The following is a 144,179-nucleotide window of genomic DNA, read 5'->3' as shown; positions in this document are numbered from 1 at the left end:
AGCTATAAAGCTTGATGGTGTGCGCCTTCCAGTCTGCTTCGACTTCCGGTATCTTGGTTCATTCATTCAGAGCGATGGCGAAATAGATCGGGCGGTTAAGCACCGAATTAACGCAGGATGGATGAAATGGCGGCAGGTAACGGGAACGATTTGTGACCCCCACATTCCCCTTAAATTTAAGGGGAAGATCTATAAGACCATTGTCAGACCTGCTGTCTTGTATGGATCAGAGTGCTGGGCGACAAAAGGGATGAATGAAAGACAATTGCATGCAGCAGAGATGAGAATGTTAAGAGGAATGTGTGGTGTTACGAGAGCGGATAGAGTAAGGAATGAGTATATAAGGGGAAGTTTGAAAGTGGCACCGGTTACAGAGAAACTACGTGGTAACCGGCTGTCATGGTATGGGCATGTTATGCGGAGGAATGAAAATCATGTGGTAAGGAAGGCGTTAAGCATGGATGTGGATGGATATAGGGGAAGAAGACGACCAAAGAAACGATGGATGGATTGTGTGAAAGACGATATGGCTGTAAAGTGTGTTTCTTGTGAGATGACGGCCGATAGGAAGGTATGGAAGAAGATGACATGTTGCGCCGACCCCAAATAAAATAATTGGGATAAGGGCAGGGGAATGATGAACCAATATATACCTTGGAAAAAGTCTTTACAGAAAATCATTGTTTTTACATAGAAATGCCTTAATCGATTTGCAAGGAAATATTAAAAGGATTGCTAAAGGAAGGCCTCAAAAGTTCAAAGACAAAAATTTCAAAATGACATTTTGCAACTTACACAACAGTCCCTATCTAAATTCCTTCCCGGTACCCCTAATCTGCTCTTCCTATTACTGCAGGCTGGCCATTCCACACAGTCATAAACTAAACAAGACAATCTTACAAAGGACTTGATCAAATGCTCATGATTCATTCACAAAATGGGAAGAGAACATTAATAATGGGAATCCCGCTTTCGATTTTGAAGTTCCAGCATATTAATAGATCAATCTATATTTGTTTGAACGCGCTAATCTCAGGAACTACTGGTTCAAAGTGAAAAACAATTTTTGTGTTGAATAGACCATTCGCCGCGGAAGGTTTTAGGCTATATACCATCACGCTGCGACTAATAGGAGCGAATGTACAATGAAAAACAGGGAAAATTAATTATCTTCGAGGGCTTCCGTTCAAAAATTCCTAATATCTTCTAACCACGCGGACGAAGTCGCGAGCAACAGCTAGTTCAAGATACAAATTAACATTACTGAACATTGTTACACCGTGACTCATTGTGACAACTACCAATAGGCATTAAAATATAACTTCTGATGTGGGAGAGAGATGGCGCTCTACGTCTTGTATTACTCTGTCTCGTTTCAACACATGCTATGGTAGAAGTTTGGGACAGTAGTGGTAGGCCACAAGGTCATTGAAAGTTAAGGGGTCTGATTGATGGTAATTGTTATGTAATGTTACTAAACGATGCAAGGATAGGAGCTTTATTGATGAAGCTATCGGTTTTGGATGGAAGATGGGGATAAAGCTTGGTGTATTATTTGAAACCTAAAATTGGAATGGAGAAAGATATTTTTTTGCAAAAATGGATACAAAACGGTGTTTACAAGACTTATATTGTTAAACCACATTTTACCAAACAGTATTTTTTTTTAATAAGGTACATACTTAAATGGTTAAATAACCAGCCGAATGTGAGTCAAACTCGCAACAAAAGCGTTCCAGTATCGCAAGTCCAACTCGCGTACAAACAAATTAAGAAAAATTAATTTTCCCTTCCTTGAAATTTTTTACTGTCTGTATCACGGTTCGATACACCCTGGGGGCAGTGATGAGCAGTCGAACAGGTAGCAAGACGGAAAGATGGCCTAGCCTTAGTAATAGGATAAAAATTTTCCTTTTGTCTCCAGAACCCTCACAAAAGGCCGTCGATAGTAGCCATATCTTGAGGAGTTTGACTCCTATGCACCACTTCAGTACCACTCATTACTACATTTCTTGGAACGGAAAAAAGGCGATGAAGATTAATTCTCGTGAGTACTTTGTCAACATTTCTTTGTGAGATGACGAAGCGAGATGTTATCATTAACGTGGCTAATTGCATGTTTTGCTAATCCGTCATATTTGATGATAAATATATTAAATATGTGTTTTTAAGAACACTTGACGTTTTTGAATATATGTTGAACTATCCGAATGATAATGATAAATCAATTTTTTGTTCTTCTCTTTCCCTGCCAGATGTACAACCTTGTTTTAGAGTTTAAACCGAATTTAGGCCTTGACGTGGATAGATATAGCTTTGAAAAAATCTCATGGGAGCTATTTTCCACACGATATTTTCCTTCACAATTTTCAGCAAATGGGAATGACTCCTTCTCCCACTATTTACTGCTTCTGATTAATGATGTGGGTTCGAATACTTCGAATACAGTTAATCGTTTCCCTGGTACTCACTGCGCTTTAGTGTTCGCTGTGTTCGTCAGTGTTTTCGTTGGTTATCATTGTTAATCTTGAATTACAGGACTTGCATAAGATGCTCGTCCCAAAGAAAATTGATTATGAGTTTACGCACACGAATTTGAAAAGACCTTCAACCATTGACTTGGCATTCAAAGCAATCCCACCCACAAATTAATTTCAGCTACTTGCTACAATTTCTCCCACGATGAATAATTTTTTAGACAGTGCAGCAGTGTTTTAGACATACCCATGATATATTTTAAATACTGGTTTAGAGTATGAGTAATGTAAAGTATGATAGAGGAAATGAACAATTTTCAAAGACATGAAACTGTCTAATTTTAATACGAAAAAAGGTCCTCACGGTCGTTTCCTCCACCGCTTGACACGTCATGCGTGGATAGACTTTTACTTTAAGAAACTTCTGGTATTCATAAATTATTTTGTGTGTTTTTCTGCACAGAAGCGATGCTAAAAGACCGTTTGTTTGAATACCTTATACAACAATTAAGATTAGAAGTATCATTATTAACTTATCGTCAAGTGAAAAACTGACGTATTTACAGAAAACATGAAACAATTAACACATGTTCTTTAATTAAGCGTGTTATCTGATTAGTGATCACTAATTAGCAAGCAACACATCAAGGCAGACTAACTTTGGATATGTGACGTCACTTAGGCTGGTTTCACAAAATGGGAGACCGGTTAGGAAAACCCAATGGAATCCAGAAAAGAAGGCACACTGACTCTGTCTGGCTGATAGCTTGTTAAATTAAGCCAATAACGACGGTGGTGCAATCAGGCTTACTGTAGAAATGATGACTAACATAATAGCAAGAAATTAAATTCCATACTGCGAGAGTCATTTTTTAAAGCAGAAGAAATCCAGAGCCCTGCGCAAACTGTGTAACCATCCTTAATTCCAAGGAGGTGTGGTCAATTAGCAGCGTTAAGATTTGTTTTCGTATTGAAGTTGGCAAAATCAATATTTGGACAATATATTTTGTTGGGAATTTTCTATCCTACGTCATATGGTCGGCGTCCTATGGTTTAATTTCGCAGTAAGTTCTTACCTTTCACTCTAGAATATTAAATAGCGATAAGATATTTTTCATTTCTTCAGAAGTCTCACACTAACGCAGTTTCAAAAGTCCGAGCTCGGGTTTAGCCAACGATCTATGCAGCGCAGCACTCTATGCTCAAAAACTCAAATGCTGTCGAGCTTTAGGCTGCATTTCCACCAGGGGTGCGCGATGAGAAGGTGTGGTGCGAGAGCTGTGCTGACCGAGGCGAGGTAAATGAAGGGACATTATTGGTTTTTACACATTCCTCGCTACGAATCCTCGCACATCTGTGGTGGAAACGCAGCCTAAATGTTATTGAGCTGGACAGAGTTGCTAGCTCCCGATCAAGACCGTTCCAATTTCAGTCAATGCACTCAATAATTTCAAATTTATTGTATCGACCATGCGCTTTCCAACACGTACTGAATTTCCGATTATTATAGTGGAAAAATGCTTAAAATATTTTACCAATTTAACCATATTTCCATTCATTCATCTGCCATCGTAAACAGCAGAATTGGGGCCCTGGATCACAAAAAATACATAGTGACATATCTTCTCGTTATCTAATGAATGAATTGCGAGCGGGTTTCCCCGTCTACACATTATAAGTTTGCGTAATTATTAATTTATGATGTATGACGCGATGACCTCGACTCGTTCTCCGAATTCGTCGTTTATTGATACTAAGTGATAAGTGTTGTTACTTTAAATAACTGTTACTGTCCCAATGTGTATGGATGAAATATAAATAGGACACAGTTTGCTGGGGTTTTTGGTACACACCCAACTGTCGGGCACATCCTTTTCCTTGTTTTTCTTATAGTATTAAGTAAAAGTGAGTTTTGAACACCGTCAAACTTGCTTTATTGGTATCCAGGTTAGCTCGCAATTAAATGAAGCAACGAAAGTATCGCTAGGATGAGCTCTTAAAGCCACTAATATACCGTCCATTTATAAACCGTGCTGTCTTCCTTTCAACCTATTATAAAAACGAGAAAATGATTGTTCATCAAGTTTATTCAGCAGTTTTATTTTTCGTTTTTACGTTTTAGTTTTTAAAATAACGTTATCATATATATGAATAAGTATAAATTATTACTTATATTAAAAGGCGGAACTGTAACAAATCGAGGTTAAGGTCAAATCATTCTATTAGTAAATGGCCTCGTTTTGTTTACCATTTCCATTATCAAATGTCTTTTAATCTCTACCGCTATATAACCGTAAAGATATGTCAATAAAAATAGTGATACCAAAAAAAGTACCGGACTTTACCAAGATCTATAAGACCTTCTGGTCGTGAATGACCTCATGTCCGAAAATTTAAAATGTAGAGTCAAATTATTTGACAAGCCAATTTTTTTATATGAATTTTCAAATGTAAATTATTACTTTCAAGTTGTATCTATAATAGCCATCAAGCTGTTTCAAAAACAGACATTCCTCAAAAAATCCCATATTAAACATGCAAATATTTTTAGTTTTTATAATAAACTAAATACCAGAAGCTTAACCAAATACCAAAGACCTGTTTAACTAAAACGTTTCTTTGATTTATTTATCAATCTTTAACTTTCTATAAACCAAAACCTATAGATCTCCTTAAACTGGACATATTCATATAATTATGGACCACCAGCAAAACTTGACCTTTTACCGATCAAACGCAGACAGACCAAATTATAGTGGTGTTTAAGTTACTTGTACGAGATCTCCACTATACCTAGACCTCTCCATTCAAGTAACAGATATCTCAATTAGTATTCTATTCTACTTCACTATTGTTTGTCGGTAACTTTGTATGTTCATAAATAACACAATAACTTTGTTCCATAATACAAAGCTTCCTTGAAATTGTGACAATGTATCACTTAAATGGATTTCATAGAAACAAGGTTATGCATGACTAATTATATACAATAGTGATATAAATTACGTAATAGATACATTAATAGAATAACTGCCGTGAGGCGGATTTGAAAATGAAAATGCGGACAACATCACATACATTGTTCTGAGCCCAAAGTAAGTTGCTGAAGCACTTGTGTTATGGAATTCAGATACAACGAAGGTACCACAACACCCAGACCCGAGACAATGTAGAAACGTGAATTTTTACATTGACCCGACCGGGGATCGAACCCGGGACCTCAGAGCTAGCGACACCTCACCTTACGCCACTCGACTGCGGAGGTCGTCAAAATTTTCCATCGTATCTTCGCCCCTATTAGTCGCAGCGTGATGGTTTATAGCCTAAAACCTTCCTCAATGAATGGTCTATTCAACACAAAAATATTTTTTCAATTTGAACTAGTAGTTCATGAGATTAGCGCGTTCAAACAAACAATCAAACTCTTCAGCTTTATATATTAGTATAGATACCAGTTCAACAAATAGTTATAGATACAGAATAATTTGTTTAAACTCTTTATTTATACATGAAACAAGGCAAGTTATATATTTTGTGCAAGTATAGTCCAACAGATACCTATGTGCCTAGAAACAACCTCTAAGAGTTAGTTGTCGTTGCATAAAGGAATTAATGATTTTAAACTTTCAGCATACTAAAACAGAGTTTTTTATTGCTTAATGTCTAATCAACTCAATATATAACCATTTTACAGATTTCACCGTAAGTCACTAGCCACCTAAGTAACGTGCTTAGAAATGCCCTAAAATAAAAGAAAATTATAACAGATTCTTTATAAAATACCAAGTATTAAAGAAAATAAAACTACCGTTCATCAAAAAAGAACACCATACAAATTTCGATATCATATTTGGAACTCGTTTAAAAAATTAAATTAACATGCACCACAGAAGATTGATTGCCATATAAATATCACTTAACATTAATAAACATACATTTTCCCTCTTAAATCACGCGGCTTGCGCCAGGCGTGTCAAACATTCGGTATAGTCCGTAGAAAGTAATAACTATTGAAAATTAACGTGCCGAGACTAATACGAGAGTGGAGACTTCATTTGTGTAATGAAGACTTAATATAAACGTGAAAGTTTTAAAAGTTTTACACACGTTATTTAAAGCGGAAGTTTTTGGGGTTCTTCAGGATAAATAATAAATCAATTTGAGAATTGTGACGGGTATTACTTTTTCGTTTATCAACAATTATTGTTAAGTGCCGTTAGTCTACGCCTTAAGAAACCACGTGATGTCTGTAGTATGATCTGCAAGCTTGGAAAAGAGCTGCTAAGTAGCCATATTACCGATAGATCCATAGATTAAATAGGTCACAATTCAGCACATCGAGGACTGTTGGACGTCGCCTAAGTTGCGCCACAACATTCAGTCCTCCGCCTTTCGTATCCTGAAACAATTATATATTATACCTACCCTAAACAACAAAAAAAAAGCTGGGATGGAAAACATCAGAATTAATTAACCTTATTTTAATTTGATACTCACTGTAATATGAGCACGTGATAATTTTGTGGCCAACCACCAAATGCCAATCACTTGATTGTATTGGTTAAATTAACTTAGGCACTAGGCCATTTTGATATATAATTTGGGATACAAATACTAAATGCTGTGTCCTCTTAATAAGCGTAATTTAGGAAGGTATATTGTTTCATTCAGCCATTGATACTACTACTACGTCTGCGTTGACATTTTTGACAGATTGTGCATAAAGTAGATAGAAGATAAGCGGTGAAAAAGGGCGCTTAAATACTAATTTGTTATTCTTAAGTTTGAAACAAGATAATGTACTCTTATGGAAGTAAATAGGTAGAAGTAAAAATTACCGAAAATAGCATTTCGCGTATTTGTTACGTAACATGCCATCTGTCAAAAAGGTCAACTTACCGCGCACAGACAATCTTTCTGTGAGAGTCACGAGCATTTCGCTATTTTATCTTGAAATAATGTTAATGAAATCATACTGTCAAATTAAGCACTGATAAAGTACAGTCAATCTCAGAATTATATACCAGTATTCCCCCAAGTTGTGTCACGTTCAAGATGTGGACTTTAAAAGAGACTGCGACCCCTTGAGTTTGTTTCGACACTCGTTATCAGGTAAGTCAGATATGAAATGTCGACTGCTGCGTTCTCAAAAAAGATATGTAAAACTGATGAGCCAAACCAAAATAATTTCATTCCAAAACAAAAATACAAATATTTACGTAAGGAACCCACTACACAAACACACAAATATTCGGTGAGACCACACAGCGTCCATCAGATCGGACAGCCTTTCCTTCACACTTGAAGTTTAAAATAATTCGCCAATCATTACACGGCTATAGACCGTAGGTACAGCTAGCAACAGAAGTCGATATAATAATGATGGACATAAAATTGTATTTGATTGTCAAAATAGTATCTACTTTGCAGCCTTTTTTGTGTATCCTACTTGTATCATAAACGGGAAAGTTTGTAAGGAAGGATGTTTATTACTTTTTCACGCAAAAACTACTAAATTTATTTAGACGAAACTTAGGGTACATAGATAGTTTATAACCAGGATTAAAACATAGGATAGTTTTTATTTTTTTTATGTTCCCGCCGGAACATTTTCGACTTATAGTGGGCCCGCTAGTCTATACTAATATATAAAGCTGAAGAGTTTGTTTGTTTGTTTGAATGCGCTAATCTCAGGAACTACTGGTCCAAATTGAAAAACTTTTTGTGTTGAATAGACCATTCATCGAGGAAGGCTTTAGGCTATAAACCATCACGCTGCGAATAATATGAGCGAAGATAGGTACAATGGAAAATGTGAAAAAACAGGGCAGGTATAAATCATAACATATATCTTCTACCCACGGGAACGAAGTCGCGGGCAACAGCTAGTATATTATAAATGCGAAAGTTTGTAAGTATGAATCCGATGGATGTTTATAGCCCTTTCACGTAAATATCACAAAATGAATTTCGACGATATCTAGCTAGTTTGATACTAAATAAATGACTAGATGGGCAGATTCTGTTGCCGACCATACTCGGCTATTCGCCGCCAAATTGTTGCCACATTATGCTAATAAAGACCACCATCAAAGATTTTGCGAACAATTTCGTTCTTCTTTTGTTTTGTAATTTTTCCTGACCATTTCTTTTTATGTTTATTTCTTTTTGTTGTTATGCAGTGTTGATTGATGTAAATGAAGTCACTTTCTTGTTTCAAAGTGTTTTGATATAGTGTTACGTAATAATATGGTTATATAACATTTTATTGTTTACAACTGGATTTAATTGTTTATTCAGAAAGTATTTTTTTTTTAATGTGATAACATATTGTAATAGTAAGTAATTCAAATCGAGTGGATTTAACACTTTTTAAAGGTAATTGTTGTGTTAAAACCCTCTTAATTCATCTTTCTCTATTTTTTCTTCATCTTAAACTGTATAAGACCTTTTCGACTTAATTAGACATGACTTAATTATAATTAGGTCATGTAACAAAAGTTTGTAACAACAAACACACAAATGCTTATTCTGAGTTAGGTATGTTTGTGCATTATGACTTAAATGCTTTGAAAACCGGCCGCGACATAAGGATTAAAAAATATGGAAAATAAACCTTATAAGGAAAAAAACCATCATAAGTTGCAGATCAAATCATAATATTTTCTCTCCTATATTTAGACACAAACATCCAATATCGTATCGAGTTGTACTGATCATTTCTTTGAAAGAAATAACCTAACCTCTCTACACCCAATCCTTTTACACCTTACCTTGTGTCACAATTTCGGCTATTTAATACGAAATGCCGGTGACAATTGTAGCCAGAATGTAACCCGTTACACTTTTACAGATTCATAGCCCATCTGCTGTAGGGTGTCTGCATTTTGGAGTTTGGCCGGATTTGTCTGTTTGTTAGAATTTGGTTATTGTTAAAGGTTCTTCAAGTAAGCACTTTATTTTCGGTTTAGGAATTATTTTAATATTGTTCTAGTACGTACTGGTGTTGTTAATGTGGGAAGCAATGTATTCTATCAGTTTCTGTCTATTTTTCTATTCATCTAACTACATCTATTTTATTTGGTTGATATTTCATGACTGACCCAAAAAGACTGGTGTTATTAATTTGACCGCTGTGTCTATGTCACAAGCGTAGGTATCTGGCGGATGTGACACCTTGCAAAACTCGAAAAACCATTTTAGTTCTTTAAAAAGTTGTTAAATATTTGCATATATCGTACAATCCTATGTAACAAAAAAACACAATCATGGGGTAACAAAAAAAAAATAACTGGAAAAACCGATGAAGTGCCAATGTTTCCAACGAAATTAAAAAATCCTCGATCCACACTATACACATGGTCAACCTATTCACCATGCGTCCAATTCCTTATACTCGCCAACCCATGTGTTCCTATCTTTGTGCGTAATATCTATATGTGTAAGTATGTACATACGTATGTGTGTGTGTGTGTGTGTATGAAACACGCATTACTCGAAACCTTTCCTAGAACTCGGGTAAACCCGAAACGCTTTTGTTTTTACCATTAAATAGCTTCCTTGTGACCGATAGATTCGCTTTTATTTCTCTGAAGTTCTTTTTTTTACTGTTTGTGTGATAGTGTCTTGTACTTTTCGACGTTTTTTTTTGTATGACCACCAAGGAGACTTGGGGACCAAGTAACATTATTGCTTGTGTCAAAAAGTCATGACTCTACGCTGTCACGGTACCACAACCACAGTTTTTTTTTTCTAAACTCCGCATTAGGGATTTAATCCTTGTGTCGAAGGGGGATTAACAAAATTCAAGACACTTGCTCAAAGATACCTAATCTCTAAACAAGCAGGATCGAACCCGCGACACGTTGCGCAGAGTGAGTTTGATGTGGTGACTTTAGGCACAGAATATAGAACCTATCGGTACCTATTTAATATTATAAAAACAAGTACTTTTATACCTTACATTTCTGCGCGGTATATGTTACCATTAAATATTACTAATTTGTCTTTAAGCTTTATCAAAAAGTCTTACAAAAAAATATTGAATTAAATTTACGTTAAAATTGATTAAAAAACGTAAAATCTTTAACATTTGGCAATCTACTTCTTTCAAGTAACCAAATAAAACCCTCACACAATCATCCAAAAAGACTCCCGCAAAGAATTAATTGAAACAATGACAAATTATTATCATTAATATCAAACGAATACTAGAAAACATGTGTCACAGAAAGAGCTATGAACTTCGAAATATACCAAAGCAAAATATGTTCAAAATTCTAAGAAACCATGTAACAAAAATGATCAGAAGGCTAACTTGAAACTATGTATTGTCATTCGAATAACTGACAATACTTCATTTGTTTTTCTGGCGAAAAGGCTGCAAAATTGGAGCTCACTAATTATAAATCAATGCCATATTCAATAGCTGAGTGGTACAGGACATCACGTCAATTACCTATGTGCGCAAAGTCACGTGGGTTTGGTTGACATAACACGGAGCCATAGTAATTTTGCATGTGACTTGAATGTTTGTGAAACCAATACCGGAGTGCGAGAGTCATTTTTACACAGATAAGTAAATAAAAACCATTTTGGACGTATTTAATCTCAGCAGTCTTGGATTATATTGAAAATTTTATGGCGATGTCTTTCCTTTATCATTTGCAACCGTTTGTCTGAACCTTTTGCATTCACTATTCATGCGCAGTGACGTCACACGCATGCGCACGAGCCACCTGCTTCTGCGCACGTTCGCTCGCAGCTACACGTAACTGTCCAAACTAAACCGTCATTGATACAGATTGTTTAGATTTTTCGTCTTCTTTTTGTATGGTTGGTTGGTTTCATCAGCAATATTTAATTTTGAATAATAAAACGAACAGAAGAATAGTTGAAGTCTTCACGCCAAGGCATCGTGTCCACGGGTTCGATCCCCGCGTAGCAAGCGTTTGTTTGATCATGAATGTTTGTGCAAACACCGCGACACAAGATTAAATTCGCGATCCGTTCTTTAAAAAAAAAAAGACCCTTATGACTGGCCTATTGTTTTAGCTAGTGCTTAGTAGCCCTATACCAAAGGTAGTGGGTTCGATTCAGGGCAAATATTCCCGTGATAAGCTCGAGCATTTGACCTGTGCCTGGGTGAATGCCGGGATAAAATGTAACCTTGACTCCCACCAACCCCATTACCTCTTAAAATCAAAATCAAAAGCTATACCTCCCAAATGTAAACGCCGTCATTCGCTAATGTGATAACATCCGTGAAGGAAAACGAAATGTACTAGTGATCCAGATCACAGGTAGGGGATCAAGAGAAATGGGTCAGACGACGAATCCTGTTGTTGTATACTGTGTCACGTGACCGACGGCGAATCCTGTTGTTTTATTCAGTGTTACGTGACCCTGCGGTGTCAGGCCGGAGGTCGGGGTGTGAGCAAGGTTGGAGTTTACTGTCTTGGATATTCTTGTTCATTGGCATTGGGAGTTATTGAATTATTTTTATGGCGGTCGGTGCTTGGAGTTGAGGGTTTCACTTTTTAAATTCTTCTTTTTTTTCAGATAAATGTTTATGCTGGCCAATGTTTGACTTTCGTTTCAATTGAATTATTGTGTTTAATCGCTATTTTTTAATTCCCGATGCAAAAAGAGGATTGTAATAAGTTTGACGTGTCTATTTGTCTGTGGCATCGTAGCTCTCGAACGGATTGAGCGTCTTCAATTTAGTTTGTTTCGTATTAAAAGTGAATATGAGCGAGTGTTTGTATGGGTTAGAGTTTTATTAACGGGGACTTATTTTTTAGACAGGCTGAGATTCCTTCGCATTGATAACATCAATGGATTCTTTTCTACTTATATTTGTTACTGAGCTCCTCCTAAACGGCTGAACCGTTTTCAATATTTTTTTGGAATGCCTTTCGCCACTCAAATGTTCCACCCAATATTCCATTGATAGTTTGGATAGTTACACGAATCTGCCCTTCCGAACGAATTTCGCTAAAACTGTAAAGCTAGTATAAATAATTATAAGTTATGAAATAATAGTTAACTAGAAACAAAAACATCAGTTACAGTAATACCCCGGTAGAGACACGTGTTTCGTTTCCGCTCCGGTTACGATGCGCGGGCGCATGTGGCGTCATGTTGTCTACTACCATTGTAAGTCAGCGGTTATTTATATGAGATTATATATTAAATGAAGTTCCCAGTGTTTTGTGGAATCAGCGCTATTGGATTGTGGAGTTTGTAGTAAGGAAAACGTTTAAAAAGTCTTTCTTGGAATTAGTTGCATTTAAGGAAAAGTTCGAAGAAATTGATTGAAAATTTCTTGAATTATACCTCCCCTTCTACTGTTGTTTGTTGTAGTAATATATTCTGTAGCTGTGTTATTATTTTTCTTGCTATAAAAAAGCGTAACTGCTCTTAATACCGAAATCCTGTATCTGACGTTTGTTACCTACGTAAAGCTTACCTTTTCCTCTACTCCTTTTTATCCCTCTTGTTACACAACCTCAGCACAGGCTCTACTCCTAAAAGCTAAATCATCACAAAGTCACAGTTTAGCTGTTATATTTTTAATAACTAAATTGTTATAAAGCCATCACATCTGAGCAAACAAATCATAAAATATATCGCCATTCACAAAATCATTCGTCCAAAATCATCAAGACTTGCAACATCTGTACAAAGTGTTAACATAAGTTATTTACTATTTATATATTTATTTAGGAAAAAGTATAAGTTCTGTAGAAAAATGAATATCACTTTAACATGCCTATTTTTTCCGTCGCTTTAATCGACATTTCTTATCTGACAACTCCGAAAAGAAATATCGCAGCAAAACTCAGGGATCGCTAAAAACATACTACACCCTAATTTCTGTACGAAAATACAAAAAATCTTATGCTTATAAAACTCCTTGCATACTTATCACAGGCAACCCTAATTAGAACTTCAACAAAAACCTCCCTATTCTCACATGTTTATCATATGTCGACACCCCTGATAAAGATGTCGCTACCCCGATTGCTAACCTCACGAACTAGTTAACCCTGACCCAGTTTAGAACAGCCGACGTACTGATTAGGGGTTCAAGTTTTTGTGGGACTTCCTCACATCTTACTAATCTATGTTTTTGTGGGGATGTGGGCTAATTGGTTCTCGTAAACAGCTTTGTTGTGTAGATTGTTAGGTTAACAAGGTTAGAAAGAAGTTTTTTAATATCAGTTTGTAGGTAACAAAATGTTGGGTAAGAGCTATTTTCGTTATAGAGAAAGAACTAGCGTTAATGGGCATGCACGTTCATTTCAGATTTCTTTTTTTATTATTTCACCTGCTAATTGCGGATAAATTTATCTTTATCTCATTGTATTTTCCTAATACATTTGTATTTAATACAACTGGACTATATTTTCCTTCTTCAAGTCTTTTTGAAAACTAAGTCAATGTTTGATCAATACGAATGCTCAAAAAACATCGATAAGAATCTTAGAGAGTACACGTACCAAGAAGCGACAAAAGCTCACCAAAAATATAACACACATGTCCCATTTACAGACAATCACCATGATATAACAGTGGAAGCATGACGTCACTGCAATCAAACATCAGACCCTGTCTGAGGCCGTCTGACAGTGATGCAGGGATCCAAACTGGAACGGAAATGATACGGATACATGCCGAATGGAGAATGGAAAGTGCCTGGATACAGCGAGATGGCACTGGTACTTATAATCACGTAAATATTGACTACATGGATAGACGAGTGGTTGAGGCCACCAAGCCAAGCCCTCGGTGTATGATGTGTAGCAGGTTCGATCCTCAGGTAGGGCAGGCGTTTGTGTTATCTACGAATGCTTGTGCTGAGTCTGGGTGTCTTTAAGCAGGGACTTAAATGCTTGTGAAATCCTGCTACATAAGGATTTAATTAGTTGCTGCAGGAGTATTTTTTTTTAATGTAAAGAATTTTCATGTAGATTACTTTATTTACTGGACAAGGGACTCCAAGTCTTCATCAAGCGGTGAACAAATAGAGATCCTGGTAGTAAGAGTTTCAATGACGGTTATGCCCAAGTTGCTAAGTGCATTAGAAAATTCTATTCCCTTCTGTCCCTTGTCACTCTCATCTTGTTTTCATTCAAAAAATGAGTCTCCTTTCTAGGTTTACCTCCTTTGCCATTTTGCAACATTTTCTATTTTTTTTCGGGCGCGAAATCATCAAATGTCTCTCTCCGCCTTGGGATGAGTGAAAGTGAGAATTTAACTGACTAAAACCCAACCATGTTACCCTTTCGAACAAACCGACTGGATCGACTCATCTGACATCACTTTGTCGGACCATATTTTACAATATCAACATTTTTGGTCAGAACAAAATTTACCTTGTTTCAGTTATTACCGTTACGTCATCTCCATCTGTTCGTTCGTTTACGTCTAGCTTCCAAATAATGTTTATAACGGAAATCATCTCACATCCATACTGCGTCAATAATAATGATGTATACACAAACAAACGTGTTTAATTGTTGTAGATGTAATTTCCTCTGCATCTAAATGTGGTTCTGATTTATTATAATTGTTTTTACACTGTTTAGTCTGGGGGAATTTTGTTTGTTTTTAAAGAATTTTATTTGGAATTTTTGTCTGTCAAAATAGCAGGTATGTGTTATAAATCATATTGAATTAGTGTTTAGTCGTCAGACAGCCATTAATTGTAGTGTTTGAGTAATTAAATAAAAACAGACAAAGACGCAATAGCGGGTTCTGGATGCTAAAACAGAAATGTTCCAAAAAACATATTTATTTGCTATAAAATGAGGTAAATGAGACTTTACTTAGAATCTTTTGATATTGTCTCCAAAAGTATACCTATTTATTGAAACGTCAACCAACTTCAACAAGCCTAAGGCCTCATATATACTCAATTTGTTTGTTTCTTTTTGCATGATTGTTATCTCATAACTTCAGAATGGATGAACTAACTTTTTTATTTAACTTAAAATATTTATCATATTTTGGTCCCACCAAAAATTCACTAAGTTTTACTGAGTATTTTATATTTGAAGTCGGTTATAATACATGTTTTTGTTTTAAGAATAATATTTTCATTGTTCAAAAGTACTCTTTTTTTGTCCATTCTACTATCTTCCAAAACCCTTATTTATCACATTCACAGAACACATTAAAAGCCTCTGTCACAACAATGCTAACGTGACATAAGTTAGAGAGTAAACAAACATTTGAAACCATATTTGGAAGCCAGAAGCTTTCAGTCAAGTCACGAAATTAACGCTAATCATGGTCCAAGTTGTAAGTTTAACAGGTTTTGGCCTATCAACCATATTTTTTCATAATATTCGACAACTTTCACAAAGCTCCTTCTAGAGTCAAACTGTCAAAATGCAGTCAAAATGCATTGCATGTATTATGAGAACTAGACTACTGATAAACATACTTATATATTACTTAATACATAAAATAATAGATATAGATAATTTAGCTGACCAACTAAACGTGGTTTTGCCATAGAAAAAATGGGTAATTATCATAGAGTGGTGAAAATTTAGGGATTGTATGTATTTTTGTATGCATAAAAAAATAAAAATTAAAAATGAAGTCCTAAGAAATAAAATAAAAATTGGAGATTTGAGAACCCTCCCCCTTTTTTGGAGTCGGTTGAAAAGGCGTCAGAATTAAACACTAAAACAAATAGAACTAACTTTAACATTGAATTAAACTAACCTAACCTAAGCTATATATTACACTTGTTCGCCTAACTTAATCCTAGAAATAACAAACATTTTTCTGAAGCGTTTAAATCGCTCCCTCTTTCTTCTTTCACCAAACCTCATTTCTGTTTATCTAAGGCCCTTCATATGACAAATTACTCCCCTACTGTGAATCTCACTAAAACTGTTTGTGTTAGAAAGTTTTTTGTGCGGACACACGTTTTCTAACAGAAAAAATAATAACATTACGCTTTTCAAGTCGAATCCGACACGCTTCGCATTTGTTTTGAAAACAAAAGATTTTCGACTCCGAAGCGTAGTTTTAACTTCCGTATTTTGTTACAAAATGTTCGTTTATTTGACAGGTTGACAGGAAACTTTCTTTTTAAGTGTGTTATAAAGCATGAAATTGCAGGCCCATGTTGCCCCTAGACCAGTTGTTTTCAACAAGCGTAGTTATAATTTTTTGTAATAAGTTACATTGGTCTTTGATAAGTCACATGACAGACACATAGATCACATGATGACAATTATAAAATGTACCTGATTCAGGGGCTTAATTGTTCAAAGATTCATTCAACGCTATGAAAAACATCAGTCGGTAATTACAGCAGGCACTGGAGTAAAGGCAAGAGTCGATTTATAAGATCTTTGGGTGTGTGTTTTCTAGCATCAGGTGATATGAGTTACTACTAATAAAATATAATTATTACTAAGATAAACAAATAAACAATCCTTCAGAAAACAGAGCTTTAAAATAATCCTCATTTGTATGACCTAAATTAAAACATTCACAAAATTATTAAAACAAAGACATATTTCGACGTTCCCTCACCGCAGACCTACATCACAAGCCGACACAAACATTCTTACATAACTAAAACAATTCACGTTTTAAAACATTTTTAAATTAAACCTGCAAAAACCTACCTTGATCCACAGTTACACGGTTTGTTTTCGCATAGCAGTAAAGTATGGGATTGCGGGTAGAGCGAAATTCACGGCCTACTTTCGTTGATGCCTGTCTGAATTGAGAACACCGGTTGAAATTCGATTATTACGATTTTCAGAGGTCACAGCTACGAATGGGATAGAACTGGCACAAAAGTGGAACAGGAGAGTTAAAGGAAGTGGCAATCATCTCCGGTATGGATAGTGTCATAGGTCACTACGCCAATGACCACAATGTGCTACGTGGCTACATTGGACGGTGGGTTCACAGCATATGACCAGCATTGTTGTGATCCATTAATTCTTAATCAAAATCAAGGTGTTCTATGCCGTGGTTTGTGACGCGGGGTTCCAAACATTTGAATCACAAATACGTACTCTACGCGGGAATTCGCGCAGGCTGTGTACACTTGAAATTGTAATCGGGTATCCATGCAGTAAAAGTATAATGTATGGATTAATAATTCCATTACAATAGGTATGCAAACTTTAGGAGCAATTTGTTAGCGTAGGTAAGCATCTTTTAAAATGTAACACGTCATTGAGACCAGTGCCATGGAAGTAGTGGCACTTCCTCTAACGTTCCTATGCTCCGTACTCACAAATTAAATGTCCGGTAAAAGTGGGGGACGTCTATAAATTCATTATATACCAACAACCATGCCGTTAGAGAAATGGTACCGGTGCAGCTGTTAACAAAATGTATAAACAATTGAATTGAACATGTTCGAAACAGATTCTGTCGCGGTTTTAATTTACTTATGATCCTTGCATTTTAGTTGTGATATGTGGAGGCTGAGCCTGAATTCGCGGAAAAATCTGAACAATGTAAGAAAAATTGAATGCCTCAAGTGTAAAAAGGTCACATAATCTTTCACGTAGACTTCAAATCATGTCTTAATCAAGCAAATTATTTAGGCACGTAATGATATCTACGGGCACACGTTATTGTGCCAATTCTCAGGGTTTAGGTAGAGGGTGTTCAAAGTTTTAGCAAAACCTATTTCTCTGCTACGCGGCACCGCTGTCCATCCGTCTGTCACCAGACTTTATTTCATGAACCGTTACTGTTACTCTTATTAGATTATTGATTTTAGGATATAGTGCTGTCATAAATTCGATTGGTGTTTTTTTTTGCTACGTCACCTTATTTGTAACTACAAGTGTCGCAAGCCGGACTCGCACTTTAGCATTTTTCAATTGTTACAGTACATATTACGCTGTAACAAATAAGTGTTTTTAAATTCATAAATACATCAAAACTCCTCGAACCAGCATGCTTTCAAGTATTGTACTGTGTTTTCTTTATCTTAACCTAATTAACGTTTGTACATTAATTATAAACGTATGACGCAACCTAATGGTGTCTACGTGGAAACCGTCACACCGTATACACTATATAAATAAAGACAGAAGGATTAATTTGTAAAACATATACTTTGAAATATTAAATCGATACTGGGTTTCGGGTGGAATGAGGCCCAGCTATGAGGCGCCGTATGCTAGAAAACAATTCAAACAATTTTAATTTAAGTGACAATGAGTAAAAAAATAATTTATTAGTATTAAATTTAACTGTAATTATTGTAATAATTCTATTCCTGCTGATAAAATAAAGATATTAATTTTAGGTGTTTTAGTTAATTATGAAACGTGTACTTAGAAGTCAATATAAAAACAAAAACTAAGCAAATTGGTTGATTACTTTTTTGTGTTATTGTCCGTCCCAAATATCATAATAACTATACAAAAAAATATAGTATCCGCAGATGAAACCGCAGGGCTAAGCGAGTACTCAGATAAATTATAATCCCCTTACCAAACAAAAGACATTCACACATTTTCTCTAATTTTGGAACAAATCTTCTAATCCATTCCTTCTTTGATCTTCTGACTTGCTGTACCGATAATCAACAAATAAAGTGAGACAGATAAAAGCAATGGCGCCATCAGATGACGTATCGCTGCGATTAGGTGAAGCTTAGGGGAAAATGGCGGGGGCTAATGAGCTGACGTATACATACATACATACGTTTATAGGTATAATGTATACATCTCTGAGTACAATGCCCGTCGGGGGCAGGAACAGTAGCGCCCCATAAGGAATATAATATCGAGTGTCAGATTTTTTCAGAATTTAAGTTTACTAATATCCAAGAGACAAGATTTTTAGTTTATTATTTAAAGGTACATAAAGGTATGTTACAATTCTTTTAAGAATAATTTGAAATAATGGTGATTAAAAACGGTAATATGTATAATATATATGTGCAATGTAATGTATTTGCAATTATGCTTCTGTTCATAAAAATAAACTTCATTATCAAAGAAAGTAAAGATTATGGTTTGCAAAGACAAATGTAGAAAAAACCAAGACCAGAAAATAATTATATTTTAATCTGAATCAAGTTTCAATTTTCTTAAAAATAATTTGAAAATATGCAACAAAGCAAAAAGCCAACGACACGCGGTATTCCCAGGCGGTCACCCATCCAAGTACTAACCGCGCCCGATGTTGCTTAACTTCGGTGATCGGACGAGAACCGGTGTATTCAACGTGGTATGGACGTTGGCGACTGAGGCTCCGAATTATTGTAACACTATTCACACCTTGTTTATTTTAAGAACACTTAAATGTCTGTTGCTTTTATCTCCTAAATGATAAGTTTTTAACCAACCAGATAAGACAACATTGATAGCGACTACAAGATTTAACAATGTTTTAAAACAAATATATGTTTAATTTTTAAATAAATATTAACATATTCTTATCTATGAGTAAAATATCGGTAATTAAATTACCTAGCATTTTCAATATTCTGGCCGATTTTTTTTACCCAAAACACGATGTTCCCAAAATGTTTACTCATGATCATTCACGCCAAGAGTTAAATCTGTTTTTATTTAAGTATCGTGAAAACACCAACTTAAATATTTACCATCCGTGTTCATTTTTCGTTATACAATATCAAATTAATAAAAAATATTCGCAAACAAATTCGACCTACTAACACATACAATATAAAATGAACTGTAAAACCACAACCTAAAGTTGAAATTCATTTGTCAAATAACTTTAATACCATTCGATCGATCAAACATGCTTCAAAAACTAAAAAGGCCAATCTGTTCCAAATTTAATCCACAGTTAAAAGTAATATTCTTGTATTTGCGGAAGCGAGATAGCTATATAACTTATAGAGCACCGTCCCTTTCCCACACTTGCACAAGACCCCTAAATTTATCCCCATCTCAGTAATAATAATTAAAAAGGCCAACGTTTTTAACAAATAAACTCTTATAAAAAAATAACAATTAGTATCCTTTCATATGATACCGCAAAGGGGCGACACTGTAGCAAATATTAGTTTAAAATCTATTATGAAGACCTACCCCAATGTTTGAATAGGGTGGCCATAGTAAATAATTTATGCACGATTGAGTGTAGTTCTCGTTTTAAAGGTGAGCTGTGTTTATTTTTGTAAGAAAGGGTTGTCTATTTGTCTAAGTCTCTAAGAAAATTTTAACATAATTTTTGTTAAGTATTTTTATTTAGTAACTAGTTGAGACCTTTGGTTTTGCTCGTCTGAACAACACGACAAAAATCAAAGTTTTTTTAATATTAAATTGGAAAGACTGATTTAGCATCTCATTTCCAAGCTTTTTCAATTGTTTGGTGTAATAAAAAAAAAACAAAACCAAATAATCTATTATGTGAGAAACATAATACGTAGATGATATTAAAGTAATATTAAAAACAAGTAGTTTATTTTAATATCGCTTTACTATGTTATACTTTAACAACTGTATTTCTTAGCTGAATTTGAGCATTATAAAATAAAAGAAAAACATCAAAACTTAACAACCAATTTTACTGGAAAGAGTAACTCCACCGGCTATCGGCATTATCGCATAAACCTCTGATAAAATCCACTACAAAATTAATTAACCAAAAAATACGTATTAAAAAAACAATCCTCCCTAATTACGAGCACACTCGTATCAATCAAAGCTCTCAACTTTCAATAATAAAACTGCAGAGACCCCACAAAATAAAAATATGGTCACTGGCCCTATATTCAAGGGTCCAACACAATAGGGATTACCCCGGGTACACCTGGCGCGTGCCCTTACGATAAAAGCTGCAAATTGGGAACCGTTCCACAAAGATTAATATTTGAAACGTTTAGGAATATTACCGACCCTAACATAGTTGGAAAAAGGCTATGCCGATGAGGAACAAATATTAAAGTCCTTTTTTATAACAATTGAGGATTTTACGGCTATTAAAAGATGTGTTTGGTATTTAATCTGATGGGTAATGACGTGTTCAACAGTTCAATTTAAACGCTCAAATTATTGTTTAGGACCACAGTCCACAGCTGGACATAAATCTCCCTAAAATTAGTAGATAGTTATAGTTAGATCTATTTTAGGAATTTATTTCGAGAAAATGCGTCCCGGTTGGTCCATGCTAGCATCCAGCATTAGTTACCGGAGGAATAAAACTTGCCTTTATTAAGTAAACTCAAATTATTTGCATAGTTTGAAAAGGAATTTCGATAGCACTTTTAAAATATCCCTCTAATATTATAAATGAGAAAGAGAGTGATTGTGTTTGCACTATGTCACTGCGTTTTTTGTCACTTCAAGCCCGAAGGGGTGGACCGATTTCGATGAAATTTAGTATGAAGGTAGCTCACACCTTGGATTTACACATACTCTCCTTTTTTGACTTGATTAAGGAGCGCTAATATTTTTGCAGAGCAAACTATAGCCACTAACCGCGGGCAAAATTGAGACCTAATGCTAGTAATGAAATATAATACAAAAACCAATATACAACACCATCGTAAATATTCAAGTAACTTGAACTAAGCTACATCAACAAAAATGCGATCGGATTTAATTGACAGCTGCATTCACAGACCAATTAAAAAACAGTATCGTATATCAAAAGGAATTAGATACCGTGTTACTGGGCGACAAATTACCCTGATTTCAATGTTTTTTGAGGTATGTCGCAATGTGTGATGAGCGAGTTGAGAGCGAGGTGGGAAATGAATTCGGGAGAAGTTTAATGAGGACAGTGATAGCTGGTATTGTAGGTTAGTCTAGTAGGTGAGTCGTATAGGGATACTGTGCTTGATAGTTGCGTGTTTGATCAGGATAAGGTTCTCAGTGATCCGCGAATGCTTGCTATGAGTTTGGTTTCCTGTGTGCATGTGATTTGAATGTTTGGGAATCTTGTCGTGCAAGGGTTAAATTCCCTAGACAGTATGCTGCACAAATAAATATGTTGCAAATCATACCATATTTCTAACCAAGTGAAGCTATTTCCACATAGACAGACGCCTAGACGGACAGCCAGCAGTACAGCAGAAAATGAGCAAGTATTTTGTCCTTATGTACACGAAACAGGTACAAATAATTTCCCTCGAATCCCCCGATCCATGAATATTTGAAGGGCCTATCAATAAACCAGTTATTTGATTAATTGACTCCAATATGACCAAACAAAACCAAGCCAACGCTAAACGCATAATATTTCCGCATGTTATATATGACACATGCTATAAATAAATCTGGGTTACCGGGTACATCCAGTCTCCCCTCGCCAATTTTTCCAATCTACTATTTAAGAAACGATCCATCATAACAGAATTTGGGGGAAAGCGAATGAGTGGATTTGGGGCCTACCACGAATGTTTAAAGTAGGACTGTAAAGGAGGATTTAATAGTGATAATATTCCATAACTTTCACACAGCGCCATCTAGTTTCAAAATAAACAAAACTTGTATTGAGTACTGGACAACTGATTAACATACTTATTATAACATACATACATAATATGGATAATTTACACCCAGATACAGAACAAATTAACGTACTCATCACACAAATATTTGTCCTGGGTGGGAATCAAACCTTCGATATCCGGTATAGCAGTCAGGGTAACTTACCACTAGACCAAAATGCCAGTCGAAAAGTGTAAAAGATATAGCATGCTTAATGAAGTAGAGCCACATCCCGCCTCTACATATGCAGCGATTTTACTCAAAGAGGTTTGCTGGGCTAAGCGAGTAATGTGTTTTTGAAACCTCACCCGAACAGAAACACAATACATTGTTTTTCTTCGTATATAATTAGCCGACAAATGTGTGAACTGTAAGCAGTAAATCTTTTGTTGTTTTTGAAGAAAATACAAAACTTTCGTGTGAACAAATCGTTTTATTTGTCGAAGAAATGTTTGAGTGACAGCTGTTGTTTTTATTTCTCACTTTCCTTTTTTAACTGATTTCCTAAAAGGGGATAATTACTGGGTTATGTTACTGCTAAATTAGCCCAGCGCTATCTGCTGACAAAAAGCTCATTATCTTAAGTAAATGATGCAACAGTTTCGGATCCAACCGCAGTCCTTAATCCTGAGCTCATAAGGCTGTCGAACTGGGAATATGTTACATGTTAATTCAGAGTATCAGCTATCTTTCGCTATAAGCTGCGAAAGCTTTACCGTATGGCCACTGTGTATGGGGAACTGAAAAGTATTCTGGTAGCCGTAGTGAGTACTATTCTTTATTCTGTGGCCATAGTCTGTAAGAGTCCGGTACACCACTTCTCCTTTCTCAGGACGGATAGTGTGAATGAGGATGTTCACCCAGTTGACCCAGTCACAAAAATAATTTTAGCGTTCTCCAAAACAAAAACTGATGTAACTCTGTTAATACCGATATTACTTCTATACCCCTTCTCCGTCTCCATTTTCCCACGTTTTTATACACTCACTTTCTTGTTGTTTGGATTTTTGCAACTTAATTTTGAAGCACTTCCCGATAAGCTAGCAGGTCGATTTTTTCAGGGTAGCTTCAAATCCGATGACAATGCATTTTCCAGCTAGAAAAACGGCTGACCCGACATTTAAACATGGGTATTTCCATTGCATTATTCTTCGGTCTATCGCTTATCGCATATGCAATTTTGTTCAAACTTGGGTGCCTTTATGCACAGACACAGACACAAGAATTAAATTCACAATCGGTAAAAAAAATTATAATAAAATGTATCCCGCACATAACTATGTAATTCACTCTTACATAATCAAATTACAATTGACTTGCAATCTTGCAACTGAATTTTGCAACTGCGATATTTTAATTGGCCTTTCAAGTTTGCTTACTGCCAAGCCTGTCGCTTCTGTAATGAAATGCGTGAAGATATTCTAAACGACAGGTAGAAATGTTAGCATAAAGTGTATCAAACAAATTCTGTACTGGAAGAGATTGCATAAAGTGAATGTTGCTGGCCAATGTAATCAGACTATTTAAGATCATAAAGGGAGAAAAGTATATCGTTAATAGTTCTTTACTGCCTTTACAATGTATTGTATTGCATTTGTTTTGTTTGTTTGTAACTATCTGCCTGCGAATGAAGCGTTTAGCCAAGACTCGAAACTTCGATACCTGTCTGAAGTGGGAATTTTTTTCATTGTATTATTTGTATTTAATTGAAAAAGGAGAATTTTAATCTACACTTCTATACTCTATACTAATATATAAAGCTGAAGAGTTTGTTTGTTTGTTTGTTTGAACGCGCTAATCTCAGGAACTACTGATTCAAATTGAAAAAATCTTTTTGTGTTCAATAGACCATTAATCGATGAAGGTTTTAGGCTATATAACATCACGCTGCAACCAATAGGAGCGAAGATACAATGGAAAATGTGGTAAAAACGGGGAATAATATTAATCTTCGAGAGCTTCCGTTCAAAAATTCCTAACTTATATCTTCTAACCACGCGGACGAAGTCGCGGGCAACAGCTAGTTATATAAGTCGGCGTAGCTCTCTTTTGGGTGTCAGGATAGCCGACATCGGGATAGGGTATTTAATAAAGCACACATTCACGCCTCATTATCTCATTATCGTTTAATCCTAACCCTATCTGGACATATTCCCAACAACGCCCGCCCGTCACCGCTTGCTAAGCGCCCTGGAGAGAACAAACGGCGCAACAAACTCCCCAGCCTTGCGCTGTCCAATCACTACACATTATTAAGTCACTTTACACAATCTATATTCACAATATTAACAACACGATCATCAATTACGCCTCAACAATTACTAACTTTAATATTACGCGATAATCACTTAGTAACACGACCATCTTCAAAACTTATAATCCACTATTCTAAATTCAAATATACCCGCGCTTCTATTTTACAACCAGCCAGTATGGGCGCGAACAGTAACTATATAGGTTTTATGAATGAGGTTGCGAACTATTTTTCACCAATGAGGTTTTAATTATGATTTAGTTATTTATTCTCATGCTCATCTCCGACATATATATTACCGGCCAAACCGATTTCAGGATAAACTAGGTTTGCCTAGGTAAAACTAGTTCTTCCTATACGCGATAGGATTAACTAGTATAGCCTAGTTCAAACTAATTTGTCCTAAGCCCGATAGGATAGAATAGTTTAGGCTAGGCCAAACTAGTTCCTGATATAAATTGCTTTACCTTAGTATAACAATGTCATTAAAACGCTAATTAATTACAACAAAAAAATAGGTCAAAAAATCTCCCTTTCTCCTTTAAAAACCCGTAGCAGACCACTTGATTCCGAGCCAATGGATTTAAACAAAAGCCTATCGTGAATACAAAAGAGAACTACCTCTTCTGCGCAGTCGGTTAGCGGCTCGCCGACAGCTGTCGTTAGTCATGTTTCGGTGCGGTGCATAAAAGGCATTGCAATCTACACGCTGGGTACGGGTAGCATGCTTCGATGAAGGGTATGGTCAGCAAAAAAGGTTTGTCATTTTTATTATAATTATTTTTTTACTAGTTGTTGCCCGCGACTTCGTCCGCGTGGTTAGAAGATTTAAGTTATGATTGATTCCTGCCCTGTTTTTTCCACAATTTCCATTGTATCTTCGCTCCTATTAGTCGCATCGTGATGGTATATAGCCTAAAACCTTCCTCGATGAATGGTCTATTCAATACAAAAAGAATTTTTCAATTTGAACTAGTAGTTCCTGAGATTAGCGCGTTCAAACAAACTCTTCAGCTTTATATATTAGTATAGAGTATAGAATATGTACAATGACTATTTTCTATTTGACTTCGACTTTTGACTTCACTAAGCCAAAATACTGCGAGGCGTGTCCACGGGCCCACAAGAACAAAAATAAATTATTGTATTTTTTTTATAAGCCTAATAAATAAAGTCGACTACTGAGGTCAGGAATTTTGGATTTAAGAGCAAACTTCCCTGGAGTCATCTCCTGGTGTTGTTGAAAAGCAAGGAAATTTAGAAATTTCCTTCGCAAAAATATATTAACCTTTAAAGCTTACTTATATTTTTTCTGCTAACAGTACTTTACAAACATTTATTACCTCTGTTTGTACCTTTGCATTCCGCTTATCAAACATTGGTTATTGCATCTTCATTTAGCTGTACAACCGAAAATGAAACTTATGTATTTACGATAGAGTCAAATTTCGATTGATATCATATCTTTCTGCATTTGCCTGTTAGCAAAACGATTTAGTGGCCACGCCCATTCAGTTTTAATCACAGATATCATAAATATTAACCAATACTGTGCCATAGTTAGTACGAATACAGTAAAACAATTTTTTTTTTATTTCAGCCTATGTCGCGAACGTTTAAGAAGGATTGCAGTATTTGTGCAACTGCTACAAGTTGCGATACTTTTTAGGATTCCGTACCGGAAGGGTAAAGTCGGAGCCCTGTAACTGAGGTCCCGCTGCTTGTGCGTGTATCACGAGGCTGTATCTCATAAACCGCAACAAGCAGTTTTTTGCTCTATTTTTTATAACAGCTCTCAGAGATGATTGATTTCTGTTACAGTTACTGGCATGCATGGCATAACAACAGATAATAAATTAAAAGCAAGTTTAAGTAGTAAATTGTGTGAGGTTAAGAATGAAAATCCGTATTGATACAGACGAGCTACATAAATAGGATACTGGTATAAACAAATCAAGACCCATGCCCAACAGTGGGCTAGTCAAGGCTGGCGATGTTGGTGATTATAACCTCAATAAACATTACTCTCCATTTTTATGCCGTCGTGTACCAAAGAAATTCAACCCCTACTAATATTATAAATGCGAAAGTAACTCTGTCCGTCTGTCTGTTACGCTTGCACGTCTCAACCACTGAACTGATCTTAATGAAATTTAGTACAGAGATAGAGTTGACCTTGAGAAAGAACATAGGATAGTTTTTATCCCGGACCTTTGAAGAGTTCTCTTGGAAACATGATATAACCGACCTCGACGCGGGCGAAAAGCTAGTAAGGAATAAAAACGGTTGATTACTAAAAATGATTGAAAAACACAAAACAGACTTGATATACTGTTTATAATTCTCTACAATCACATCGTGCATTGATCATAACGTCTTTATTATACGAATACTTACTACACAAGGTATTGCTTTGCTTTATTTTCTAGATAACTAACATCAGTTCATTGTGCCCCATACTCCATGAGAACAGAAATAGTACTTTAAGTACCACCTACCATCGAACTTTAAACTGTGGATGTGGAAGAGTGACAGCGCTATATACGGCGTAGAATGCTATCTCTTTCCCACACACGCAGTAATATCAATTTGAGTTATTGGTAGTCATCCTGTACTAGTTTCTGTGTTTGGAAACCATAACAAACAAAATGTATGAATACTTAAAATCTATATGTGTATGTTCGTCTGTGTCTTACCATTTTATGATTCGAACATCCAAAGGGCTTTTGCGAAATTTTGCATTGAGTTGCTTCGTTTTAGGAATAAGAAATTACTATTAATAACTACCAGAAAAAACAAGTTAAAGTTTGATGTTATTACGTTTGTGTATTTCTTTGCAATGCCATACTTTCTCAGCAACAGTAGGTAATTCATTTTTACCCAAAATGTGTTTTTGTAAATGTTCAGTTCCTGAGGAAGACACTAGAGCAAAGCTTGATAAGATATTTCTGTCATTAAGACGGCGTTTCCAATATTCGTCCCTATTCTTCTTCAGAAGTACTTTCCGTTTCGGTAGTAGAAGATTCAGTAGATCCTGAAGACTCTGTGGAGTTGTATCCCCAAGCCTCTACTTGAAACCTGTATAGATTCTGGAATCTCAACAGTGGTATTCGCACCTGAAAGAGCAAGGATTCTTAGTCGTAATGATGGCACAGTTGAAAGTCTTTAATCGATACATTTACAATCCGATAAATACGCGTGAGCAAACCGTAACATCTTTGAAACTGTACTTAGTTCCACACTAGATGGCGTTGTTTGCAAGTTGTGAAATATATTTCATTAATGTTAAGCAAGTATATTATTTTACCTAATCTAATAAATAAATATTATGTCACGGTGTATGTAATTGAACTCTTCACGTCTTTTTTTGCATTCGTATATAATGTTTCTTCTTGACCATGGCAAAACAACGTTTGCTGGGTCAGCTAGTATTCTATTATTAGATGAGTACTTGTCACGTATTTAACAAACAGCTTAGTTACCTTGACAATAGGACTATCAAGTTCCCACACTCGGGGCTGTCCGAGCTGATATGGCATGCCGACCTTCACGCATATGATCATGGTGTTGTGGGCAGCATCAATCTGAGGAGCAGAAATTTGAGGATTGAGGACCAGATCAGACAACTGTAATAAATTCATACTCCATATGACTTAAACAATAGCATCGGACGATGGTTTTTGAGCTGTAGGAAATAATTCAAGGTATTGCAATAAACAAAAACAACGATGAATAATTTCAAAAATATAAATATTATAAAAAGTGTATAAGTCTAAAGCGACTGCTACACTTAAAGTTTTCCTACGTTTTTTAACACAAAATTTCTTGTTTGTTCGTTTGTCGTTCCGGTTGGAATTTTGTAACTCAACTTTGAGGCACTTCCCGATAAACTAGGAGGCTGAAATTTTCAGGGCAGATTCAAACCCGATGACAATTCAATTTACAATTATAAAAACGGCTGGACCAATTTTGATAAAACTTGAACGTGGGTATTCAGATTTTCCGAGTGCTAATGAGGTTACCGTGCCAAGAGCTAGGGGTACCTCAAGATAATAAGTCAAATAAGTCTCCGTGATTGGCTTGAGCTGGAAGATCTCGTGGTAGAACTTGAAGATGTCGTCAGCAGCCTCCCCTCTGTCGTAGCAGCGGAGACCACCCATCCACCAGTGTCCCACCCAGCCGTGAGCAATCAAATCGTAGACAGAGGCTCGGGGCATGATGAAACCTAACACGGAAAGGTTTTGTTAGATATAAATCCTCTTTGGTCTGAAATTTTGAAGTACATACATATTGAAAAAGTCACATTTTCTTTTTCAATATGTATGTACTTTCTTAATATTTTAAAGAGGTAGCTGACTGACGGCAAAGGAAATAATCGTGAGGAAAGTCCAAGTATTGGAATCTTAAGTCGCAATGAACTTTAAGTTTTGGGAAGATTTTAGCAAAAATCTTTCCTAAATGGAACTAAAGAGAGCTAGCTTTCTTAATCAATTCAAGGGATTTCTTTTTATTTTGGATGATTTGAGGATCTTCCTCAAATGGATTTCCAGCAATGAGACATCTATCGGCTAGTATTATTCAAAGTTAACAACTAGTATACGATTAAGAATTTATTATGTTACCGAATGGATCATCTTTAGCGAAAGCTCCCACGGCTTTGCCAGTGATGGCTGCCGTGATCCAGGGCACGTAGGGGTGGATCATGATGTGGTGCGGAGGCGGCGGCGGGCGGCGCGTGCGCAGCGGGTCGGGGCATGATGGGCCTCCTGGATGACAAATAGCGTATGTTATGCAATAAACTTATGCTAAGTCGGCTTCTAGCTTGATTTGGTTTTACTTTTCTCTTGATCCTGGAATGATACTTTCGAACCAAATCAAGATCGTGATGTAGTGGTGTCTATCTATCGAGCGCAGTTAAAAATAGTGAAAGTGCCCGAATTAGCGGTAGCATCCTAGACTACATATTCGATCTCAATTCGATTGAATTGAGATCGAGTATCGTTTTAACAACGATAACACAAAACCGACTGCAATGAAAAGCAACTTAACCAAACTTAATTTAATTTTATGGGAATAAATGACAGCTATTTCATGTTAAATGGAAAAAAGACCAACAAAGTCAGATAACCCAATCCGAAGTTCTGAAGTAACAAAAAAAAATCAAAATACTGTCGAAATGTTCTCATTTTGATGACAGTTTCATCGAAAACTTAATTTACTTCAGAGTAAGCCTACAGAACAGTCAGTATTCGACACATAGGAAATAATTTCGCTCACCTTGCGACAGCGCTACCACCGACCAATGTCCAGTGTGTTCATGTACTATGGTCGGTGCGCCGGAGTGGAAGCCACACCCAGTAGTACACGCCATGCGGTTCCTCGTCATCTTGGTTGCGTTCTGAGGAATTAAATAGACTTTTAATTTCTTTATTATATTATTCTTTAGCTGATCCGGCGAAATTCATTCTGCCGGATTGATTTTTAAATGTAGTTTGGATTCATCCGGGGCGCTACAGCCGTTAAGGAGGAGTTAAGTGACACACACACTGGCAGTAAAGGTGTAAAAAGAAAATGAGAGGAATATTATGTAAAAATGTAAAGTAATACTGTGCATTGTTATATTTGCCACTGATAATTACCGCCATATTTTTTGCGACCTTATCAACCTTAACAAGCAATCACACTTCGGTTTTACTTATTGTAATTTCAAAACATTTGCAATATTTTGTAAAAAAAAAACGTTTATGTTTCAGCAATTCAGTTTTCTGTTGTGTTTAAAAACAATTGATGCACGGACCATACGAAGTCTGACAATTATTTGTATAACATGATTTTCAACTGACAGTGAGTAGGCAACAAAAAACGCCAATACGGAATCATTGTGTTAAACTTCAAACTAAAGGTTATTCAGAAAATATAACATTAACATTAATTTGACGTTAAAAATTTCAGAGAAGGAAGGCTGAAATCATAAGGATAAATACTACTAATAAAGTCGAACAAACCTCCGCGGAATCATACAGAAAACACAGTTCTCTTGGCAGTATGGATATTCTTAATACTTCTTTTTCTTCTTCAATAAAATCTCTGGGCACATCTACCGCAAAAATTTTAGAACATAATATGGTAATAGTAACATAATAGTCATAGTTTACAAAGCTGACAACAAGAACGAAATCAAAAGTAAAAACATACTGGATCTTAAGACAATTGAATTTTCTGAGCACCTACGATCATCAATTTCTCATTAATACATCTTTGAAAGTCGTCACGGATAGTCAGATACAAGCTAGAAAGTCAGACAACCAATCTACTAAGGATATTGTGTTACCCAGTTATCTTGGTTGAGGAGGTCAGATAGGCAGTCGCTCCTTGTAAAACACTTGTACTTAGCTAAATGCGGCTAGACTGGAAGTCGACCCAAAAGAAGTTGGGAAATTATACCATTAAATACGATCAGAACTTACCGCTGACAAAATCCACATGATACAATTTGAGCTTAGTCAGTTTTCCATTCTTGTCTACAATATAGTTCTTGAAAGGCAAGCAAGCTGGCAGCATATATTCTGGAAAAGAAGAGTGCAGTCATTAAAAAATACTTTGACATCCAGTTCATTATCGTAGCCGATGAATAGGAAATTTTAATACGGGCGATACCAGAACGGGCTCTAACGTCCTTAAAACTCCCAATAAAATTGCACAGCTACCAAAAGCTACCTTACAAACAATCACAATTTGCTGAACTCATACCAGAAGGAAACTTTCGCAAGCAGTATCTATGTCCTTAGCTTATCTTAGATGTTGCCCGCTGAAACTTCGTTAAAAAATATGGGGATAGACCTATGTGTTAATCCTGGGTATGAACTATCTGTAGCTAAATATGTTCAGTGGTTTTTGCGTGAAAGAAGAACAAACATACATACAAACTTTCACGGTTATAATATTCGTAGGATCTATACGTGGAACCTTGCCTTAACTTTAAGAACTCTCCTCAGTTGAATATCTACTCACTAGATTTGACCGGCGTGATAAGTTTCAACAGCGCGACACTGTACTTCGCTCCGAAGTGCTTGTATTCCGGATGAAGTAGTACATCTGCTATGGGCATCAGCAGTACCGCTGGCTCGCAGTCCATGCCGTTAGCTATATCTTCGATGGTTATACGACATTCTTTCTCATCTCTTTCGTAGTCGCCGAAGATTACGTTACCTCTGGAAAAATGAAGTTTTTTTATTGGTTTCAAGTGTGAGTGTTGATCAAATGATCTGGTTGAAAAGGGGAGTATACTTAGTATGTCATTGATAGTATGAAGTATTTTTTTAAGACATGGAATATTTTGTGTTTTAAAGATGAACTAACTAGGACGGGCTTTAGATTTCTGCTTCTATGTAATTTTACTCCCTCTAGTCCAAATTTACCCACAAGATTTCGTTTTCTGGATTAAGACCTATCAGAAATATATGGCCGTGTTTTACTAATAAAAACATAGATTCTTTCCATTCGTAATGGAAATAATTTAGATGAAAGAAAATAACTAGATTCGATAATTTAGATTTAAGTCAATAAAGAAAAGACTAAAAAAGAGCAGATATATCGCAGATATCCTCTTTGAGCACATGTCGGCAGTGATACCGATGAGTTCTTCGATTGCCTTATTCGATTGAGTTTATTTATTTGAGTGCACATATAATTATGTACTCAAGTTTCACAAACTTGAGTACATAATTATGTGTATATATAATAGCTCATAGTCATAGTTCTGTTAATAAAATATGATATAGATTTATGTTAGGATCTAAATATTTAAAAACACTTACAAAGCGTATCCTTCAGGTATTTGCGCAGCGTCGGTAGCCGTGGACAATGCAAACTGTCGGCTGATGAGGATCACACGGGGTACTCTGAAGTAGTGAGGAGTGCCATTCTTTACTAGAAAGAGAATAGAGAAGTTAATATGATAATGTTTGTAACACCATGGCGCCATTACGCTCGTGTACGCTTCGTTTAGCAAAATAAATTCAATAAGTTCAGCAGTTTTCTCCAAAACAGAAGAAGCAAGACCGTTAAAATTAATGGGGTGCTTTCTTCTCTCCTAGATTTAATAAAACATTTTAAAGGGTCCCCCCCATCGCCCAACAAAGTGTAAAAGTGTTACAAAGTAATAGATGAAAAAAAATCTAATTAATCCGTCAGGTAGATATTATCTACAAATATTGGATCCGTTGATTTTAATAAATCAAGAAAATACGAAGATAAAACGAATCCAAGATGATGGAACGCACTTGAATGGGACTAATAACGTTCTTTTTCGGCAAATATTGTAGTGTCCGTTACTGATCTAATTTTACGACGTAACTAATGTTTTTTTTTGTCCAATTGCCGATTGCCATTCTCAAGAGTTCAAGTACAAGGAGTTCTTTCAAATCTTAAGTCTAAGTGCAGTTTAAGTTAAATCTTAAGTCAAATGCGCTTACCATGTATATACTGTAGGGTTCCAAGCCATGTGAACTGCAGATCAGCCAGAGGACCCTCATCGGGGCTGTACCCAGGGTCGTCGTGACAGTCAAAGAACTGGCATTTGATGATCACCACACCTGAAAAATAGCTTGTATTTTGCTTAAATTAAAAGATTGTTTTAGTGTTTTAAGAATATCCAGAATGAAATGACAATGCATGTATTTTCTGCGGCCGCTAAAGCAACAATAGAAAAATAAAAATCCAGTTTAATAACTATTGATAAATTTCAAGGGAGTCATCCTTCAAATTGTGATTCTGGCGATTAACTTCATATACATTAAGATACAGCTACCTAATACAAAAGTTTTTAATAGGTCCAAAATACAGCTATTAACCGTCTAACAAAAAATAATCATCAAAATTGATTCACAAAAACCAATTTCTTAGTAAACATATTAAAAAAAAACTCCATCGAATTGTGAACCTCCTCCTTATTATTTATTAAGCGTAACTTTTTGTAATCGACTGATAAAGCGCCAAAAAACTTACTGCATGACGCTAAGACCAGCACAATGTTTCTCCACATCTCTCTCCTTACAAAATGACAATTGAAGTACATCAACACATTCATAAGGAATGCTTGTTTACTATCGAATTTGATACAAAACGACAAATATGCCATTGTCCGTCAATGTATACCAATATTGAAAGTATTTCTAGGGTTACGTAGGGTGCGTTTTACAGATTACTTATGAATTACAAAATTATATTTTCACAGATAGTCGAGTGCTAGCAAGCTTCGTGTGATCCACTAATGCTTGTCTTAAGTCTGGGTATAAATGAAACCCCCTGAGAAACAAGGACTAAATCACTTAATGTAGTAGTTTTTTTTTTGTTCAAGTGTACATGCTACTTAATTCAACCTGGTTTCCAGAATCACTAATCCACACTGCGATGGCGAAGTGATCAATGCTCAAAACTTCCCTATATGTAAGTTGTCCTGTACCCGGGCTGATAGTATTTATTGTTAAATTTTATTACATTTAAACCAAGTTGGAGTTTTATTACATTCGGTATTATTTACTGTATTTCCCATAAACAAAAATTAAAATATACTACTTACTCAGATAAAAGTTTTAACTAATTTTGTGTAAGATTATGCGAGTACATAAAAAACAAAGCGACAGATTTCGTCGTCCTTGGTTTTGTAAACAGAATAAAACATGAAATCAATTTTTATCCAAACCAAAACTTCACCTAGACAAAGATGAATTATATTAATGCTTTCAAAATACCTTAGTTTAATATTAAGTGTCTACATAAGCCCAGTCTTATTTTCACAAAGAATTAGCACTGCCATTCAACGTGGCAATAACTGACAGAGTACTAAGCACGTTTCCCGTCTTTGACAGGGATGAAGATGTCTTTTTGCCGCTTAATAAATCGTATATTATTTGTTATTCTCTCTTCTAGTATTAAACAACATGTACACTATTCTAAAATAAATAAAAGTGTTAACAGAACCATTTCAATGTTTAAACTCTCGTACTGTCGTGATATTCGATCTTAATTGGCAAACAGTGAATATTATAATAAATTGGACAATCCATTCAGGTGAGTAATTAAGATAAAATTCCCTAACATCATCCGTACCCTTTCTCCGAAAAAAATAACCTAGAATAATTATAATACCTAAGAGGAGCTCGTGGCTAAGCCATAACCGCATAAGTGATACGATCACAGGTTAAGCTATGCTTGACGCGGTTGGTCTGTAGATGGGTGACCATCTTCGTCATAACGAGTTCCTCCGTGTTTCGGAAGGCACGTTAAATTGTGGGTCCCGGCTGTTATTCCTACATCTTTGACAGTCGTTACAGGTAGTCAGAAGCTTGAAAAAGTCTGACAGCCAGTCTAACCAAGGGGTATCGTGTTGCCCAGGTAACTGGGTTAAGGAGGTCAGATAGGCAGTCGCACCTTGTAAAACACTGGTACTTAGCTGAAACCGGTTGGACTGGTAGCCGACCCCAACATAGTTGGGAAAAGGCTTGGCCGATGATGAATGAATTATAATACCTAAGTATAATTATGAAAAAGTCGCAACAACTCTTTGCCTGTATTAGGAATGAATCAACACCTCGTGCTTACAAGGAACCACAACGCCACTAATATGTTATATCATGGTATACACCATACCAAACCACTTATACCAAACATAAGCCATGTTGACAACAGCCGAGAGATCACTACGCCAAACCCATTGCGTGACGTATCGCCTAGATCCTCGCTTACTTAGAGCATGTTTCATTCACGAATTCTTGTTCTGAATTGGGGTGTCTTAACCCCCGGCGACACTAGGATTTTTTTTTTATTGTGGGATTTGATTTAAAAACATACTTACAATTTGAATTCTGATCATTACCAAAATCTAAAGAGCATCTACATCCCTAATCTGGAGGTTTTATAGTCTTTGCTAATCTGTATTATGCAGCAATGCCAAAAAGAACGGTACACTTCCGCCAAATATTTAATACAACTCAACGACGCGTTGGGCCATAACATTGAAGCTATGATTATCGTAATGGTATAACCTATGGTTTTTATGTTGTCATGTTGGCACGCATAATACTATGACGGCACATTGACATTCAGTGGGGATGTAATTGGCGCCGGCACTTGAATCTAGAATGGAAATTGTTTTGGATACGGCTTTGGAGACAAATGAAGATAGTTTTAAGAAGTTTAGTTATAAGATTCTTTCTAAACGTCTTTAAGTAAGAATATTGCAGTTGAGGAACCATCTCGTTTACAAATGTGATTTACTTTTAAAGCTAGTAGTTTGCCTGGCCATATTCTTCTTTTCTTAAACACGACTCGCGCAGTAAGATATGGAATCCTTGTGCCGCGGGGAGTTTCAAGTCACATACACAAAGACACACAGACTCAGAACAAGCATTCGTGGATCACACGCTTGTCCTAAGCGGGGATCGAAACCGCGACACCTCGCCACAGTTATTTTGGCGTGGTGACCTCGACCACTAAGCTAACCGTGCCATTAATTTCAGTCTGCTTGAATAGAAGAGTAGAAAGAACTTAAAAGTCCAAATATGATCTTCTGTCTTGACTGTTCAATAATGTTATATCACGTTTGTAAAGATTACATTGTATTTGAGATCCGTGATACTCGTAAATTATGTTTGTCTGTAAGATCTTTGTCTCCACATTCCGGCGCCTGCGCAGTTCTCATGCATTTACTCTCACGTTCCAAGTACTAATTGTAATAAGTTTAGAATTAGCTAGTCTTAATGTAAATCTCACATTCCTTTGAGATTCTGTTACTAAGGAGTGGAATCACACTATCACACTTATTTTATGAACGTGAGAGTTGGTACGTGTTCGTTTGTTGCTCACTCGCCATTAAACACTGGACTAATTTTGATAAAACTTAGATCAGCGTGAGTGATACCCTATATTAACGTAGCCTACTTTTTATCTGACTGCTTCGTATAAGGATATGGATCTTGCAGCTATAACTGACATACTGTCAAGAAAAAAAGACCATTATAGATACCATTGGCAAGAGCCACTCACTGTATAAATGATAGGAAATGTCTTCAAAGATGTAGTCTGCCAGACACCATTAGTATTCAGACATTTCAATCTTTTATGAGAAAAAACAATAACTTCTTATGCCCTTTTTCGCTTTGCATATGAAAGATTAATCTAATAACATTGTTATATTCTTCCATATTATTTTGAGTTTATCCTTTCAATATCTATATTCTTAAATCCGGAACCCTAATTATTATTCAGTGCACGGAATTATTAGTTCAGTAAGTGCAGAGACAATGTGTCTCAAATTGTGAACATCCTGTATAGGACAAGAAAGAATTTTAAGTGTTATCTTATACAGTGTGTGCGGAACTAGGTCGGGGAGGGATAGGTTAGGAATTTTATTTGGATACTAGGTGGAAACCGCGGATTTGCTCGTCTTATGCTAGTAAGGATGTTAAGATTGACGTAAGATGATTTTTTACTTTTTTTTTATTTTGGCTAGTGAATCCTCTTGGGTATTCTCTACCTCGGAGAAGGAAACAGGTACTATCAGACTCACATTAGATTAAAACATAGGCAACTGCGTAGCTAGATAGGTAGGTTTAAAACTAGGCAAATATCAGTAGCAATTACAATGGTACAATTATGTCATTTCATAGTTATTTGAAGATAATACTCAGTGATTAGTTTCCGATAATTTATGAAGGATAATTGAGGCATGTGCGAGGATAAAGATGACGCAAGTTGGGAGAATGGGGCAACATGTTGTATTTTGTTACCATCACAACTTTATAATAAAATTATTTTCTTGTGAAACCGTAATTTAATATGAAGCTTCTTGACGGTTCTTCTCCATACGAATGATACGGTTTTGGGACTGTGCAACTAGAGTCAATACTTTAACGTTCCAAAAGTGAGTAGAAACGGCCTATTTGAACTAAAACAGATTTGATTTTGATTTCACAAAGTAAGAATATAACTTAGAGCATTATACTTTCTTGTGGCGATAACAATGATAAAAAGAAAAAAATGTTATACGTATACAAATATTTATTTATTTATTAGGTATACCAACAGCATAGAAATAGCATAGAAACATATAAATCTAGTAACATAGCGTGTCGTATGCATGCCTATTATAGGTACACACAGCATTTATATTTATATTTTAAATAAAAAATGACGGGTTACAGGGGACAGGATTTACGTAATCAATTAAAAAATAAACCCAATAAAAACACATGTTTATTTTCCAATCATATTAAGATTGAAGTAAAACTCAAATAAATTTACTTTGACATATCCACCACATTAACAGTCTTTATCCAGACCATGGATCCCACTTTTCAAACCAATACATTCACAAAATTCTCCTCAAAAATCCTCCAACATAATTAATCAAGGGACCAACATTCCAACTTAACCTAAAGTCAAAATTTCAAGATATTATCATCTATTAACGTAATTGCAATAGGGGTATCATCATAAGAATTTAGTGCACAAACGTATTGCGTCAGAAAGGCATCATTTCAAACTATAAAAAGGTTTTTCTCATTATTTTTCACAGTATTCTTTTTTGTCTGTGATCCAAAATGGCGGCTTACTGTGTTATTTTTTTATTTGTTGGCATTGGATTTTCTGTTGGTGAGGGTTTTTTTTTTCTTTTTTTTTAAGAGCAAAGAGGTATTTCATACAAAGTTATAAATACATGTCTTTTAACTTAAAACTTTTTACGTGTGAATTCTGACCATAGACATTTTATCGCATTGTATCATTTAGGAAGTAATTAAAAATGTCCAGGTTTTTTAGCCAAATAAGAAAATTATGAACTAGACTTTTAGTTAAAATTCATACCCAACCATTTTTTTTAACGTCGATCAAAAACACCAATTGTATGAATCACCAGAATCAATCAATTCAAGCTTTTATTGTACAAATAAACCCTATAAATAGACACTAAACTACCTTCAATTAACTTGATCTCAATATCCGTAAATGTCATTCACATACATACACTTTATGTCAATCGAAATAAGGTTTAAATTTGCTTGAAGCTATCGCTGTAGTGCAAGTACTACGTATCGTGAATTATCGAGTTTACCTGTGACGTCAGAATCTATTTATAAACAATCTGATGTAGTCTGCGATATTGATTGATAATTTCGAGCATAGTAGATATGTCAGGATGGCCGAGCGGTCTAAGGCGCTGCGTTCAGGTCGCAGTCCACTTCTGTGGGCGTGGGTTCGAATCCCACTTCTGACAAATACCTTTTTGCATTTTATGTCGATCAAGGTATCATAATGATCAAAAGTTTTATTCATGACAAAAGCACCTAAATACACTACGTTTGGTCACAGATTCGATATTCAGCAGAAAACAGTCCACGTTTTTCGTCATCTTAATGTAATTAAGTAAATGGAAATTAGTATGAATTTTCGCGATTTAATTTTATTAAACAATGATTTATATATTAAGATAAAATCATTGTGGTATGGGATTATATCTCCCAACTATATACTACTTATTAAAAATATACCAGAAAATTATTTATTAACGCCTGCCAGAAAAGTTATAACAATACTCAATTAAGCAACATTCAAACTTAATACAGATGTTATTCTGAAATTATTCAATAATTTATTACAACTACTTTTTATCTGAGTAAGTAGTTATGACAAGTAAACCATGGTCTGTGGACAATTAACATTTTATACGACCACGAAGACGAATCGTATGACGAAATGATTCGACGCAAACGCATCGACTGAATTTTAGAATCTTTTCACACTTACGGCAGCAGAGTAGTTGAAAATCGCCTAGCTCAATTAAACAATTTGAATGTTAGACGATTTAACTTAGATGTATTTTCCCACGTTTTAATACACTCAACTTCTTGTTTGTTTGTCGTTACTTTTGGGCTTTTGTAATTCAATTTAGGGGCACTTCCCGATAAGCTAGCAGGCTGCAATTTCCGATTAGCTTCAACCCAGATGACAGTGCAATTTACAACTATTAAAACGGCTGCACCGATTTTGGATAAAATTTTAATGGAGTGTCAACTAAAAACGTGGGTTTTTAGATTTTTTTATTTGTTTTTTTTTCCACAGTGTCATCAGAATTCTATGCCTCGTCAAAACCTGAAGCTCGCGAGGATTGGGAGCGCATTGTCGGTGGTATCAAGGCCGCTAACGGGTCCATTCCCTACCAGGTGTCGCTCCGCATCTGGGGTGTCTGGCACTTCTGCGGCGCGTCCCTCGTCACTCCAAGGGTCATATTAACTGCTGCACATTGCGTTGACAGGTCTGTTTTTGTGTTGTTTTCCGTAGTCCCCGTAGAGAAGGGATTTATACTTAGGTATTTATGTTGCACATATTTAATGTAAGTCATATAAACTTCTGCAAAGAGAGAAATTTAAAACGTTGTAAATTAGAGTTTACTATTGTTACTATTTTATATGTAGTATACTTATCTAGAAATCTTAGAGTTTCTGTCATATTTTTGGTGTGAGAAACTTCTAAGGCGATTATATTTCTTTAAATTACCCTTCACATAGGTAAATAACGTAACGAGGTTATATTCTTCACTTTTGTGCATTGAAACAAATAGTCCTTCTCTAAAAATTTTATTTGAATCCAAAGAAGAAAAGCTCATACGAATTTCCAAAGCGCCTGCAAAACACAACATGGCAAACAATAACCATTGTTGCTTCATGTAACTTCTTTACATAAATAAAAGACTTCACACACCTATCAAATGGATCTTCCAACCCAATCCTTTCAGAATGAAACCAGAATATTTCAAAGCGGTAGTCGGAACTAACCAACTGCGGGCTGGAGGCAAAGGATACGACATTCGGAAGATCGTGGTTCACGAGGAATATGATGACTACATCATAAAGAACGACATAGCTATACTGTTTACCGAAGAAGAAATTGACTTTGGAAGTATAGTTGATGCTGTGGAACTGAATGATGAACCGGTTGAAAAGGGGGAGGAACTGGTGTTGACGGGATGGGGGACTACTTCGGTGAGATTTGTAAAATCTTAGCTAGGGGTGTTGGTGAACTATGTGGAAGGAGTTTTTGGGACATTAAATATCGACTTTTTAATGATAATGCTTGTAATAAACAGTTGTAGTCCAATGATAAAATGGTGTTAATGATATACATATATGTAACTAAAAAAAAAGAAAACTAAAGCCACTAGGAAGGTCACAATCTTGGAAAAAAATTTACGATTTTAATTTTTGACTTGCCTGAGCACTGGACAGACAGAGATAGAAGCATTGCACAGCAGCCTAAGAATAGAGTTAAACAAATATAGAAAACAGGAGTGGGTGGTTCCTAATTCAAAGACTTTTTACATATTAATATTTATTATTTTTTTATTAACATTTATTAATATTACATTTTATCAAATCTAAAAATTCACGTGTTATTTTCCCAGTACCCCGGCCGTCTTCCAAACGACCTGATGCAGCTGGAACTGCGCTCCATCACTTACGAGGAATGCAAGGAGGCGCATAAGAGCGTCAACGCTGTCTTCGAGACTCAGATATGTGCGCTCACCAAGGCCGGAGAGGGAGCTTGTCATGTAAGTGTAGTTATGTAGTGTAGTGTAGTAGCGTGTAGTCACTTAACTGCCCAGCATAAAAACTTTGTAAGTTTATTGTAGCTTTAAGGCTTGACAGAATAAGTGCAGTGGATGCAGTCACCACGCCAAAACCCAGTGTGCGCTACGTGTCGCGTGCTCGATCCCCGCTTTGGACAGACCTTGTGTGATCCACGAAGGCTTATCCTGAGTCTGGGTTTCTTTATGCAATTGACTTGAATGTTTAAGAATCCCCTTTATAGAAAAATATCCTTAAAACCTCTTCTCGCAACGACCGCCGGCTAGTAGTAGTAGTCATGGCGGTGTATCACTTTTGCTTAGTATGGTAGAGCTAACGTGCAAATAGCTAAGCCTCCTCGCCTCATTCTTCGACCAAACTCATAGCACCGAGTGGTTCTTGGGTCCTATGGTCGGGGTGGGACGAAAAACACCAACGTACCCGACGCCCAGGATCCTAAAAAAACTGACGCCTGACAGAAAAGTAATAGCAGTTCTCAATTTAACAACTGATATTCGCTAAGGCGGATGAAAGAGCAAATTGATCATTAGGCACTTTGCTTTTCAACCACTAATATTATACGGAAAACTTCATACATAGAGAGTACATTAGCTCTTGAACAATTCCAGGGTGACTCCGGTGGGCCGCTGGTTCGCGAAGGAAGACAAATCGGCATAGTATCCTGGGGAATACCATGCGCTAGAGGAAAACCTGATGTCTATACCAAGGTATATTTTGTTATAGACGTTTAAGTCTTAAAAACACCTTAATACCTTATTTGTTTTATTAGGCGCTTTAATACAAATAATTTCCTTAAACACGGGTTCAATTATACATAGTATCCTGTAATACATTTTTTACACTAAAATCTCTTTCTTAATTCGATGTAAAAGACGAGAAAACTATTATCAAACTTTAAGCACTCACACCGTTATAAAGAACCTTCAAATAATGTTACATTTATGTTCATAAAGCCACATTGTGACGTACAAACTCAGAGAGGCTGTAGGCGTTTATAGAAACCTTAGCTGAGTATTTTTATGCTATCATTTTTCTACTTTTATGTTTCAGGTGGAAGCCTACATGCGGTGGATAGAGAAGACTCTATACGACGACGATATGGACCACGTTCGGTACATACACGAGCACAAACACGGACACAAGCACAGGAAGACAAACAGACACTGATATGTTGCTACTGAGGGTGTAGGTACGGGATAATATGTGAATAAATAATTATATAATTTAACGGGAAGAGTTGTTTTAATCTTGTTAACTTTCTAATACTTTTTATTATGATATAGTATTTGAGTTTACATATGAGCTCGATAGATGGCGTTGGGGTCGAATTAGATCGCGATATGGTTTGGTTACACGACGGAATATTACTGTTTTTCTGAGATACCAGTATTAATTAGTGAGAGACGCTATTCTTAAAGGGAGAATGTAGCAAAAATCATTCACAAGCCATACTGTCATTGTTAGACCGGCCTAGTGGTCTAAGGGTTAGTGATCATGACTGCTGTGCTGAAGAATAGGTTCGATTCCCACCCAGGATGTATGTTGGAGTTAAGAGTACGGGCAATTATTTTGTTTTTTGATGTTTTCATTGTTTTTTATCGAGTAAAGTATTTGTTTAGATTTTCATAAACTTTATGGTTATAAGTTGTCTAGAACTCGTAACTCAAACCTGGGTTAGTTTGAGACTAGATGGAGCTGTGTGATACTTCTATTCTTACCCTTGCCTTGCTTTCACCTAGAACTTTACGATGTTCTAGTAAACTCAAATGATAGAGCAAGAATTTCGAAATTGAAGTCAATGTAGATAATGGGAGATTTATAAAAATGAAACAACGTATTATCATAGAAAATCTCTATATTATTATCGTGCATAATCTAATATCACAGCGGGTGTCGCTACTGACCCTTTGAATACACCACAAGTTACACCTTAAAATTAAGTTTTAGTTTTTATTTCACCATAATAAATAAGAAAATAGGCAGATAAAGATGTTTTAGCAAAAAAATAGTACATTGTTTTTTTCAATTATAGTGGCAGTTATTCGTTACAACTTGATCTGGGGGTACGGCAGTGTACCTAGCCAAGTCTAACAAAAACATAACCGCAACCATTTTGTGTCGCCTTACTAAATTACATACATACATATAATGGTGAAGTAGAAATATTCTTAAAACTACGGCTAACGAAATTGATTAGGCACTTTACAATTATTAACAAAAAAATATTTTGTTAAATTAAAATGTTCTAGTTTTTTGAAAGTTAGATGATGGCTTATTTTCAGCAACGCAATTTACCAATTCATTTTCTGATATAGGAACAAAAATCTTTTAATATGTTTTATAGGTATATTATGACTAACAGTTAACACAATGTTTGTCTGTATACAGTATACTTTCCAAAAGAAAGGATAAGCAATATGCCTAAAAACTTTTATAAGAAAAATACTTCATAAAATTAACTTAAATGACTAAATGATATTAAAAATGAAACCAACTTCTTACCACCTAGTTATTTTCCCATTTAAATTGAATGATCTGGATTATTGGATATAAAAATGAATCTTCTTTAAGAAAAACTATTCAGCATAAGAAATTTACGTTTAAGGTGAAGAAAAAATGCATTTATATCTGATTTCTTTACAACTATACATACATAATATTGAGAAAATCGCCAGTTGAGTTTCAAAGTAAAACCTCTTTTATAAAAATATATCAATATTGATTCACACGCCCCAATTTTACTGAAGACTCTTCCTTACCAGTAATTAAATCTTTAACGATTTAGTTTGCCCCACAAATCTAGGAAACATCCTATGAAATAATAACACATTTATCTCTTATCCTAATCACGACATTCATACAGTCTTCAATCTTCAAAATAACATTAAAATTCAGCCTTATCCAACAAATAAACAATAAAAACTTACATCATTTCCAAAATATAAATAGAAACAACTACAATTAAAACTCTCAAACGTATCCAAATATAATCTACTACTTCTTGAAATTCTTCGTTAAAAATAAAGTCGTAGACGCCTTCGGTTTTCGTAGTATTGTTTACACCAAAAACATAATTTGATTCAAAATCTTTGGAGAAATCTCTGCCGAAAATTCCAAAGTTGTCTATGCTTTGACCATCGACAATGTTCAGTGTTACCTGATTTGAGGTTCCATCGAATTTCACATCGAATGTTATCTCTTCGGTTGGTAGCGCTGTTTGTATGATTGGGTACTGTAAGGTTTGTTTCGTGAAGTTGGCAGCGATGGAGATTCTTTCGAATGTGACTGTGCTCTTTTGTAATCTGTAAAATAAATAGGTTTAGAATTATATTTGAACCAAACTATTGGTGTTTAACAGATTGTAGACAAGCTTATTTGCTTGCAGTGTTATGAGAAAAGTTGTACTACAGCACAGTATGGCTAAGTTAAAACACTTCCTAAAATCCGTCTCAAAGTTTATTAAGGAAATTCAGCTTTAACTCAATAACGTAAAGCTCTTATCTGTATAACCAATATGGTTGAAAAATTCATAATATTTAAACAAAGTCACGATGCAGCTTAACACTTATCATTCTTAAAAAAAGGACTCTCAAATAAGTAATATTGTTTCACAACCCAACTTACCCAGACACACAATTCTTCTGATTCCCAGTGCAGGCAAACACACCACAGTTCTGTGTACCAATGTTGTGTGAGGCACTGTATTGGCGGACACCGTTAAACGCTGCCAAACTGTAGGTAATTTCAGGGTTCGCATCTGGAATAAAGAGGAGGAAAATTCAGTGCCGGCGTTAGGGGGGGGCGTGATGGGGCGATGGCCCAGGGCGACAAATTCTGGGGGGCGCCAACGTCTGAAGTTGGAGTTTCTTGCCTCTCCTGGCGCGAACCCTCAGAACTGTGCTCTACGCTAGAGGTGGAATACTTCCATCGCCAAACGTAACGCTAAAGGAAAGATGCAATTGAAATTGATGAAAGAATCACCCAAATTGGTTCTAAAGTGTATTATAAGTAACAGCGATACTCAGTTGTTTTGATGTACTTTTTCCCCCATGTCTAATAATGAAAGATACTTAAGGCCAACATTAAACGAAATATCTGTTTGTGGTCGATATTTAATATCTCTTTTAATACCTACGTATGTATTTAAACCCCACCCAAAGTACTGAACTTGGTTTAACTTAAGTTAACTTACACTTAAGTATTTCTTTCAGCTAAAGTTGCTTTTCTTGTTCAAAATAATCTGAGAATTATTTTTTTAAGACAAATATAAACACATCAATCTCCATTAAAATTTAAATTAATACTTATTTTTACTTAATATTTTAAATACGACGATAAAATTAGTGAGATTTAACAAACACCATCAGCTTATAAAAATCTTAAAGAAAAAAAAATATAATAACGTGATGTCATTTCATACGCAAACGCACACAAGTACATACCTCGAACTGCAGTTTTCACATAGAAGTTGCAGCAGAAACCTGTGTGGCAGACTGTATCGTGCACGCCTTTGTTGCTGGCTTGCAAGTCCAATGGCTTTATAACGTACTGGCTCAGATCTTCACTGGGATGGGTTTTTAAGATCGCTGGTGTTAAAGTGTTATCTGTAAAGAAAGAAATTTGTGATTTGAAATAATACATATAAATATACCGACTGAAATGTAGCTGAGAGTAGAAACTTACACACTTAACTACAAACATAAATTTAATTCGTATGGTTTTTTAAAAGCCCATTTTTTTTTGAATTTTTAATACGTAACACTTTCCAATTTTGATGTAGCATGTTAATTTTTACTCAGATTGAATACCTACATTGTTTTGACATAGTTATTTAGAATTTGAGTATGTAGCCAAACAATTTAATTTTCGATAATGATATTAGAATACATACCAAAACAATCAAACTATGCTTTAACAATAAGATCAACATACTAAATAGAAAACAGAAATAAAACAAGGAAAACAAAACTCAAAAAAAAAACACATTTTCAAAAATATTATTGTTATTATCATAAACATTAACATAGTATGACGCGTAATCTAACATCATACGACATACGTCATTTTATCTCAACGATAAAATAGAAAAACATGTTTATATTTATATTAAATAATTTACTTATAAATAATCGATTACTCACATATAGATCAGTTTTCAGGGCCTACATTATGAGTAATTCTTAAGAATGATTATATTGTCAAGATTATAATCTATTTTTAATATTTATCCCTAAATCAAGGTAATAATCAATCATTTATTGAAAAAAACACAAATTTTTCCTTTAATTAGGATTAGGTAGCAAAAATCGTCGGTTAAACTTACCCATCACGATAAAAATATTCGATTTTTTTTCCTTTTGCGTATTTTTAATATTATATTGATGTTGAAAATAGTCATAGTTATCAGTAAAAATATCTAGATGCTACAGTTATCAAATCCTACAGCTTATCATTAAATGTGTTGGAGTTATTAGGTCAGACGTCAGACCCCACTTAGGCAAGATATGCAAGATAATACCAAAGTGATTCGTTATTTTTTATCCTTTAAGAAAGGTAAGAAAGAATATACAAAAAAAAAACAAGATGATCTCATTTTCTTGTGATGTAAACACTTGTGCTGAAATTCGTTTTCAAAGTAATGTACTTTCTTAATTATTTTTAGACACCGCTGACAAATCAGCTGACGAAAACATCCGTGAGGAAACCTGGATTTCAGATATCGGAATCTGAAATCGCCAACCCGCAGTAAGCTAGCGTGGTGATCAATGCTCAAACCTTTCCTATACAGAAAGAGGCCTGTGCCCAGCATTAGGATGTATATGGTCTTGAACTATACTAATTTGGCATAAACGGACATACAATTTCATTATAACAAGTTACCCCATCTTTATAAATACAGGACTATAATTATAAATACGAGTATCTCTTACCATCTCCTCCATTTTTCTGTAGTTCAAAAACTGACAATTCTTCTGAATCAAGCTGGCTTGTCTTTCCGGGGTAAACACCAAAGTTAGTCAGCAAGTTGACGTTGTTGACATAAGACCAAGCTGGTGAAAACTGCGGAGCTGAAACAAAAGAGAATTGATATAATTAGGAGAAATATTAAAGGGGGTTTCAAGGATATCCGGGAAACCCGGTGAACAAAGTGCAGTGGTCTATACTCAGTCCATCTTCATTCTTGGGAAAAGGCTTTGCTGAAAAATGGGATACTAATTGCTTTTAATAGTTTTTACCCTGATGTCGTACTTAAGCCTTGTGAAATTAACCACGTAAGATAAACAACAAAACAGGAAAGTTTTTAAAACATTAAAAAGGAGTCTAAGTTAATGTAAACAGATCCGAAAAAGTTTGAAACTACGCGGGGTACAAATACCACTCGGCAATCCTTGCTTTCAATGGTACAGATGTTCGCGGAGACTTACCACTCAACATAGGTATCTCAGACTGCCAGACACCAGCCATCACGAAGTTCTTCAAACCCCTCAAATGCTGAGGTTCGCGTAGAACCAGGTCTTCCTCCATTAGAAGTCCGAAGGTCACTCCGAAGTCCGTCGTAAAGGTCACGAGGTCAGAGGACGATGTCGTGCAGTTAGTAAACGGGTTCACTGGTTTCCTGTAACTAAGAGTTTCAGAGGTTATTGTATTTTCTAGACAGTTTGACAACAACAAAAGCGTCAGCTCATGATCAAGGACTCCGGTTGGGTCTGAAACTAGTCGGACGATCCAGATAAAAACTCTCGAGTAAACTGTTGTATCATTTGATAATGAAATATCCTCATGACGTACCCAATTTGTCAACCCATGTCCATTTTCCTAAGGGCATGCTTCATTCTGTCATACGAGAACTTAAATTTTGGAATATGTAATAGTCCATTATGATTATTCAAATGAATAAAAAAAGTTCAAGAACATTCCTCTTGACCTTTTGAGCGAACTCCAATGTCATTTAAGTAATTTGTAATTATCAGTCAGTTGCATATAATGTTATTTGACTGATAAAACTAACAATATGCATGAAGCAATTTGAACCAAATTACTCGGTGATTACAGCCAGTGTGATAACATATCTTTTGCCGAGTTTGTACTTTTTTAGTCATGTTTTTCAAGGTAAGGAACTAAATCCTTGTGTCGCGAAGGGTTTTCCAAACATTCAAGTTATATGCACAAGACACCAAGACTCGGAACAAGCATTCATGGGATACACAAGTGATTGTCGATCGTGGGGATTGAAACCGCAACACGTCGCGCACAGCAGGGCCCCATTTCTGCTATTTACAATGGCTGATGAATGAATGGAAATTGGCTGAAAATGACACTTTTCGTATTCTCTTAAGCATTTAAAAATTTTAAATGGCAAGAATCTTACATTTTACATATCTTTTTCTTTGTACCAAGTTTCTTGAGTAGCTTTAGCGTGAAAGAGTAACAAATATCCTCCCAAGCAAACAAACTTTCACCTTTATAACATAGCATTATAAGGTTGATAATGACACTGAATAGAGGTTAGTACAAAAAGCAGGTACTCACACAGCAACAATAGCTCCTTCTCTGTCGAACACCAGGTTACTCCTGATGGTCTCCTTTCCATGTTGGCAGTGAGTGTTCTCGAACACATTCAGGACTACGTACAATCCTGCCTGTTTTGCTGCCTCGGATATTGTTTTTATCGCCTGGAATAATGTCACCATTTAATAAAGAGAAAAGCAAGAATCTAGCAAGTGACAAAAAACCCGTCAGGTACAAGTCAGATCTGGGACATTGAGGCTTCCGTAAACATAGGACAAAGAGAAATATTCCAAAAAAATTTTGCGTTTGTTTTCCATACAATTGTATCAGTACGATTAATATAATATGTTACGATGAATAAAAATAAACTCAAAATTAAAAATTTCAGGTTTACCTTATCACAAGATAGCATTAGCCGAATATCAGAATTGGTCAAACCGTTTAAGTGTTAAGATGTAACAAACATTATTCATCTCATAATTAAGATTTTTGGCTTACCTCATCGTAGGATGACATTTCTGATGGTTCCTGTACTGGCAGAACTAGGATATCCACATCCTGCGAAACAAGTCAAAAATGTGAGCAATAACTCAACGAAGAAAGACTTCGAAAGATGATTGTACTCTTTCCCTAGCGCTGACACAGCGCAGGTTAACTATGAAGACCTTTAGTCATACACCAATTTTGTCAGAAAAAAGTTAACATAACAAAAACTACTCGTTGCCAGTCAAAGTTCATAAAAATTCAATCCTTCACCGACTCATTGCATTGTCAATTTGTCAGTAAGATAACTATTAAATCACATATTTTATTAACATTGCAGGCTGAATATAAAACTTTAAGGAAACAATAATTCTGCATCGACATAGAAAATGTCTTATTTTGATCACGCATCGTGGCGGCCGTTGCCCTATCAGCTGATCGCCGCGTGGTGTTTATTTACGAAAATGTTGTTAATTTGGTACAGTGTATTTTAGTGTGAAAAAGAAATGCATAATTTTACTAATGTAAAAGATATATCTATGCGTGTATAACTAAACTCTTGCATTGATATAGGGTTGAAAGTTGTGTTTAGAAGTATACGATCTCATTTTACCGTAGTTTTATTATTGACATGCGCAGAATTTAAGAATGAAGTCTTAAAGTTGGACTTAAGGATAAAGAGAAGAAATATTTGATTAAATTTGACACTATTATTATTCTTATAAACATTATTTTATTGATAATTTAGAATTTTGTTGCATTGACAGTGAGTGTTCCGCCATTTTATGTTCCAATTATTGTGTCGGCGAAACGCTTGGGAAAATACAAATAGTCCTAAATTTAATCCAGTTTCCATGCATTACTTGGCAATTGTAAATAGCAAAATTGAGGCCTAGATCACGAATCTTCAATATAAAATGTGATAGGACGCCTACTAATTTTTCTTTTGTCATCATTCGAAAAACTGAGTAAGAGTAAGATTTACTAGAAAGCCAAGATGTCAGAAAAAAGATTGAATAAATATGAATGTCAGTTCACTTGATAATATAATGTTGGGTTATCTCATGTTTTGCTTGACTATATAATGTATAAAGCATAATGCCAACTGTTTGAAAAACATCGTTTATCGAATACATAACATTATTTGCTTATGCCAGTTTTACTGTTGCAATGACAAATACTTATAATCATACTTTACTACTGAAAATTCATCATTGTGAATAATGTTTGGATTTTTATGAATGAGGTGCAGGTTCGATCCGAGTGCAGGCAAGTACCAATGTGACATTTTGAGTGTACTTTATCATTACTCTATGATACCGCTGGCAAACGGTGAAGGAAAACATTGTGAGTAAATCAAGATTAGAAGTATGTCAGATTTCGATCATAGGATTCCAGTGAACGCAAGGGCTCCCCTTACTATTTTATTACCATCACACAGTCTAGAACAATTAGCTTTCCATAATTCACATCTAAATTCACATCCACAAGACAACCAGACTCAAAACTAACATTTTGGAATCACACATATACTCGAACTACGCGGGGATCGAACCCGCGACACGTCGCGCACAGTAGGTTTGACGTTGTGACGTATACCACTCGGCTATCCGTGCATTTAACATTCCCCAAAGACGTGTATTATTTTTTTACAGTCCTAAAGTTGTCATTGGTAACCATAGCAACGCTTACTCACCATTTTTGAAGCATCGTCTATTAAATGTTTGAATGAGTGAATTTCTTTTTGTCCATGTATCACACCTGCTTTGTAAATCTGAAACAAAGAATATTGTTCTATATAATTATATTTGTTTTGTTTTGTGTAGTACCTACGCTTTGTTTTTAACGAATATTTGTAAAGTGGGTTTTCTAGAAAATGTGAGTCAAACGTGTATTTAGGAGTCTATTGTTAATTTTAGTCGTGAATAAAGAAGATTGATTTGATAACGCTTTATTGGCGTTTTAACTTGAATTAGCTGTGTGTATATAAAACGGATAAGCCAATTCTGCATGTGATACAGAGACAAACAAGCAAACACTAAATTTTATTGTTATTGCTGCGGTATCGTAATTAGACCACACAGTTATTGTAGAAAAATAATAATAATAATAATAATAATAATAAGCCCCCTAAAATCCAGCCACACGTCCTGATTGACCATCTAATCACGTGGGGGGCGGACACGCGAATGAGAAATTACTGTCGTGGCTAACGTGGCTCTGGTAACCCATTCAACATGGAGACTCGTTCAAAGAGGAAACGTATAGGACCGCTGCCCGGGGGCGATCGCCGGGGCACACCTGGAGCTGACGCTGGGTGTCTCAGCATGCGAACCGTCAGCGGTGAGGAGTTGAGCAGGCGGGCTCCCACCGATAAGGATACTACAGCCGATCCCTTCGACGAAATTGACCGACTGACAGACACGACAAATAGTCCAATAGAACCATTTAGCCCTAGTACAGTATCTTACACACCCTCTTTGTCATCTTCACCTATTAGTAATACAGCTATCCCTACGCCTACCTTGAATGTTGCGCGGGAGGTGAATACCTTTTTGCCCGCGTCCACCAAGGCTGGCAAACCTAGAGTACGCATGAGATGGAGTAAAGAAGTGAACCTTTTTATCATGCGTACATACTATTACATAACTAAATTAGAAACAGACATGACAATTTACCGTAAGCTACTTCACGAACTTTTCTCACAAAAATACCCGGAAATTAACGTATCTGAACAAAGAATATCAGACCAAAGAAGAACAATAGTTAGAAATAAATTGATACCCCAAGTAGAGTTAGATAGGATAAAAGAAGAGGTCCGAGCTCAATTAGAAGAAAATGCTAATGCTAATACATTATCAGATGTAAATGTTTTTGACCCGTTTAGTCAACACCTCATAAACACTCAAACCCAAAATAATTTAGCAACAGATATTGGTACACAGACAGAATCCTTAACAATAACTATAGAAAACGATATACATACCTTGGCTGAACCTGATCCATTACCAGACTCATGGACTGCGGATATACTAGAGAAGTTTAAAACAACCCTAGTACTTTACTCTGGAATGGATCCAGAGTCCCGGCCAAGGTTACCTAAACTTAAATATAGTCCCAAACTTGTGCAATTAGTGTCAGTATTTAACAATAATATATTAGGTAACATTATCTCTGAGGATACTCAGTTGATAGATTTAAATACAATTATATACTGTACAGCTCTTGTCATCTCTGAAGAATTAGGGTATAAAATCACCGATTACTTAGGAAATACTAGATCAAAGAACCATAATAAACCGGCGTGGCAAGTTAGATTAGAGAGGGACATAGAGAAGCTGAGAGCAGACTGTGGTAGGCTAACACAGTTTATTAATAATAATAGATCAAAGAAAGTTATCAAAAGAGTAGAAGCAATATTTAAAAGTAGGATAACACATACTAGGCATGAAGATAATAATAGGAAACCGGAAGAATTTTTAGACACTTTGAAACAGAAACTTGCGCTTAAAGTCCATAGATTAAAGAGATACAAAAAAGCACAGCAGCGTAAGAACGATAATATAGTATTTAGTAGTAATGAAAAAATGTTTTATAGGAATTTATTAAAACCACGAGTAGAAACCACTTCTCAGAATAATCTCGAGTTGCCAACGAAAGAGTCGCTGGAAACATTTTGGTCTAGAATATGGGAAGAGCCAGCACAGTATAACGAAAACGCAGAGTGGATTAATGAAGAGGAGGCTAAGTGGGCTGCGATAGAAGAAATGAGTTTTGCTGAGGTTACCGAAACAGATATTTTAAATGTTACAAGTAGGCTTCATAATTGGAAATCCCCAGGGGTTGACAAAATTCATAATTATTGGTATAAGAAATTATTTTCAATACACGGCAATTTAGCAAAAAACTTAACAGATATAATATTAGGAAGACAGATTATACCAGATTTTCTAGCAACAGGAGTAACTTATATGCTACCAAAAGGTACGCACTCAGCAGAATCCTCGCAATATAGACCGATCACTTGCCTTCCCACAGTTTACAAAATATTAACTTCGGCACTTACTTTAAAAATTAACAGTCATATCGAACAACACAACATTTTAGCAGAGGAACAAAAGGGGTGTAGGAGGAACCATATGGGATGTAAGGAACAGTTGATCATCGACTCTATAATCCATAAACATGCATCTACAAAGAGCAGGAATCTTCATTGTACATATATAGATTACCAGAAAGCTTTTGATAGTATTCCTCACTCTTGGCTAATTAGAATATTACAGATTTACAGAATTAACTTTAAAATTATTTCATTCTTAAGCAGTATAATGACTCGATGGAAAACTACATTACAACTTAATTATAACCGTGACTCCATTATTAGTAGGCAAATATCTATTCGAAAAGGTATCTACCAAGGTGACTCCTTGAGTCCCCTATGGTTCTGTCTTGCGCTGAACCCTTTGTCCTCTATGTTGCATCGAAGCCGGGTTGGGTATTGCCTCAGACACGACACACATGAAGTTGCTATCTCGCACCTTATTTATATGGATGACATTAAATTGTACTCTAAATCTGAAACAGATATGAAAAAATTAATAGATACCACAACATTATTTAGCAAAGATATTAACATGCAGTTTGGTTTAGATAAGTGTAAAACACTACATATAGTAAGAGGCAAAATCAAACCCGGCGACTACCCAGTTTACAGTACCGATAGTATAACCGCCATGGAGCCTACGGATCTATATAAGTATTTAGGATATAAACAGCTAAAAGGTCTCGATCATGCAGCCATTAAAAGCACATTGGATACTGAGTACAGAAGGAGAGTAAGTGCATTATGCAGAAGTCACCTAGCAGGAAAAAATCTTATTAAAGCAATAAACACATATGCAATACCAATTTTAACATACTCATTCGGAATAATTAAATGGTCTAAAACAGATATAGAGCAAATAGAAAGAACTACTCGAACCACGCTTACAAAGCACAATAATTTACATCCAAAATCTGCCATAGAAAGATTAACCATCAAGAGACAAGATGGCGGAAGAGGCCTAATTGACATCCATCATCTATGGCAGAAGCAAATTAGTAGATTAAAATCATTTTTCCTTAAAAAATCTGAAACTAGTGATATCCATAAAGCAATAGCCCAAAATGATGACAGTTACTCTCCTCTAAACCTAAACGATCAAACCGACGACGTCCTAAACATCTGTCCCGATCCTCAGATCCAAAAAATGGACACCTGGAAGAGAAAGGTATTACACGGCAGGCACCCTCATGATCTTGAACAACCTCATATAGATACAGTAGCTTCCAATAAATGGTTAAAAGTAGGTAGTCTATTCCCCGAAACTGAAGGATTTATTTTAGCGATTCAAGATCAGATTATTAATACGAAAAATTATAGAAAGTTCATTATTAAAGACCCAACAGTAGTTAATGATAAATGCCGCAAATGCCAATCTCAACCAGAGACCATCCAGCACATAACGGGTGCATGTACATCCCTCACCCAGACTGACTACACCCATAGACATAACCAAGTAGCCAATATCATACACCAGCAGCTTGCTCTGAAATATAAATTAATAGAAAATAGTAACTTACCTTATTATAAATACACACCCCAAACTGTCCTGGAAAATAATACACACAAGCTCTATTATGATAGAGCAATACTTACCGATAGAACTATTCACTACAATAGACCGGATATAACTTTAATGGATAAAGAAAATAAAACCACTTACCTTATAGATATAGCCGTCCCCAACACGCATAACCTACAGAAGACAATAGCTGAAAAGATTAGTAAGTACGCAGAGCTTAAAGAAGAGGTCGCCCGAATATGGAGACAAGAAAAAGTCTTTGTCGTCCCTATAGTGCTCTCCAGTACTGGTATCATTCCTAACCATCTCCATAATAGCCTAAAAATTATAGATCTGAGAAAGTCTTTATATATTACCCTACAAAAAGCTGCTATTTTAAATACCTGCCGCATAGTGAGAAAGTTCCTGGCATTAGACGATAGTTAATATCTTATCATTTAACACCACACGCCGCATTTACTTGGTCTTGACCCGTAAATGTGGTTTAAACCAGCCAAGGGCTGAGAAAAGAAAACACTCCCGACAATAATAATAATATCATGGGACAACTCACACACGGTTATCTGATCCCAAGCTAAGCAGAGCTTGTGTTATGGTAACCAGACAACTGATAAACATACTTATATATTTCTAAATACATACATATTATAGATAAACTACACCCAGACACCAGAACAAATGATCATGCTCATCACACAACATTTGTCCTGGGCGGGAATCGAACCCACAACCTCCGGTATAGCAGTCAGGGTCACTAACCACTAGACCAACAGGCCCGTCAAGAATATTCAATGAACATTAATTCACTACGTCTACGATTTTATCATTATGCATTTCCATGAAAATTAGACACCACCCACAATACTCATTCTATTCGAAATAATATTTCGTCCCGCCATGCAAAAGTTGCTATTGACCATTTTGTGTTGTGGGACTAAATTTATGTTGTCGGTATAGACGATTACCTACTTGCAAAGAGAACATTTTCATGCACAGGTTTGGTACTTAGAGATTATCGGAATCTATTTAAAATATTTTTTAGGGACTACTGACACTAATACAGTTCCATTCTGCTTATGTCCATAGACAAAAAAAAACATTTTGTATGGATACGCGTACGCCATCATTCAGCTTTCGTACGTGAGTGACGCCTTAAATAATCATTGTTTTCTATTGACATACGTTGAAGAATTGAGAATAGTATCTTGTAATCATGAATGAAATTGATGTGAAATCAAAACTATATAGTGATTGTGTGATCCTACAGGATGTTGTCCGTAGGAAACAAGTTATATCAATATTTACAATACAATGCGAAATTTACACTATTATCAAACAGTGTTTATAATATAACTGAAGATTATTATTTAGGATGTTATAAAAGTATAGAAACTTTCGGATATCTGAAATGGGAAATTATCCGTCACCGAAATGAAAGTTTTGGATATTAAAAAAAAATACGTTTTGACAGTTTTTCGTCGGCTGAATAAAAATATTGAAGTATTTCAATGAAAACTTTTGTACTGAATGACAGTATTAATATGTACCGTATTGTCAGTACGATGAACCTCATATTAAATAATGTAGATAAGTTAAAATGAATGTCTAAAAATAAAAATAGATATTTCAGAATTGAGACATTAAGAAAATCTACTTATTTTATATGCAGGTATCTAATAAGTAGGTTTTTGTACCTACCTACATTATACCAGTGATCGATTAGCAACACAAGAGACATTGCAGAAAATAAAAACTATTACGATACAGAAAAAAAATACCACGTGCGAGGAACAAAAGCTAATAACCCTGTATGCATTCTTTGACATTATAATTGAAATATTCTTTTAAGAAACTGTTTGACAATAGTACAAAGAACTTTTATAATGTCATCTTATGACAAATCATTGAATAGAAACTTAGAAAGGGCCTACGTGACTTTGGTCCACGATCAGTGATTCCCATTTCGAAATTTGGAACGGGAGATTCCTTCCCTAGAGCGAGACGGAACAACAACAATGAATGCCTAAGCACGCGTTAGAAAGAGATAGAGTAATAACATGAGGCGCATGCGTGATCGGAAAGCTTTGTTTAGCGTGGTATTTTGAGATTTTTTTTTTGTTCCATAATTTTGAATTAAGAACGATAGCTGCTATTCTATACTAGGTGTATTTTTTAATGTTTAGATAGGGTTGCTCGTTATTTTAATTCGTCTTTCATTTTTTCATTTAAGGGTAAATTTCATTGTCTTTTTATTTACAAAGTAATTATTATTTTATCGGTATACTATTTATTTTTATTGCAAATATTCCATTTTTAGTCAGACATAAATCACAAAATAACATTACAGGCAGTTTATTGGCACTTTCATGGCTTTTGCCACCTCAAATAAAATATAAAATATGTGAAAGTACAATTGCTTGTTTCTATAAAACTTATTTATAAGCGCATGTCATATTCAAATGTCTTGATGTGAATCTTGATTTATTGGTCTTGGAATTAACGTTAGTATTTATACCTAGGTACTTATACATAAAAAAAACTTGAACTGTTTTTATTGCCATTTGACATGTGTTATTATTTTAATAAAAACTACATCATTTCTTTTAACTTACTTGCTAAAAAAATGTATAGAACCAATTACGTTTAATGAAAAATATTTTGATGGAAAAAAAACATTTCAAAATACATGTCGTAAAATAAAGAATGCAATATTTAAAAAAAAGTGAATAAAAAAAACATACCTCACTGGCAATCGCAAAATTCACACACAGGAAACCAAACACTATGCCAAAAAGCTTCATTGTCATTTTATTCACTGGCACAAAATTAAAATTAAATACAATTCTATATTCGAATGTGCGTCCTACTGCAATGGCGGCCGGCGCGGTTATGCTTTATTATTTTACGTATCATGAACGCAGGACGAAAACATTGCATCTGATTGTGGCTTGTACTATGAAAATACGCTTGGTACGGGGGAGGAAATGCAAGTGAAGAAATGTTGCAGATATGATAAAGACTTCTTTGTTTCCATGTTGGATACATATTTAATTATGTTGGTAAGTGTGCACTTGTAAATAGTTTTCAAGTTACTAAAGCCGTTGAAACCTTGAATGTCTTTTAATCAAAATGGTTTGTAATTTTTTAAATGGGTATAATCTATACTTGTTTTTTTTTTCTCTATTTAAATGCGTACTGGCTGAGAGCTGGTTCGGGTTGGCGCGAGATAGGACAATCTTTGGAACAGCAAGGATTTAGGGCTGGCCTTTGCCCAGTTGTAGGCTCCGTGCTTGTTCAATCAATCGCAATACTGATGATGGAACTGAAGAGTATGTTTATTATCACGGATCACGTGCCAATTCCAGAAACCGCGAAAGTGCGAAGAAAAATGATGTAATAGAAACGCTGTGAGCTGAAGGGGCTGAAATAGAGGGGTTACCGTATTAAAAATATGAGCCTAGTTTTTATTTAAGGGTGTGTTAAATCAAACTAAAGGCTTTGCTTCAACTCTGATACCAAATTTCACATCAGTATTCCGGAAAGGAGATAATGCAAAAAAATCCTAGTAGCGTAGCGTTTAATTCTAATTATAGACAAGAATAGAATAAATACCATACACAACATAGATAATAATATATAATCTGTGCCTAGACCTCTTATCAGGTATCTCTGAGGTCAAATGTCAACCCATATTTATAAATAGAGAAGTTGCAATTGTCACGAACATTTCATGTTCGGTTCACGTGATCTAAGAAATAAGGAGTGTTGCATTAAAAGATTACATTAAGCAACACAAATCCCTGATATCTGACGAATTAATTGAATGTTTTAAAGAGCTGTGGTGCTTTTTCCGCCATTTGATCTCCACTGCTGGAGCATGCTCTTAAAATAAGGTGCAACTTAAGTTTGTTGCCACTTCCAACATCGTACTAATATTATAAACGTGAAAGTTTGTATTTATCTATAGTAGGTATGGATTTATAAATGTATGAATGATGTATCCATGGTTGTTTGTTCCTCTTTCACTCAAATACCACTTTTTTGTGTGAAAGAAGAAGCACCAAGTAAAAACAACACAAAAGGAAAAATCACGCAGATTTTGACGAAACTTGGTACCTACACAGGATTAACATGTAGTAGGACGTCGGTCGCGTCGACCAATCCTACTAGACGGGAGTCGAACCCGATATCTAATTCAGATCGAGTATGAGTGTAGCGTTGCGGAACGATGAGAGAATGATAGAATGGAAGAAGGCGAGAGATGAAATGAAGAATATTATTAAATCACAATTACAAAAAACAATAAGCAAAGCAAAAGCGATATAAGATAATAAAAGCGATAGGATAGTCTTTATCACAGATTTTATGTTCCCGTGGGCTCATTTTCGATTCGAAGCGGACGGGCCTGTGCGCTACAGCTAGTTTTGAATATATTTGTTATAATGATAAAAAGTACCTAAAATTACTTATTCAAGGTGTCTCTTCATCGTCAAATAATAGCCTGATCGCGTGACAATGGTATGTATGCAACCAAAATTTGTGAATTATACGATAAAAAACCATGACCTCTTAAACCCAAGGTAAGGTGTCTAAAGTTTCAACACAGGTCTAAGTGGAGATCTTCACTAAAATCATACGCTAAAGGCAAATTATAATGAGGACTTTCATTGTCTCGTGTACAATTGGATTGCAAAGTTTAGGAGAAACACTTAATAGGGAGAAATGTCTCGAGATGAAAGTGAGTGATAAGATATTTAATAAATCTTATCAAAGAAAAGAAGAAACATCAAAGTAAGTTGTGAAATGTGTCGATTTAGTTTGGCCAGAAAGAGGCTTTTTGATCGAAAACGCTAAAGTGAGATAGGTAACATAATCGTTTCTGATACATGTTTGTAAAATTTCTCAATTTCCTGTAATTTGAAATTGTTCCTAAGTTTTGAAATTGTTCCGAACTTCAATGATTTTCTGAAATAGTAACCCTAGGTGGCAAATGGCTTAATACTGAATCACCAAGTTTTCATTCTATACCTTTCACTTTACGGCAAAAAGACACTTGGGCTCTGCAATTTGCAGTTGATGAAATGTCTGTCTAACATTTCATCAACTGCAAATTGCAGTTTGAATGCAGTTGCCTCCACTGCAATAGGACTGCAAACCAAAGGTGCACTCCGATTGCGTTCAATTGCATTAGACTCTTACAAACTAAACCTGAACCGCTGTACAACATTTCCTACCAAATAAATCCTATTTGGACAAGCCAGACGTACTGACGTTATTGATACCGTAATCGTGTGTAATTCACGTGATTCCTGCATTTGACCGAGTGATAATTACCTGATCGAAGATTTAGAGTATAACGTCCATATCAGTCAATGTTCAATCTTAATCTTTAGTTATCATGTAATTTTGCAGACGGTAGGCAGACAGGATCTTATGTAACGCAACTTTTTTGGGACCTTCTCAATAGGGAGAGCCGAGTGGTTGAGGTCACCACGCCAAATCAAAGTGCGCGGCGTGTCGCGGGTTCTTCATGAAAAAAACCTGTGAAGCATGAGTCGGACACACGGTACGGAATTAAACTGAATAAACAAATAGAACTAACGAATATAAATTTACGAGAACACGCACCCTCTAAGATATTGCTTTTTTTAACCTCGATTTTTTGTGATTGTTTTTACAGAAATGTATAGACATTTCTGTAAAAACAATCACAAAAAATAGATGATATATCTATGTATATCATCTGTGAAAACTTTAACTGTCGAACTATCACATTTCATGAACCATCGATGACGCGTCCTGTGCCCAGAAGTGGGACATTAATATTTGGTATGAAACCGCTGGGTCCCGTTGGATGCAGGTGGCAACGAACCGGTCGCGCTGAAGAAATTATGGAGAGGCCTATGTCCAACAGTGGACTGCTATAGGCTGAGATGATGATGATGATGATGATGAAACACTTAATCATTTCCAACAGTACCTATTACGGTTTTTCTTAAAGAAAATCAGAAAAAATATATAACGAAAAAAACAAATGAAGTAAAAACTAGTGTTTATTAAATACACGTTTTAAAAGTTCTCTCATTACATAGCACGTGTTGTGTACGTGCGCGCCTACACGTGGTGATCGAGTTCGATTCATTCATTTTTTTTTTATCAGTATCTGACCTACTAGCTAGGACGTTTATGTATTAAATAGGTTAATGTCATAGAGAAAATAATTTACCTTATTGCGTAAATAAAGCTGACGAATAGAGGATTTGGCTGAGAGCAAAGTCCGAGTCCTAGAATATTACACAGAATCTAATAATGCCGAAAACGACTAAAAAAACTATTTTATGTAGCTGACAGCAAAAAAAAAACAACTTAAACTTAAAAACTATAGTTCCATTAATAATGAACAGCAAAAAGCCAACGACACGCGGTATTCCCAGGCGGTCACCCATCCAAGTACTAACCGCGCCCGATGTTGCTTAACTTCGGTGATCGGACGAGAACCGGTGTATTCAACGTGGTATGGACGTTGGCAATGTTGAAGCTGAAATACAACATAACTTTATCGTTACTAATATCGTATTTTTAATTCTGTTCTTCAGTTCAATTTACTATATTACTTTAAACAGATTTCGGTAATGAAGTCAAATCTTTATATTAATTACTCCTATTAGGTACGTGGAGACAAAATAAATTAGTAAGTATTATTCATATGGAGAAGAACTGACAATTAACTTCATTAGTTACCTTTTTAAAAATAGAATTTATTATAAAATTTCGTGTACATTAATTATTTCTAACCGTTACTGTCCATATACATAAATACACAACTTTCTCACACAAAAACTAAATTGAGCCGTTGAAAAAAAGAATAAAAACAAAAAAACTTGCCAATCAATAAAATTATAAACTTGCCAACTTATTGAGTCTTACCGACTTACATAAATTGTTACACCAAGATGCATCATACATAAATCAAATCAAATCAAAATTCATTTATTCAAATTAGGCTACTAAGTAGCACTTTTTGAAGGTCATTTACATTGGACAGCACCCAGTTTCGCCCACCCTTCACCGCTTCCTAAGTGCTTTTCCTGTGAGAGAAGAAACGGCGCAACAAACTCCCCAGCAGCACGCTGTCATTCCGTTTACAAAAAATATTCTAATTGTACAGAACAATAACAAAAATAAGTGTGCAGGTGCCATGCCAAACAAACAAAAGTTTGACAGCATACATTTTCCTATTCCATTCATTTTAGCTTGCTTGTAGGAGACGGGCTGATAGTCACGTAGCCCAATACAGTAATACCGGTGCAGATACAATAAAAGTGAATTAGTCCATTTAAATGTTATATTGGGGTTGCAATTTTTTCTCGAATTTCTGAACATTTTCGCTCATATCTTTTTTATTAATAGTTCTACGATAAAAGTTGCTGAACCAAAGTTGTAGAGAATATAATTTGCAACAAAAATGTAGAACATTTTTTTTGGATCAGGTTAATAGTTTAAGAGATGTATCGTAAAAAAAAATTCAACTGGCAATATTAAAAAAAAATGGCGGCCGTGGTACAAGGTTGGCAGCCTTACAAACTTGGTATTAGCTTTACACCGACCCCCTCTACACACCAGAAATATAAAATTGCGTCCTCTAAAAACCGCATCATCGTATCAACATTTCAATAAACTTTATGCTAAGACGCATCAAACATACATTTTAATAGTCTTTTCATTTTAGCTTGCTTGTAGGAGACGGGCCTTTAGTCACGTAGCCCATTATGGCAATACCAGTGCAGGTACAAAGTGAATGGACCTTACTTGATGGACACCTTATCTGATTACCTTTAATATTAGTTTATCAATAATTTGTAAGCAGGTTACGTTAGCTGTGATTTGGTTTCGTGGTTGTGTTGTATTCTCCCTTGTGATGTTTATAAAGGCGCTTAGAAACGGTAATTTATAAAACGTTTATAAGACTAGGTAATCTTAACCTTTTTTTTATGGGACTACCCTCTACGCTCCACACATGCCCGTCATTACAAATCCTGTAAGCCAGGATCTATACTGAAAGCAACGAAAACAACTGAAACTTAAGTTCAGTGTGTCCCAGGGGAAACAAAATTAATCAGAAAAATGTTCCACTTCCTAATCCTAGTCCTGCTAATTACTTCTTAGTATGCCGAGGGGAGCTCGTATCTGACTTGCAACGTCTTAAAGACGTCCCTTTTTAGTGGTTGTCACTACATTACCAATACAAAAGCTTGCAGCCATTAATTTGCCAAAATGTCCAGATTTCTCTGCAAAGTCAGAAATTCTTCTGCAAAATATTTTCTAGTTCCCGCTAAATTACTCCGTAGTTCTAAATCTCCTTATTAAGTCCTAAGTTAATAACACAATAACTTACTCTATATAAATATGCATCAGTACAAAGACATCTTTCATGCACGTCATACCTACTATAAATGTTTACAGCAAACAGATTTTATGTCACGCATTGAAGAGACAGAATCTCTTTATGTCCGTAGTAAAGAACCGGAAAGAATCACTTAAGTTAAATTAACCTCTCATGATGCCCCTATGGTGTCTAGATGTTTGACCTTTCGAGATAGATCATAACTTCGTTTGTCCGACTTTGGATTCAAGTAAGCTAAGAATTGTTTAAAAGAGATTGCGACCCCAAAGTTCGTTTTGATTTCTTCTCAGGATAGTCAGATAGGAAATGTCGACTCCTGCATTCTCTAAAAGACATGTAAGTAATGATATATGACCTCCTTGCAGAATAAATGATTAAATTTAATTCTATGGGTGGGTGACTGTAAACCATGGGAGAATGCCCTAACGCGACCACAATGGCATCATGACGAAAATCCGTTCTCAAACAAATATTTGAAGATTATTGCCATATCTACCTATACGGGACTTTGTAAGCAAGGCAATGCAAGCCTCCAAGGATCGAAAAATTCAGACATTAACTACGCCTACTTATATACCAGTCTTTAAAGTTTGTTTTGCGGTAGTTTTAATGTATACTATGGTGTAAGAGTTTCTTATTATCTTCCACAGTACAGTCAAAATATTTCCAACACCAATCAGACTGTGATTTAGACTCAGAATTTCCTTGTTCCCTTGGCCCTTGGATTTTAAAACAAGCATATTACGTAGATGAGATAATAATCAATTAAATAATAATCGTACAACTGTCAAGATAATCACTTTCTCACACCTGTATCTGTGACGTATGACAATATTTATATTTTTATGTAAGTATCTATTATCTACCAGTCGCCGAAGCATGGTCGGCGCGTGATTAAGATAAAATTCCATATTATTTATAAAATTATTGTATTGTTCAATGTTTATAATGTAATTGTCTCTGTCATTCCATTTGTGATTGTTGTGTGAGCGAAAGTGACGGAGTCTGAATGTCTCGGATGATTAGCTATCCTTTATGAAGTGTTTTAATGGATCAGATCCATTTGTATTGTTAGTTAATATGTTTTGTGTTTTTTTTTCCGTAGACCGCTAATTTTTTGTTTTGCTCAATTTAGACCTCTTTTATTTTCTAAAATGACTGAAATTTTGTTCAATTGGTGACAAGAATAAATACGCCACATTATTATCTCCAAGGAAATTTGGCTGGCAAAATAGCAACGTATGGCAAAAAGCCAACGACACGCGGTATTCCCAGGCGGTCACCCATCCAAGTACTAACCGCGCCCGATGTTGCTTAACTTCGGTGATCGGACGAGAACCGGTGTATTCAACGTGGTATGGACGTTGGCAACAGTTACGACAAAATACACCGTAGGAAGCGAAGTTGTTATTAGACAATTTCCAATTTATTATATCAGCAATAGGGATGACGACCATTTTTTTTTGCAGTGTCAGTCTTTTTGTTTTTTATTTAATTATGGATACGTATTTTTAAATTTGTCCCGCAAACATAAATTGACCAAATGACAGTGAATGAAACTTACGCGTGACGTCACGATTGAGTATAAATTTTACTCTATCGTTACGTCACAAGCCCACTCTCCTAAGCTTTAAAGCGGTTAATCTTTGACAATTCTAGTTTTTCTGAAAAAGGAAAAAAATACGTGTCTCATACTTTTCAATTATCTAACTGAGGGACTAATGAGATTTTTTCTTTTTGTACCCAGTCATCATCCCTATTATGAGCTGTTGGATTCCAGGGCCTCAATTCCGATATTCACTATAGCCGATGTATGGATGGAATTGGATTTCATGATTGAAAATTCATTGTATTGATAATGAGTGAGTGTTTCGCCCCGTACTGAATAACAAATCTTGTGTGCTAAGACAATATGAACTGTGTCATTATAATCCAATATCCATTCATTCACCGGCAATTGTAATTGAATGAATTTAATTTGGAATTATCAAGATTAAAAAAGTTTTATAAATGTAACTTTCAATAGAGGTACAGTAAACAGTGAGTAGTCGAAAGAAGACAGGAAAAATCATCTCAAATGTAAATAAAACAATTTGAGGGCACTATTACGCAATAAAGGCAAAATAATACTAAAATATTTTTAAACTAATGAAGGATGTACAAGACATTTTTTAACACATTAGAACAGATTACCTCTGTTCCTGTCTTGATACTGACAATTAAATAAAACTAATGTGGCTAACATTAACAAAGAAAAATTCAAATCAATGAAAATTTCATTGCATTGACAGTGAGTCACCGCTTCTGTAAACAGCGGAATTGGGGCCCAGGTAATTGAGAATCTATTGGAAGCGAAGGTAGCCGTTTGTTTGAAAAAATAAATTGAATTGAACTATAACTGAAAGTACTCCTTGTACTTTAGCTTTTGATTATGTTTTTCGATCAAATCATCGCCAACGTCCATACCACGTTGAATACACCGGTTCTCGTCCGATCACCGAAGTTAAGCAACATCGGGCGCGGTTAGTACTTGGATGGGTGACCGCCTGGGAATACCGCGTGTCGTTGGCTTTTTGCTATATGTTTATTTTGTAATGATTACTTCTTTATTCTTACCATGTGAAGTTCCTCATAAATGTGCATTGACTGTTTTAGTTCATTGATTTGAATTTTTCTTTGTTAAGGTTAGCCACATATTAGTTTTATTTAATTGTCAGTATCGAGACAGGAACAGAGGTAATCTGTTCTAATGTGTTAAAAAAATGTCTTGTACATCCTTAATTTGTTTAAAAAAAAGGTATTATTATTTTGCCTTTATTGCGTAATAGTGCCCTCAAATTGTTTTATTTACATTTGAGATGATTTTTCCTGTCTTCCTTCGACTACTCACTGTTTACTGTACCTCTATTGAAAGTTACATTTATAAAACTTTTTTAAGCTTGATAATTCCAAATAAAATTCATTCAATTACAATTGCCGGTGAATGAATGGATGTTGGCTTTCAATGACACAGTTCATATTGTCTTAAGCACACAAGATTTGTTATTCAGTACGGGGCGAAACACTCACTCATTATCAATACAATGAATTTTCAATCATGAAATCCAATTCCATCCATACATCGGCTATGGTGAATATCGGAATTGAGGCCCTGGAATCCAACAGCTCATAATAGGGATGATGACTGAGTATAAAAAGAAAAAATCTCATTAGTCCCTCAGTTAGATAATTGAAAAGTATGAGACACGTATTTTTCCTTTTTCAGAAAACTAGAATTGACAAAGATTAACTGCTTTAAAGTTTAGGAGAGGGGGCTTGTGACGTAACGATAGAGTAAAATTTATACTCAATCAAGTCATACGTAAGTTTCATTCACTGTAATTTGGTCAATTTATGTTTGCGGGACAAATTTAAAAATACGTATCCATTATTATACAAAACTTCGCTTCCTAAGGTGTATTTTGTCATTACAGTCGCCAACGTCCATACCACGTTGAATACACCGGTTCTCGTCCGATCACCGAAGTTAAGCAACATCGGGCGCGGTTAGTACTTGGATGGGTGACCGCCTGGGAATACCGCGTGTCGTTGGCTTTTTGCCATACGTTGCTATTTTGCCGGCCAAATTTCCTTGGGGAAAAAAACTTTGGAGTAGTTATTTTTGTCTCAAATTGGTTTTCAAAAAACATTCAAGACGCATTCATGATCAAAGACACCCGGCATCAGAACAAGCATTCGTGGATCACACAAATGCTTTTCTATGCAAAATTGAACCCAACACTTCATAAACTTTTGACACTGTAACCACTCAGTTATTACTGCCGACATACATAAAATGTAAATAAGAAATTAATGTATTTCAAGGTCAAATATCACGATTTATATTTAGGTATATTATTGTGGTTAAAATGTCTCGAAATGATAACTCCACACCTAAAAAGATAACCGTTAACCTATTCTAATGGATATAATTCACGTGCACAAAAGTCGTGATTTGCAGAAACATTTAATTACTGAATACTTATAATAAATTGATTACAAATTAAACGGAAAGACTGCTGTTGGTTAGTTTGTTGCGCTGTTCCTTCTCTCGCAGCGTATGCACTTGTCAAGCGGCAAAGAGTGGACGAATCTGAGTGCTGTCAACTGTAATTTTGACATTCAAAAAGTGCTACTTGGAAGCCTGATTTGAATTTTTCTTTTCGTCACTATTATTAATTTAATAAGTTACCATCTCTATTAAAACAGTTATCCGCCCCACACGAAACTCTTTATATTGCGACTTGTAATACGAAGGATTTACAACCCATGCAAAGGGCACAGCTTGGAGATAATATATTATGACGTATTTTCACCAAATAAAACACCACAGTCCTGTCTAGGTTTGCTAGAGCTGCAAAAACGCTTGTCTGTGCCTTTGATAACCGTATAATTTTATAGTTCACGATGAAAGTGAAGAGAAAATAATCTCTGTCACACAGTCCTTTCATACAATTAGCTATCGGTCTAATTTTGTTTGTGTAAATATTATTTAAGAAATAGCAAAAACAATAATTTGACCCCGGAAGACGAAGGGAAAAGTTATTCGATGAGAAATATGTACACAAATAAATCAACAATAATATTACAATTTAATTGCAATAACAACAATATTTCCATAACTCCGGGCAACAGTTGATTACAGAAAATACCACAGGATACTTATCCTTACAGAGCAAAAAACAAGAGCGAAATTCCTATCCACAATAAAGGAAATAACATACCAACGAGATGGGAAAGTAAACTCTATAGCACTTTGTTATAAAGTTTAAATTGGAATGTCAAAGGAACACAACATGAAATGCTCATAGGAATATAAACTGTATACCTTATACATAAGGTTTATATTTTATTGTTTGTAAAAGTGCAACAGCTGATTATGAGTTTGTGATAAAATCAGGGACCGGCCGGATACTCATTGAAAGGGTTTTTGAAGGGGTTTTTTTAAGCGCTTCAAGAAAAAACCCTATGACATATGTTACACCTTCGAACGGATTACTGTAACCCTGTTCCGAACAGGTTACCCTTTACTACCCTGTAACACTGTAACAGGGTAACCCACTCCAACCTAAGACAATGCAATATGCACTCTTTATCATAGACATTAGTTTGAAAATAGTATAACCACGAGCGCACGTGACATCTTACCGCCCAGCGGCGCCATTTTTGAATTTACCGAGCGACTTGTAAACATGGAATAAAAATCATTGTGGATATGAGCTTACAGTTTAATTTTGCTTGTCGCACTTTTCAAACGTTGTGATATATATTTTTCGTGTCTATACTTGTAGACCAGGGTCGATAATTTTATAAACCAAAAAAAAATAGTAGGATGAAACCCATTAGAAAAGGAGGGGAATATTATAAAAATGAAAAGAAAAAAAAATTTACGGGTGATCTGAGGTCGGGAAGGGGGTGGGAGTGATGTTTCAAGAGTAAAAAACGGTTTTTATCGATTTCCGGCAAAACTAAAATTCGTATCGAAAAAAGTCAAATGGCAAAGTTCTAAAAGAAAAAGATCTAAAACTTTTGTGTTTACATTTTTTTCACATAACCTCAAAATTTATGTGAAAAATCTAAAAAACCAAGATTGTGGTTTTTTATTTTTATCTTTTACTAAAATTTATTTTTGTAACGAAATTTGGTGAAAACTTACTTTTTTGTGTCCCAAATACGCTGTAATTTATTTGATTAAAAATATTTATTTTTTCACCTTATTTTGAATTAATATAAAAAAACACTCTAATTTTCAATCGAAAATTCACCCGTCAAATCTTCTCAGAAAATGCAAAAAATGAAAAAAAACTTGTATTCGATTTTTTTTTTAATTATTATAAATAATTTCATCTAAAAAATTTGATCTCATTTTGTGTTCAATAGACCAATAATCGAGGAAGGTTTTAGGCTAGGTATATAAAATTACGCTGCAACTAATAGGAGCGAAGATTTAATGGAAAATGTGGCAAATACGGGGAAAAATATTAATCTTCGAGGGCTTTCGTTCAAAAATTCCTAACTTATATCTTCTAACCACGCGGACGAAGTCGCGGGCAACAGCTAGTTACCTATATGACGTTTCGCGCGTAGGTAGTTTGTCCGAGAGGCGCGAGTCGCTCCGCGACGCGTCGGCGATAGAAGAAAATCAGCTGTAGTCTTAGTAAAGCAATGAGGGGCCGCTAGGGTGCAAGTATGCAGCTCAAGTTTAGTGGGTAATTCAGGGTAACACGAATAAAAGCCTTTCGTGAAGGTAACCACTTCAAAGGGTTAAGTTATTGAAGGGGTTAACCCCTTCACGTGGTTACCATAATGAAGGTGTTAACCATTTCGCTGGGTTTCGAGGATGTAACTCGAACAAAAGGTAACACTGCGATATGAGTTACCCCGTGTACGGGTTACCCTGTCAAACGGCTTAACTCTAAAGTGGGGTTGTCCGGTCCCTGGATAAAATCACGCGGTGCATGGATGTTCGTTCGTCATTTTGTAAACAATATCAGAGGATTGGAATAGGTCGGATTATACGTGAACGGGATTATGACGTCACAAGATTTTAATTCAAAAATGTCTTGTTGGTTTCGACGAAATGTAATAATTTGCGAGAAAACGCTATTTATTATATTAAATAGCTCAGAATATAGAGATTTCATTTAGAATTTAGATGCTAAAATCGATAGGGTTTTCTCAAAAATCTCAGCCAGTCATAGACACTAGGACCCCAATTCTGCTATTTACACTGGCCGATGAATGAATGGAAATTGGATTGATAAACTGACTACACTGACTAAGCCTGAACGGTGCAAGTATGGCAATACCGTGCAATCCCTCATACCACGAGAAAGAGAAACAGACTGGTATCGGCCGGACAGGCGAACAGTCCCAGTAATAGGGTCCCGTTTTACCCTTTGGGTACAGTAAATGCTTCTTTAAAAGTTATCAATATTAGCTTCAATCATAGAAATCTAAATAACACTTGTTATTTAGATTTCTATGGCTTCAATTTTATTTGTCTGAAAACGTCAAATCTTAGAAAATCTCCTTAGCTCTCTAATGAGTTATAAGGTACTCGTACTTAAGCAATTATAATTATAAAATTACATAATTATTTAAAGTTGAGTAATGAACTTGTCACAAAAAAACGTGTCGTCTTTGTTTCATTTACTTTGAGGATTTTTCAATATCACCTTCTCATAAGGTAAAGTCATAAAACATTAAAAAAAAACATGCCAGCAACATTTACAACAATTTTGTAGCTCTAACAATATTAATCAAAGATGTTCAGATGCAAAAAGCCAACGACACGCGGTATTCCCAGGCGGTCACCCATCCAAGTACTAACCGCGCCCGATGTTGCTTAACTTCGGTGATCGGACGAGAACCGGTGTATTCAACGTGGTATGGACGTTGTTTCTCAAGAAATCGAAGTATGTTTTATTATTACTATTGCTGAAGGTCAAAGAACAGAATTAGAAAGAATATCAGAATTAGTCATATTACTGTACTACAACGCAAAAATATTTGCTAGGGCCGGAGACAAGTAAAACCTTTTTGTTGTAGTTCTTAAGTATTTTGTTTATCACAACTGCTTGTATACATAGGTAGCTTAGTAACTTACAGATATATTGAATGTCCTCTTTCACTTGAAGACAAACACAGCACGTTTTATTCAATTGCTTTTTCGCGAGAGAAACACTGCTTCTCTAAAAAGGCTGAATAAGTAATATTGCAGAGCAATTAATTTTGTATTTTTTCTTGCAAATAACTACTAATTTTATAAAATAGTAATTTCATAATCATTTTAAATTGATTTTGTTTTATCAAAACTATTCCTTTTTGGAAAGAGCGAGCGGTTCGCGCTCGACGGGAAAAGAGCGAAGCTTGGGCTTCGATACCAGTTTGTCACGTTTTAAAAATGAAGCCGCAGACAAAAAATATGCATATACAAGGAGCGCGTGAACTCAAAGTAATTTTTCTTGTAATTCTATTCTTTTAATAAAAAAAGTATTATATAATGTACCATCGGAATGTAGGGACAGAACTCAGAAGCGACATAATTTTTATTTTTTGGTAACTTCAAGTATGTGGTTGAAATGTAGAAGCAGGGGGTCCACCCAACCCAGCAAAATTTGAAAGTGGTCCACGAGAAAAAAAAGTTTGGGAACTACTGGTTTAGAACAATTACAATATAGTATTATTTTACCTTTATTGCGTAAAAGTGCCCTCAAATAATTATATTTCCATTTGTGATATTTTTTTCCAGTCTTCTTCCGCCTACTCACTGTATACTGTACCCCTATTGAATGTTACTTTAATAAAACTGTTTTATTTAAATTAAAATTCTGATAACTGCAAAGAAATTTCCTGGGCCCCAATACATACATACATAATTACAATTGCCGATGAATGAATGGAAGTTGAATTAAAATGACACAATTCATATTGTCCTAAGCACACAAGAATGGTAATTCAGTAGGTACCGGGCGGTACATTCACTCTGTCAGAACAATGAATATCGAGTTATGAAATCCAATTTCCATTCATAAATCGGCTATAGTAAATATCGGAATTGAAGCCCTGGAATCCCACAGCCCATAACAGCTGGCATAACTAATTGGAAATTGTCCAATAACAACTTCGCTTGTTTCCATGTTTTTTTTACTTATTATCGCCAACGTCCATACCACGTTGAATACACCGGTTCTCGTTCGATCACCGAAGTTAAGCAACATCGGGCGCGGTTAGTACTTGGATGGGTGACCGCCTGGGAATACCGCGTGTCGTTGGCTTTTTGCTGCCTTTACCTTTTTTTGCTTATTATGTTATGTATATGAAGTTTCTCAAAAAATGTGAAATTACTTTTATAGTAGATCGATTTGTTTTTTACCTTTCTTAAGTTTTGCCAAAGGTTAGGTTAGTTGCATTTTATTTTCAGTTTAATGATATTGAAAAAATAAAGTTTTGTCTTGAACATCCTTCATCATCCTTCATCATCATCAGCCTTTAGTAGTCCACTGCTGGACATAGGCCTCCCCAATGCCATAGCGCCCTGTCTTCGGCTTGCCGCATCCAGCATCCGCCTGCGGTCTTTCGCAACATCCTTAATTTGTTTTAAAAAAAAATCATTTTATTTATATTTTGGCGTTTTTTATTGCGTAATTGTGCCGTAAAACAGTAAATTTACAATCGTAATCATGTCGGTTTTCCTTTACCTACATACTGTATCCCTATTGAATGTTACTTTTATAAAACTTTTTGATTTAAGTTCAAATTCTGATAGCTCCAAATGAAATTTCTGGGCCCAAATTCCGCTATTTGAAATGAATGAGTGAAAATTGGATTGCAATGACACTATTCATATTGTCCTAAGCATTTTGCCATCATAATAATTGGAAATTCATTACGGGGCGAAACACTCACTGTCAATACAATGGATTTTCAATTATGAAATGCTTAGGTGAATACGAATATTGTAATTTTAATCCAATTTCCATTCATTTATCGGGAATATTAAATAGCGGAAATTGCCGGATTTGGCCCAGCTGATAAAACGGATAGAAATTGTCTAATAATCTACTTCGCTTGTTTTTGTGTATTTCGGTTTCGCCATCGCCAACGTCCATACCACGTTGAATACACCGGTTCTCGTCCGATCACCGAAGTTAAGCAACATCGGGCGCGGTTAGTACTTGGATGGGTGACCGCCTGGGAATACCGCGTGTCGTTGGCTCTTTTGCTGCTTATGTTGGCAATTTTGTAAATTTTTAAATTCATGTTTGTTTAAACAATTAAGCTAAGCGCCTAATATTCGTTTAGTATTTGGTATATTCGGCATTTTATCCACTGTTTGTTGGTTCGGCCGAATTATTCGGTTTTAGTGCCAAATATATTCTGTTAGGTACTTCTATTTTCATGGTTTCATGACATGGAATAGACAAGAACTGGAACTGACGGACTCGTTTGTTTTGGAAGATTATGTTTTTTTGTAAGTAAAAAAAAAACTTGCGAAGTACATGCTAGTATAGTCGATAAAATCAATTATACGTGAAATCAACATGTATTTTAACACATATTTATTTATTGACCTGTAGTATAATTAATTAACATCAATTAAAAACTTAAATCAACATTAAGAAACTTGTGGGTATTATGTTAATTTTATAAGTTTAAAAATTGTAAACTTTAAAATGTGCAGTGATATGCAAACCGAATAATTCGGCGGAATATCCGGTTCGGTAAAGATTGAACCGAACAATATTCGGTATTCGGTTATTTAATGAAACCACTATTCGGCGTATCTTAGTATCAGTATTTTAAGATTGTCTTTTATTTGTAAATTAGTGAGCCCTTTTTTCGAAATTAAATAAACACTAATCCAGTCTCTAACATCAATATCAGATTTAGCGGTTGTTCTCATCCTGAAGATGCACGTTTCCACGGTCGAGTTCAATACTTGTTGGTGATAAACCATCTGTGAATGTATTTATGGACAAAGTCTATGTTTGCGCATGGCTTATAAAGAACAGCGTTGAAACAATATATTTACCCAAAATGTGGTATAACTATTTACATGAATGGTCGTCGCGAAATGAGACCTTGAATTTCAATGATAGCAGTAGCTACTTCGCTTGTTTCACTGTATTTCGGTAGTGTTATCGCCAACGTCCATACCACGTTGAATACACCGGTTCTCGTCCGATCACCGAAGTTAAGTAACATCGGGCGCGGTTAGTACTTGGATGGGTGACCGCCTGGGAATACCGCGTGTCGTTGGCTTTTTGCATCCATGAATGAATACCAATCACTTGTTTTATTTTTAGACGGACACAAAAATTGTTAAATGAAACAATTAGAATTATGGTTTATTTAATTATCTTACGTAAAAGGGGATTATCGAGAAAATTCAAACATCGATAAAATTTTGTTCGTGTGACACAATTTTTTTATCAACGAAAGGAAATTTTCGAGAAAATTGTTTCAGGCAGCAACGACATTGCGACTAATAAAGGTTATCAGTAAAATATGACATATACTTGTAATATCACACAATCTTTTGATTTAGTAATTATTTTTGGATAGATATTACGTTTCAGTTGCTAGGCTAATATTTTGGCTATGAAAGTTACAGATCGTTACGTCTAGACTAAGAAAATATTCTACTAATGTTATTCTATAAAGTGACGAAAATTTGTAAGTATTGATGGATATTTGTTACTTCAGGCAAAAATGATTGAGCACATTTGGACGAAATTTGGTAAACACACATCTAACTTAAGAATATACAATACTCGATTAATTACTATAATCGCTTAACATCAATTTCTGAAATGCTTGATGATAGAACCCTAAACATGACTCTTCCATTAGTATTCGGAGTAAGCTAAGTCCAATTTTGCCAGGGTGGAGAGGCGTAACCAACAAGTTTCGATTTAAAATCCTAACACGTTTGCAAACAAAATATAAAGCAACTAGCTGTTGCCCGCGACTACGTCCGCGTGGTTAGAAGATATAAGTTATAATTTATACCTGCCTTCTATCTACCTTGTAGGATTCAGTCAGCGTTTGCAATGTAAGCGCAAAAAATGTGTTTTTTTACGACCTCACATTAGAAACCTCAAAAATTGTAGCCTATGTGTTATTCTGATGTATAAGCTATATTGTGGTAAAGTTTCATTCAAATCCATTCAGTAGTTTTTACGTGAAAGAGTAACAAACATCCATACATCCATACTTACAAACTTTCGCCTTTATAATAGTAGTAGGATTATAAAAAAAGAAATACCTACCACAATTAAAGAAGCAGGTCGTCCGTTTTTAATCGCAGCAAAAAGCCAACGACACGCGGTATTCCCAGGCGGTCACCCATCCAAGTACTAACCGCGCCCGATGTTGCTTAACTTCGGTGATCGGACGAGAACCGGTGTATTCAACGTGGTATGGACGTTGGCGATAACGATATCGAAATGCAGTGAAACAAGCTAAGTAGCTACTGCTATCATTGTAATTCAAGGTCTCATTTCGCGACGACTATTCATGTAAATAAATAGTTATACCACATTTTAGGTAAATATATTGTTTCAACGCTGTTCTTTATAAGCCATGCGCAAACATAGACTTTGTCCATAAATACATTCACAGATGGTTTATCACCAAAAAGTATTGAACTCGACCGTGGAAACGTCCATCTTCAGGATGAGAACAACTGCTAAATCTGATATTGATGTTAGAGACTGGATTAGTGTTTATTTAATTTCGAAAAAAGGGCTCACTAATTTACAAATAAAAGACAATCTTAAAATACTGATACTAAGATACGCCGAACAGTGGTTTCATTAAATGACCGAATACCGAATATTGTTCGGTTCAATCTTTACTGAACCGGATATTCAGCCGAATTATTCGGTTTACCATTTCACTGCACATTTTATAAGTTTAAATTTTTAAACTTATAAAATTAACATAATACCCACAAGTTTCTTAATGTTGATTTAAGTTTTTAATTGATGTTAATTAATTATACTACAGGTCAATAAATAAATATGTGTTAAAATACATTTTGATTTCACGTTTAATTGATTTTATCGACTATACTAGCATGTACTTCGCAAGTTTTTTTTTACTTACAAAAAAACATAATCTTCCAAAACAAACGTGCCCGTCAGTTCCAGTTCTTGTCTATTCCATGTTATGTAACCATGAAAATAGAAGTACCTAAACCGAAAATATTTGGCACTAAAACCGAATAATTCGGCCGAACCAACAACCAGTGGAAAAAATGCCGAATATACCGAATACCAAACGAATATTAGGCGCATCTCTAATATTAACTAAAAAAAAATTTGGGTGTGAATTTTTATTTTTCAGTTTAAACCACTACCCTACTTAAATCGTTTTGAATTTGCCCGAGGCATGCTTATCCGCTAACTAAGCAACAAGACGAGCAGCGCTTAGCTTAAATGTTTTAACACACATGAATTTAAAAATTGCCAAAATAAGCAGCCAAAAAGCCAACGACACGTGGTATTCCCAGGCGGTCACCCATCCAAGTACTAACCGCGCCCGATGTTGCTTAACTTCGGTGATCGGACGAGAACCGGTGTATTCAACGTGGTATGGACGTTGGCAATAATGAGTTGGAAATACATCGACAAGAGCGAAGTATGTTTTATTATTGCTGTAGCTGAAGGCCATATTACTGTACTAAAACGCAAAAAAAAAACATTATTTTTCAACACTAATTAAAACGAGAAATACGTCAACAGGGCCCAAGTTCAGCTATTTACAATGGTCCATGAATGATAGGCAATTGGATAAGATTTGAAACCGCTCGTATACTGGCAGTAAGTTTCCCGTCCCGCACTGCATTGTAAATAGCGGAATTGGAACCCTGGTCATTAGTTAGTAAGTACAAACAGACCATAGATAGATATAGACCTTCTGTTCTTCCGGGGGTCTATCTTCAGATATTATTGTTGAAGTAACTCAGCTGGGCCCCAATTCTGATATGTACAACACCAGATTAATTAATGGAGATTGGATTAAATTGGCACTATTCGTGGTATTCTAATCATTTTTCCTGCACAATAATTAGAAATTCTAAACGGGGCGGAACACTCGCGGGATTACAATGGATTTCCAATTTATTATTGTTGTCAAAATGTTTAAGAGAATAAAGTTTCAAGTTTAATCCAATTGCCATTAATTCATCACACATTGTAAATAGCAGAATCAGGGCCCTGAAGTTATGTCTTTGTACTTCGTTTGAGTGGATGTATTTTGATCACGTTATCGCCAACGTCCACACCACGTTGAATACACCGGTTCTCGTCCGATCACCGAAGTTAAGCAACATCGGGCGCGGTTAGTACTTGGATGGGTGACCGCCTGGGAATACCGCGTGTCGTTGGCTTTTTGCTAAATATTTCTTTTGTAATTATTACTTCTTATTACGTTGTATGTGAAGTTTCTCATAAGTGCATTGACTTTTAGTTTATTGATATATTTTTACCACATATTAGTTTTATTTAATTGTCAGTATCGAAACAGGAAGAGTAGTTATATGTTCTAAGATGTAAAAAAATACCTAAACCGAAAATATTTGGCACTAAAACCGAATAATTCGGCCGAACCCACAACCAGTGGAAAAATACCGAATACCAAACGAATATTAGGCGCATCTCTAATATTAGCTAAAAAAAAATCCAATGAGTTTTCGTTTTGGGTGTCCTGTTCCTGTTATCATTGAAGTTCAAGATCACATTTCACGGCGATCATAAATATAAATACCACATAATTACAGTGCATAATATAACATATTCTTTCAATACTGTACGTTGCCAGTCATGCGCAAACGTAGAATTTGACGGTAAATAAATTCAAAAACGGTTTAAATTTTGCAGGTATTCAATCATCAAGAAGTAAGGATTGAACACGATCGTGAAATGGTGCATTTTCCAGTAGAGAAAAACCACTACAAAATGACACTGCTTATTAAATCCAAATTTAAAAGACAATCTTGAAAAGGAAATTTACTAAAGAAAACATTTAAATAAGTACGTTATTATTTCGTTACCGGGCAAATCCAGTAACTAAAGAAAAAGTACGAGCAACGGTTGGTCGAACTGTCTTAGCAAACATAAAGAAAAGATGTCATAAGAAAACCCCTTTGGAGCTTGTAAAAGTAAAAACAAGCACAAGCAAAAAGCCAACGACACGCGGTATTCCCAGGCGGTCACCCATCCAAGTACTAACCGCGCCCGATGTTGCTTAACTTCGGTGATCGGACGAGAACCGGTGTATTCAACGTGGTATGGACGTTGGCGACATGTAAAGTGAAATACATCGCCAGAAGCGAATTGTTTTTTTTTATTACTAAAATTACTTACGGCCATAATAATATTACTTACCTACTGTTTTCGAACTCAAATTTATTGGCTAACACTTCTTTAAACGAACCCGTCAGCGGGTCATCAATTCCGCTATTTACAATGGCCGATGAATGAATGGCAATTGGATTAAAAATTACACTACTCGTATTCTCCTAAACATTTCATAATTGGAAATTCATTGTATTGACAGTGAGTGAGTGTTCCGCCCCGTACTGAATTTCCAATTATTATGATCGCAAAATTCTTAGGAGAATATGAATTGTGTCATTACAATTTAATTTCCATTCATTCATTATAAATAACGGAATTGGGCACTAAAACTTCATTTGGAGTTATCAAAATTTAAACTTAAATCAAAAAGTTCTGTAAAATTAACATTCAATGAGGATACAGTGAGTTGCGAAGGAATACTGGTTGATATCTGTACCTCTACCATGAGTTTTGAGCGACCGGGCTCGCTAGCGTCTGCGTAAAAAATATCTATGACAAAATGTACAGCGCCCCTAGCGGTCACTTGACAAACTAAAATCGGTAGTATGAGTTGACAAATAAAACCTATCGAAACATTCAAAACGTCTTCGACAGCGAGTAGCGAGCGCGTAACGTTTTGCGGTGGTTTCTCTAAGAAAACGGTACCATGAGTCACAAATTTGACAGATGGTATCGACAAATACCATTACGATTGTAGTTAAGTAACTCACTTGCTAAACAAGGTGTGAAACGGTATTCGGTTTATAGTAATTGTTTAGTTTTGAGTATTTCTTGTGAGAATCATGTCGGCAAGAGAGTATTTAAAATCAAGTAGCACTAGTTAAAAGTCAATTTACATTGAATACACGCTGTCACTTTTTTACAATGAAACATACACACATAAATTCATTATTAAGGAAACGCTGGAAATAAGTCAGCGTTCACAGAGGGCCCCACCCCAACCAATAGTTCATTAAGTAATATTACATTATATTAAAATATACTGAATATTTTATGCTCTATGAAGTTTAAAATTATTAGGACTATTCAAACACTAGCTGTAGCCCAGGACTCCGTCCACGTGGACTTCAGTTTATAGCGTTCGGTGGTCCCCGTTTCCATCAGGCTTTCTGTCAAATTCAATACAATCGGTTCAGTAGGATTGGCGTGAAAGCGAGACAGACAGACAGAGAAATTTTCGCATTTATAATATTAGTTTCAATAGATGCACAGTTTATCTGTATATGAAACAATTCAACAAAACGATCGCGATCAATCGCAAGCCATAGGTACTCCCCAAAGTTGCGCCACATAACCATTCCTAGGTACCCACGACACCGCTTTCAATTTAATAATGAAAAATTACTAAAACCCAAAAGAGCAAGAAGAAAAGTGTCCATCTATTTGTGATATCAAAAGAGTTCGTATATCTACATCAACCGCATAATTAAAAAAAAAAACACTTTGCGAAACTTCGACGGCAAAGATGGCGACTTGAGCGGTTTGTTTTTTGCCATCGCAATTTAACGAAATTCTCCATAATCCAAAATCTGCGGATATATGTTGTCGACTCAAAATCAATATTTTTTTATGTGTTGTTATTCATACAAGGTTTCGATCGAGTTTACCGTAGTCCTGCATGAAATAATTAATGTAGATTTGAAGCTTTTTCGGGAATATATATCTTACTCTGTCTTTTAAGCAACGTTAGAAAGAAACAACTACATTAGGCGTGAAGTTAGGCACGGTCGACAACATGACAAGTATGACAACACGAATACTACAATAACAATCGAGCTCTCGATAGCGAGCGCGTCAAGGTTTTTTAAACTCATGGTATGAGTCCGATTGAAAACTATTCGAACCGCGTTTATACGCTATCGACTGTAGTAACGTCATTGACGTTTTCGATGGCAACTCATGGTAGAGGTACAGAACGCATGTAAATAAAACTGTTTTACAGCACAACTAGCCAATTATGACCAAAATTATAATAAAATGACAAATAAAAAAAGATTTATTCATGAAAATAGGTTCTTTTTTCAATATCAGTACACCGAAAATAAAATAGTAGCCTGTGGCTAAACTTAAGAAAAAAACAAATAAATCAATCAAATAAAGAAGGAATTCCATATTTAAGAGAAACTTGACATACATAATAAGAAAAAAAGTGGTAACAGGTAGCAAAAAGCCAACGACACGCGGTATTCCCAGGCGGTCACCCATCCAAGTACTAACCGCGCCCGATGTTGCTTAACTTCGGTGATCGGACGAGAACCGGTGTATTCAACGTGGTATGGACGTTGGCGATAGCAGTATCGAAATACATTGAAAGAAACGAAGTTGTAAGTAGAAAATTTCCAATCTATTACATCAGCTGTTGGATTCCAAGGCCTCAATTCCAATATTTACTATGGCCGATATATGAATGGAAATTGGATTCATAGTTTGAAATTCATGTAGTGTTTCACCCCGTACTGAATTTCCAATCATTGTGTGCTTAAGACAATATGAATTGTGTCATTTAATCCAACTTCCATTCATTCATCGGCAATTGTAATGAGAGGAATTGGGGCCCAGGTATTTTATATGGTGTTATCATAATTTTAACTTATATAGAAAAGTTTTATAAATGTAAAGTACAATATACGTTGAGTAGGCGAAGGAAGACCGGAAGGAAAACAAATGTATATTAAACTAGCTGTTGCCCGCGACTTCGTCCCCGTGGGTAGAAGAATTAAGTTACGATTTATACCTGCCCTATTTTTTTCACATTTTCCATTGTATCTTCGCTCCTATTAGTCGCAGGGTGATGGTTTATAGCCTAAAGCCTTCCTCGATGAATGGTCTATTCAACACAAAAAGAATTTTTGAATTTGGACCAGTAGTTCCTGAGATTAGCGCGTTCAAACAAACAAACAAACTCTTCAACTTTATATATTAGTAAGTATAGAGTATAGATTATTTGAGGGAACTATTTAACAATGAAGACAAAATAATTTAAATAATACTAAGATACACTTTTTAAGAAAAAAATAAGGATATACAAAACAGTTTTTTTTACATCTTAGAATATATTACTTGTAGAGATGCGCCGAATAACTATTCGGTATTCGGTATTCGGCGTATTCGGCATTTTTTTCACTATTCGTATTCGGCCGAATTATTCGGTTTGGGCCGAATATATTCGGTTCTTTTTTTCTCCGCCACATTACCCGATGTAGAACTAAAAGATATAACTTATTTTGTTATAAGTCTACGAAATACTATGAAAAAATGGTTGAATTACCTAACCAAAAATCAACATGTTTATTTCTTAAACAACAACATTTTACTTACAACTTTCTAGTCAATATTTGTTTTAATTTTAAAAACGCTTTAATCAGTCTTCAATCATAAATTATACTTTTAGACCTCCACACAAAATATTTCAACCATAGATCAAGATAATAAATAATCCCTACTAATATTATAAATGCGAAAGTAACTCTGTCTGTCTGTTACGCTTTCACGTCTAAACCACTCAACAGATTGTAATGAAATTTGGTACAGAAATAGAGTTGACCTTGAGAAAGAATAAAGAATAGTTTTTATCCCGGACTTTTGAAGAGTTCTCTTGGAAACGCGATATAACCGACCTCGACGCGGGCGAAAAGCTAGTAATATTTATTTCTGAAACTAAACAGTTAAAACTTAAAAAATAACAGTTTTTAAATGTTTAAGCTAGTAAGGACATGTTGAAACCTGTTTACGCGGCGAGGCAATAAAATTTTTAACCGAATAGTTCGGCCGAATATTCGGTTGGGTAAACTTTAAACCGAATAGTATTCGGCATTCGGTTATTCGGTGAAACCACTATTCGGCGCATCTCTAATTACTTGTCTTCCTCTCGATACTGACTAATTTTGACATACAACTTAATAAGAATTAAGAAGTAATAATGTTAAAAAATCAAGATTAGCAAAAAGCCAACGACACGCGGTATTCCCAGGCGGTCACCCATCCAAGTACTAACCGCGCCCGATGTTGCTTAACTTCGGTGATCGGACGAGAACTGGTGTATTCAACGTGGTATGGACGTTGGCGATGGCGAAATCGAAATACACAAAAACAAGCGAAGTAGATTATTAGACAATTTCTATCCGTTTTATCAGCTGAGCCAAATCCGGCAATTTCCGCTATTTAAAATTCCCGATAAATGAATGGAAATTGGATTTAAATTACAATATTCGTATTCACCTAAGCATTTCATAATTGAAAATCTATTGTATTGACGGTGAGTGTTTCGCCCCGTAATGAATTTCCAATTATTATGATAGCAAAATGCATAGGACAATATGAATAGTGTCATTGCAATCCAATTTTCACTCATTCATTTCAAATAGCGGAATCGGGGCCCAGGAATTTCATTTGGAGCTATCTGAATTTGAACTTAAATCAAAAAGTTTTATAAAAGTAACATTCAATAGGGATACAGTATGTAGGTAAAGGAAAACCGACATGATTACGATTGTAAATAAACTGTTTTACGGCACAATTACGCAATAAAAAACGCCAAAATAGAAATAAAATGTCAATTTTTTAAAACAAATTAAGGATGTTGCGAAAGACCGCAGGCGGAAGCTGGATGCGGCAAGCCGAAGACAGGGCGCTATGGCATTGGGGAGGCCTATGTCCAGCAGTGGACTACTAAAGGCTGATGATGATGATGATGATGAAGGATGTTCAAGACAAAACTTTATTTTTTCAATATCATTAAACTGAAAATAAAATGCAACTAACCTAACCTTTGGCAAAACTTAAGAAAGGTAAAAAACAAATCGATCTACTATAAAAGTAATTTCACATTTTTTGAGAAACTTCATATAATAATAAGCAAAAAAAGGTAAAGGCAGCAAAAAGCCAACGACACGCGGTATTCCCAGGCGGTCACCCATCCAAGTACTAACCGCGCCTGATGTTGCTTAACTTCGGTGATCGGACGAGAACCGGTGTATTCAACGTGGTATGGACGTTGGCGATAACGTCAACGAAATACATCGCAACAAGCGAATTACTTTAATTACTTTAGCTGAAGGTCACAACTATTTACTGTTCGTTAACTCTATTTTCTTACACTTATTTTTAAACGACAAATACAACAACAGGCCCCAATTCCTGAATGACTGGCAATTGGGTTAAATTTGAAATTATTCTTAACCTGTTAAGCATTATGCCAATATAATAATTGAAAATTCATTGTATTGACTATGAGTGTACCGTCCCACACTAAATTTTTAATTACTGTGTAAGTAAAATGCTTAAAAGAATACGAAAAGTGTCGTTTTGAGTCAATTTTCATTAATTCATCGGCTATTGTAACAGCAGAAATGGGGCCCAGCTATAGTGTGTAAATATTCTCTAAAAATAATTTTAAATTAAACCATAGTTCATAATGATTCCGGATATTTCATCAACAAACAGGAATCCATACTTGACGCGGTATAGGTAAAGGGGGAGGGGTGATACCTGTGACGTTCAAAAATGCCTTTTGAATTATTATAGATCTCGATAGTAGAGTTACGACGAATTGTGATTTTGGCGAATACCGAATATTCGGCAACGCTGTCTGCCGAAGCACCGGATATTAGTCTCAAAATATTAGGAGCGCGTAGATGAGGAAAAATAGCCGCAATCTGTCTGCCTCATGCGCTTTGGCGTCGACAGGCTTTTTCTTTTATAACTTTTAATAATATTTAAAGATGAAAGAAATTTCTTTTAACCCACTGTGCCTTTGTACATACTTAATTGTCATAATGTTCTGTCTTACCGAGGAGAAGTTGTGTGTACGTAAATTCGTAAATTATAATACTGATAACTGGCAACTTAGGTACCTACTCATGAAATACCTAAAATACAAACAATCTTAAGCAATACGTCGTAAAAAAAGGCTTATTGACCAAAATAAAAACGTTATTCAAATAGCAAAAACGCGTCATTTAGAAATCAGTTAGAAATATAAAAAGCAAAAGGCCAACGACACGCGGTATTCCCAGGCGGTCACCCATCCAAGTACTAACCGCGCCCGATGTTGCTTAACTTCGGTGATCGGACGAGAACCGGTGTATTCAACGTGGTATGGACGTTGGCGACTTGTGAGTCGAAATACATCGACACAAGCGAATTGTTTTTTTATTATTATATTACTTATGGTCATATTACTTACTATTTATTGACTTCTTCAAACGACGAACACGTCTGCGGGTCTTCAAACCCGCAATTTACAATGGCCGATGAATGAAGAGCAATTAGAATTAATTTGACACTATTCGTATTTTAATAAGCATTTTTCTAACACAATCACCAGAAATTTATTATATTGACCGTGAATGTTCCGCCCCATACTGAATTTCCAATTATTTTTTTGGAAAATGGTAACAATAATAGTGTCATTTTAATCCAATTTCTATTCATTCATCGACCAATTTCAAAAGCATAATTGGAGCCCAGGGCGGAATTGTAGACATAGACTATACTAGATCTTCGAAACATTCCCGCCCCTTTAAAACATGCTCATAACACAGTTATGTGTTATATGAACACATACACGTTTGTGCTTGGGCCCACAGAACCCCCGACTTCAACAAAAAAACGACCAAAATTTGCCGCCTGTAGGCAATCATATGAATAACGCGATATTCTATGTTGTTTCAAATGAATTTACCGTGATACCAAGGCCCATTTAAAATCATAATATTACTTTGTACATTGACCCCTTAACAGTCATAAATCATAGGTATTAAATTAAGTACATATTAACATGACACAGCAATCAAATATTTTTAGGTACATTAAAAATTACACAGATCGCTATACAAAGTCCAAGTAAAGCCTGATTTTAAATACCGAGAATTTTTACTAGCTAATTATTCTGGATATTAAGAAAGAATATATACATAGTTCAAATAAACAGGAAAACAACGCGTAATGGGGAATATAAATTAATAATTAAGGCCTACATAAAAATCATGTGATAAAATTATAAGCAAATTTCCACTAAAAAGCAAAAAGCCAACGACACGCGGTATTCCCAGGCGGTCACCCATCCAAGTACTAACCGCGCCCGATGTTGCTTAACTTCGGTGATCGGACGAGAACCGGTGTATTCAACGTGGTATGGACGTTGGCGATGGTGAAATCGAAATACACAAAAACAAGCCAGAATTTGAACTTAAATCAAAAAGTTTTATAAAAGTAACATTCAATAGGGATACAGTATGTAGGTAAAGAAAAACCGACATGATTACGATTGTAAATAAACTGTTTTACGGCACAATTACGCAATAAAAAACGCCAAAATAGAAATAAAATGTCAATTTTTTAAAACAAATTAAGGATGTTGCGAAAGACCGCAGGCGGATGCTGGATGCGGCAAGCCGAAGACAGGGCGCTATGGCATTGGGGAGGCCTATGTCCAGCAGTGGACTACTAAAGGCTGATGATGATGATGATGATGAAGGATGTTCAAGACAAAACTTTATTTTTTCAATATCATTAAACTGAAAATAAAATGCAACTAACCTAACCTTTGGCAAAACTTAAGAAAGGTAAAAACAAATCGATCTACTATAAAAGTAATTTCACATTTTTTGAGAAACTTCATATACATAATAAGCAAAAAAATTACAGTGCAGCAAAAAGCCAACGACACGCGGTATTCCCAGGCGGTCACCCATCCAAGTACTAACCGCGCCCGATGTTGCTTAACTTCGGTGATCGGACGAGAACCGGTGTATTCAACGTGGTATGGACGTTGGCGATAGGAGAAGTAAAATACATGATGATATGATTCTTTTAGCTGCAAAAACTTACAAAAATTAACAATAGATGGCGTCGTGCAGAGTAAACACACTTTTAATGCTACATGTGAATAATCCTAGATGTCACTAGTAGCTGCGAATACAACTGATTCATTTTCTAGACCTTATCTACTCTACTGCTACTCTGCTACATTACCTCAACTACACTATTTCCGTTTCTACACAAATATGTTAAAAAAATATATAATTTTCGACGACTTATGATGACTGAACACTAAAAACCTTTAAAAAGAAAAACATTATTTGCTTTTTTTTACTTTTTATTGCGATTAATTGACATTACCACCATAGTCTTAAAACTACACCTTACTTTTTACTATGAGTAAAATAATACACAAGATTTGTATTGATTATTGATGGTCAAAATCTATTCCAACTGAATTTGCTACTCTAAGGACTCATAACACATTTGATAAAAGATAATCCACACCGGACCGAACAATAGTTATGTCGAAAATGCCGTACTCTTTATTTGGTAACATAATTTTTATGGGTAATAGGTGTCTGTATAAATATATTAAGTGAAAATCGAAATTGAAAGGTTTTATTATGTTTAGGATACTGGATAGGATAGGATAGTGTTAAACGTAATGTCTGATAACATAAGTCTTGTTTTATAGGAAAGTAGACCTGTAACTACCTTGATATAAAATACCCACTCTGTAGTTACAGTTACTTTGATGTCCCACAGCTAGCCTTCTCCCATATACGGAAAGTTTGAGAATTGATCACCTCGCCAACGACCGAGCTAGTCGGTCGTTGGCGATTTTAAAGTATTTGGAAATTCTATATTTTACTTGCCCGGTTGTCAATATGGTGTCTTAGAATAAAAACGATGTAATCTATATCTGTAGTAATCTATATCTATTCTATACTAATATATAAAGCTGAAGAGTTTGTTTGTTTGTTTGTTTGTTTGAACGCGCTAATCTCAGGAACTACTGGTCCAAATTGAAAAATTCTTTTTGTGTTAAATAGAGCATTAATCGAGGAAGGCTTTAGGCTATAAACCATCACGCTGCGACTAATAGGAGCGAAGATAGTTACAATGGAAAATGTGAAAAAACAGGGCAGGTATAAATCATAACTTATATCTTCTACCCACGGGAACGAAATCGCGGGCAACAGCTAGTATTACAATAATAATAATAATACCACTTAATTATGTTAATATTTGTGTTTGTACAAAAAGACGCATTGATTATTTACCTTTTTAAGTACTTACACATGGGATATAGGTGTCAAGCTTATTGTCTTAAGCCTAAATAGTGCAACGGACTTTAATTCATGTATGTCTTTTTAAAAACCTTATCACCAACTGTTGCTGATCAGACTCTTATAAGATGTCTTGTAAAAAAAAATGTTACAAACTTATCTGCTCTAACATAAGGTACTATTATGTTATGTTGTTTTTTTTAACTACTTAGTGTGTACATAAATGTTTAATTGATAATGTTGACGCAGCTCATCATCCGTCAAATTGTTCCATAGCCCGAATTTCAATAAAACTCTTTATTCCACAATAATCTATAATATAACTACATTACATTTTACATTAATACCAGTATGATTTGGCGGGAACTCGGTCTTCTTCGATTCCCATTTCTTCCATAATATCCATTTCAAAAGTGCGGAGTTTTGGCGCGAATGTTATCTGTGGAGGGGAGGTAATAGATCTATTAGAACAGAGAATAACATATATCCGAAAGCAGTTCTCGCATGAGAAAAGTAGTAGTATTAAAAGGAGTAAACAATGGTCCAGTGCGAGTCAGACTTGTGAAATTGAGGGTAACATGTAAACAGGATGTAGAAAAACCAATTTGCAAGCTAAATTTTTCACCCATTAAATTTATGAATCAATTTATCGTCGCTGAACCTCGATTTTTACTCTTAGGGCAAAAATTTAACCCTATTACTGAATCACCACCATCAGTCCTGCCGTATGTCACCAGGCTGTAATTCATAAACCTTTATAGGTAGACTGTTAACATTTTGACAATCGTATTACTGTTACGCCCATCCCCAAATTTAATCGTTTCCCAATACTTTAGCCTAGCTGTACAGATTACACAGTTTTGAGCTTCCAGCCTGCACTTGACTGGTTATGATTGTGTTACCTTGGTAGCATCTTCACTGACAGTATCCTTGTCAACATTCTCAATGTACAGCTCTTTGCTCTTGAAGTCCATAGTCTCCTCCGCTGACTTTGGTATAGGGATTATTCTACTACTGTCCAGGGAGACGCGCACCTGTGAATAGAGAGTGGATATGATTATATAGACTTTTACTGAATCAATCCTAGTGGGTATCAAGCCCACAACCTCTGGTATAGCAGTCAGGGCCACTAACCACAAGACCAACATCAACTCTATAAGAAAGACTCCAACCATAGGAAAAGTTAAAATGGAATCTCTAAAATTTAAAGATCTCTTACTTACCTTATCACCCTCTTCAGTGTATCTCCACTCAATTTCTGTGGGTTTCAAGGTCTCCGGGTCTACAAGCTTCACTCCCGTTGTCACTAAGAGAGGAGCCTCTGACTGAATTGTGATACCGGGGAAGGTTTTGTCTTTGCCCACCTGAAAATTTACCAAGTATGAAACACAAAATTAATAGAAAAATAAAATTATATGGAAAATTATTTAAGCAATAGTCATTTCTTAAAGATAACTAGGTAAAAAGCAAGATATTATCAGATCATACAAAAATTACACATATTCTGTGCTAAAAATGAATGTCTGTGGTAGTAAAAAAAGTAGTATCTTTAAAATTATTTGTGGTGGTAAAAGTTGTCCACCAGTTTAGTCCAAGAAATACAATAGAAATAATAATAATGTTGAATCAAAAAAATCAGTTCATCCAGTCCTAGGTTCTGAGGTAGCAAACATAAAAACAGAAAATAATGATGAATTGATAACCTCCTCCATTTTGATGTTGATTGCATTTTAATAATACTAGCACAGATAAAACTCAAAACTTACAACTCTCAAATGTGTGTTGAGACCCTCAACTATGACCCAATTGCGTTCCTGGATCACCTGGCTGACTATTCCCTGCTTGCCTTTGTCTCTACCCACCATCACCTCAACGCGATCACCTCTGCAAATTGATAGGAAAACTATTAGTAATTAAGATTTAAGATACATAAAAAAACTTCAGCACCGAAGTCATTTTCTTTAATGAGAATTACTATACTTAAATAGGTGTTGGGACTGCAAAATACCTTAGATATAAATAGATGTTTATTTATTGCATTGTGGTACATAGGTAATTGTTAAAAACAAAGTTCTGAAAGAAAGGGTAGATCTGCTACAGATATATATTGGCAAAATACTGTATAGTGTATATATTAAAGTTGCTCCACTTGCTCCATTAATTTTAGAGTCAAATGGAGATCATAGTCACAGGCTTATATTAATGTGTCGTCAGTTACTTGAAGATTTGTAATGCAAAAAACATGGTACTACAGCAAGTTAATATATAACGCAATAAGTCTGTGTATTTTATCAAAAAAAAGGTTATCATACTTAAAGAAACTCCATTCCCCGATGGGTTCAACGAAGACTTTCTTTCTGTGCAAGTTTCGATCGTTTTGCATACGAAACTGACTCGTCCATGGTCTATTCGTCGTAAATCGGTACTTCTTACGCGCTATCTGCGCCTTTGGGTATTGTGGATAGTTTGAGGGATTCTTCCAATAAACCTAATAAATAAAACGAAATTAAATGTTTTGTAGGTTATCTTTTGAAACATTGCTTATTTTTACACGATGGAGAAGTGTTCACCTGCTCATAGCTTCGCTTAACATAGGACTCGGGAAAATTCGAATATTTAATGGTTAAGTCTCCGACTTTCTTTGCTAGAGAACCAAATATCCGCATTTTATTTGTTTTGTTTCGTAACCTGATTATAAATTTGACACTTCTATTTTTGACTAGAAAATTATAATGAGTTTCGTTTCGGTCCACTCAGTTTAATTTTGCGACAGTGGCGGATCAACTTGGAGCTTATCAAACGTATTCTAGCCGAAAAAAATACCCGAATTCTAAACTAAACAAACCAGCCTAAAGCACTTTCTCTGCTGGACTTATGCTCAAAACTTCGCTATAACAGAGATTATAATAAAATTTCGAGTCTCGCTTGCGTTTGGCATTGAAGACTTATCACTTGATCCGAGACGGGAGCGTCTTCCTACGCATCCTTTCTTATGAGTAGTGAAGGGTGGATTTTTTTGCACCAACTGAAGAGAAAACCCAGAAGAAGTCCAACCGGACTAAGGCCATTCAGAGCCGCGCAGATCATGCGCGAGCCATCACGTTTTCCTGATCCAGTCAGTTGAAGTGGTCCGCAGTGTTTTTAACTGACGAAAGTCTGACATATTATTAGCGTGAAAACTCTATTCGGGTTGGCTTCACAGTCAAATGCTTGGGTAATTCGCAGTTTTTCGGTGGTGTCTAAGGAAATTAAGAACGAACCAATAACTTCTAAAATTCACATTGTTACTTTGTCTGCGTTGGGTTCAAACCTGCACCTTGTGCATCATGTCTGGCGTGGTGTGAATATACGACGTCTCTATGATAGATTTCAATAATACTGAAAAAAGACTGAAAAGGAACGTACTGAGAAAACAAAGACAATTGTATTTTTTATTTTTTATTTGACACTTTCAAAATTAGCCGTCACTCAAATTCAATGAAGTAACAAAAGTAATAAGTACCATTTCACCCTTAGAAAGTACAGAAACAACCTTTAAGATATAATACTGATTTTTAAGCGCAATTCTACCTAGATCTAATTTATTTACTAGTTTAAAACCACAAACATAATAACGCATAGACAATTGACGTAAATCAGCTGTCCAATATCAGTCGTTGTAGGTGGCAGCACAGCGTCACGTGAATTTTCATGGCGTTGAAGGGCTAGTCCCGAATTGTCTTGTGATTTCACCAAATTATTTGCTGTTTCGAATATTTAGTGTTAAACAGCATTAATTTATAAGTTCCAGGTGAGTGTTGTATTATAAAGAGATTGTGTATCGTAGTGGAAGATGCTGTAAAACGTTTTTGCGCGGGACTGGAAGATGTCAAAGTCGGTAGTGACGGAGTGTAAGGGGTGGTTTGGGGTGATTTTCTTGGGTTTGTCGCGTCCGGCGCCAGGATGTCTGACCGCCGGGCGGGCGCCGTCGGACCGTGCTCAATATTGATTGGGTGCACGAACCCGTTGCGTCAGTGTTGGCTGCAAACACCAGATCGCCGTTCGCTTCCGCGGGATCTACACTTCGCATTTGCACCACAAAATCGATTTTTCCTACAATGGATTTGTTTTTAACTGCATTAACGATGTAACTGCGGATTTTACGCGGGTTATTATTGTGATTCGTTTGTAACTTAGTCATGTGAGTTGATTAATTAAGTTCTTTAATATAATTTGTATTATTCCAGTGGTGAAAATGTCTGAATACTGGGTAATTAGTGCCCCTGGGGACAAGACCTGCCAGCAGACCTGGGACACCCTGAACAATGCCACAAAGTCGGGCAGCCTCAGTGTCAACTACAAATTTCCAATCCCTGATTTGAAGGTAACCAACTGAAACATTATTACTTATTATACTATCTTCAACATCCTAAACATCCTCATTTAAAAACAATAGAACATATTAGTCATAATCTAAATGACCTTGATTGATGTTATAATTGTTTTCAAATTGAATAATGAGACAATTAAAACCTATGTCAACTTCTTGTGTTACTATTACATGTTTTATAAACTTAAAGACACCCAATGTCTTATTAGAAGATCAAAACTGTAGTTTACAATCACCGGAACTCTATGGAACACTTTTAAAATACTATTAATTAAAAAGAATATTAAAAATTCACTAATCACACCACTGAGGCCAGTAATAACAATGATTATTTTATCTATTGATTAATCTTTTTTGTTCAATGAATGTATAATTTGAATAATTTATGATTAAGAATCTGGTCAAAATCAATAATGAATGAATCAATATAATACTTTTTGTTCATATTTTCTGATGAAATTACCCACCAATATTATACTTTTTTTAATAGATCTTTTAAATACATTTTGTTTACTCTAAAAAGAACCGGCTATCAACATGAAAAAAAAAACTTTGAAAGGAATAGAAAATACAAAAAGAACCTGGTAGTAGATCTCTTTATCGTTTTAGTACCTCAATACTTATTTAAAATGTTTTTGATGTCAAACTGACCATAAAGGGAACATTTAAAAAGTTACATAACAATGTATTGATTTTTGTTATTTGTCATCTTGTTATAAATAGTATGACCGATAGAATGATACCATTCATTCAATTGAAAAGTGTACTTAACTATTGAAATAAAACAATTTTTTTATTAACTCACAAATTATTTGACTATTCATTGTCAACCCATTAATATTTTACTTGGTCTATTAAACAGTTAAAAGAGATTCCAATTGGAAAATTGGTGATTAATAAGTACAATTAAATTGTTTTCAGGTGGGGACATTGGATCAGTTGGTCGGGCTGTCCGATGACTTGGGTAAGCTTGACACCTTTGTCGAGAGTGTTACCAGAAAGGTCGCTCAGTACCTCGGTGAGGTGAGTTGGTATATCAAGTTTATTTTGTTTTTCAAAATGTAGGTGAGGTCAGTAGGTCAGATTGAATATGGTTGGAAGGGTGTTGTGGTGCAACTTAGTTCTTGTTTGTGACTCATGCATTTAATTTGTTAGAATTTTGAAATTATATTGAATCTAAGACACATAAATAAAAGAATATTTATAGTAAATAGTCACATATCATATTTCTTTTTGAGATCAGTTCTATTTTAGACCCTAACTTGAGAAGTATGGGTCTAAAATTGAACTACAAAAAAAATGTGTACAAAACTGGAGGCTGGCTCTTTACCAAGCGGGTCCAATTTATGCCTGCTTAAATCTAATTACATACTATATTACAATATTACATAGAGCAACCACAAGCGGCACAAGGATAAAATTCCTTTGTGCAGGAGTCATTAAAAAAAAAAGTATTACCTTAACCCATGGTGCTAAAAACCAGAGCATGATATTTTGATGAATCTGCATTATGCTATTTATATTTTATAACACTGACTTCTAGTTTAATAGTAGGTATTGAAGTGAAGAGATAATACTATGTATATTAAATCAGGTCAAGGTTAGTCATAATATTATAGTAAGCTTATGAATAGAAGATGAAGCGTTAAGCCCATGTTATATTAGAAACAATAAAAATATTTAAACGTGCGAAAAATATCGTGATATAATGCAAGTTGGGGTTCATTGCATGAGATGATATATCAGTTTTGACACTATTGCTGCGGGAGTCGGCAATGTATTGCGACTGGTAGGACGTTTCACGCTTTGTCGAAACAAGCCTATAGGTACACGGGATCCTAATATATTTTTTTATCTTCCAAAGGTACTTGAAGACCAACGCGATAAGCTCCATGAGAATCTTATGGCGAATAACAGTAAGTGACTTTTAAATTACTCCTATGGCACTAAACATCTATATTTTAATTTCTGATATTCCATTCATGAATTATTTAATACCGCATTTGACTGTTTGGTGCCATTTGTTCATAGATTTTTTGGAAGTTGAAAAAAGGTTTGACATTGAGAATTTAAAAATAGAAATTTAATAACAAAATAGGATTATCTTGCATGATTTAAAAATAGAGAATAAAGTTATTTCTGGCATGATTGGGAAACATAGAGGAGTTAAGCTAAGGAATTGGGTCTATGATGTTACCAGCATGAAAAACTAATTTTTAAAATAGAAAAAGAATGAAATGGTGTAGACAAATAAATAAATTAAAAGCACAGAGTAGTGCGAAAAATTATAAGCATGTGTCGCTGAATTTCAATGGTTAAAATTATCTTTTTTTTATGTTTTTATTATATTTCTTTTTTAATTTATTTATTTATATTTACCTTTTTATATTTTGCATGTTATATTATTCTATACCACACTGCCTGTGTTGCAGAACTATGTCAGTGTGGGGATTAATTTTATTATATTTTTATTATTAATTTGCAATTATACGAGTTGCATAAAACCCAAGAATGTTTATATTATTTTTTATACATTTCTTCACACATAACACATCTCATCTCAACCCAACACACTACTTATATTTGAGCACTAATGTGTAAATACGTTTATAATGTATATCTACGAAACTTGTCAAAGAGGGCAACGCAAAGAAAAACTTTATTCAATGGCTGGCCTTAGACAAGCTTCGTTGATAAATCCTCAACATTATACTTTTTAAATCGAAGGCTAAGGATGTTGAGTGGACAGTGTTTGTATATTTATATAAGGAGGTTCGTTTACCTACGACAGAATCGAACCTCTTTGCACCACTGCACCTTGTGTGATGTAAATAGTTTTTATGGAATGTATAGAGAAACAATTTATTTATTTTTGCATTTATTTAATGGCGTATCAAATTCGTTCCAATATATTTCGCGATGCGGCAAGATCGGGCGGAAATTGAAGATTTAATTTAATTAAATAGGATGAAATTACTAAAGAGAGGTAGTAATGATATTTTTTTTATCTTTTTATTAAAATTTCTCGATTTTTTTTTATATTAGTTAGGCAATTGGCTTTCTGATTGGCTGATAATTAAAATTCAAAATTCTTTTCATATTGGACGCGATACGTAGATTTAATATATTATTATTTATGTACATAAAGCTTATGATAATATCACATTATATTTATTTTATGAAAATAGTATTGCTTTTTATTTTATTTTTTTCTAATAATTTTATATTTCGACACGTTTTGTGTTTTTTAAATTTTATTAATTATATATTTTAGATTGAGAATGTTAGTTTTTGGGATTGCATTTCAGTGTCTGAGAAATGGAAAAAAGTTTGCGGCAGTGAGTAATATTTTGTTTTAGTAGTTTATGTAAATTGAGCTTTTTAGTACCGTATTATGTGCAGGCTTTAAAATATACGCTTCAATACTCAATACCTCAATTATATTTAAAACAAAGCAATTTTCACGCTATTATAAACGGATTTTCTATACATATATAATATTTAATATATGTAACATTTTGTTAATACTCAGCTTATATTATGCCATTTGAAATATAATAAGTATATTTTTTTGTAATAATGAGTGAAAGATTTGTATTTATTATAATAATATTTTTTTTAATGATTTTGTATAGCTTTAATGTTGTAAATAGTAATAATTTTGTATTGAAATTGATTTCATAACTATGCTAGATGCTATCAATGCCTAGAGAAAGATTATATTGAATATATTTAAAAAAGTTTTTTTTTTTCATTAACTTATTTGTATTATATTTTATTTATTAGTATCGGCTAACGAGTTAACTTCTTAATATCAAAAGTACGATTTACCACAAATATTATTGATCAATAAACTAGGTATTTAAAATATTGGAATATGCAATTCAAATATTCATCAAAACTACTTCCAAAGAAAGTTGAGAACATGACAGTGGATAATAATTTTACAATTCATTATCAATCGAAAACCTTAGTGGCTTATCAAAAACCTTTGCATTCTTTAAATATTTAACGACTGTATTTTGAATCATTTTACTAATTATATGTTTGTAATCAACTGACAAAACAAAAGCTATACCCCTCGTAACATGTAATAGCCATCAATGAGTTACTAAAATAAAACCCAATTGTTGCAAAAATAAACAGTTAAGTAGACAATATTTGCTATAAATATAAATGATTAAGTAGGAAATAAAATAAAAAATGGACTATATTTTTAAAACATACATATTTATTAGTATTTACATAATCTATTTAATCATAATTATAAATAAAAACTCATAATTGCCAATACTTTAGGCCTAAAAAAAAAATAGAAATGTAACATAATTTGTAACACGTATTCTCTCTATCACTAATTAATGCTGTATAAATAATATCTCTAGGTAAAAAATACTGAATAACTGTCCTATTGTCCGGTCGCCCTGGACAGCATATGGAGAGGCCTATGTCCAGCAGTGGACAGCTATAGGCCGAGATGAAGGATGATGAACTGTCCTATATAATTAAATGATGTAACGGTTTACTCACGCGCATTTATCGGGGTAGCCCGACTAGTTTCGGACCCAACCGGAGTCCTTAATAATTCTCACGATAGTTACTATATAAAAGTCCTATATAAGTTTAATATTTAACCGAAAACAGTGTAGACAGGGCACTATAGTAACATGATGTAATCTATAACTGAGATAAAATATTGTTATCGTAGCGATAGTGAAAGTGATGAGATAAATGTAAGATATACTAGAAGTATTGTTAAGAGAACTGTAAATGTGATGGATAATCAAGATATTGGAAGGAGTCCGGGAAAAAAGGGGATATTTGATATATTTGTTTAGATTGCTGTATTCGTGACTTGGATAGTAATTATATGGATGTTTGGAACTCATTTTATCGCCAAACATTAACTTGGTTGTTTTTAATTTAGTCGAAACGAGTATATCGTTATAATTAGAGGTGACACAGATTATGTTTTTTCAAATGCCTCCGAAGCCGGCAAAGGCGATAAAATGATTATTATAAATACAAATAACTAAAAGTAAGATGGGTACATTGAATCAATATGTTTTTAATGTAGCCACTGGGTTATCCATTACATATCTTTACAGGTTTTATGGATCACTGGACCACATAATGCTTCATAATATAAATAAAATGTTATATAACATAATTATATGTTATATTATTATGTAAGTTCGCACAATTATGTTCTAATACGTAATAATAATGAATAATGTCTTCATACCATAGATAATAGCAATCACTGCCTCACAAGACATTCATAGCTTAGCTGTCAAGCTTTAAAATTGTCTATGCTTTGCGCTTCTTAATTCTTTATTATTATTTAGTTTATTTATTATTATTATTTTTTATAAAAAAAGTATATTCTTTATTTTGCTCCTGTCCTATACTGAATCCCTTTTTATTTTTATCCTTATTTCGTCGAGGCGTCAACAAATGCGATATCTGATGAATCCATTTCGATACGATTCATTCATAAAACAGAAACATGGGCATGAAACATCGAAATAACTTTTATCGCCGCAATGAAATTCACAAGCGGCGATACTCGATGCTCGTACATTGAATTATATTGGAAATATACAGTGAATGGGCGAGGTTTGAGTTTAGAGTAAGGTTGAGTATTTTGACGAGTGTGGGCTGTAGGCACCGAGTCGTACGCGGACCCGGGCGGGGGCGAGCCGCCGCCGACGCCGACCTCGCCCGTGTGCGACTCGGCGTTCTCTGAGCACCACGGCTGCTGGCCCTGTGAGCACCGCGACCACTCCGAGTGCGACCACTCGCAGCACTCCAGCGGCCGCAGCTCGCCGCGCTGGGACGATGACGACGACGAGGAACGACACCATCACGTCCTCACGCAAGGTTTAGGACACCTAACCCTCGCCCTGTTTGAACTATATCTTACAGGGAACACGATACCACATGAAACATGACAAATCCTCCAAATGGCAATATATGCCAGTAACCATCACCTATTTAAGTTTTGGATGCAGGACGGAAGCGCTATCCGTAGAGCGGCGTTTTGCTTCTATAACTGGTAAATCTACTTAAAGGGTTGATGGTAGACCTCAGTACTGGTGCTGGTACTACAAAGTAGGGCCTAAGTTCATTCGTGTGAGATATAGTTCAATGCCCTCGCCTAACCTAACTCCCTTATTTGGACAGAACTTGAAAATTAGACCGTTAAACAAAACGTTTTTACCCATGCCAAAAGGAGGGTAATTTTGGATAATATCAAGTTCTATTCAAACATCCCGGTAGGTCCTGAACCCTAGTTAGGTAACGAAGTATAAAGTTCCGGTAGTTACGTACAGCGCTAACTGCAGACGCGAGTTGTGATGGCAGTGATTGTTATATCTTAAAAGGAAGGAAATATTTTCATATTCAACCTTTTTTGTACCTTTAATTGAACAGCAGATGGCGCTGGCCGTAAATTCGCGAGCGCCATCCTGAATTTTGTCTATACCTTATTAATGTTTTGATAAAAAGTTTAAGGTGACGCTACGAAGATGTGGCTAGGAAACAACACCACAAAGTTCGTCTCACACATGTCAAATGTCACTTTGACGTTTACAAGTATTGTCTATGGTGGTTCATGAAATGTCATATAACTTTTTTATTTTTGGCAATGCTTTTCATGGACTGCCCTGTAGATGCTTTTTACACAGTTAATCGTTTATGTAGCTTTTTTATTTTAAGTTTTTTTTTAGTTTGCTTAGATGTTTAATTTATTAATGTCGATGTTGTATTTTGACTTGTAACCAAACATTTTGATTTATGCTATATTGTATTATTGCAATGTGTATGTAATAGTTGCTTAGAAAAATTAAGATAATTAAAACTGATACAAAATTTCAAATCATGTACATCCACCTAAGTTTGCTAGGTCCGCCAAATGGTCCGTCCACCGAAAGTGTAAATTTTGACTCGTTCCTCTCCAAAAATCAGCATACTACGATATATTTAACAGGAGTAATTAACGCATATGTATTCTGAAACCATATATCATTTGATGTGCACGTTTGCACATTTTACCGTCTTTTTACTTTTACTAAGACCGCTACCTAATTCGATTACGGGGAGAAAGGGTAAAAAAAGAAAGATCCGTTAAATAAAAATCCAATCAATTCGCGTTTACGGCTTTTAAATACCTGGTTGATTTTCCGGAAAAGGGTGACGCAAGCTAAGGACATCATGATCCTCACCACACTTTTGATACTGCAGATTGCATTATTCAATATCATTTTTATCCAAGCTCGTTCCGTACCAGTTAGCTATTAATAGATGACTTCAAATTCAAAACATTTAAGCACTACAGTTAAGGCTGCTTTTTCGTAAAAAGCTTGAAAAAAGCGTGCAGATGAAACAGCTTTTCGTCGGCACTTAGAGAATTTACATCTGCAAAAAATAGTTAGTAATCTACATGATATGATACCAAATTTGGTTTAGCCATAATATTTCTGATTTCTATAATAACTATTTAAAAATGCGTCCCGTATAAATACTGCATCTATATCACCCCCGCACTCGTCCAAATGCACAAGGTCACTAGCGAGAATACAAGCCTTAAGTGAACCAGTTTGTGAGGATAATGTTGACTTGTGTTTTTTCCGGTGAATCACACCCCTACATACTGACCCGACTCTCCTCAACGATAAAACGTGACAGCCGACCCCGATTTCAGTCCACAGCAAGTTTCAGTCACTTAATTGAATTAGAACGCAACATTCATAACTCACAGTTATAAACTATGAATAGAATTTAGCACAAAAGCTCAGTAACCTTGATTTCGTCGTGTTTTGCGCGGAGCTTATAACTCATAATTATAGAGTTTCGGGTGTTTTGGTAATTGGTTTTAAGCATGCGATACATTTGGGCATGTTTACAGCTAATTCGGGAATTAACTGATTGATGAATTGGATGCGATGAGCTACGCGAGTTGGTAACAATATAAAAATATGTTTCACAATGTAATGACGTCAGAATACAGAAATGCAAATTATCTATTTGCCACACAAAACTGGGCCTGAATTAAAAAAAAATAAAGACCATTTTTTAAAGTTGTTAAATTATTTCAAACGATTTTATATTTATGTTTGTTACTCTATGTATAATGTACTTTTATCTATACAGTATCTTCTTATCGTCCAACTTGAAATGAGTCAAGGACAAATAATAATTATAATGATGCATAAAATTATAACAATACGCTAAATAAATATATGGCGTAACTAATCTACACAAATTTTCTCTTTAAATAACTTTTGAAAGTGTTACCTGTTTATCTTATTTACTTTGAATATTAATATAGTGTTACCACGAGCAAAATATTAGTTTTTTTTCACACATTATTCGAGTGTTGCCAAGAGCAAACTAAACTGTAATATATTTAATAGATTTGCTCGTGACTTGTTGTGTGTTGTGTACATTTGTAGTTTACAAGTGTATCTTTTTAATTCAACAGAACGAGTGATTCAAATCATTTCACTTGTTGAAAGCTTATCTAATATATAAAATTCCCGTGTCACGATGTTAGTTACCGTACTCCTCCGAAACGGTTCGAGCGATTTTTATGAAATTTTGTATACATATTGGGTAGGTCTGAGAGTAGAACAACATCTATTTTTCATACCCCTAAATGATAAGGGATGCAAACACTAAAAAAAAAAATATTTTTTGGAGGAAATTGTTTGTTTTTATAATGTGGCATTAAAATACATACAACTAGAAATAATTCATTAGGCAAAACGACGTTTGCTGGGTCAGCTAGTAATAAAATAAAGTTTTTTGTAATGTAGTTCTTAGGACCATCATACTCAATGCAAGTTTCAGATTATTGCAACTATTAAATTAATTAATTATTCTTGCTATATCTATAACTTTAAATAATCTTACAAATTCCCGCGTTGCAGAATTGCCATCAGGTATTGGAGACTGTGTATTGTAAGAAAGGCGTTAGTTAAACCTGCCGTATTTAAACGTGATTCTTAAAATTGAATAATGATAATAATATACTTAGAAGTAGTTTAGCCTGTTAATGTTTAAATGTTAATTACGGTTTACGATTAAGCATGCATGCATGATGTATTAGTGCATTTCTGTAATGGACCCATGCTATAAATGTATTTGCCTGTACACATTTGCCTGTATTCTTGAAACTTCCCTGTATTTTTGTTTTTTAGCTACATATTTATTATCTAACATGTAAAACTGTCGCGATATGGCTGTCAAGATTGTTTTGCTAGTTAGATAACAGTTATTTATTATCCTAATTAAAAAAAAACAGTAAGTTTTACGTTTCAATATTTTTAAAATGATTTTTAATAGCCTGTAATGGTTGGATTGTCAGACAAATGTGTCCCGGCGTATCTTAGACTGAGGAAAATAAATATTACTTAGCTTGTTTATAAAATACAAACTGCAAAAAGGGCACTTAAAGTCACTAAAAGTGCCTGAAAAACGGTCTAGTTGAGATAAAAACTATAGATTTTTGGGAAATTCCTACCAACCATTTACAAATAGTGCATATAAAAATTAAATAATTATAACCGCCTGAAACTAATCTTTCCCTATCAAAAATTGATCAAAACAAAGATATGACATTAGAGAAAAACACAAAAACGAAGTGTTAGCGCGAACCTTTGTCTTCGTCACTCTATGAAAGGTGGAAAGGGATATAAACACATATTTATACAAAATAGTTGCTAAGTAATGCTTGTTAATCTCAGTAGTATTTGTCTAAGTGCACGAAAATGCTAGAATTTTTATCTTATTCTGTTTTATACCTACGCTTATCCTATGTTTTGTTCATTTTTTGTTAAGCACCTACCTATTTAAAATAAAAAATAATATGACCTTTTCTTAGTGTAAAATGTATTTTTAATTATCGATGTTTAAATTAAAATTATTTTAGTTGTAAATATATACGTTTAATTAAATATATAAAATGATATGTAACCCCTTTTAGTACCGTACTCGATTTAAACAAAAAACCTTACCGAAGTATACAGATAATTCCCATCACAGATGACTTAATATTGTGTTGAATGATATAAACATGTGGTAACATATATTTATGGTTATTTTACAGGTGACCTACCATCTTACATTACCCGTTTCCAATGGGACATGGCCAAATACCCCATCAAGCAGAGCCTTCGTAACATCGCCGATATCATCAGCAAACAGGTACTATTTCAAACATTATTACTTTGAGATAATTGAACAACTGTAGGATATATATGGGTTTAATAAACTTTTTTTTCTCCTGCATCAAGGGATTTAATCCTTGTCTCGTGGGGTTTCACAAACGTACAATTCACATTCACAGTGTAATTCCATTTCTGGGCAATGTCTGTCTTTTACTTTCTAGAGGCTTGCTCTCATGGTACAAAGGGTTTAAGAGGTTTTCTGTTAAATATAATAAGACATCAAAATTCAGAGATTTAATCTCCCATTGCTTCTTATTTCCTCAGGTTGGTCAGATCGACGCGGACCTGAAAGTGAAATCCGCCGCTTACAACGCACTCAAGGGCAACCTACAGAACTTGGAGAAGAAACAAACGTGAGTTTTACATACAAATACAAAAATCGTATATTGCGCTTCAGTTAGTACAAATAGTTATAAACTGCAGTTTCTTCTAATATATAAAATTCCCGTGTCACGATGTTAGTTACCGTACTCCTCCGAAACGGCTTAACCGATTTATACCAGATTTTATATGCGTATTCAGTACGTCTGAGAATCGACCAACATCTATTTTTCATACCCCTAAGTGTTAAGGGTTGCTCACACTAAAAAAAATATTATTTTTTTGGACGATTTTTTTTTGTTTTAATTTTTCTTGATAATGTGGCATTAAAAATACATACAACTAGAAAAAAAAAATCGGCAAAACAACGTTTGCTGGGTCAGCTAGTTTTAAATAAAATTCAGTGTGCTTTCAAAATAAGGATATTTCACAGATCTTTGCCGAGTACAAAATTTGATGATAGAATATTAAACAAATTGCCTTCGGGTTAGAATAATACTTTGTTGCTCCAAATCACAAATCCCGATTAATGACGCATTCAAATTGGAATGCTTATGAGAGCACGTAAAACGAAGTGTCTTGTTTTCTTTGAATAAAATATAGATCATGTGGTTATGTTAAAATTTTATAAGTACTGCGATATTCTTTATGACATCATACAAGTACAACATATCTCTATGAACAAGAGTAAATGAAAAATAAAAAGAATGCTAAAATATTTTTTGTAAAATTATTTAATTTCATTTTATAACTATTCAATAAAAGAGAAATATTGTTCACTATACTTAACCCACATAGAAGTAACTATACCCCGTTCCTAACTTTGTGTATATCCGTGTGTACAGCGGCAGTTTGTTGACCCGCAACCTGGCGGACCTCGTGAAGAAGGAGCACTTCATCCTCGACAGCGAGTACCTCACCACACTACTGGTCATCGTGCCCAAGTCAGTACTATTTATTTAATGAGTAGAAACTAAAGACTGCACGTATAGCCGAGTGGTTGAGGTCGCCACGCCAAACCCACTGAGCGCGAAGTGACGCGGGCTCGATCCCCACGTAGAACAAGAATTGTGTGTTCTGAGTTTTGATGTATTTGTGTATTTGATTTGAATGTTTGTAAGACTCCCCGCGGCACAAGGCTTCAATTTCTTAGTTCGAGGGTAAAAGAGTTAAAAAAATACTGAAATGTTGACTGGTACACGAAGTGGGATAGAAAGTAGTGTTCAACTCACCATGACCTTACGGCAGGCTTGGCATGGTGTACTTAACAATGTATGCATTTATTCATGTTGGCAACGTCGCCAAGGCCGACCGCTCTGAATTTACAAGCTCCCATTATGTGGTGACCTTTGCCCAGTGGTCACTATACATGCGGTTGACGTAACTAACCCTAACCCATTTTAACCTAGAATACTTTTTGCCAACATCCATAATCCCAGCTTTAGAACGCATCGTGGGTTTCGTTCTTGTACCTCACCACCAAGAAAGTTACGTTCGGTAAAGCAAATGGTTAATTTATAGTATGATAGTCATTATAATATTTTATTATCGAGCTGAAGAGTCCGACTCGCGACCCTGCCGCGTCCACTCATTATTAAACACTCCAGTTGGGTCCGAAACTAGTCGGGCGATCCCGCTGCATACGCATGAGTAAACCGTAGCATCATTTAATAATGGTTATTTACATGAAGGTCTCTGTTCATCGACTGGAACGTGCACTACGAGAAGATCACCGACATGATAGTGCCGCGCTCATCGCAGCTCATCTCCCAGGACAACGACTTCGGACTCTTCACTGTCACGCTCTTCAAGAAGGTACGTTTATATACCAGCTTGTAAACCTTCTTGGCTTTATTTTAAGGTCTAAAATCCTTTAAAGTAGTAGCGAGATGCTTTACATATAAAGTTGGTTCTTTCTTCCAATATTGCTTTAAAAGAGGCTAAAAAGGTGGAGTTTCTATCATCAGTAGCATTAGGTTGATTTTCCTAAACAACATTTATAAAATTCCTATTTTACGTCCTAATTGTAGAAGCAGTATGACTTGGACTCTTGTGTGACGTGCTGCAGGTTCAAATGCAGGAGATAAACAACTGTTTGATCCATAAATGCCTATCTATGTCTGCGTTCGATGTGTATTATGACTTGTTCTTGAATGCTAATGAATGACAATAATTTTGTATAGACGACCTGATTATTAGAAAGTGAAAAAATGATATGTCAGTAATGAGGATTATCCACTTCCCACATGTTTTTTTTCTATGGACGTTTGCCGTGTCACCTAGTTACATACAACATTGCCCTATCCGCAGGTTGTGGAAGAGTTCAAGCTGCACGCCCGCGAGCGCAAGTTCGTGGTCCGCGACTTCCACTACAACGAGCAGGACCTCGCCGCCGGCAAGAACGAGATCACCAAGCTCGTCACCGACAAGAAGAAGCAGTTCGTGAGTAACTTGGAGACATGGGGGGGGGGACTAGCTAGATACTATACTACTATAGACGGGATCTTTTAATTTTTCTTTACAGCATATTAGAATATAATTGTTATAAAATAATGGACTTAGAAATGTACTATAATGGTGGGGGAGAGGGCTTCGGAAAAAAATTGTGGATAGTTTCAGTCAGAAGAGTGATATTTAACGTTTTCATCTTCGGCTTCCCCTTTCTTCCTTTCGTTCTTCTTCTTCCGGCTTTCGCCGGAATGTCCGAGTTTTACGAACACTAGACATCTCTCCCCCAAAAAACCCTAAATTGAACTTCTATTTTCGAATTTTGTTTGAGGTTTTTGAATTTTCATTATATTTATTGTAAAATGTGCTAAAATTCTTTACCTTTAACACTTTGCAGTCGCTTTCTAAAATAACATTCATACCCAACAATATCGTATAATCTCAAAATGAAGCTTCATGATATAGCTTTCTGATGAGCAACCATACATATGTTCCTTTACTAACATAATAATAATTCCTCAGGGTCCATTGGTGAGATGGTTGAAAGTGAACTTCTCCGAGTGCTTCTGCGCCTGGATTCACGTCAAGGCTCTGCGTGTCTTCGTCGAATCTGTTCTGAGGTTAGTACATAACAAACTAATATAATAGAAGATTTTCAGTTACAAAGTGTCAAAGATTTACAAATGACAGCAAAGGCGTTAATTATAGCCAGAATTAAACCGGGATGCCGAAATATGAGACTTTTGGTCACTGACTTTTATAGATTAGTTGGTAAAGCGATTGATGCATTGAATCATAAATGAATACTGATAGGTTATATTTTATTAAAAGAATAATTCGGAATCTATTTGATTGAACCGATGGCTGAGTGGTTGAGGTCATCACGCTAAACCTGCTGAGCGTGACGAATTGCGGTTTCGATCCCAGCGTAGGACAAGTATTTGTGTGATCACGAATGCTTGCTTGCCTTGAGTCTGGGTATCTGTAAAACCCGCGCGATTCAAGGATGAAATTCCTTGCCGCGGGAGTTGTTTCCTTTTATAATAATAATATTAAAGATTTGACATCCAATGTTAGTAGAACCCTAATAGTTGCTCCCCCCCCCGCAGATACGGGCTGCCGGTGAACTTCCAGGCGGTGGTGCTGGTGCCGTCGCGCAAGAGCATGAAGAAGCTGCGCGACGTGCTGCAGGCGCTGTACGCGCACCTCGACCACTCCGCCCACAACGCGCACGCCACCAGCGCCGCCGACGTGAGTACTGCGGCCTTGTTCACTAGCTTCCCGGTCGCGTCGAGCTCGGCTCGAGCTCGATTATATCGCGTTTCCAAGAGAACTCTTCAAAACTCCGGGATAAAAACTATCCTATGTTCTTTCTCAAGGTCAACTCTATCCCTACACCAAATTTCATTAAAATCAGTTCAGTGGTTTAGACGTGAAAGCGTAACAGACAGAGTTACTTTCGCATTTATAATATTAGTAGGGATTATTGGTGGGGCAGCCAACTGAACTGCTGAATAGTAACGAGCAATGCGATGCTGATACCCCTAGCGACACTACGACTTAATTGCTTGATGCGGGATCGTATATTAAAAAAGAAAGAAAAAAGAAAGTTGTTATTTTTTTAATCTTCTTGAACATTCAAGTGATATATATTATGCCAACTATGTATGCTGTGACACAAAAATAGAACATAATTGTCGACTAAAATGATTTAAACTCCAATTATAACTAAAGAAGTCAACATTACTTTTAACTCTATCAATTTCCATTACAACCTCCATCTTTCCACTCTACTATAGTTTTTAACATACTCATTCCGTATCCATACAGAACGCTGAGCTGGCCGGCCTCGGGTTCGGTTCGTCCGACTACTACCCGTACGTGTTCTACAAAGTGAACATCGACATGATCGAGAAGGCTTAGTCCGCGCGGCGCCGACGCAGCACGTTATATTAGGTGAGGTATACTGCACTTATATGTTAATTCGGATGAAACTGACTGGCAACACCCTATTGTTGCTAGTTTTCTGACTATAAGGAATATATAAAGGCAAAACCATCAGAAAAGTTAGATCCGGTCTGGATTGGTTTATTTATCGTATCGTATGTTACAATGGTTTGACCTGAATGTTAAGTACGATGAAACAGTCTAAGTGATACACCACGATTGTTTACCTGTTAAAGTACCTAAACAAATGAAGAAATGATTCAGTTTATAAGTTGATGGTTTTTGTAGTCAATTCAATCATTCAAGAGATCGCAATTATAGTGTTTATTTTCATTTTGGATTGGTTTCTCGCTACAGCATGGCTGCCGTCTACTAACTATAAGGCCACATATTGCACAAACACTTTGTCTACATATATACCTTGCAACTACGTTCCTAGATTGCATAGTTTTCAAGAGACATCAATTCCCCCTTATTTTTGCGTTTTCTCCAAAAAAACTTTGCGCTTAGCTGTTTTCTAGTTAGTAGACGGCAAATGGGCACTGTACAAATATTACACTCTATAAAAGTTGTTAATGATCTCACGGTTTGGTAAATGAATTATTTTGTCCCTGTTCCAGGTAATGTTACCAGGTTGTTTATCCTGCGTGTTCGACCATCCATATTGGTCACAATAGCATGAAGTTTCATCGTACAATTTATTTTACTTTATAGAACATATCTAACCCCAGTTATATCGGCCCTTGAAAAAAAATGCATATTTTTCTATATGTACAGTTTTTTGAAATCATTTTTTTTTTGTGAATGAAATCATAATTTTTCTTTATACAATGCAGGTTGTTGGTATAGATGTGTGTAATTTATATAATATGTTATTTATGAGTAAGATGCCATTTTAAATTGAGATAAAAAAAAAACTATAAATTGTTGCAATAATCAGTATAAAGCTTGGCTTGACATCGTTGGACGTTATGCGTTGTTAATTTAAGTTCAGTATTACGTCAGTTGCGTAGGTTAACGCATACAATGTATATTTAACGTAAATAACAACATGCAAAGCTATGTAAATAAGAACATTCCTCATACATGTGTGTAGTACATAATAAAATATTATTCAAGTTACTGTTTTTTAGTGTTTTATTTTAACATTCTACCTTAATTAAATATCGTAATCAAAAGCCAATCACTTTACCTTTAGCCGCATCTAAGAACAATGATCTAAGGAAAGTAGCTGGTTCAGACTGGAACCAGGTGCTTTAGTACAACTTGGAGAAGGCTTTTGTCCAGCGGTGGGCCGCAATAGGTTGTGATATTATAGAATAAAATGTCGTTCTTCTCCACATTGCTCTATAATGAAGAGATAGCCTAACACTTTATGGCAATGTTAAACTATTATTGTGAAGGGTGACTTAGATCAGTCTGAACTTTGATATTATCATTGCATAAAGTTTCATTCAAAAGTAAACAGTTCGGATGTGTTGGAGATTAGCCCAAATAAGCAGCGAAAATATAAACAAATAGTTATTTGGAGTTTCGCCAATAAGGGTGAAAACAAGACTTAAGGCAGGGCGCAAACTTTGACATTAATGTTTTTTCTGATGGATGCAAGCTACCGATGAATATTATTTTTATAGAACCAGCGTGAATGTGTAATGTAGTCGTAATGTTTTAATGAACTGATTGTGTATACGTAATCGTGACCGATTGCCTATAGGGTTCAGCAACCAAGGTTCTCTGATGCTGTGCCGTGTCGACAGCAAAAAGTGTTCACGTTCATTTGCACAGAGCCATATTTATTGAGACGAATTTGATAATTATATTAAGAGAACAAAACAATTCGTATTTCGTTGTTTAATTATGTCTAACGTCTTATTGTAGGTATCAATATTGGTACATATAACTAAATATTCTATTCTATTTTTATCAATTCTTTTAACTAGCGTAAACCCAGAGCACTATAATAACACAAGTAAATTAATAACCTCATTTGCTTTGAAAAGGAACAGCATATTGGCAGAATGTAGTATTCTATAATATTAATACTTTGGTACAGACTGTGTTGTTCGATTTTATACTCTGTGCACTCAAGAATACTGGTTGTTATGAAATGACAGATTACTATCATGTTGGAACTTTAAAATAGATTTATCATAATTTAAGTAGGTACAGTTACCAACAAAATGCAACAGCAAAATATACTATCTGAAAAATGAACAAAAGAACAAATTTTAGAATATTCTTGGGTAATAATTTTTAGCATGATACAAGACACAAATAATTTTAAGTATTTCTATTTGCAACATTAATTTATGCTTTATACTGGTGGTAATATGTAAATCTGACTGACTGTTAATGAATGCACTTTTGTATATGACTTCACAAGCAACCTCAACCTAACATAACAATGGTTGAGAATTACAGTAGGTACTCATTAAACCAAAGAGTCTGAATAACTAACTCATCCTAAACTAGCTTTTTTATTTAGCTGCATTCCAATATTGTTAATGGAACAACTACTTATGTGACCTCCAGCACCAATTCAGTTATTATTACCTAGTCATGTCTAATGGCCGTCTATGTTATATAAACTTTTCTTGTGGTGACTCATTACTATGAACACAATGGCCTTTGTTGAAGAATGAAACTACTCAGTAAAATAAAAAAATAATCAATAGGTAGGTATATTATGATGTTTAAAGGTTTTTAGTATAATTCCAGGTAGATCAATTCTTTCAGTGGATAAATTAAGGGATATTGGAATATACAACAGCAAACCTTAATGCTGAATCAGTGTTCAATGAAAAAATAAAACTACTTAAGAGTTTCATAGTTAAACCTCTAGTAGGTATTTACATTTAATACTTAAGCAAAAATGCAAAATGCAAGACTCAAATAACCTATTATCTTCGGCTCTACAATAATTACCTATTAAATATTCCATGTAAATAACAAGGAAAACGGGCATCATTACAAATTAATAACCAAGTATAAATGATAATATAATCACTTTATTTCATAAGGAATGCTTAAACCAATCTTACAAACTAAATATAAAGCCCTTAATCTTCCCATTCGTGGTCTTCAGTTTTATTATCGTCCTCCAACATTTTCGATAAATTTGAGTCACCACCTTCGTCCATTCTTTTAAAAAGCGAAGTTAAAAGCTTCTTGTTCAAATGGTCCGTTTGACTTATTTCTCTCGGCGGTGGTTCCTGCACTTGTTCCGGGTTTACGGGCGCAGTTTTCTCGGGTGCAGGCATTTTCGTCGATTTGATTGAAAAGAAAAGAAAACAAAGTGATCCTGTAAGAAGCAACAAGAACAAGTAAATAGTGTTATGTTATGCGGTTTATTTTAAAATATAGCCTTAACTTCATTTTTCATAGGATTTTCAACATTCGCATGACTATTCTGATTGGTCGGGTTATAATATGTCAAAATCAAAACATTCAGAATGTCAAAACTTGTCATTACGTTTTGTTTAACAAACTTTTATTGTCAGGCTAATTAATAAGGTTTATATTTTTTCCAATAAACTAAATATGAAGTTCTAACTCTCTCAAAATTTAAAAAGATTCATTTATCCTAATCAAATAACTCACTACTGAAAAATATGATGCGGCTTTAAAAAAAAGACAAGATGAAAAATGTTTTTCACATTTACATATTCAATACATAATCAATAATTTGTAGTAACTATGAAAATCTCTTTATTCAAATACTCTGATCAGTAAAATTATATTTAAATGTGGTTAATATATTTTTATCGTCGATAAACACGAGTTACAGACGCGTTCATAAATTATTTTTTTAAGCTGTCATCCCATACAAGACGTTTCAGCCAGCGACATTTTTCGTCGGCTGGTGGTAAATTTGGCTAAAGAAACGCCCAGAGAAGTTAGTAATTATGTTTTAATTAGTGTTATACATTATTATTCACTACTTACCAGTTGTATTCAGTTAAAGTGCATGAAATCCACAAAAACTGGTGTTTCAATGTCGGCTAGCAAAATGCTCTTACATAACTTGAAACTAAGGACATAACCTGCATTTCGATCATCTGATTTTTGTGTTTTTTATTCCAGAACTACAAAAATGTTGGGTCGTGCAGCACCGGGTGTGTGCCAAGTGGTGGCGGTGGCCAACCAACAGCAGAACAGGAACATGGCTACCCTGAAAGCCATTTCCATCCGTCTGAAGTCAGTAAAGAACATTCAGAAGATTACCCAGTCCATGAAGATGGTGTCAGCTGCTAAGTGAGTGCCTTCGACACTATGTTCGCTTTTTGAAAATCGAATTTGAAAAGTTTTGTGAGTTAATGTCATCCATTAATTGTTATCTGACAACTGCAGTCATCAGTAGATTATCTGCTTTTATTAAATTAAATAAGAAGGTAAAATGTGTATTTTTATGCTAAACTGCTGTAATAGATATTCACATAAGAGTGAGGTTCTAAAGATTTTGTAATATTAGTATGTTATCAGTTACTTATGCAGCAAAGTCAAAATGTGCCAGTTTTAGAGACCTTTTTTGGTGACAATACTATGATCAGAATTGTATTATGTATGTATATAGTATTGTATACTGTGTGAATATGAATAAGTTCCTGTAGAAATCCTACAGTATTTATATTTGTACCTTTTTACATAATAATTGTCTGCACATAGTGTGAATTGCACCTTGCTAATAATTTTGATAACATAAGTATTAAGTACAAGCACTTTGGATTTATTTGTTTCTTTAGGATGTTTATATTTGAAGCTCCTATTTAATTGGTTAAAGTACAATTAATTACTGAAGAGCAACAAGCATGGTCTTCTCCAACTAAAACAATAAATGATATTTCCAGGTACACTCGTGCTGAGCGTGACTTGAAGGCCGCTCGCCCCTATGGTGAGGGTGCTGTGCAGTTCTACGAAAGGGCCGAGGTTTGTGCGATGATTTGCAATCTTTTTTTATTCAATTTCATTTCCTTAGAAAGTTGAGATGAAACAACATTGAATCCTGGAGCTATAAGCTACTGAATGCCAGCAGTATCTTCCCCAAATCTGAAGAATAGATATATTAGATATACTTGAACAGCAACAAAACAATCTCTGTTGACAAGCGTCTATTTATTCTGATTTCTCAATAATGTCTTCATGTTTTCCCCTTTGTACCAGGTTGCTGCCCCTGAGGATGACCCTAAGCAGCTGTACATTGCCATGACCTCCGACAGAGGTATTTCTTTACTGTATATTTACTTATGATGTAAATTGTCTAATATCTGTCTTAGGGCTAATTTTTGAATCGCCAGATAACTTTTATCTGATGAATATGTTTGATGTTTTGACAGCTTTTGTATAGGAAATATGTCAAACGGCCATATTTATTCCTCAGATAGAAGTTAACTGATGATTGAAAAATCGGCCCTTGAAATACTACTTCTGAGATAAAATTCATCATCAAATATAACATGAATTGTTGAAAACTTGAATAGTTCAATTAAAATTGTTATTTTTTGTACTATAAATTTTATTTCCAGAGTTAATCATAATGAATGCCTTAATTTTTTTTAGGAAATAATTTATTTTAAAGTACTGCTGCAAGCTATTGTACAGTCTGCCACAGATATGTCACCTTATGATTATGGATTGCAATGTATTGAGTTGCCCAGATAACTCGGATGTTATATCGGCGCTTGCTCTTATGTAAAAACACTGGTACTTAGCTGCATCATCTACATAAAGACTTACATGAAGATGATGGTATAATATAACGATTGTTCCACCTCAGGTCTATGCGGCGCCGTCCACACCGGTGTGTCGAAGGTGATCCGCACGCGGCTGCAGGAGCCCGGCGCCGAGAACATCAAGGTCATCTGTGTCGGAGACAAGTCCCGCGGTATCCTGCAGCGTCTGTACGGAAAACACATCATCAGTGTTTGCAATGAGGTCCGTCACTTGTTTATTGCCATTATATTAAGCTGTGAAATATTTAAATTATAATTAATCAATTTCAGGTCAGGTTGACTAAGAAAATTTGTTCTGTTTGAAATTTGAGTTATATAGGCCAAGTGTCTTATTCTTTTATCTTGCTTTTTATTTTGAAACATGATGTTTCTGTAATACAAATGATAGCCAACAGGTTCTGTGTCTATATGACAGATTCTTAATCAATTAATAGTTAAACCCTAATTAAAAAAAAAAATCAAACCTATGTCCAAATACATACTTTAAAATTATTCAATTTTATTTTCAGTTAATTAACAAGATAAAACTGTATCATTTTTCATTAAATTGTGTTCACCAACCTAACCTACATTACCAGATCGGTCGTCTCCCCCCCACATTCAACGACGCCTGCAAGATCGCCGGCGCTATCCTGACCTCTGACTACGAGTTCGGTTCCGGCAAGATCGTCTACAACAAGTTCCGCTCTGTGGTCTCATACCAGCAGTCCGACTTGCCGCTATTCAGCCAGAAGGCTGTCGAGGTAAGATTATTTTGTTGTGTGGACCGCTTGTTGAAATGCTGATAGTAAGTTCACACTTCAATCTCATCTTGAAGTTTTTAGCGCCATCTATTGAAAACATATAAGAACCCTTACTTCTTCCGCTAGTTAAAAAAAAAAGATCTAACATTGGTAAAAAGTTAATAAGCTAGACTGATTTTGGTCAATAAAAGCTATATTTGTTCTCACTATCCCGACAAAATAACCCAATGTTGTTAAAACCTTCTAGCATACTAATAACTGCCATTTATTCTCTCAGAACGCCCCCAAGCTGGCGACCTACGACTCTCTGGACGCTGACGTGATCCAGTCTTACATGGAGTTCTCTCTGGCCTCCATGCTGTTCTACGCCCTGAAGGAAGGTGCCTGCTCCGAGCAGTCTTCCCGCATGACGGCTATGGACAACGCTTCCAAGAACGCCGGAGAGATGATTGACAAACTGACCTTGACCTTCAACAGAACCCGCCAAGCCGTCATCACCAGAGAACTTATTGAAATTATCTCTGGTGCCGCCGCCCTGGACTAAAACAACACTGCTAATCGTTTTGCTGAGCATTTTTAGATACTTTTATTTTCAAATCATGTTTAATTTGGTATTTATCTGTCGTCATAGAACAAACTTGTTTGGTAGTCACTCAACAAAACGATGTTAAACGAATCTAATCAATATTTATTGTAATTCTAACCGTTTCAATGCAATAGCGAGATGTGCATATTTTGCCGACATTCCCGATGTGGTGTTCTGTGTTTCGGTGGAATCACGCATTTCCGCAGCACTGGCTTCAACACCTTTCACTGAAGGGCGGAGCACTCGTCGAATTTAACGTCTTTTTGTATGTTCGAGACTTCGTTATGTAAGGATACAGTGGTGGTTAGCAATAAAGTACTGTTTTAGAATTTATTTTGTTTCGTTTTTATTTTAATGTACCCTGCACGAAGTTGACAGAGCTAATAATCAGCCAAGGTCGCAATCAATTGAGTTGCCACATAGAAATCGACTCCTGTTTTACAAGTTACACAACACCCTTATTTTGCGCGGTAGTTGAATAAGTCGTAAAATAGTTAACTCTCTTCAAGCTCAAACCCAAGTACATTATAATTATTTTGTAGGTGGCTCTAAACGCTAGACTGATTCTGATGAAATTTTGTATAGAGGTAGGTGACACAGGTTATATTTATCCCAGTTGCGTGAAAGAGGGTACAGATTTTGCAGGTATAACTGAGCTCCAAGTGTTCGAAGCAGGTAGAGGCAGGCAGTAGAGCTACAATTTTTTTTTTTTTTTTTCAGCCATTACTTTCCCACTGCAGGGCAAAGGCCCGGTCCGGTCTATTGCTTTTGCCATCCACTGTTTGTGGTACGCATCCAGTTCGTCGCGCCATCTCATTCGAGGCCGTCCTCGTCGCCGTTTTATGTTTGATGGGACCCAGAGGGTACAGACTTTGGCCCAGGAGTTTTCGGGCAAACGACAAACGTGGCCGGCCCATTCCCATTTTAAATGGGCAGCTTTCAGACCAACGTCAACGATTTGTGATTTGGAACGCAGTATACTGTTCCGTATTCGGTCAACCAGTTTAACTCCTAACATACTGCGCTCCATGGCTCGCTGGCAAACCCCGAGGGCAGACTTTTGATGTTGCGTCAAAGACCAAGTTTGTGCTCCATATGTTAGAACGGGAAGAATACGTACGTCCATGAGTTTCTTTTTGAGACATACAAATAAAATAAAACCAAAAAATACTCGCTGTAAATTTTTATTCTAACTTACAATCAAAATCCATAGCAGTCTTAATGTTAAAATTATTCTAAAACTCGTGTGATCTTAGTCACATACATACATGGAAACAACATGATTTTTACATTTTGGTATAATAATGTGAAATTATTTACAAAATGAGATAACACAGAGTAATCAGCAAATGGAGTGTTGGATGAGCATAAGACATTGTTGGGAGACTGTAAATTTATTCAAATAAATACTTTGATTAGAATACATACTTGCTTGGTTACATGAATTAGTTTTATTCCATTTGCTCATTACTCTGTTGTATACATCAGGCATTCTGACATATAAGTAGAAAAGCTTTCTTTCTATGAAGAACAAGGCTTGGCTAAGGAGTATTTTCAAATGGCGGGTACTTAGAGGTGCAAGAGGAGCCTTCTCAATTGATGATACCTAAGTACGTTAATTCTCGACATAATTGTTTTCTGTCCAAATATACACAGCTTGGAAAAATAAAGAGACTACTAGTCATAGAAGTTATATGTAGGTACATTGGCACTCGTTATTATTATAGTTGTCTTAAAAATTGGCATTGGAAACACGATGATGGCACTTTATTTTACTTATCATTTTCCTTGTACATTGAATCACATAAGCAGAGTACTTATCAAGGCACTGAGTACTAATTTAAGGTACAGACATATCAATAAAACATTTAAAATCATCATGATAATCATAAACAACGGTCCTATAGACAACATATTCTAAAAACTTAGCAATCCAAAGAAAACCGTTAAACTAAAATCATTCAAACATGTCTTAACATATAAATTGCATAACAATAACTATTAAAAACTTCATATATTATAATTATTGATCTATAGTCATCGTAGTATCACGATTATTTCTTCAGTATGGGCAGAATGTAAGTCTCATGGGTCATCCTTGCAATTTTTTTTGTTTTACAATTAAATTGGACTCATAATTCAGCAGTATTTTTCTTAGAATTACAGTACACCTTCAAGGGTAGGAAGACACAATGTAAGTTGTAGAAAACTAAGGCACAGACCAACTGACACAACATACGCAATGTTTGTAACACATGATGATAACTGGGCTGTAAGCAACTGAGTTGTTTTATTTTTCATTTAAAAGAGTCCACGTTATACATTGCGTAAGTGATGTTAGTTCGATTCTGCCAAAGTTGTCCTTATACAATGTCTATTTATTGACAATCTTGGTGTAAAGAAAACAGACTGGCATAACGCCTTTTTTTCGCTTCTCATCGATTTATCCAGACGAGTCTATAAATATTATTATTAATCAAATTTTTTGTCGACAGCAATCAAGTCTCTACAGAAAAAGGTATAAACGAATCTAACATACCATTTTCTACTGCGACAATTACTTAAGCAAGACCACATTAACTACAAACTACCCACACAAGGAAAAACGAGGATACCGCTTCACTAATGCTCTGAACACTAGATATTTATCTATTAGTGTCTGCACAGTACGTGCCCAATACAAAGTGATTACATTGTAAACTAATACAGCTACGATATGTACACATGGCGCCGCCAGCGACGTGATGTAATTCATTAATGTCATCTGAAAAGAGAATTTTGTTAACATTTAGTTAATATGAAAATTAAAACTATTTCAATGTAGTTTAAATTGAAAGAGTATTTGTGGTCGAAGAGTAACTATTTAAGGGACTACGCACATTTATTGAGCTCTTTTCATGTTTTGTCCATAGAATACAACAATTTAGTATGGATACGTGTACGTAACCATTCTGCTTTCGTGGAAAACCATAAAATGGGGGGATCAATGTGTTTTGTGTGTAAGTGTGACCAAAATCGTTCAGCGAAACGCGAATGGAGGAATAAGAACTGAATAAGTGTAAAACATATTAACAAATTAATTGTAGCCGTATCTCCGCCATGCACTGGGAAGTAAATATAGAGTCTAATTATATAGGTCTAAGTGGGGGGAGTACTAGGTGTGAGTTTAAATGTAGTGTATGCTGGGAAAGGGTATATTATTATATGGTATGCTTGGATGAAGAGGATGGTTTGGTGCGTATTGTAGGTGTAGGCTTACGTATGTGGGGGTAAGTGTGAGAGTAATGTGTTGTTACTGACGTGTCACTCTGGGAGCGCGGGCAGGCGCGCGGGCGGCGTGCGCCACACGGCGGAGGAGGTGCGCTTGAGGCGCGCGCGCTCGATGTTGGGGAAGATGTCGCTGAGGTCGGGCGAGTGCACGCGCACGCTGAACAGCCGGTCCACGTGGCCCGCGCCCACGCCCGCCTGGATGTACAGCTGCTGCTTGCGGGCCTGCACACACACGTTATATTACATTATTTAGACAAGATAATTAAGCTAGCTGGAATTGACATTTCCTAGCCTGGCTTCGATGAAAAGAAACGTCGAAACAATCGAAGGCGCCTTCGCTTCCAAATCCAGAAAATGTAGTGTACTATAATGAGTAAATAAATGCAATGCCTCGCTTGGACTGGCCTTTCAAGCCTGTACCATCCAGTGGCACGTGCCTTACACATGGACATGGGGATATATCAAACGTCAGATAAGAGTAATTTCGTTAAACTCGCGGTCTAGTCAGCCATTATTATAGCCCGATGGATGCAACACCCTCGTACATAACAACAGGTAGCGAGCTGCCTATCATGAATATCGTGCAAAATAACATCAATACTAATGGTTGTTCTGCAATTTTCACTTCAATACACAGGAGCTTTTTTTTGCCTTTGCAACTTAATGTAAAAATTATGTTTTTTTTTTTCAGATACCGTATTTCAATGAATGTATATAATAAATAATAATAACAATAAACGTTTATTTTCTCACCACAATATAAACACATTATATATGTACATTTTAGAGTCTCATAAAAATAAAAGTAAACAGTATATTGTGGGAGACTGGTGCCTAAGCTAGGCTTTATGGGCCTGTATTTCAGGTCACCAGGTCTCCACCCTTTAGCCATTATTGCTTTTTACAAAATTTTGTGCTATAACTATTATTGCGGTAAGTAATGTTAGTTAACAAATTTTACTTACTTAAACTAATAAAACAAAGTAATTAAAATTAAGAAAACAAAACGAGAATAGGTATTTAAAATAAGTTTATTTAGTGGATGTGTGTGTAGTGCGAGTGTACATGTGAGTGTTTGTGTTTTGTGTGTGTGTGTGTGTGTGTGTGTGTGTGTGTGAGGGTGTGCGTGTGTGTATGTTTTTATTACATTACCTACTTGTACATAGTACATAGACAGGAATTAGACTGGTATGCTAAGTAACTTTTCGGTTTCGATATAGTTTAATTGTAAAAGCCATGAATTTAACTTTTTTTACACAGTTTATTATTTAGGTTATAGATGGTTAGAAGATTATTTATTTTGTTATATAAAAATTCACCAAGGTGGCAGAAAAATCGGTTAGAAAAAGCAGTTTTAAGATAGATGCCATGCCGATTTACAGGATTGAATCGCCTTTTACTTCCAGCCAAGGAGGGGTGGTAGGTGAGAAGAGAGTGCTGCCTTAAGATAGTGTTAAGTATGAACAGCTGACGCACCGTTAAAACTTTAGAGCATTTATATAGGTCTTCAGTAGGATAGCGATATAGTAGAAATATTGAAACTTTTAGAATTGCTCTCTGGGCCCGTTCGAGTGCAATTAATGTTGTTTTTGGAGCCCCACCCCAGATAGTGACGCAGTAGCAAAGTAGCGACTGAGCCAGCGCGATGTAGACTGATCTCTTACAGTTTTCATCAGCTACTGCTCTTAAGGTTTTAAAGACATATATCAGCTTCCGTAATCTAGCACAGAGTGTATCTATGTGTTGCTGAAATCTTAAAGTGCTATCGATTTGTACTCCTAATTACTTTATACTGTCTGTTCTATTTAGGTAGATACATGTACAAGTACTGTCTTGAGGTTTCGAACACAGGTGAGCTGTCAGTGAAAATTGATTCGAAATCGGAGCATTGTTCTTCTTTAGGGAAAAGGAGATATGTCGTTATATATGTCGTTTTGTCAGCGTTAGGGTCAGTATATTATTTCGAAGCCATTTTGAGACAGTGTTGAAGCCCGATTGAGCATCGGAATAAACTTCTGGCCAAGAGTCGGCGTTGAATAATAAAGCAGTGTCATCTGCAAAACCGATAATTCTGCCTTGAGGTAGAGAGAGCATGCCTAGCTCGTTAATGTAGATGAGAAAGAGGGTAGGTCCGAGCACGCTCCCTTGAGGGGTGCCGTATGTAACGATTCGTTCACTACTGATGAACTAATCCACCTTAACCGCACTGAACACGCTCACTCAGATAGTCTTCAAAAAGTTGGAGTTGTGTTCCTCTAATGCCCATATTCTCCATTTTATCTATTAGGATGGGCACAGAAACCGTGTCAAAGGCCTTGGCGAGGTCTAAGAATATGCCAAGGACTTTCTGACCTTTGTCTATATTTGTAACAATATAATTTGTCAGTTCATGAATTGCGTCAGACGTTGATTTACCAGCCCGAAAACCATATTGTGATTCAGAAAGTAAGTTGTTCTTTTCTAGGTAGTCTACAAGTCTATTATTTAGGATCCGCTCCAGCACTTTAGACATGGCGGATAGCACAGCTATAGGCCTGTAGTTTTCGACGCTATTCCTGTCCCCACTCTTAAAAATTGGATGTATGATCCACTTTTTAAACGGTTTTGGAAATTTGCCGGTTTCAAGAGACAGATTGCAAATGTAAGTTAGTGGTGGTACAATAGCTGTCTTATGTTTCTTTAAAAGATCACTCGATATTCCATCCCAGCCCATCGCACAGTTGCTTCGTAGAGACATTATCAGCCTTGCGACTTCAGACTCGTCCGTCGGCAAAAGTGCCATGGACTGAGAGCAGTGCTTTATGAGTGTTTTGTGTTTACAAGACACTATTTTTTCTGCTAGGTTTTTGCCAATTTCAGCAAAATAACTGTTAACTAATTTTAACGATAGTTCGGGTGTACTAGACAGTTGCAGCAAATTATTAGGGGATTCCTTCTTTTTAAATCTGTTGGTTATCTGATTGATTGCTGTCCACAGATGTTTTGGGTTATTTCCGGCTTTATTTAATTCATTTTTCTCATAATCATTTTTTATTTTTTTTAATAGTTTGTAACAAAAAATTCTATACCTACTGAATGTTATTTTTAATATATCGTTATTTGGTGTTATTTTAGTCTTTCTATGAAGTATGTGCTTAGTTTATTAAGAACCGGCTATTAAAGCACACCAGTGTATCTCTGATCTATTGATTTTTCAGGGGCACCTCGCCTTCGTAGTACTACATTGTACTGACCTTGGAAGTGCTCCACTCTGGCACAGGCCTCTCGACGGGTTCCTCGTCCTCGTCAGAGTTGAGGTACTGGAAGCCGTCCGCCATGTAGGCGGGCTCCAGCGCGGACCCGTGCCAGCCGCCCGGAGTGCCCGCTGACTTCAGCGGGGTGTGCGCTGCGGGGGATATCACATTGTGGTACTTTAAATATAATACGAAGTGTTAACATACTATCCACATCATCATCATACATCTTAAATTTAATGTACGGATTTATCGATTGTCTGATCGATAAAACTGTGCATTAAAATAGAGAATCATATTTGAAAAGTTGGTTTAATGACAAAATAATTCAAGATCTTATCAAATAAAACTGATCATCTGATCAATATATTATGTATGATATGACTAGACAAGACAAGCATGGCAAGACTTATTTTTTTGAAGACTGTTGTTTATTTCCATGATCTCACATCATTGAAAAACGCAAAAGAAAAAAAAAACACTTCAAAATAACTACTTACATTTGTTTTCCATTTTATGCTTTATTTTCTGTTTCTCAATGTACTCTTTTTGTCTCTTCTCGATTTCCTTCGCCATGATAGCTGCTTCTTTCTTCATACTAAAACAAATGATAGTAGTATTTTATATTTGCTGCTATAGTAAGCTGGAACCTCACATTAATCAGTATTTTTTTATCGACATGTGACATTACTAGCCCCTATTTTCATATCTTTCATGCATGTAAATCAGACTTAATTAATTATTTTATAGAATACTCACGCAGCTGCCTCTTCCAGTTGTTTCCGGCGGGTGTCGTCAGCTCGTCTCTGTTCCTCCGCTAAACGTTGTTGTCTCGCGTGTTCTTCTGCGCGCCGTCTTTCTTCTGTTTCTGCTACTTTGCGAGCTAGCTCTTGCTTTTTCTGTGTATAATTAAATGGTATTGTAATTATGATGATAAGGTTCATTTTTATTTTAGATTTGTATTTTCTTCAGAGTGTGACTGAGAGTTTTACAAACATTCATGGGAAAATGAAAACCTAACGGGCATGTATACTTGTATATTATTTAAATTAATGTAGTTATCGTTGGTCTTGATGAGTCGCAGGCTCTAGTTTTACTTAACATTTCAATATTTCTCACCCATGTTTTCGTATTTCATTTATACGAATTTAAAAACAGTATTTAAATCTAATACTATTCCTATGCGGATATTAACTCTCAGCACATAGCGCGGTCAATAACACAACTCTGTAGGGTGAAACTCAGTATCGCCTATTCCACATGAGCACGCACCCGCTCGGCCTCCCGCAGCCGCTCCTGCTTGCCGAGGTCGGCATGCGCCTGCTTGTCGCGGCGCTCGCGCGCGGCCAGCTCCATGGCGGCGCGCCGCTCGCGCTCGGCCGCCTCGCGCGCTGCCGCCGCCGCTGCCATCTTCTCTTCACGCTTCCTGTTAACAGGAAATGTTATAGATATTATTAAATGTTGTAACGGTTTATTACTCACGCGTATTTATCAGGGTAGCCCGACTAGTTTCGGACCCAACCGGAGTCCTTAATCATGAGCAGACGCGGCGGGATCGCGAGTCGAACTGACGTCAGCGGCCGCGCATCTCGCTGCGTAGCGCCGCGCCCGCGCCGTGAGCGGCGGTGGGGCCGGCGACGCCGGTGGCGCGGGTGGGGGGTCTGCTGTCGTCATTGGCATCGTCCGTGCTCCCGTACTGGCTGAGTCAGTGCATACTATGCTGACCGCGTCATATGTATATATATGTATATGACATAACGCAGCATTCAGTGCTGGTTTCCACGCTGCCGGCAGTGACCATCCACGGTCTCTGTTGAAATTCGGGTGACGGCTAATTTCTATACCCTTTTTTTTCCGGGGTGAAACGCTAATATCTTCAACCCACCTCGAGGGCACGACGTGGGATATGTCGGACTTCCACCGACTAAAAACACCCCGGGCCCCTTCTACTGCTTTAGCCAGTAATTTCTATAGCCTCCCGTACTTTTCGCGGCACGAAGTATTTCTCCTTCGCTAGTACGGAGGCTTTGTCGAAACGTATGTAGTGTGCCGTCCCCGCATTACACACATGTTCTGCCACTGCCGACTTGTCGGTGTCCATGTTCTTCATGCTGCGTATGTGTTCGCCCAGTCTGGTTGCTACATTACGCCGGGTTTCCCCAATGTAGCTCAGGCCGCAGTCGCACGGTATTTTGTATACTCCCGGGAAGTCTAAAGGATCCTTGTCCTTGGGAGAGCGGATCATCTGTCGCAGTTGTCCGGGTGGCCGATAGATCGCCTTGATGCTATATCTCCGGCGTAACAAGCGACCTATCTTGTCTGTGACACCCTGCACGTACGGTAAGTACGCAGGAGTCCGCTCAGCCTCCGCCGGACGCTTGCGAGCTTCGCCCGCAGATCCCAGGAGACGTCTACACTTGCGCTACTGATATCCGTTGCGCTCTAATACGTCACGTACATGCCTCAGTTCCGCATTGACGTAATCATGGTCGCAGAGAGCGAGTGCTCGGTTCAGCAGTGTACGAGGCACCGAAGATAGGTGTGAGGGGTGGTGATGAGAGTCGGCTCGTAGGTACCGGTCTGTGTGCGTTGGCTTCCGGTATACGGTATGAGTCACCCGTCCGTTCGGCTCTCGGATGACCAGTACGTCCAGGAACGGTAACTTTCCTTCTTTTTCCTCCTCTATGGTGACCTCTATCTTCGCGTGCACCGATTTAGGTGTGACGTCAGGTCCTTCAATGCGTCCCGGGCGACGACAGCAAAAATATCGTCTACATATCGCCACCAGTATCGCGGTTTCACGTTTGCAGACTCTAGTGCTTTTTCCTCGAACCACTCCATAAAAATGTCTCCTCTTAGGATAATGAATACAGGCACTTACTCTTCCACCTTCTCCATTCAATAATTATCACATTAACTCTCATACATTCTATACACCAACCGAATCAATTGTACTTTCAAAGATTTCAAGTTTTCGAGCTTTTCTAAAAAAATCATACACTTCAAAGTAACTCTTACCTCTTCTGCAACTCCCTCTTAGCCTCCAACATAGCCTCCTTCTTTTTCCTAGCATCCTCTCTCTCCCTCTTGAGTTCCTCCGCCTCCCTCGCGCGGTTGATTCCACTCAACTTGGATGTTGAAGCGGGAATGAAAGACTTGGTGGTGGGGGTCGGTATTGCGCGAGGTTTTGTTGCCGAACTTGATATCTGTGGAGTTGTACGCATTAGTAATTTAACTGGAGAAATAACTGTTTCGTCATGACCAAGAGCTATTAGAGCAACTTCATCGTACCACAAACACCCAGACCAGAGACAATGTAGAAATGCGAATTTCTACATTGATCCGACCGGGGATTGAACCCGGGACCTCAGAGCTAGCGACACCTTGAAACCGGTGCGTACGCCACTCGATCGCGGAGGTCGAGTGGAATTGGAGGGGTACTTTCTTGCCTATTAAATGATAGATCAGTCACGCGTGTTTATCGGGATTGCCCGACTAGTTTTGTACCCAAACGGAGTCATTAATCACGAGCTGACGCAATGAGGTTACAAGTCGAACCGTATCATTCTCACGATAGTTACTACAAAAATATTCCGTGCTCGTGGATTGACTAAATAATAATGATTTTGATAAGAGCATCAGCCTTTGCAACAAGTCATTTAACTTATTAATTGTTATGATCTAGAATACTAAATCCATTCCAGTTATTCTGATTCACACCATTTCGTTGAGTTTATTGGACACTCACCTGTGGAACCTTCCCATTGAAGATCATGTTGTTCATTTTGTTGAGTGTTTCAGCTGAGAGCACTGGTTTGATTGTCTTGTCGGGCGGTGTGTGAGTCTCTGTCTGTTCTTCAGCCTAAACATAAAGATAGATGTTAAAGATATTTAGCATAAGTTTCGACGAGGAGCGGATATAATATAAAAACCGCTATTAAATCAAATTACAACAGGAATGGGAAGATTTAATCAAATACCCAATTATTTCTTTATCTAGTTAATTTCATGAGTGAAGTACGTAGCTAATATGACCGGAAGTTGTTTAAAGAGGTTGTGTATTATATTGATAGAGGTATAACAGTATAAGTGACATACCTTCTTAGCCATAGCTCTGGTCTTGGTCCTTGTAACTCGCGACGCTAACTCTTCGAATTGTTGCACCTTCTCTTTTACTGCCGATCTGATGAAACAGTGCACGGAATTAGCTTTACTAGGTTTTTATTTACTCCAGTATTTCCAGTGTGGGGGCTAGAGAGAGCTAGAGGGCTCGAGAATCCACTCATATACTTCAGATTTTTTAAGTGGAACTTTCCAAAGATATTTTTATTATAGCAGCGTCAAGGCCCACTGACGATAATTCTACATATGCAACTGTTAATCACAAGACAATATTATCTAAATAATTAAAAGAAATCTACAAAATTTAAGGAAAAAAACAGTGTTAAGCAGATAATTAATAGAGGACATGGGAACTTATAATATCTTGATACCAAAACCTATAGCACGCGACGTGTCGCAAGTTCGACCCTAACATAGGACAAGCATTTATGCAGTCCCTAATGCTTGTTTTAAGTCTGGCTTTCCCGAATGTTTATGAAACCCACAACGACAAAAGTAATCAAATTCCTTAGTACAAGATTTGCTATTAATAATAAAATATGTATATTTGTTACTTACGAAGGTTGTATGTTAGGTGGTTGTTGTTTAGGCGGCGTGTGCAACTCGGGGGAATCACTGTCGTCTGTTAACAGCGAGTTGTCGTCCGTCAGGTTTGTAGCTCTAGGATCTGGTAGAAAAGAGGTTTGGATACAAACATATTGTAGTAAGATCTTCAGGATATTAACTGGGAAAATGAACCTTACAGATATGTTATAAAGACGAGTTTGGAGATGACATGGAAATGGATATTGTATAGAAAAAAATGATCATTTAATTACAAAGATAGTTTTTCTGAGAGCAAGATTAATTTTCGGAGTTTGTAAAGTGATCTGAAAACCCCTTCTTTGTAATAAAATTGAAAAATAAAAGGTCTAAATAATAATATAACAGTTAAAATGGTTGGAAACTACAAAAACATATTTAACCCTACAATTTTTTTTTTAAATTAGTACTGGAAAAAAGCTATTTTAAAATAATATGTGTAAGGAAATTGCAGTTTATTAGTGGGCAGTGGGGAGGTCTTTGCCCATCAGTGGGACATTCCAGGCTAGTAATAATAGTGCGTCTTACCTTTGTCGAGAACGACAGTCGAATCCATGATTTGGTTCTTTGGTTTTTCTATAACTATAGTCTCCCTGGTCGATGCTTCGATAACCACTGTTTCGTTCATGTTGCGCTGTTAATACAAATAATAATGATTGATTTTCAAAAGGAATTACTTCTGTTTAAAATTCTCGTGTCACAGTGTATGTAATTGTTCTCCACGGAAAGGGCTCGACAGATTCTCATGAAATTCTGTGTACATATTTGGTAGGTCTGGTAATCGGACCACATCTATTTTTCATTCCTCTAAGAGTATTTTTTTATTCTATGGCAAAACAACGTTTGCTGGGACAGCTAGTAATAATATATTAGCAAAACTGATCACTGGTTTCAAACACATAGTGTTTACAACAGAGTTTATAAGCAGGACAGTCGATGTTGATGAAGTTAATACCGTCGTCCGCGTGAAATTAAATAAATGTTATTTCAATATTATTAAAATAAAATTGTTAAAAGTGACAAAAATGTTAACAATATTTCACTCTAGTTTTGTGTAGCTGTATGGAAAAGCAAGATCGAAAAAGATTTAAAGGAAATTATATCTTACGGCGACGGGCAAGAATACAAGTCAATTTTAATGCTTCAAAAAGCTACTTACAACATTCTTAGGCGTAACCGGCGCGTGATTATACACTCCATTAGGCAACACCACAGTCTTATCCATATCGCCGACCTGAGGCAACACTCTCGTCTTGTCGAGAGCATCAACATCATCCAAATTCAACCTTGTGATCTCAACCACAGGGTCCTTTTTCCCTTTCTTAGGTATTTCCTTCTGTAATATAGGTGATGATATTTCTGGCTCTGATTTTCTTTCTTCTTTAGGTGATATGATTGGTTCGACTGGTGTTGTGTCTTGTTTTTCTGCTTTGTCGCTGTCGATGTGAATTGGAGTTTAGAATTTAGTTACTAAAACTGTTTTTTAAGGTTAACATATATATTATGTCTAACGAAAAGCGTCGCGTAACGCCGGAATATAATAATAGCTGGTGAGTTGCATTGAAAGGTTGAATGTTTTTGATATAGTTACAGTTACCCGTGAATTCGTCGAGTGGTTATGAAGATAAAAGATCGCATTAATAGATTTTGATTGCTACCACTTCTTCCCGTGTATGGGGATTGTTAATTTAGCGTGATCGTATATATCTTATAACAAGTATAATATAGATTTTTTTTTCAACTGAGACCAGTATTTCCACAGATTAGCCCATTCAAATGAACAAAACCTTCAGTTTCATAATATCAGTAAAAAAAAATATATTCTGGTGTTACGCTATCGATAAAATACGACGTATTTTAAGTGTCTTTAACTTACGCAGCTTTCTGGCCTCGTCTCGTCCTTTTGGGGCGTGGTTTCTCAGCCGGAGAGGCTGAAACAAATAACAGACCATTTCAATATATATGACTTAGACTTCAGTTTACGATACAGAAGTCATCATCATTTAAATACATAAACAGCCCATTTTTCAGTTAGTCATAAGCATTACATTACTAATACATCATTAAAGCCATTACTAGACTTCGACTTACCTGGTTGACTCTCTTCTGCTGCAGTTTCCGGTTCAACTTCTACTGGTGGTTCTGATACTTTCTGTAACAATTAATAATGATTTCTGTAAGACAAAACCAGTACACAAATTCGGTCTTAGACTAGTACTATTAACCATCAAGTATTAGAATTGTGTTCATGTGTCGGTTTCAGTCTAGCCATGCAGATTTGTGTTCCAATGTTCTACAAGTAGCGACTTCCTTAACCTAGCTTCTATACTTGTGAAGACTGTCAAAGATGCGTTATTAATAGCCAAAGTTTAACGTGCCTTCCGAAACACGGAGGAACTCGTTATTACTTAGATGGTCACCCATCTACGGACCGAGCGCATCAAGCGTAGCTTAAACTGTGATCAATGCACTTGTACAGTAGCAGGTTAGCCACGAGAGATGTTATGAGATCTTCTTATTCTTAGACTTCATTTATACATAATTCAAATATTTTAATGAGAAAATTGAAAAGGCTACATATGACGTAAGTATTAGTTACCTTCTTAGCCCTAGTGCGTTTAGGCCTGGTCTCCGCGGGCGGCGCCTCCTCTGCGTCCGTCTTGCGCGCCGAGCGGGAACTGGCGCGAGTCGACCTGGACGCTGCTACTGGGGACGGCAAAAAGGTAAACATTGAGGATGTGTCGTGTATTCAGTGATCTCAGTGACGTAAAGATTCATATAAGGCAGTTTTAAAACATGAATTTTACACATTTACAAGGATTTTTTTTTATCTTATTGATGCAGGGCCAAGGCTTACAAAAAAAAACAAGGCAATATACTTATTATCTTAAAAAGAGATTGTAAATCTGGATATAAATTAGTAGCAATTGGTGTATATTGAGCAATGGCTTGTTACTATTTCACACAAAATTTTGCTAATTGTATAATTTGTATCTCACCAGGTGGCGCCACAGTTTCATTCTGTTTCCTGGTCCTGGTGGTCCTTCTTCTTCCTGAGGACTCCTCCTCGGAAGTATCATCTGCTTTCTCCTTAGCTGCAGCCTTACGAGGCTCTGGAGATGTTTCAACATACATTACAATTACATTCTTACAATCTCTTGGTACAATTTAAGAAATTAATATAAATAAAATACTAAAACTTTTGGGACTATTCATGAATATATTCATGGTAAAAACTTCTGTGTACTTCGTGTGTGTACTTTGGGACCATAAAATATTTCTATAGAGAAAGTTACAAGTTGCAGTTGTTTTATTGACTTTAAAAGTAGATTATAGTTTTTTCATGCACCCCATCGATGTTTGACATGCAATTTAAATTACTAAAATTCACATTAGATACAAATTTAGCTGGAGAGTTTGTTGCAAAGTTTTTTTCTGAAGCAAGAGCACTTTGTATGTGATGTTGGGTGCGCTTCTATGTACTGGCCATTGTATTTTGCCGTTCAAAAAGTGCTATTTAATAACATAATATGAATACAGAATTTTTCATTTTGATATATTCATTTACTTACTGTACTAAGTAAATCTGTAATATTTAGGGCTACAATAATGAAGGCATTCACACTATTACTTACTCTTTAATAGTTGGACTTACTTGGCACAGGCATAGATGGTGGTGGCATAGCAATTTCATCCTTATCAGCCTCCTGTTTAACTTCAATATCCAGTGGCAAAGTATCCGTGTCCATTGGCTCTGGTGGTAAGGAGACTTTCTCTTCTTTGACTGTTTCAACAGAAAATTAAGGGTGTAAGTGATGAACATACTTATAGTTCTAAATACAAACATAAATAGATGAATGGCACCCAGACATAGAAAAAAATGATCATGCTCATCACACAAACATGTGATGAGGATGGGAATTGAATCCACAACCTCCGGTATACCAGTCAGGGCCACTAGACTAGCAGGAAAGTTATTAGTATTCTATTACATTCAAACTATTTAAACAGTCAAGTTCAACTTTGAAAGTTTTTTGTAATTGCTGTGCACATCTGTAATTGATGATTAAACACTAGTTCTAAGATTTTTGATGTGCCTAAATAAATAAGTAAACCACTAAATCTTTCTTTCAAAGCTTATTATTTCATCAAAATATTACTTCTTTCATTGGTTAATTACTATTTCTACTTTTTTTCCTTACTTTGTATGTTAGGCACTGGTTCAGAGTTTTCCTTATCATCCTCATTGTTCCGCCGACTCCGCGATGAGGCTCTGTCAGGGTCCTCGCGGCGTAGTTTTTGTGTTAAGTTTACATTCACCTGTAGAATGAGGAAAAAATATTAATGTACAAAAGTTCAAGATATTCACTTTTTGTAGTCAGAAGAACGAAAAATGACTGTTTTTCATATGCTGCATGACTGATGGGAAAAAGATTGGAAATTTATTCAACATTGAGATTTCTCATTTGAAAGGTACTCAACAATTTTAAACATTTCTATTGTAATTCATCTTACAAAAAAAGTGAAATTTCTTTGATTACAGAGCAACCCCATTAATTTTAACCATGTTCTTTGTAATCAATTGTAAAATAAGAGCATAAAACAAACAATTATTATCATTTTCCCAACAAAACTGAAGTCTATTGTGCCCATTCTAACATAATTCCTACATTACCTGTTTACTAATAATGCTCTGTGCTTTGACAGAAGCATTCCTCTTCTGTCTCTTATCCTGTTCAGGACTGGACATGCCATCCACTTCATTTTTACCGCGTTTCTTAGAAGCCCGTCTTGGTTTGTCACTGTTACTTTCTGTTGAACTGCGTCCGGTCTCGTCAGATTTGTTGCTCGTTCTGCTTTTAGCACTGGCAGACTCAACTGATTTGACTGATTCATCTAGAATGAATATTGTTTTGTTGTTCTACTAATGTTTATTACAATTAACATTACGTATTTTAACAACTTAAATTTTCTTGACATCTTTACAAAATGAACTGATATTGTTATCATAATAAAATAAGTTATATTTAAGTTCACAGCCTCAATTTTAAGAAAATTTGAGATAAAACTTACTGTCAATAAATATTATCAAAAATATGGAGAATTAATTGATTTTCAATGAAATAATAAAAACAACAATAAAATGATAAAATTCTTTTAAATTACACTACTTAAAAAACTCATAGTCATATTTCTTAGTACAATACCATAAAACAACACTAAAGTGTTAAGAAAAAATAATTTAAAATACATTTAAAAAAAAACCTTTACTTCAGTGTTGCATCAAAACTTTCACTAACACCACATTGTTATTAGAATGTTACAAATCTAATAAGTTAAATATAATAACTATAATTTATTGAAAAATGTGCCATGTAAATATCTAATACAGGTAGTGGTGCGTGGAAATTCACAACAGTTTTATGAGGTAACTGACAAACCAGCTGATGATTTGAAGTCATTACAACAAACAATAGCACTTTATAAAGTTATTATTCAAGAATACTCGACTAAATATGAATAATATAGTTCTTTGATGCTTTACCTTCGTCCTCATGGATACTTTGAAGCGTCGTCATAGGGTTTTTATCTTTTGCGGTCTTCTCCCGCGCCTTTCCTCGTCCATTTTGAAATTCCTCCTCAAATTTATCAAAACATTCGAACACGGCCTGCAAATCACAACACAATACACTTTTATAAACACTAATCAACGTTTCCACAACACTTTTGATGTAATTACAACGTTAAAATCACGATTTTAATTCAATCGAGACGGTAACAAGATCGTAGTTTCACTGGCATCGTTTTTGTAAAGCACACAATTTACCTTAAGGTCTTCATTGAAGTTTTTTGTAAAAACGTTAGATATCTCATTGATTTTAGGCAATAATTCATTAAAAATAGACATATCTGGGATATAAACTCCACTTTTCAAAAAGTTTTGTTAGTTTGACAAACGCCATAAAACACTACACGATCGAAAACCGTTTGAAATTGAAATGACGGTTGGCCAACATTACCGAACTAACAGCTCACTCAACAGTCAACTGCCGTTGCGATGCGTTCTCATTTTATTTGTTCGGATACACATGCATTGTCATCAGTTAACATACATTAGCAAATGTAAGTAAATTTAGAAGTGAATTATATTCTTAGTTTTTTTTTTAAGAAAACTATTTATATCACGAACATAATGTGGATAATAAATACATAATATTTTCAATATTATAAAATGCGACGGCTTTCCACATTATACATGCAAGAGTAACATTATTTTTAATATATTTAAATGATCAATTTATTTAAAATTAACGTTTTCTTAATATTTTTCAAAGATAACAAATGCCAGATCACAAATTAAGTAGGGATTTAAGTTTCTCAACTTAAAAATTAAGTGGCTTTACTTTGACTTAAACAAGCATAGTTATTCAAGTTTAAGAATATGAAATTGTTTAAGACCATAATTCGAGTACATATGAATATAAATTAAAGTCATTCTGGTTTAAAGGTAATCAGTTATGTAAGCGCTCAAAGTAACAACGCCTTTTATTGCCCAATAAAAGTTTATGAAAATTTTATTAGCACTCTCGAATCGCTTTTAACGGCAAAAAAATACGATTCACGATGGCCAACGAGGTACGTAAAATATAATAGCTACAATGTTGACAAAATCAAAGTAATGTTCCAATGTAATAGTTATTTCATGCGATTTAACGTTTTTCTATGGTTATTTTATTCAATGGTATTAAAAAAAAGGAATGGCAAAAAAGCAGTTTGAATAGGTCAAGGCCGAAACTATTAAAAATGGTTGATAGGTTTTAAATAAGTCTAAGCCAATAATTATTAACCAAATAGCAGAACTACATAAATGTACGGAAATCAGGGTATATCCTTCTGTCAATGTCATTTAACTGTCAAAATTTACAAAATGGAGTTGGGAAAATGTCATATTCCTGCTCTAAATCTAATTTTTAAAAACATCCGACATAGGTATTTAATTAATATCATTAGTGTTTTAATTTCCGATCTCTGATTAAAATAGTTGATGAACTAATCTAAAAACAGTCCAAAAGGATTGGTCTGTGACCACGACTTAGAAACCGTTCCTCCCTAAGGGATGGCATTGAATCTAAAGTTTCTTGCGATTCAAACTTCTTGGAAAATTGTAATTAAATGTAAGTACTTATCTAGGTCGTTTGTTTGTTTTGTCCGGAGTGCGCACTTGCCAGTTGCCACGAACTTTAGTAGGTATAGGATGTGGCTAGTGCTGGACTGATCTTCGTCCTTTGTTATTTAGGCTTTGACGTAGTGAGTTCTTTCGTAGTTTCCACGTCTACACCTTGCAACATCCTCAGGTAGGCTGCTGACGATATTTTTCTTCATTGATTTTAGCGGTTGATAATAACTTAGTGGCAAACAATTGATGGCAAAAGCAATAGACCGGACAGAGTGGAAAAATCTAAGGGAGGCCTTTGCCCTGCAGTGGCACAGTAATATACTTGAATGGGAAAGTCATTGGTTGGTACCGAGATTAAAATTTACAACTTCTTACTTGGCTGTCCAATGGTCATACCACTAGTCTGCCACTAGTTCAGTTCATTAATTCCTTATTTACGGAATGGAATCAATGTTTGGAGACTGGATTAGAAAATTAGTGCTCAAGACTTTAGCCAGTGAGAAAGCGGACGCAGGCGGGGTCATAACGATAGCTGTCACGTGACCCACTCGTGAAACACGTGACTTTCACGTGATCCACGCGTGGCCAGTCCGTGTGTTATCACAAATTTTGACTTTAGTTATATTAGGTGGTTCCGTTTTGTTTTCATATTGAAACCGCCTCTAATTCATAAACATTACCTATGTAGATATCGTAGGGCCAACGTGTTGATGAAACTTTTCAACTTTAGTTTTTACCGTAGTTGTTTTGATTGTTGAAAAAAGATCTTAAAGATATAAGTATATCTGATTTCGGTACAAGCCGGTGGTTGTAAAATATTATTGTCTTAAATAAAAATAAACCTTATAAACGACTACACGACCGATGAACCGAATGAGTACGAAGCGAAAAATCAAAATGGCGTTTAATAAATTGCTCGTGTGACGTCATGGAAGCAATCGGGAACGCGCCATCGCTGTAGTGTAATGCGACAAGGTTCTAACACACATCATATAAAGTAGGGGCGTAGAACTATGTTATAGATACAGGCTGAAGAAATTTTACGAATGTTCTTTTTTTATTTATTTTTTTCCCCTGCAAGGATATGCACTAGTGTGCCTATCAACGTTTTTTTTTTAAATATAAATTGCTTACAATTGTCCATGTAACTTGGTAGCTTGGGTTGTTGCGATGGTTGTCGAAAAATTGATTATTTTTCCGACAGGGTATATTTAATTTAAATAGTGCCCAAAATTAATTATTTGTATTAAGGAAACTCTTTATCTTTATCAAGGACATGGGTCCAAAAACCGTAAGTCAAGTTACGAAACCTGTTGATTATTAGAATGCTGATAAATTGACAGAACTAAGATGTTATAACGCTCTAACTAAATACAAAACGCAAGTTAATTAACATTTACCAATATTAGGTTACCATTTAGGTGAATTAGTACAAGTAATTAAAATCGAGGCAGCCAATCAATCGTGCGATTACGCTGATAGCTGAGATGCTAATATTTGGACTAAGTAATATTAAGGAACCCGCTACGTCATAAAACGATATCATTGTATTTGTGGAAGAGAGATGCCGCTCTACGAATTGTATCGCGCTATCTCGCTTTTGCAACTACAATACCTAAAATTACTTTTAGACGTGGTAGTAGGGCTTCCAGATAATTGATGTGGTATGATAGTAATGATAATTTTAGTCAATATTAGCTAAGCCCCAGGACTTATTTGCAAAAGTAGCATTTCATTTTGTCTAAGATTACAATGGAACTATTTTCTACTAACTTTAAACTACATAATAGTAATAAGTCTAATATCCATAGTAATAATTATAATTAATTAACTATAGGGATTTATCAATCCATTAGACCCAATTTTAGAATATAATTTGTGTCATCAGTGAAATTAATGGCATACAGTGTACTTAAGGGTACAATAAATTCCACTTTTGAAAATTGACTTTCATTGCTAAAAGTTTGTTTCTAGTCTATGGCCATGGACGTCTAGAAAAAAGTGTGACCTGAGTCTTGATTAAATACGTTTTTATTAAAAAAAAAACTGAATAATTGGCGAATAATATGGGCCACAGTATTATTCTTTTGATGTGATCATATAATCCTAAATTATTAACATAACAAGCAATTTACTAACGTTCAAATACTCTACAAAGCTATGTGAAAATAGAAAGCGCATTTCGATTGGGAGATGATAATACTTAAATAAAAAAGCTGTAAACACTATGAAAAAGTATTCAAAATTATACTGAATGTAGAAAATACATATTAAATATCAATAAAAATAGCTTCCCATAAAAAATACTTCCAAATATTTGGGTTTAATAGAGCGATAAAGATTGTAATAAAAATCAAGCAATGCAAGTAGTTGTTTTTTATATTTATTTTACGATTTGAAAATGATTCCAAGCAAATTTAAATTTAGCTAAATTGACCGATAAAAGAAATTAAATTACCATACAAGTTTGCAATGCAAATATAAATAAATTAAAAATCGATAAAATCGGCGTCAAGAAAAATAAAAATCGATAAATTCGGCGCGAGAAATCAAATTTTTACCAGCCAGTGTTCAATGAAGAGTATAAGGATTTTTTTTTGGCTCAAAAGTTATTTTATAACCTAAATTTTGTGCCAGTATTTTTTTTCCAGCGATTTATGTTTCAGCACAGTGCAGAACAGAGAGCTACCCACTCTCATGCCATGTTTGTTTGTCTGTTTCTGTGGCTACACATTTTTGTCGAAGGACACGTATTAATTCAGCCATCTTCACCTGGGCACAGATTACTAAATAGTTACTACGTAAACCTGGGACTGCCGCGATGTCGAAGCGAGACGGAGCAATATACGAAGAAGAGCGGGCTCCCTCTTCCACAACTGCAACAATTCTTAGATTATGTATAAGCATCCTCTTCTAAATCATTTCAACGAGAAACTGTTCTAAAACCCTTTTTTTTGTACATAGATATAGATGAAACAGTCATAAGTATAAAATATATTGTTTGTTTGAATAAAGAAACACCCTAAACACGATGTCTCATCGCACGCGAAGCCAACGAAAGTCGCGCCAAAATAAAATGCAATAAAACGGCCGATATAAAGCAGATTCTTTCCCGCTTTCACCATTTCGAATATAGAACGAATATTTAAATAGTTTGCTTTTATAAATTTTCGATTCAATTTTTATTCGATTGATCATTCGTTAGCCAGTAAAAAAATATGGTATACTTTTTTATTTTGTTAGCCATTGAATTTCCTTTTTTGGGTTACAGAATCGCGTAAAAGAACATACGTATAGCCAGGGGTAGTGAAATATGAAAACAGATTAGGTAGTTTAAGGATCTGAAAACAATATCTAAGAATTTAGGCGTGGCTAAATCAGCTCGGAATTAAATTGAAGTCATTAGTCTCAATAGGCGCTAAATAGCACTTTCCGAAGTTAACGCTGATTCGCTAATCCTTCCCCGCTTCCTGAATGCTTAAGCTGTGAAGAAGCAACGGTGCAACAAACTCCACTGCAAAGAGGTTAGCTACCTTAACGCGGCCCAATCAGGCGGGAAATTGATTAGTCACTTGAAATAGGTGAAAAGTTCAGCTAATTTTGGACGTTCACTTTCAGATTTATAACTATTTTGAATATCTACTCCCCTCGTTAGGAACTTAAAAAGGTACAATCTTGGGGCTCATTTCGTCTAAAAACTCAGTTTAAAAATAAAACAGCCTGAGATTATTTTGATAGTGGTACCGCACAACCGGGATGGTGCAAAATTGTTTTTTTAGCATGTAGTTCAACTCACCCTTGAGCAGTTTGCTCATATCCAATTGAAAGTACGTAATTGTTTTTAATCTTTAAAAATCAATTATTATTTTCTTCTCTATTTCTTCTTTGCTTTGCTTTTGTCGGTGGAGTAAACATCAGGGTTCTTCACTTTCGGCATTCCGTTCAATGGGTTAATGCTTCTCAAATCCTACATTCTTCTATACTCGCTGAACAAAACTCTGAAACTCTCTCTCTTCTTCATATAAAAAAGGATTTAAACAATAAGGACGTGTAAACCCGTCTTACACGAAATCTTAATCAGCACTAATATCATTTGTTTCAATGTTTATAATAAGTCAAACTATAGCGGGGATGGATGATTCCCTGTAGAACAATCCCCATAACATTTATATTAGATTCAACAAGGCTTGACATTTTAGATTCAAGTTCTCAACAAGGCTTGTGAGAAATAGAGTAAACTCACAACTTTCAACACATTAAATCATTAAAATTAATTACAATGCTAGAAGTTTCGATTGCCATTAAAGTAGGTAACACGATCACACAAGATGGCGTCTATGCCGTCCGATTTTACCGATCATTAAAAGTTTTATTTATCAAACAAGCGAGTGGCGACGCGACGGCGGGACTCGAACCACCCCGGAAGATCGCCAAACTTGAGAACAGAGATACTGGGAAAATGGAAGGGGCATGTTGATTGTAATTTTTGCGTTATTTACTGTAAAAAAAATCTGTTATGTTAGGAAAACAAAGGAGTCTTAGGAGTATTACATTTTACGTCTTTTGTATGCGACACGATTTTGGAAAGTTTCCCAAAAAAGCAAGAAGCAAGCAAGATAAATTTTGAACCGGTTATAATTACTTATTCGTAATTATATTAAGGGCCAATTTTTCAATCGCCAGATAACTTTTATTCAACGAATATGTTTGTCGTTTTGACAGCTTTCGTATAGAAAATATGTCAAACGGCCATATTTACTCCTCAGATAAAAGTTATCTGACGATTCAAAAAATCGGGCGTAAAAAGACTAAAGAAATAAATAGCAAATTATAGTTGGTACATAATTACTATTTTTGACCAATTTTCAAAACTCTATCAAGTACCTACAGAAAACGTTCAATATAGCGAAAAAAACTTCCATACATCTATCAAAGAGCCAGCCCTAAAGACATGGTACCGTTACTCTTATTACAAGCAAGTTTTTAAATACCATCCCGCAGGCAGTGTCTTTTTGTATCTATGGACTGCACGCCACTGATCCCCATACCACATCTAGTACATTTATAATGTTTACATAGCAAAGCGCAAGCAATGCGTAGGATCCGCAGTTTACTGCTCAGTGGGATTGGTCAGGCACCGTCCATCTCAACTTAAGTGATTGGTACCATTTTTCCTCAACTCAAAATGTTTGATGATTATGTTGATAAATCGTGACCAAGAATAAAGGATAAGGATTTGTATTATAATAAAGCATGTAACTGTGGCTTTTGCCCAGCAGTGGGTTCTCATAACAGGCATTGTAAAAAAAGCATGTAACTATATTAATGTTTGACAAACTTGTTACTAGGAAATCTAGTATTTTGTCCTTTTTTTCCTTTAAAGTTGCCGAAAATCGGATTTCAGCTTCAACTTTTTTTTAGGCTATTATTACGTGAAGAATGTAATAAACACTTCAAGAAATTTTACTTACCTTTAAAATAATAGTTACAGTATGGAAAAATTCGTAAAATTTTGCAAGCTTAAAATAAAATTTATGTACTAGGCTCTTAAAGCATATTTTTTGTCGCTGTGTGGTACAAAAACTTTAGCTCGAAAATTATTTCACAAAATTTAAACATGTTGAGAACGACTTTAAAACTTATAAATATTTGTATAATAAAATAATACACTAGCTATCGCGCATTCCTCTGTCATGCATAGACGCTTGCATATAATTTACGAAGGCTTGTCTTAGAATGTAAATGCGAATATAAAACGATCGATCCCCGAGTTCAACAACAGCTGAGCCAATCGATACACACGACATAAGGTGAGCTTTGAGAAGTACAATCGTGGGCAAAAGTGAATAACCATCTTTAGACCGAAGGTGTGAAGAATGTTTGAAGATACGTTAGAGGTCTACGGTTTAAATTCTGATACCAGGGCCCCGATTCTGCTATTTGCAACTACCGATGAATGAATGGCAATTGGATTAACTTTGAAAGTATTCCTATTCCGTTGAGCATTTGGTACGGGCCGGGGCCCTGATATCAGAATTTAAATCGCTCCTAGGCCTTTAACGCATCTTCATACATTCTCTAAAGTTCAAATTATAGTTACTTATTTCGTACTGAATTTCAAATTGCCATTCATTCATCGGCCATGGTAAATAGCAGAATCAGGGCCCACGGATATTTTATTTACACCCTCGATGCGCGAGAGAAACTCTTTTGTTTTTAGTTTAAGTCCAGAACTTTAATCTAGCAGTGAGATTCTCCAAAAAGGGTTACCAAGGTTTCCGCTCAAGCCAAAGCGGGAGGACGCATTTGATGATTTCCTATCCAAAAGCACTTTCATCTAACAGTTTCGCTATCGAGTGCACCAATACATGGTTATTACGAGCCTTCATCACGGGCTAGTGACGTCACAGTTCGACCCATAAATTAATAGAGCGTGTCAACACATCCATTATTTATCAGTATTGTTCTAGAATAGACTCGGGTTGCAGGTTGCCTGGCGTTATTTGAACGAAGTTTTTTTTAAAGATGTCGGCTTGAAATGACATTTAAGCGGCAATGTTAGCTCAGTTCCATTTTTCAAACCCGACTCGAGAAGAGGGCTTTTAATCATTGACTGTTATATTTGTGTGTCTATGTCTCTGTCTGTAGCATTTAATAGGTGAACAAAGGGCGCAGTTTTTAGCAATGGTTCTTAGATATTTTGTGCCATTATCGCTAAAACCATTTTAAAGTCATGAGCTCTTTTCTAAGATTGCAGTAAGTTTGACAACTTTGTCTGTCTATGTGGATATATATCTGTCCTTCGCTTCGTAGCGTCTAAACTGGCCAACCAATTTGTAATTTGGATGTACTTCTTGCTGGGGATTTCATTCAATTAGTAAAATTAAATTGGTATTAGGAGTAACTGACACCTTAGATAAGAACATAGGCTTATATCCGACAGCTTCAAACGGGAATATTTCAGTTTTTACAGTGATAGACACCCGGACAACGCCGGTATTAACAGTTATTACAATATATCTCCAAGAAAACAAGCATAAAGTAAAACGGAGTTAATACCCAGTATCTGTTCAACATCACTGAATACGGCAACAACTTGTAAATACCTCGGGATCGATGTCAAAATCCATTGGATACAGGATGTTCTGTTTTGCGTCAGACCGTATGATTTGTTCGTTTGTTCGCTTGTTTTGTACAGCTTCAAAAGGATCTGAAGTTTGTAGTGAACAATTATTTCAGGATTTAAGGATTGGTGTGTCAACTTTGACTTAAACTTGAATATTTTTTGTTAAGCTATGTTTATTATTGACTTAGTAAGTGTGAGAATAGAGTCAAAAGAGAGAGATAGAATGATAGATGGGTGTGTAAACAAATAATCGGCTGAATCTGCTCCTAAAATTATTTAAAATTATAAAGTAGTCGATTAGAATCCAATTCGGGCGAATAAAATTAGGGCGAATAATCTACTTAGCCAAATAAACAAAAGATAATTCACGAAATTAATACCTATATTATTAATACCTAGTGCAAAAAATATGAAACAGAAATCTATTATTACTAGCTTAATACCTATATTATTTATTTATTTTTAGTACCTAGTGCAAAAAAAAAGGAAACAAATCTATTATTACGATAAATGCAAGTTGTTGTAAAAGTGACGTTTAAAAAGTATGTATCACACATTTGAATAAAAAAATAAATAAAAAGAAAATGTTTAGACAAAATACTAGCCTGATCCATCACAATATTTATACAACATTGACGACCTCCGTGGTCGAGTGGCGTACGCACCGGTTTCAAGGTGTCGCTAGCTCTGAGGTCCCGGGTTCGATTCCCGGTCGGGTCAATGTAAAAATTGTCATTTCTACATTGTCTCGGGTCTGGGTGTTTGTGGTACCTTCGTTGTATCTGAATTCCATAACACAAGTGCTTTAGCAACTTACTTTGGGTTCAGAACAATGTATGTGATGTTGTCCGCATTGATTTATTTATTTACATAATATATAACACCTCTACACAGTTTTTTCTATTGCCGTCATTAGCAAAAGGCAGGCCGAAAAGATTTTTCCCGCCTTTAATTCAATAAACCCTTTATTATTGGGCATCGAGAAGAAGGGATACTTTTTTTTAAAAGCTCCGTTACGGATACCTTCGGCCGAACACTTAGCGCTGTATTGTCTTATTGGGCTTACTCGTAGTGATGGGACATTGGTTTATCGATAAAGTTGTATTTTTATTGTTCTTTTTATACTTATCGATAAAAGTTTTTCTTGTTTCATTTATTACGTACATAATATGGAAGATTGTGCAGTTTATCTATAAGGAAATCTGTAAAGCAGACTCGCGAAAGGAGAAGTGGTTGACATTGGCATGCAACAATGTAATGTTTATGTTTAGATTTTTTTTCGTGTGGGCGTTATAAATAAATTTCATGTAAAAGACAATTACACAATTTGTGTTTCCCTAAAAAAAAAAAATTCTAAGAGAAACACAATTTATCTAATTGTTTTGAAAAAAAAAGCGGCATAACTAATTTTTGTTATACAATTTCCGTGAAAAGCACTTGAGCTTAAAAAACACACATTGCTTAACAAACCTGTTTTATATACCGTAACCCAATATCAAAAGTTTTTACTATAACAGTCAGTGTAATCGTACACAAAACTAGAAACTGCACAAAATAGTTAACAAAATACGTATGCTGTTGTTAGCATATGATCTCCATGTACTAGTAGCAAAAAAAGTTGAATCACAAAATTAAACCTACGAAAAATAACCAACCAGCCAAGTGGTCAGTGCCAAGGGGCCAGGTATTACTGTGCACCTTGCACAGCAATACCTGGTTATAAGTCGATCTTCACAGGTTCTATCTCCACTATTTCTAATACCTCTTTTTTTCTCGTTGACTGACTATTGACTTCAGAAACAGGACAGAGATCGCTCTACGCGTAGTATTGTGCCACGTGTCCACAACTGCAACGTATTAAAGTAATATTATTTACTTTAATACGTGGTGGTAATTACCATGATTGTCTACATCAGTTTTTATTGCTGTCTGTACTTTTACTAATACCACCAAATTGTTGTATATTACTTTGTAAAACTTCATTTGAATTGCAATTAGGAAATTGTTGTATCAACACAGGTAAAGTTTTAATGTAATCGTCGTCTGTATTTCGAGGTAATAAGGTTGATTTTCCTATCTCGTTTGTAACAATTGACGAGGGGTTTAGAGTCCAATGTTTCTCTATGTAAGACTAAGGAGGCTTCGTGTAATGAGTACGATTAATGTAAACATTAATTATAATTTCATTTTGTGAGTTCAATACTTAAGGTTGGTTTTACTGTTACGCTGACCGCGGTCGACGCTGATGGAAAAATATGTATGCAGGTAGGGCTAGATATGGGTCGCGTTTGGAGTCAGCCTAGCGAAGACGACGCTTACATTTTGGCGCTAAATGTCAGCTATGTGCTTTTATAGCCTGATTTGTGCGATATCTTCGGCTTTAATGAGTGTTGAAACGATACACATCTAGAAGGTATTGGACATTCAGTTGTAATAAACGAATATGTAACGATAACTCTCCAGTCTCACAAACAAAAGATGCAATTTAATACTTAATGTGTTCCACGTGCTTGAGAATAAGGAAACTGCGACACTCAATCAAGTTTCAACATTTAAATGTCGAGTTAGCGACGTAGGATGTTACCTACTGCAAGTTTTAATAGTTTTCACAGACATTACACCTTTTAAATGACCTAGTTTCATTGTTTCTTGTTGTTTTAGTTTAAGTAAGATTTTTGGTTAAAATATTTAAAAAAAATCGAATAAAATTTAACTTGCAAAAAATTACTATACTTTTTTTTTTTTTACATATAACATAAACAATATTAGAAAAAATCAATTTTATTAAAACTTGCAATTAAAAATCATCGATGCATAAAATATCGATATCGATAACATCACTTCGCACCGGATTCGTGCTCATAAATAAAATATAGGTCGCGCCAGGTGATGGGTCCCACGTAAGCGGGGTCCACCTGAGAACGGCGATCGATGCGCTTGCAACCGAATTTAAACATTTATATTTTTAGACGTGGACCACGCTCGGTCGGTCGTGTTCCAAATTTTAAAATTAGTGTTATTTATTTGAATTTGATTTAGGTTGAATGTTTTTCGTTTGATTTGAAACAGATTTTTTGGATGAAATAATTGTGTGATTTCTATAAAATAGCTACCGATATGTATAATAATACCCACAACTGGACAAAAGCTAGTTTCCTAATTAAAAAGTCCTGAGCTTTGACCACTAGCTTACTGCAGATTCCAATGTTAGAAATCCAATTCCTCACGTTTTTATTTGTCGTTTGTCAGTTGTGTCTCGGAATAATTTAAAAATAGCCAATTGATACTAGCCTATTTTTGTTTGCTCAGGCGGACACCCACCACCACGGGAGGGAGTGGGTAGTTCAGACTCTTACTGACTAAAGCTGAACTGCCTTGCAACATCTTCCACATTTAGGCCGGTAAAGACCGTGCTGGTAAATGACGTCACACATTTTATATCATTGTATCCTATTCCGTTTTTGTTTACAAGATAAATATCTTATCCAATATTTTTTGCCTACATTCGAACCTGCAACTTTATGCAGCATGGAATCACAATGCTACATAGTACATCGATACCATTCAACGCATACTAAATATCATATTATGACCTCGTAAATAATAATGTTTTATTTATAAAATCCTATGTAGTAAGCTACCAATAATTAGCGGCTTACGTAACAAATTAATATAAATATTTTATGATACATTTGAATATTTGATTGTCAAAATTAATATTTGGTTTCAACATATTATTCATTATGGCAATATTAATACGTTGTTCTGAATAGATTAAATAGATATAATGAATGCATTTAAAATTGAGAGGAAAAATTGTTTAAATTTTAATTAATTTTGACAGATTAGACGATTTTGTTTTAGCCGAGAAGGTCATTAATTGTAATGTATTGTTTATAAGAAAATGTCTAAATTATAAGTAAATCAACTAAAAATGTATTAAAACTGAATCTTAACAAGACTTTAGGAATAGAACATGAACGATTTCTGCACTAAGGAGTTTAATCCTTGTGTCGTGTCAGTTTTTGAACCCCCACATGACACTCACTCAACTCACATACTCAAAGACACCCACACTCAGAATAAGCTTTCTTGGATCACACAAATTATTCTCCTACACGGGAATCAAAACCTATACTTCTTAGGCTGCGATGCCAAGCTGTGCATTGTGCCACCGCATCAGCTCTGCAACAAGCACTCTGTTGGGTCCGAAGTGACGGGTAAACCGTTTCATTATTTAACAAAATACAAACTACATACTCGTAAATAGTTTAAATGAAATAGTTCATCACACGACTCCATCTCTGCACTTAATTAATTAAATCAGTGCTAATTGGGTCTAATCTTGGAACCCTATTTGATCTGTGGCTGCAATAGGACTAATTAATTGTACTCTAGTGAATTGAACGGAGTCTCGATCGAAAGATAATACAAGTTTTAATGAGGTCCAAGTAAGGAAAGTTT

At 35.5% G+C, this 144,179-nt stretch overlaps 7 protein-coding genes and 20 non-coding genes across 29 annotated transcripts; 10 read left to right on the top strand and 17 right to left on the bottom strand.

Annotated features, from left to right (window-relative positions):
- Positions 1-19,610: 19,610 nt before the first annotated feature.
- Positions 19,611-19,729, bottom strand: LOC113503235. Its single transcript, XR_003401419.1, has one exon. It is a non-coding gene; the product is annotated as a 5S ribosomal RNA (ribosomal RNA).
- Positions 19,730-28,980: 9,251 nt separating this feature from the next.
- Positions 28,981-33,388, bottom strand: LOC113503115. The gene is made up of 8 exons (XM_026884933.1): positions 33,026-33,388; positions 32,220-32,419; positions 31,676-31,774; positions 31,214-31,305; positions 30,486-30,606; positions 29,831-29,974; positions 29,165-29,433; positions 28,981-28,992 (listed from the first exon to the last, which is right to left on the bottom strand). Exons 1-8 carry the CDS (start codon positions 33,190-33,192, stop codon positions 28,981-28,983), a joined length of 1,104 nt encoding a protein of 367 aa, XP_026740734.1. The 5' UTR covers positions 33,193-33,388.
- A 6,008-nt stretch (positions 33,389-39,396) lies between these two features.
- Positions 39,397-39,480, top strand: Trnal-cag. The gene has a single exon. It is a non-coding gene; the product is annotated as a tRNA-Leu (tRNA).
- LOC113503114 (chymotrypsin-1-like) lies at positions 39,403-43,212 on the top strand. The gene is made up of 6 exons (XM_026884932.1): positions 39,403-39,433; positions 40,326-40,518; positions 40,999-41,245; positions 41,665-41,811; positions 42,457-42,555; positions 42,899-43,212. The coding sequence occupies exons 1-6, from the start codon at positions 39,403-39,405 to the stop codon at positions 43,013-43,015; spliced, it is 834 nt and encodes a 277-aa protein (XP_026740733.1). The 3' UTR covers positions 43,016-43,212.
- Positions 43,213-44,659: 1,447 nt separating this feature from the next.
- On the bottom strand, positions 44,660-58,364 carry LOC113502844 (vanin-like protein 2). Its single transcript, XM_026884573.1, has 9 exons — positions 58,206-58,364; positions 51,537-51,614; positions 49,856-49,915; positions 49,379-49,521; positions 48,274-48,470; positions 47,779-47,916; positions 46,291-46,452; positions 45,473-45,605; positions 44,660-45,150 (listed from the first exon to the last, which is right to left on the bottom strand). The coding sequence occupies exons 1-9, from the start codon at positions 58,269-58,271 to the stop codon at positions 44,772-44,774; spliced, it is 1,356 nt and encodes a 451-aa protein (XP_026740374.1). The 5' UTR covers positions 58,272-58,364; the 3' UTR covers positions 44,660-44,771.
- Positions 58,365-61,873: 3,509 nt separating this feature from the next.
- On the bottom strand, positions 61,874-61,992 carry LOC113503234. The gene has a single exon (XR_003401418.1). It is a non-coding gene; the product is annotated as a 5S ribosomal RNA (ribosomal RNA).
- A 3,126-nt stretch (positions 61,993-65,118) lies between these two features.
- LOC113503232 lies at positions 65,119-65,237 on the bottom strand. Its single transcript, XR_003401417.1, has one exon. It is a non-coding gene; the product is annotated as a 5S ribosomal RNA (ribosomal RNA).
- Positions 65,238-66,320: 1,083 nt separating this feature from the next.
- LOC113503231 lies at positions 66,321-66,439 on the top strand. The gene has a single exon (XR_003401416.1). It is a non-coding gene; the product is annotated as a 5S ribosomal RNA (ribosomal RNA).
- Positions 66,440-67,343: 904 nt separating this feature from the next.
- On the top strand, positions 67,344-67,462 carry LOC113503230. The gene has a single exon (XR_003401415.1). It is a non-coding gene; the product is annotated as a 5S ribosomal RNA (ribosomal RNA).
- Positions 67,463-71,191: 3,729 nt separating this feature from the next.
- LOC113503246 lies at positions 71,192-71,310 on the bottom strand. The gene has a single exon (XR_003401430.1). It is a non-coding gene; the product is annotated as a 5S ribosomal RNA (ribosomal RNA).
- Positions 71,311-72,568: 1,258 nt separating this feature from the next.
- On the top strand, positions 72,569-72,687 carry LOC113503241. The gene has a single exon (XR_003401425.1). It is a non-coding gene; the product is annotated as a 5S ribosomal RNA (ribosomal RNA).
- Positions 72,688-73,509: 822 nt separating this feature from the next.
- LOC113503229 lies at positions 73,510-73,628 on the top strand. The gene has a single exon (XR_003401414.1). It is a non-coding gene; the product is annotated as a 5S ribosomal RNA (ribosomal RNA).
- Positions 73,629-74,555: 927 nt separating this feature from the next.
- On the top strand, positions 74,556-74,674 carry LOC113503243. The gene has a single exon (XR_003401427.1). It is a non-coding gene; the product is annotated as a 5S ribosomal RNA (ribosomal RNA).
- Positions 74,675-75,727: 1,053 nt separating this feature from the next.
- LOC113503228 lies at positions 75,728-75,846 on the bottom strand. The gene has a single exon (XR_003401413.1). It is a non-coding gene; the product is annotated as a 5S ribosomal RNA (ribosomal RNA).
- A 1,057-nt stretch (positions 75,847-76,903) lies between these two features.
- On the bottom strand, positions 76,904-77,022 carry LOC113503226. The gene has a single exon (XR_003401411.1). It is a non-coding gene; the product is annotated as a 5S ribosomal RNA (ribosomal RNA).
- A 666-nt stretch (positions 77,023-77,688) lies between these two features.
- On the top strand, positions 77,689-77,807 carry LOC113503242. The gene has a single exon (XR_003401426.1). It is a non-coding gene; the product is annotated as a 5S ribosomal RNA (ribosomal RNA).
- A 793-nt stretch (positions 77,808-78,600) lies between these two features.
- On the bottom strand, positions 78,601-78,719 carry LOC113503227. Its single transcript, XR_003401412.1, has one exon. It is a non-coding gene; the product is annotated as a 5S ribosomal RNA (ribosomal RNA).
- Positions 78,720-80,945: 2,226 nt separating this feature from the next.
- Positions 80,946-81,064, bottom strand: LOC113503255. The gene has a single exon (XR_003401438.1). It is a non-coding gene; the product is annotated as a 5S ribosomal RNA (ribosomal RNA).
- Positions 81,065-82,722: 1,658 nt separating this feature from the next.
- On the bottom strand, positions 82,723-82,841 carry LOC113503244. Its single transcript, XR_003401428.1, has one exon. It is a non-coding gene; the product is annotated as a 5S ribosomal RNA (ribosomal RNA).
- Positions 82,842-83,656: 815 nt separating this feature from the next.
- LOC113503245 lies at positions 83,657-83,775 on the bottom strand. The gene has a single exon (XR_003401429.1). It is a non-coding gene; the product is annotated as a 5S ribosomal RNA (ribosomal RNA).
- Positions 83,776-84,766: 991 nt separating this feature from the next.
- On the bottom strand, positions 84,767-84,885 carry LOC113503238. Its single transcript, XR_003401422.1, has one exon. It is a non-coding gene; the product is annotated as a 5S ribosomal RNA (ribosomal RNA).
- Positions 84,886-85,804: 919 nt separating this feature from the next.
- Positions 85,805-85,923, bottom strand: LOC113503254. Its single transcript, XR_003401437.1, has one exon. It is a non-coding gene; the product is annotated as a 5S ribosomal RNA (ribosomal RNA).
- A 511-nt stretch (positions 85,924-86,434) lies between these two features.
- LOC113503248 lies at positions 86,435-86,553 on the bottom strand. Its single transcript, XR_003401432.1, has one exon. It is a non-coding gene; the product is annotated as a 5S ribosomal RNA (ribosomal RNA).
- Positions 86,554-88,112: 1,559 nt separating this feature from the next.
- Positions 88,113-90,553, bottom strand: LOC113503156 (probable 39S ribosomal protein L24, mitochondrial). Its single transcript, XM_026884977.1, has 6 exons — positions 90,401-90,553; positions 90,143-90,318; positions 89,597-89,714; positions 89,054-89,194; positions 88,733-88,864; positions 88,113-88,269 (listed from the first exon to the last, which is right to left on the bottom strand). Exons 1-6 carry the CDS (start codon positions 90,494-90,496, stop codon positions 88,171-88,173), a joined length of 762 nt encoding a protein of 253 aa, XP_026740778.1. The 5' UTR covers positions 90,497-90,553; the 3' UTR covers positions 88,113-88,170.
- Positions 90,554-91,473: 920 nt separating this feature from the next.
- Positions 91,474-108,274, top strand: LOC113503154 (V-type proton ATPase subunit C). 2 transcript variants are annotated; one of them, XM_026884974.1, is made up of 13 exons: positions 91,474-91,620; positions 92,057-92,193; positions 93,121-93,222; positions 94,064-94,115; positions 102,311-102,408; positions 102,696-102,784; positions 103,598-103,696; positions 104,444-104,567; positions 105,063-105,194; positions 105,723-105,820; positions 106,310-106,451; positions 107,031-107,156; positions 107,768-108,274. In XM_026884974.1, the coding sequence occupies exons 2-12, from the start codon at positions 92,065-92,067 to the stop codon at positions 107,121-107,123; spliced, it is 1,158 nt and encodes a 385-aa protein (XP_026740775.1). In that variant the 5' UTR covers positions 91,474-91,620; positions 92,057-92,064; the 3' UTR covers positions 107,124-107,156; positions 107,768-108,274. The 2 variants fall into 2 exon arrangements, with proteins under 2 accessions (XP_026740775.1, XP_026740776.1); XM_026884975.1 differs by lacking the exon at positions 91,474-91,620 and adding an exon at positions 91,896-91,977.
- A 2,663-nt stretch (positions 108,275-110,937) lies between these two features.
- LOC113503155 (ATP synthase subunit gamma, mitochondrial) lies at positions 110,938-114,538 on the top strand. The gene is made up of 7 exons (XM_026884976.1): positions 110,938-111,042; positions 111,231-111,401; positions 111,995-112,073; positions 112,308-112,365; positions 112,921-113,078; positions 113,455-113,619; positions 113,897-114,538. The coding sequence occupies exons 2-7, from the start codon at positions 111,241-111,243 to the stop codon at positions 114,161-114,163; spliced, it is 888 nt and encodes a 295-aa protein (XP_026740777.1). The 5' UTR covers positions 110,938-111,042; positions 111,231-111,240; the 3' UTR covers positions 114,164-114,538.
- Positions 114,539-115,373: 835 nt separating this feature from the next.
- Positions 115,374-131,491, bottom strand: LOC113502905 (inner centromere protein A). 2 transcript variants are annotated; one of them, XM_026884659.1, is made up of 21 exons: positions 131,240-131,491; positions 130,958-131,081; positions 130,088-130,308; positions 129,615-129,732; positions 129,068-129,196; positions 128,412-128,525; positions 128,012-128,115; positions 127,504-127,564; positions 127,289-127,343; positions 126,572-126,848; positions 125,941-126,046; positions 125,389-125,497; positions 124,807-124,891; positions 124,457-124,570; positions 123,727-123,914; positions 121,981-122,134; positions 121,468-121,607; positions 121,209-121,306; positions 120,709-120,860; positions 117,506-117,697; positions 115,374-116,969 (listed from the first exon to the last, which is right to left on the bottom strand). In XM_026884659.1, the coding sequence occupies exons 1-20, from the start codon at positions 131,318-131,320 to the stop codon at positions 117,509-117,511; spliced, it is 2,619 nt and encodes an 872-aa protein (XP_026740460.1). In that variant the 5' UTR covers positions 131,321-131,491; the 3' UTR covers positions 115,374-116,969; positions 117,506-117,508. The 2 variants fall into 2 exon arrangements, with proteins under 2 accessions (XP_026740460.1, XP_026740459.1); XM_026884658.1 differs by having other exon boundaries at positions 128,012-128,118; positions 131,240-131,490.
- Between the last annotated feature and the right edge of the window lie 12,688 nt (positions 131,492-144,179).

Source organism: Trichoplusia ni, chromosome 18 (assembly GCF_003590095.1).
Source record: "Trichoplusia ni isolate ovarian cell line Hi5 chromosome 18, tn1, whole genome shotgun sequence".
Taxonomy (NCBI): domain Eukaryota; kingdom Metazoa; phylum Arthropoda; class Insecta; order Lepidoptera; family Noctuidae; genus Trichoplusia; species Trichoplusia ni.
The sequence above is the reverse complement of the archived record's forward strand: the minus strand, read 5'-3'. Positions and strand labels throughout refer to the sequence as shown.

What these genes read in the sequence shown, in the direction of transcription:
- LOC113503154 (XM_026884974.1), top strand. Translation starts at nt 92,065, where the DNA reads ATGTCTGAATACTGGGTAATTAGTGCCCCTGGGGACAAGACCTGCCAG. An exon ending in AACTTGGAGAAGAAACAAAC is followed by an intron (nt 102,785 to 103,597) that starts GTGAGTTTTACA and finishes CCGTGTGTACAG; the next exon opens with CGGCAGTTTGTTGACCCGCA. An exon ending in CCGACAAGAAGAAGCAGTTC is followed by an intron (nt 105,195 to 105,722) that starts GTGAGTAACTTG and finishes ATAATTCCTCAG; the next exon opens with GGTCCATTGGTGAGATGGTT.
- LOC113503115 (XM_026884933.1), bottom strand. Translation starts at nt 33,192, where the DNA reads ATGGCGCCATGGTGTTACAAACATTATCATATTAACTTCTCTATTCTC. An exon ending in ATACCTGAAGGATACGCTTT is followed by an intron (nt 32,420 to 33,025) that starts GTAAGTGTTTTT and finishes TCATTTTTCCAG; the next exon opens with AGGTAACGTAATCTTCGGCG. An exon ending in TATCACGCCGGTCAAATCTA is followed by an intron (nt 31,775 to 32,219) that starts GTGAGTAGATAT and finishes CTTCTTTTCCAG; the next exon opens with AATATATGCTGCCAGCTTGC.
- LOC113502844 (XM_026884573.1), bottom strand. Translation starts at nt 58,271, where the DNA reads ATGACAATGAAGCTTTTTGGCATAGTGTTTGGTTTCCTGTGTGTGAAT. An exon ending in TGAGATACCTATGTTGAGTG is followed by an intron (nt 47,917 to 48,273) that starts GTAAGTCTCCGC and finishes CTTTTGTTTCAG; the next exon opens with CTCCGCAGTTTTCACCAGCT. An exon ending in ACAGAAAAATGGAGGAGATG is followed by an intron (nt 46,453 to 47,778) that starts GTAAGAGATACT and finishes CTTTCTTTACAG; the next exon opens with ATAACACTTTAACACCAGCG.
- LOC113502905 (XM_026884658.1), bottom strand. Translation starts at nt 131,320, where the DNA reads ATGTCTATTTTTAATGAATTATTGCCTAAAATCAATGAGATATCTAAC. An exon ending in AGAGCATTATTAGTAAACAG is followed by an intron (nt 129,733 to 130,087) that starts GTAATGTAGGAA and finishes CTCATTCTACAG; the next exon opens with GTGAATGTAAACTTAACACA. An exon ending in CGGTTACGCCTAAGAATGTT is followed by an intron (nt 126,047 to 126,571) that starts GTAAGTAGCTTT and finishes TTGTATTAACAG; the next exon opens with CGCAACATGAACGAAACAGT.
- LOC113503114 (XM_026884932.1), top strand. Translation starts at nt 39,403, where the DNA reads ATGGCCGAGCGGTCTAAGGCGCTGCGTTCAG. An exon ending in GCTGCACATTGCGTTGACAG is followed by an intron (nt 40,519 to 40,998) that starts GTCTGTTTTTGT and finishes CAATCCTTTCAG; the next exon opens with AATGAAACCAGAATATTTCA. An exon ending in CCGGAGAGGGAGCTTGTCAT is followed by an intron (nt 41,812 to 42,456) that starts GTAAGTGTAGTT and finishes GAACAATTCCAG; the next exon opens with GGTGACTCCGGTGGGCCGCT.
- LOC113503155 (XM_026884976.1), top strand. Translation starts at nt 111,241, where the DNA reads ATGTTGGGTCGTGCAGCACCGGGTGTGTGCCAAGTGGTGGCGGTGGCC. An exon ending in AAGATGGTGTCAGCTGCTAA is followed by an intron (nt 111,402 to 111,994) that starts GTGAGTGCCTTC and finishes TGATATTTCCAG; the next exon opens with GTACACTCGTGCTGAGCGTG. An exon ending in AGTTCTACGAAAGGGCCGAG is followed by an intron (nt 112,074 to 112,307) that starts GTTTGTGCGATG and finishes CCTTTGTACCAG; the next exon opens with GTTGCTGCCCCTGAGGATGA.
- LOC113503156 (XM_026884977.1), bottom strand. Translation starts at nt 90,496, where the DNA reads ATGCGGATATTTGGTTCTCTAGCAAAGAAAGTCGGAGACTTAACCATT. An exon ending in TCAACACACATTTGAGAGTT is followed by an intron (nt 89,195 to 89,596) that starts GTAAGTTTTGAG and finishes GTAAATTTTCAG; the next exon opens with GTGGGCAAAGACAAAACCTT. An exon ending in TCAGTGAAGATGCTACCAAG is followed by an intron (nt 88,270 to 88,732) that starts GTAACACAATCA and finishes TCCCCTCCACAG; the next exon opens with ATAACATTCGCGCCAAAACT.